The sequence below is a fragment of the Cryptotermes secundus genome, unplaced genomic scaffold (assembly GCF_002891405.2).
Source record: "Cryptotermes secundus unplaced genomic scaffold, Csec_1.0 scaffold529, whole genome shotgun sequence".
Classification (NCBI taxonomy): domain Eukaryota; kingdom Metazoa; phylum Arthropoda; class Insecta; order Blattodea; family Kalotermitidae; genus Cryptotermes; species Cryptotermes secundus.
This window is the reverse complement of record NW_019737988.1, coordinates 11,763-155,941: the sequence shown is the minus strand read 5'-3', so window position 1 is coordinate 155,941 and position 144,179 is coordinate 11,763. Positions and strand designations below refer to the sequence as shown.

General features: G+C 38.8%; 4 protein-coding genes across 8 annotated transcripts in view; 2 read left to right on the top strand and 2 right to left on the bottom strand.

The window, feature by feature from the left end:
• The window catches only part of LOC111870636 (collagen alpha-1(XI) chain), an 88,675-nt gene extending 47,262 nt beyond the window's left edge, over positions 1-41,413 (top strand). The window contains exons 10-29 of the mRNA XM_023863092.2: positions 2,123-2,247; positions 4,378-4,575; positions 5,459-5,764; positions 6,250-6,411; positions 8,249-8,293; positions 12,898-12,951; positions 13,059-13,211; positions 15,351-15,602; positions 17,359-17,520; positions 18,816-18,977; positions 19,545-19,761; positions 21,532-21,692; positions 22,167-22,436; positions 23,030-23,191; positions 24,020-24,235; positions 28,679-28,911; positions 30,447-30,667; positions 34,665-34,849; positions 38,975-39,190; positions 40,089-41,413. Coding sequence (XP_023718860.1) covers positions 2,123-2,247; positions 4,378-4,575; positions 5,459-5,764; positions 6,250-6,411; positions 8,249-8,293; positions 12,898-12,951; positions 13,059-13,211; positions 15,351-15,602; positions 17,359-17,520; positions 18,816-18,977; positions 19,545-19,761; positions 21,532-21,692; positions 22,167-22,436; positions 23,030-23,191; positions 24,020-24,235; positions 28,679-28,911; positions 30,447-30,667; positions 34,665-34,849; positions 38,975-39,190; positions 40,089-40,232 — 3,644 coding nt within the window. The 3' untranslated portion in view covers positions 40,233-41,413. The remainder of the gene's footprint in view (positions 1-2,122; positions 2,248-4,377; positions 4,576-5,458; positions 5,765-6,249; positions 6,412-8,248; positions 8,294-12,897; positions 12,952-13,058; positions 13,212-15,350; positions 15,603-17,358; positions 17,521-18,815; positions 18,978-19,544; positions 19,762-21,531; positions 21,693-22,166; positions 22,437-23,029; positions 23,192-24,019; positions 24,236-28,678; positions 28,912-30,446; positions 30,668-34,664; positions 34,850-38,974; positions 39,191-40,088) is intronic.
• A 1,238-nt stretch (positions 41,414-42,651) lies between these two features.
• Positions 42,652-94,671, bottom strand: LOC111870625 (gamma-aminobutyric acid type B receptor subunit 1). Of its 2 annotated transcripts, XM_023863070.2 has the most exons (17): positions 94,589-94,671; positions 94,180-94,323; positions 90,047-90,145; positions 85,897-86,031; positions 84,745-84,915; positions 83,484-83,700; positions 82,390-82,538; positions 80,844-80,976; positions 78,243-78,370; positions 77,162-77,303; positions 76,295-76,445; positions 74,439-74,679; positions 72,500-72,704; positions 71,046-71,302; positions 69,969-70,106; positions 66,192-66,318; positions 42,652-44,657 (listed from the first exon to the last, which is right to left on the bottom strand). In XM_023863070.2, exons 1-17 carry the CDS (start codon positions 94,613-94,615, stop codon positions 44,653-44,655), a joined length of 2,469 nt encoding a protein of 822 aa, XP_023718838.1. In that variant the 5' UTR covers positions 94,616-94,671; the 3' UTR covers positions 42,652-44,652. The 2 variants fall into 2 exon arrangements, with proteins under 2 accessions (XP_023718838.1, XP_033609825.1); XM_033753934.1 differs by lacking the exon at positions 42,652-44,657 and having other exon boundaries at positions 65,875-66,318.
• Positions 54,264-56,448, bottom strand: LOC111870626 (inosine-5'-monophosphate dehydrogenase 1b). The gene has a single exon (XM_023863072.2). The coding sequence runs from the start codon at positions 56,186-56,188 to the stop codon at positions 54,635-54,637; it is 1,554 nt and encodes a 517-aa protein (XP_023718840.1). The 5' UTR covers positions 56,189-56,448; the 3' UTR covers positions 54,264-54,634.
• A 933-nt stretch (positions 94,672-95,604) lies between the features above and the next one.
• LOC111870631 (kynurenine--oxoglutarate transaminase 3) lies at positions 95,605-111,812 on the top strand. 4 transcript variants are annotated; one of them, XM_023863083.2, is made up of 9 exons: positions 95,605-95,771; positions 98,108-98,268; positions 99,950-100,100; positions 101,682-101,918; positions 103,947-104,190; positions 106,932-107,098; positions 109,330-109,516; positions 110,139-110,302; positions 111,500-111,812. In XM_023863083.2, exons 2-9 carry the CDS (start codon positions 98,108-98,110, stop codon positions 111,557-111,559), a joined length of 1,371 nt encoding a protein of 456 aa, XP_023718851.1. In that variant the 5' UTR covers positions 95,605-95,771; the 3' UTR covers positions 111,560-111,812. The 4 variants fall into 4 exon arrangements, with proteins under 4 accessions (XP_023718851.1, XP_023718850.1, XP_023718849.1 ...); XM_023863082.2 differs by having other exon boundaries at positions 95,605-95,818; XM_023863081.2 differs by having other exon boundaries at positions 95,605-95,921.
• The last annotated feature ends 32,367 nt before the right edge of the window (positions 111,813-144,179 follow it).

Genomic DNA, 144,179 nt, shown 5'->3' with positions numbered 1-144,179 from the left:
AACGATAACTAATATTGGAGGTTCAATTCTAAATATCTGTGAAAGTAGAATTAATTTCGATTGTAATGAATGTACCTGGGACAGGATGAGTTTCTTGTTTGTTCTCAGTTTCTCATCCTGTTAAGGTCGGGCCACGTTTTGAGACATTCTGTTATCTCATAAGTCAGAATGTCACAGATGACATAGGCTATCTGAGAGAAACGATACAATGAGTAAGAAGGCGTATGGTACGTAAAGAATATTGGAATAAATCCAGGAATTCCTTCCTTTCTTGTTTTCTTCCTAATTTTATTTCTTCGCTTTCCGTTATTTATTGTATTCTCGCAATTTTCCCTACCATAGTTACGCTCTACGTTATTAGAAAATATTTTTTAGAGTGGATATTGTCGACTAACCTCTCAGTGTAATCTCTCTCAAGTTCTTGTTGTTAACTGAGCTGTTTCAAAACGCTATAGCAACTAATAGAGCTGTGGATCGTGTAATGAAACGCGGTTTTTATACAACATAAAATAACAGTTTATTCATTAATCATGACTACAGAATGACTTGGCAGGAAGAAAAAGCTTCCGTAAAACATGAATGAATTAAGCGGAACGACCAAAAGCATCTATTTGATTCCTGTAGTAATATCAACAAGTCCATGCACAGATTATCCAATTATTCTACTCTCATTTCTGTACAAACTGCTGAAACGGTTTAATCCGCAACAAGGAAATAACAGGAATGAACCGTGGCAAAATGACGTCTCGTGTAGGCTACGTCAGGTTAGCAGGTTGGTTCCCGGCAGATTGCTGAATGTATCTGTGCGTGACCCACATTTAATATTCCCTTATTTGTGACGGTCTGTTATCATATATATGCACATATACGGCAACACGCTCTAATTGTAAACAATTTCATTAATTNAGCCTTAAGCGCCGACTGCCCTTTACCCCGCAGGATGATTCATGGTACTCATTTCTGTTAGAGGCTGAGTCGACCCCATGGTCACAATGTAGCTGGAAGGATTAGGTGAATTGAAAAATCCAATTTTTATCCAGGAGCCTTGTTCTTGTTTCGTAAACATGTTGTTAGGGTGCGTGAACTGGGCTCCTGCACTTCAAGAAGATGCACAATGCCACTCAATGAAACACAACCAGAGCCACTCACTGCATTACTTCAACTGAACTTCTGCTAACAGCTACAGACGGCGCTAGTGTCACCTGACGCACATCTTTCATATTACAGCAGTGTTGCCACTACTTTTTATCCAACAGATAAGAGAACAGTGCTTGAAATTTGTGGAGATTCACATGAAAGTTCTGACATTGCGAAGGGCCGTTTTCCACAAATTTTCTGGTCAACACTTTGAACAAGATCATCACTCATTACAGATGACTGACCACTTCGCTCTTCATCATGAATATTTTTTCGCCCATCTTTGAACATTCTATACCATTGTCTTATAGTTCCTTCACTCGTTATATTTTGGCCGTAAACCGCGCATAATTCACAATGGATTTCCGCAGCACTCTCGTTTTTAGCGTGCGAATTTCGCAGCTGGCGGAATTATCAATCGCAGGACACATCGTAACTCACTCTGTAGAGACAAGAACAAACACTAGATCACTAGTTATGTGATGGTTTATGAGGTAATGAGCCATATGACGCCACCTCGCATGCGCGAGCTCTCCCTTGCTCCTACAATAGTTGCCTAAAATAAACGGACTTTGCTTTCCGAATAATCATCATACAAAACATTGTCTTAAAGAAACTGGCAACATATTTTTCGAGAGCCTGTCACATAAAATTCAGGATCCTGTACTCAGTACAGCTGGTCCCAATCCTACTTCAAAAGTCCGGACAGGCGCTGTAGTGGTATTACTGATTATGGGAAATAAAGGCGAACAAAGGTCTCTAGTTACGTACTCTTAAAGATTGGTAAGAATAATGCGGAAGTTAGAAGTGTAAATTTTAGAAACAAAATCGCCGAGCTTCTTTCGATGGTAGTTCACTGTAACTTAGATCCCGGGAGAGAAAACTATTTCATTTCTCTAGCTGACTATGAACATCATCCAGTAATATTAATTGACTGTAAAGCTCTGAAATGAAATAAAAATATATTTCCACCTGTGCATAAAAGGTCTGCCAGGAGAAAAGGGAGACAGAGGTCTGACAGGAAGTTCAGGTGAACAAGGACTTCCAGGTCACGATGGAATGCAGGGCGAAGAAGGTCCACCGGGTTTACCAGGCTTACCGGGGGAACTGGTAAGTAACCATGCAACAAAAATTGGTAATCCGATCACAGATAAGCGTATCTGAAGTACAGTGTACTTCAGAATTGCACAGAATATATACATATGGAAAAATGCATTTAGAAATCACAAAAACCAAGCAAGTTGGGTCACAAGCTTCTCACTTGAATTCGGGATACGCCATTTGAATCTCGGGTAGGATATTTCTTTTCTGGCTTAGGTTTTTATTGTTTTCCTCAGCCCCTTTAGAAGAACGACCGGGATAATAATTTGAAATGGGTCATAATTACTTTCTTCATATTTCTTTCAAGTTCACCCAAAGTGAACACCCTACCATATAATTCGTCACTAAATAGCATTTGTAGTTGATATAGTGTTTCTGGATAACGTACTCGTAGATTCATTCACCCATCAAACATCACAAATAACACACAATATTTGGAAGATGCACGTACTTCGAAGTGACAAAACCGTACATAGGAAGATAGGTGCCTTTCGTAACTGCAAAGAAGATACTTGGACAATACAGTATTCAAATCGGGAGGCATTTCGTTTGTTGTCGTTAAAATTAGTTCCTGAAACTTGTTTAATCTGCACTTAATGGAACAAATGATAATTAATGGAAATATCTTCCAAGCTTGTGCAGGTACTACATTTTATATTCCAAGTATAACGGTCGTTGTAAGCAGTCATGTTGTACGAATATTATGTCGGGCACTGTCCACTGTCTGCGAAAAGTATTGCTGTAAGAAAAATGTGACCGCCTATGTGGTCTATGTTCAGAGTTCTGGCTACAGAGCCAGAGGCCCCGGGTTCGATTACCGGCGATTACCAGATTTTCTGAGAAGTAGTGGGTCTGGAACGGGGTTCACTCAACTTCGTGACGATAATTGAGGAGCTGCTTGAATGGAAAAGAAGCGGCTCCGGTCTAAAAAACCGAAATTAACGGCCGTGGGGATTCGTTGCGCTGACCACGCGACACCCTCTATCCGCTAAAGTTGGCACTAACTTCGCCGACAAGCGGCGATCGCTCGGTCGGTATAGTTAGTTTGCGGACTAAAGTCACGGATTTTTTTAAGAAAAATGTGATATAATAGATTGTAAATTGAATAGATCAATGAACTTACAAACTACGAGCATAGAGAAGCAAGAGGAATGGGGAAAATGGTATCATACGGGGAGATGTTTCTCATAAACTTTCATATTTCTATTTTTTTCGAAAAGTTCTGCTAAAATAAAATAATATTCCTTTTAATAAGTCGCTGGTTCAGACTAGCCAACGTTTCTCCACGATATGTAACACACAAGCTAAAAGCAAGTAGCAGAACCTGAAGGTTTAACACTGCTAATGCCAAAGCTCTGCACTGGACATGAACCCGAGATAGCTGCATCCCTTGCCAACCAACACCGTAACCTACCATCCTACTACTCATCCCATGCCCAATCTCGGTCATCGGAAATGATGCTTCCCAAAACATTTTGCAATCAACATTCAGTACATATTACTTTAGCCACGTTGAAATAAAGTTTAAAGCTTAAAAATAAATTGTCTGAAGTGTGAAATAGCTGATCGAAATATTCCGCGCAATGATAATAATTATATTTTACAAGTTTCCTATACAGTTCTCACCTACAATTCACTTTATGGATTACATATGGCCTACATCTGCGTTTATCCCTTCTATTAACACCTGTTTACAAATACGTGTGTATTAACTTGGGCTGAGTAATGTTTACTTTTTAAATAGAATTACTTCCATCTGGCCGATTGGATATACGAGGCAAAGAGTTCTTACGAAGATTAGAGATGCGGAAACTTGCTGAGAGCAGAGGAGCAAGTCTACGTGTTAGCGGCCATAAAGTTCACTGCTCACGCAAAAGGTAGAGACCATATGAATGTAAATTTGCTCTTCAACTAAGTAGACGGAGAAGCGGATGCCCGTTCTGTTAGCCAAGCACTTCCCTGTTCCCTATGAAAATAAAAAATGTATCATTATGTTCACAGGAAGCCGCAAATAGACTCTATCCTACACCAATTTAATCCAGTCCACACTCTCTTACCCTCTTACTTTCGAGAACCATCTTAATGTTATCCTCCCGTCTGGCCTAGGTATTGTTGAGAATCTGACGACTGATGTTACAGGGTCCGCGTGGTTTTCCCGGACCAAGGGGATTTCCAGGCTTGCCTGGTCCACCAGGAATTCCAGGCAGTGAGGGTCCTGTGGGAGCAAAGGGGAATAATGGACCGCCAGGACAACCTGGACAACCTGGTCAGGCTGGTCCTGTAGGTCCTGTAGGTCCCCCTGGACCTCAAGGTCAACTAGGTCCTCCTGGATTAGCGGTAATATATTATAGGGCATGAATATTACCAATAATAATTTCCGAACTCTGGCATGGTTTAACATTTACAGCATATAGTAAAGTCTGCGGATTGTAAGGCAACTGCTACCGTTGCAGCTATTCGAATGAAGGAATTTATGTGCACCGTACGAGTAGTATGATTACCAACTGCTAAATTTACTAAAAAGTGACTTAAATAGCCATTATTTTTTCAGTCATCTGATGATGAAGATCAACTGCTGCTGTAAACACAATATTGTCATTAAAGAGATTACTGAAACTACATACGTTACATAATATGTAGGAACTATGCTACCGTCAACACAACAAATATTTAAGTTATTACAGTAATAAAGATATAGTTCCTATATTGTCTGTGACACACAACAGGATGCAACCTATGAAAAAAAAAATTGAAACTACATTATTTAAATTTTGAATTTCAATTAATATTAGTATGAGCCTGGATAGCGTAGTCGGTACAGCGACTGGCTACGGGCTAGACGACCGAGGGGTTAGAGTTCGAGTCCCGGTAGGGTCAAGAATTTTCTTTCTCCACTTCGCCCATACAGGCTCTGGGGTCTGTCGAACCTCCTATCCAATGGGCACTGGGGGCTCTTTCACCGGGGGTAAAGCGGCCGGGGCATGAAGCTAACCACTCACCTCCACCTAGTGCAGAGGTCAAGAAAATGTTGATCTATACATCCACGCCCCCATACGCCTTCATGGCCCAGTGTTAATTAGTTAAGCACAGGAACGCCTTTACCTTTACCTTTAGCTTAGTATGACTTCGTATTGAAATTCCAACTTAGCGAGAGTCCATGTTAGGATATGCTTTGTTCTTTAGTACAATACGAGTATATAAATTATAATTTTGTATCTAGGGTCCACAAGGGAAACCTGGAATACCTGGACTTCCAGGAGCTGATGGAGCGCCGGGACACCCTGGAAACTCTGGAATGCCTGGTGCTAAAGGAGATATCGGATCTCCTGGACCTCAAGGACCTGTAGGGTTCCCAGGATCTCGAGGGGTCAAAGGAGACGAAGGGAAGAGAGGAAATACAGGAGACAAAGGGGATAAAGGTGACAGAGGTGCCGATGGTGAGAAAGGGGACATCGGAATGAAAGGGGAGCGTGGACCTGGTGGACCCTTAGGCATACCAGGTCTGGAAGGTCCAGAAGGGCCTAAGGTATGTGTCAAACTGTATAATTGTGCCAAAAATTTGAGCCTTTGAATTACATTTTCAGTGCCTTTTTACAATTATCAGCAAAGGAGTAATCATAGAACACATACATTTTATCAATGAATAAATGTATTGTATTTTCATAGTTTTTAAATAAAGGCTCTACAGTGATATTTTTTTTTCATCAACACTACCTATATCATTAAATTGTACATTTATTTGTGCTCTAATTTTTTTTTGTCTCCTAGTGCTACCTTTTGCTTAACTAATCCAGATTATGGCTTAATCCAGTCGATCTCCCCCCCCACCCATTACTCCAGATTAGCGAGAGTTTATTATATTAAGTAAGGATTTTATGACTTGTAATTTATTACATTAGATTTCTGTAAGTTTCTATATCAACAGTACGTTATTTTACCACTGATGTCATTGCAGAGCTCCAATGGACGCATTTATGCCTGTGTCCTGAATTGTTCTGTTGGTTATCATAGGGATTTGAGGGACCACGAGGAGAGACTGGACCATCAGGACAACCAGGTGAAAAGGGAAAGATGGGCATTCCGGGATTTGCCGGCTATCCGGGACCACCGGGAGAGAAAGGAGACAAGGGATCGGAGGGTAAGAGCGGTCACCCCGGAGAAAAGGGAGACCGGGTGAGTATGTTGCAGCACTGTTGCGTAGTCGGTCTGCTGTTTGTGATTCCACGTTACCCGACGGATTTTTCCCTCATGGACCATTATATCTAAGTGAGTAAAGTGATTGGCTACTGGCTGTTTCTCCACGAGGGAAACGATTGTTCTCTTGCCTTTCACTTCCTAACCGCCTCCACTGTTCTCCCAACCCCGTATTCAGTGAGGGAGCATAAAGCGGGCCACTCACTTCTGCGTGCTGCCAGTGTCGGCTTTAGTCTTTACTGCGTCCACTTGATAAGTCGGCCACTGACTGGCCTACTGTACCAGCACCGGACGACAGATGAATAGTGTGGAGCAGTCAGTGGAATGAGAATTGGTAAGGAAAACCGAAGTACTCGGAGAAATCCTGCCCTGGTGCCACTTTGTCCACAACAAATCCCACATGACCCGAGCTAGGCTCGAAGCCGGGCCGCCACGTTGGGAATCTGGTGTCTAACAGCCTGAACGATGGCATGGTCTTACTGCCCCTTACTTCACGGAACAGTATGTTAGCATGTTGAAAACCTTTCCTTTACACTGTACAAAAGTGTGTCCAATATGCTGACATTAATTTTAGTTGGAAATCCAAATTTTTCTTATAATATTTTCCATAATAGTCAACATAGGTGCAACTTTTCTGCACACACATGAAAGAACTTGAAGTATAGAATTAGTTGTCGTTATGATAGCAAGATAATTCAGATCAATAATAATTTGTAACTGATGAACACTGCTTCCCCACATAAACACGTGCAGCAGCTTTCCTTCAACTTCACGATCTGGTAAAAAGGTAAAAGGTAAAGCTGTCCCTGTGCTTAACTAGTTAAACACAAAGCCATGAAGGCGTATTGGGGAGCGGATGTATATACCCACGTTTTCTTGACCTCGGCACTAATTAGAGGTGAATGGTCGCCTTCAAGCCCCGGCCGCTTTGCTCCCGGGGAAAGAGTCCCCGGTACCATTGCATACGAGGCTGCGTGGGCTCCAGAGCCGGTCTGGATGACATGAAGAAATGAAAATTCTTGCCCCCACCAGGACTCAAATTTCCGACCCTTCGATCGTCCAGCCCGTAGCCAGTCGCTACACCGACTGCGCTATCCCGGTTGTTACTTTACGGCCTGGTTGGGTGCCATGTAACGGTGATTATGATTTTGATACTGGTATACTTCAGCTACTACGGGAAGGAGGGCGAATCATCGTCAGTTAGTGGCCTACATCATTACATCATTAACTGAAAGTTACTAGCTCCTGTCGTCAATAATTTAGAATCACCGTGTACTTCCAGTATTTGTACGTAGGCGCTTTGTGCTGTACGGTTGCCTCTGAGAAGTATGACGTACCCTGGTTCGTAGATTGGAGGAACTATAACTCTCTAAACAACATTTTAACATACATTAATCCGCACGTTAAAGATGTAAATTAACTTCAAATAAAACTAACAAGAACTTGTAGAGGGCCCAAAATATGGCATGGCTCTTATTTTGATATGCAGTAATAACCAAAAGTTTCCTTTCATGAGTTAAATAAACAGCTTTTATTAAAATAAATATTGAATTTTGGAGAAACAGGCCTATATTTTGCAGGATATTTTATAGGATAACTGAAGAAATTGCTCCATAGCGAAATGGTTAGTTATGAAATTATTAATTCATGAACGTGTTGACACCTCAGGAAATATACATGAAAGTTACATAACTCAACTTATAAATTCGCCAGCAAAAATATAAATTTACTTGCCCCACGGAAGACAAGAATCTTATTCTCTCACAAAACCACATCGATTAGACCTAATTGTGTCTAATGTTTCTTACTCTTGCAGGGGAATCCAGGACTTCCAGGCGAACGAGGAGAGACAGGTCCTAGGGTAAGTAAGTTTGTTGAAGTAATGAACTCCGAAACAAAAGAAAAGTACAAGAGCAACATTTTGATGTATGTGTTACTAACGACAGTGCCATTATTCAGCCAGGCTTCTCGTGAAATAAACTGCCTAAAAAAAAACAGAATTACTTACTCACGTTCATACGGATATAGTTTCATTTAAATTATTCTACCATCACTTGGGTATGTTCACTTTATATCAGAATTATATAGAAACAATAATAATACAATAATAAACAATATATATTTCCTATGAAAAAGAAAACATTAAAGAAAGTGTGGGAGAATGTACTGAAATAATGAAATTCCTTGTTTATTATGACAGTCTCATGACCATAAAAAATATAATTGAAATTTGCGAACAAACTTTGGGCACGAGTTTCACATACTAAAACAAGAAAATATGTCCATATCAACATGTGTCTGGAAACATTTAATTTGTGAGTTATGGCTGAAAGAGTATATTTATAAAAGAAACTCCGGGGTTTTAGTCCGCAAGCGAAGTATACCGACCGAGCGACAGCCGCTTGTCGGCGAAGTTAGTGCCAACTTTAAAGGATAGAGGGTGTCGCGTGATCAGCGCAACGAATCCCCACGGCCGTTAACTTTGGTTTTCTAGGCCGGAGCCGCTATTTCCTTGAAATAGCTCTACAATTATCGTACTTTTGTAATAAGAGCTCAAAATGAAATTCAATGCACGCCTCGACACGTCTCATCATGGGCCGCCAAATCCGTTCAAGAAGCTGGGCAGTTGCGGGTAGTCTGACAGGCATCAACAATGCGATGATGAAGCCTCTCTTCATTGTCAGCAGGAGCTGCAAACACAAGGGTTCTTAGTTGTTCCCGGAGCTGCTTACACAAGGGGTTCTTAAGTGTTTCGGCAGGTAAAAATCCAGGGGCTTCAAATCTGGCGAGCGTGAAAGCCAAGCAGTTAGTCTACCTCAGCCTATCCATCAGTCATGATAGCTGTTACTGAAAACATCTCGCATAGCACGCCAAGAATGTGTCGGAGCATCATTTTGCATGTACCATATTCGTGTTCTGACTGCCAATGGTAAATATTCTAGTACTTTTCGCAGATCAAGTGAGAAGTTGCCTGTAAGCTGATGTGGCAAATCATGACGGGCCTTCCAAATAATCAGTAAAATTCCCTGCCCACACAATGCTAATAACCCTAACAATTTTAAAATTTTAAAATTTGGACAAGAATTTAAAGGTTTAAAATTAGAACTAAAGATTTTATTATGGTGCTATTACAATAAACTCAAAATTAACGTGTGTGAAGTAATCTACGGGTGGACAGCTATCAACGAAGTAGAAGTTGATAATGACAGGGAGAGTGTTTTAGATGTTAAATTTTGAATTGGGTGCAGTGTGACAGCGACGTGAGTGTTATACACCTGGCCGTCTGAGGCCAAAACATGTAGTGTAGGGAGCAAGATCAAAGACACAAATATATTGTTTGCACTTGAGACGGAGTTTATATCATTTATCGTATGGAGTGCAACAGGATGCTTAAATATAATATTGTTTCATTTTTTTGTTTTGATATGTGGAATTCGTGCCCAAAATTTGTCCGCGCCTTTCAGTTACACCCTGTATATATTCCTGCTGATAAAAAGGATACCCCACGTTCTTAATTAATACGACAGTATTATTTATATATATATCAACCAAATGTCTGTCTGTCGTTATGCCCATCCCACTGTATATATCTCCAAAATGGCCCGTCATGGATGAAAGTGGTAAACACAAAACTCTTCCCCTTAGAGAAACAGCCATGGGAAAATTGTTAGTTTCATTCCTGTGTGCATAAGCTGAGTCAAAAGCCATTCTTTTCCACGCTGTTTCCTTCATAAGAGAAGCGGTGGAAACGTGACGTCAATGAGTAAGAATGACTTTAATACATGTCAGCGTAATCCAACAGCAATACCGTAAATTTTAACGTAACATACTTCCATTTTTGCTTATTTTTAGACTACTTAGTTGTGTGTTAAAGTAATTAGAAATCGTGTACTATAATTTTATGAGTCTGTGCGAAATTTAAAAAACAGGCTGTTTTATTGCGGGAATATATTTTTCTAGGGGCACGCGGCAGCGTAGTTGGTAGCCGGAAGGTCGTCGTGGGTTCAAGTCACGATGAGGTCATTGGATTTTTTTCAATTGATCTAACCCTTCCAGCCGCACTATGGGGTTGACTCAGCCTTTAACAGAAATGAGTACCAGGAATTAATTAAATAATTTTCCTGGGGAGTAAAAACGCGGCCGGAGCGTAAGGCTAACAACCTTATCGCCATCTTTGAGCCGATTGTCTAGAATCTAGATAATGTGGGACCCTCAACGTCTCAAAACCCTATGGGCCTTCACGCCCTGTTACAGGGATAGCTTTACTTTTTTATATATTTTTCTTCATAGGACCTACCCAACAAGAATCGTATTCTCAAGGTAAACACGAACAGTAAACAGACGCGAAATCCCAGAGCAGGTTTCTCTGCATGGGCGTGCTACTTATTCCGGCTCAGGAATGTTCTACTATGATGAATGATTACTAAGCAAGGGCATCAAATTGACATTTATTATTTGTGCACAATAAAACCAATTACATTCGCCTAGCAACCAGACGGATGGAAATGGAGATAACTGAAAGGTCGGCTTTCATACAAGCTCCTAAGATACAGGAGCTGCAGTCAGGTTTCCGATATGAAAGAAACATATTTAACGAAATATTATGAATACATTTCCGTAAATTAAAATAAACTTCTCTATATGTAATATAAGCCGGTCACGGTAACGGAGCGGTCTAAGGCATGTACTGTCTTCCCTCGCTCGGAAGCCGGGATCGTGGGTTCGAATCCCACTCAGTGCATGGATGTTTGTGTGCCACTTTCTGTTTGTGTACAGGTAGAGTCCTTGCGACGAACTGATCACCCGCCCAAGGAGTCCTACCGTATGTCCAAGATCTAGTAAAACCGAAGTGAAACGGCGAGTTTCATGGAGGTAGGCCTAGGCCCACTGGGGCTGTAGTGCCAAGGGGGAAAAAAAGTAAAATAAATTTAATGATACTTCTGTATATAATTTTTAAGGCTAATTTCTAGGCAAGCATTCATTACTTGTTTAAATCCAAGCCAATTATCAAGGCAATTGAGTAAATGAGTGAAACTATGCTAAATTCATAATTGTATCTATCATTATTATTATTTATTTATTTTTTTGGCGCTACATCCCCAATTTGGGCCTTGTCTTACATTCATGAAACTCTCCGTTTCACTTTGGTTTACTGTATTTTAGACATTCGGTAGGACTCCTTTGACGGGTGATTAGCTCGTCGCAAGGCCTCCACCTGTACACAAACACTGAAAAACGCACATACACACTCACACACAAACACAAACACTAAAAATCCATGCCCTGAGTGGGATTCGAACCCACGATTCCGGCTTCCGAGTGAGGGAAGACAGTATATGCCTTACATTACCCGGCTACCGTGACCGGTCTGTATCTATTATATAAGATAATAATACACATTTCCCCTTGCTCCTAACATAGACATGTAAAATATCGTACGGGGTACTGTCTCAGGCATTTAGTAAAACTTGTAACGAATTTAACAAGAAGAACACTTTTTAGTCACCGTCCATATTTATCGTAATACCAATAGCTGATAGGCCTATAGCGACATCTAGTAGCCTACGATGTGATCTTACCGACAGAAGTATAGAGATCAGTTATAATCTTAATTCTGTCCGAATGACGGTAATTTAGTATGTATACATACTGCATTTCCCACAAAATGAAATTAAGACGCACTTGTAATATTCCGAATCTTATTTTAATTGCGTTTTGCTCAATACATTTTGTCGTCTGACTAAGTCCACTTGGTGCTGCGGCCACTACTGGCCTATTGTACCAGCCCCGGATGATAGATGATGGTGATTGTGGAGCGACTGATGGAATAAAGATTGGCAGGGGAAACCGAAGTACTCGGAGAAAACCCGCCCAAGTGCCACTTTGTCCACCAAAAATCCCACATGACCTGACCCGGGCTCGAACCTGGGTCGCCGGGGTGGGAAGCCAGCGACTAACCACCTGAACTAAGGCCGCGCCATAGCTTATGCGGATAGTCGCTGACTTCCCACAGCGGCGGCCCGGGTTCGATCCCGGGTCTGGTCAAGTGGGATTTGTGGTGGACAGAGTGGCGCTGGGGCTGGTTTTCTCCGAGTACTTAGGTTTCCCCTGCCAAGCTTCATTCCACCAAATTCTCCATCATCATAATCACCCGGGGCAGGCTACAATAGGCCAATCAGTGGCCGCCGTGCCGAGTGGACCCAGTAGGACTCCACCCCCCACTAAGCGAATTAAAAAAAAACCTGAGCTTTGCCACGGCCTCTAAGTCTTACCTTGTGATCTTTTATAACCTAATGTTATCGATTGTTTAAAGCGTCTCGTGAAGTAAAAAGCACGTAAAATACGGTTTCAACACAATATGGGCATATAAATCTGTACGTGATGGCAGTGTTGAAGAACCAGTATTTTGCTTTATTATCTCAATATGAACAGTCCCTGGATTGATTCAAATGTGGTCTTTTGCAGGGGTTTCGCGGTTCCAGAGGCAGAAGAGGACTCGAGGGAATCCCAGGACCTAAAGTAATGCACGTTCTTACTTTTTAGATAAATTAACTATTAAAACTGCATTCAATAAAATTGCTATTTTAAAACATGTATTAGAATAGAGAAGATTTTTTGTCATACAGGGTGATACTGGACAACCAGGACCACCAGGACCGCAAGGTGAGACAGGACCTCAAGGTCCTGAGGGACCCCGAGGATTTTCTGGACCACAAGGACCTCCAGGGACCAACGGAAAGGATGGAGTACAAGGGCCGCCTGGAGAAAGAGGACCTCCGGTAATGACATGATATCCAAAAGAAGATAAGGCGCCTACAGTTTCGTGAAGTATTTACAAGACTAACTGTATAAGCAGAGCAAATTCAACGAAATATAAGTAAATAATATGTATTTTGGCATTAGAACACCTGGATTGGTGAACTAACAGTCTTCCGTATGTTACTGCTTCATTAATAGTGTATACGTGTGTTAGTGTTAGAGTTGTTAGATTCTAAAGGATTGTGACTGGGTTCTTGGACTTGCTACATCGTCTGATATTCTAGAAACTGGAGAACATGACATTTAGAAAACTGGATCTGTTTCCATCCTCACCTGAGGATAGAAACTGATCCAGTTTCCGAAACGTTGTGTCCTCTAGTTTCTACAACACCGGATGACGGACAAAGACCAAAAATCCAGTAATTCTGAGTTAGGTTTATTGTTTCCAAATTAATCACGATTAATAGCCGTACTGAGCGAAAACTTCCGTTTCCTTTTCGAAAAGCCATTGGATTAAACAAATAATGCCACAGATATAGAATTCTCTACGCAGTTGATATTCTGAATTCCTTGTTCACCAAAGAAAGTATCAACATTTATAATAAATTTTAATTTAAAATTTCACGTTTGCAAAATGTCTAGATGATCCAACAGTGTAAAAATTAGTCACCACAACCAAAATTTTCTCTTCAGAAAAAACGTCATACGAGAAAATAAAGTCTATTATCGTAGGTAGTTTGAAAATATTCAGTGTTGCTACAGACAAAGCTTCAGATATAAGTTTAACCTCCAAAACCACCGATGGAAAACCAGTTTCTGCTTGCAGTCGGAATCATCTACTTCTAAGTGACCATGGAGCAGACAGATTCGCAATAAACATTATGTAGTATAAATCTGTTAAAACTGTAGACAATATTTTGCATTATTAAACATACTTAATAGACATATCAAAATGCTTTAAAATAGTATTATCAATTATTAATTCGGACAAGGCATTCAAAGCTGTAATTGGTGCTGTGAAGGTAGGTCTGTTTTATATTTTTAGTTTACTTAATGAAGCTGTGATTATTTCTTATCTAAAACAAGTAAGAAAAGTTACAGCTTGAGCCAAATTACTCGCTAGGTCTACTGGGACAACAGAATTCAGAGTGGATACCACTCAGATTTCTGACATTCAGTTGTGGATACAGTAATTTAGAAAAATTGGTATGTGCTCTCAATTTTATGGTAAAATCCATATTTATATCTATCTTATATTCTGCTGATATCTGCATTTTCATACTTCCTCCGCAGGATAAAATATGAGAAATAATAATAACTTAATTTCGGCACGAGTCGGAGTGATTATATCACGGACACAATTTTGTATTAAACGCTAAAGGAATTTCGTATCTCACTTTTAGCCTGTCTTAGTTATTTAACAGTAAAAATAACGTCTCCTGTCTTCTCTCGAAATTTTGAAATGGAATATTTGCTTTTCAGCAGTGGAAATCGCGAGTTACTCTGGGGATAGGATACTGTGTTAAATGCGGTCACAGCGATGACAAATGTATCGCCGTGTAGTCAGGTAGAAGTTCATCGAAATTTTGGAGGTACATATTGCCTTCATCGTCAGAGTCGAAGTGTAAGCTAAGAAAGTAGCCAGTTATAAGTACGAGGCAAGCAAAGCTATCTACAAGGCCTTACATTCATGAAGACGATGCTCTTCAGAATTCTACTGACTGCTTGCATTCGCCTTAAAACGAGTAAATTCTACAGATTTTTGACAATGGTGTATGACACTCTGGATTACTGGATTTTTTTTACTTTGTTACTACTTTACTTCCTGTCTTCTAAAGAACATAACTTTTCGGAAACTGGTTCTGCTTCCGTCCTCAGGTGAGGTGGTAGACATATACTCTGTTGGGTCCGTTAGAAAGAGCTAACCCCAACCACAATCATCCAGTTATTGGGGTTAGCTCTTTCTAACTGACCAACCAGAGTAGTTGTTTGCCACCTCATCTGAGGACGGAAACAGATCCAGTTTCCAAAACGCCGTGTTCTTTAGTGTTCCTTAGAATACAGGACGAGGGACAAAGTAAAAAAAAAGCCAGCAGTCTCTAGATTCACCTGAATGTAGTAAAATAAGAATAACTTTGATAAAAACATTCTTATTGCAGGGAGAACCAGGTCCAATTGGGCCTGCAGGGGCGCCGGGGGTTGTTGGACCACCAGGCCCCACTGGTGAGCCTGGTCCTGTAGGTGAACCTGGAACTCCAGGTCAACCTGGTCATCCAGGAGAGCCTGGACACCCAGGAGAGGCAGGTAAAGAGGGGCAGACGGGACCAGCAGGTCCACAAGGCAAACCAGGACCTCCTGGTGGACCGGGATTACCAGGATTTCCAGGAGAGAGAGGCCTGTCAGGACTTCCGGTAAGGATATTAAACTCACGACCTCTAGGTACAGATCAGCATCCTCGTTTTACTCTCAAACCCGTCAGAACACGTCATAAAACCTGCGTCAGCTGAGAGGGAAGAGTGGGTCTGAGTCCCATACAGCAATTATGCCTGCGTGTCCATATTTTGGGCACCGACTTCTCACTGAATGTTTAAGCCGAAAAAGTCTGTGGAATGGCAGTTGTGTCTATTCAGCATAACTGGCCCAATTACATCTTGCCTCATCTATACCCTGCAGATGATGTAGGCTATTGAAATAAAGTTGTCCCTGTGCTTTATTAGATATGCACGATGCCATGAAGACATATGGAGGCGCAGAGATAGATATCCACCATTCTTGACATGGGCACTAGATGGAGGTGACTTGTCAGCGTCACGCCCTGGCCGCTTTACCCCCTGGGAAAGAGCTGCCGGTACCCATTGAATAGGAGACTGGGTGAGCCCTAGAAACGACCTGAAATCTGTGGAGAAGAGAAAAATCTTGCACTGCCTGCAATCGAACCAGTGCCGTCCAGCCCGTAGCCCGTTGCATATAGTGCTCTTAAAGAGCAAAACATGAAACACATAATTAAGCACCTTCAAATCGTAAATCACTATGAAATGTTATTCGTCCTATGCAGCAGTGATCGAAACACAAATAATTCTGCTAATTTCCGTTTCACTTTTCAGAGCAGTAATTTTCAAACCGAGCGCCATATATTCAGTTTAGAAAATTCCCATTGAATACTCACGTTTGTAAGCGTTAAATTTTTAAAGTAGTACACTTCATAATAAACTAATTCAAACCACAAAAAATTATCAGTCACATACGGCAGTTCACTTAATTCAGAATGACGGATAGGGTTAAATTCCTAGGCGTGACAGGAATTTTTCTCTTCGCCACTATGTCCACATGGTCTCCGATGACTATCCAGTCACCTAACAGATACTCATCAGGGTCTCCTTCCTTGCGGGCAAAGTGGCCGGAGCCTAAACCTGATTACCCATTTATATCTAGTGCCTATATTAAGAATACGCAGAGTTTCACTACCTCACAAGTCTTTAACATTTTGAAACATGAAGTTGACCTATGAAACATAAAAAATATTATTCCTGCCTCATAGAAAACACAATTAGACTCTATTACTAGTTATACGTACAATTCATGGAAATAAGCGCTGATTATTCTGTAAATCACATGAACACATAAACACATTCTGTGACAGACACAGAATTGTTTAATGTTATAACATGTAATACGTATAATATAGTAATTTCTGTGATATATACCAAAATATGTGCTGATACGCCGGCGTATGTGGGGGAGGGGGGCAGTAGGCCATTTGACACAGGTCCCTAGCCTAGGGGGCTCAAATTATATTCTTATTAATTTTAAGGATTATAATAAGAATCGGGGCAGTAGAGATTCCGTTTCAACCAAATTCTGACTTATTATTCTTGATTTTAGTCGGTATGCAACTATATTATTCAGATAATTTCAAGGTTATTTCAATAAATAATATAAAATCTGATTTTTTAAAATATTTGTTAAATGTATTTCTATATTTATATTGTTTTAGGAGTGGAGTTGGGCCCCACATTTTTCAACTGGCACGGGCTCCATCTCACCTCTTTCAGACCTTGCTGATACTTAGCATTGCATTAATAATTTATGTTTCTAAACTATTCTAATACTAATAACTTTGCAAAGGACCAAGCACATTTTTGTTCCTTCCAAAACATTTTTTTCCAGGGCATGCCAGGTCTGAAGGGCGACATGGGTCCTATTGGTCCTCTTGGGCCGCATGGAGATAAAGGACAACAGGGAGAACCCGGTAAAGAAGGACCTCCAGGGCCCGAGGGTAGGAAAGGTCCCCAAGGGCCACCAGGACCTGTTGGAGCTAAAGGAGAGAGGGTAAATACGGCGTTACAGTCTTTTACAGATTTACATAACAGGCTGAGATAATATAGCTATTTTATGTATATAGGATCTATCCTTCTAATTAATGCTTCATGAATGCTCCTGCCATTTGGCTTCAGATGGAGATTAAAATGTATACAAAATAAGTGAATTTGAATATTAAGAGAATTTGGGACAATTACAACGGTGATAGTTTTGTAAAGTAAAATATATACACTGAATAATTTACAAATAGACCGACCTGTACCTAGGTAAAATTATGCCCAAGAACACATAGGTCTATTTGAATTCACATAAAATTTTACACCAATGGTAAAATACGGTGGTCAGACATGGAGATGGAATGGCAGAGAATAAGAACAGGTGCAACAATCGTGAAACTATTAAGGCCATTGTCTGTATATGCACAGGCAACGATAAAAACTGCTGGTATACGGAAAAATCCCATGGGACATGAAGGGCCGTGTAAGTATAACAGCAGAAGGCATGTGACAAAAGTGGAACAGAATTTCAGACCTACAGAGCGCAATTAGAGAAAGACAAAGAAGACGCTGGAACGATGTTCTTTACTACCACGTGGTTAATACATAGAAAGAATATTAAAATGTCTAAAGGAAATGAAGTATTATCAGAAACATTAAATTATAATTTTTAATAAAGGGCAGGAACTGCGGAAGGTTTGAAACTAAAGAGTTCCTTGTTTATGGTAGTAAAGAAGTCTGTTGTAACCTTGGATAATAAATCTTAATAAGTTCAGTTAAGAGTCAATGCTTCGATTATTTACCTACATAAATAACCAATGTGCTGGTAAGTTTATCATATGTAAAGCAGGGGTTGGCAGCCTTCTTACTGGGGAAGCCATGATAGGTCTATTTCGGTGTAACTATAGGACAGAGAACGTGGAGAGAAAAAAATCTGTAGTTCAAAACTATTAAATAGTAGTAAGTTATTCACGTTGATTGAATATACTTAATTGGTAACAAAATACATATTAATTCCATTATAAATAATTAATTCGGACAGGATTCATACCATCAGACTAATGTTCCCGGGATGTTAAGACAGGCACTAAATCGAATCTGGTATACGTCACATATGACTAGCTGTAGGTATAAAAGACACAGAATAAGGGCCACAAAACTTAAATTTGAGTCAAGATCTAGATATGTATTTTGTCTTTTTTTTTTTTGCGATCACAGTAGTTTCTCCAGCACTGATGTAAGGCAGAATTCCAGTGCACCATTAACCAAAACTTAGTTGTATCGTGTTCACAAATTGTTCGTGTGCAGGGTGAGACTGGACTCCCGGGAGGGACGGGGCGTGACGGACTGCCTGGACAGCGAGGACTCCCAGGACCGCCAGGTCCAATGGGATCTCCAGGAGAGGATGGAGACAAAGGCGACCCTGGACCTCCGGGAGAGAAAGGCTTCAAAGGTTCAAGAGGAGAAACGGTAAGAGAACTCACGGACAATCTTACAGAATCTTTACATAATTCAAATTTAGTAGGTCACAAGCTCTCAGTCTATTACGTGCCTGGCTATGGGCTGGACGACCGGGGTTCTGTTCCCAAGAGTAAGAATATTTCTTGCAGCCACCACATACAAATCGCTCCTGAAGCCATCCAGTCTATTATCAAGCGTATACCGAGGGATCATCCCCCAGGCGGTAAAAGAGGACGGAGAGTGAATTATTTTCTTCTCCACAAGATTCACTCCGGCCATGAGGCCCACATAACCCGTACAGGAACAGCGTTACTTTTACAAATTTGTAAATGGTAAGTATAACTTGATGCGAAGTTTAATGCACCCGTCTTCATCTTTTTTAGTGCTTCGAGAATCTGTTGATTTCGTGGGGATATAAAAGAACCCCATATGACATTAGTACACCCGGCACAATCCCCCTTTCCTCGTCGTTGTGCAGGCTGTCACTGTTGCTTTCCCTTCGCCTAAGCCGAAGATTTATGGCTAAAGACTTTCGCAGTTATAACTGACTAAACATAAAGGATATCTCCATTGTAGGGACCTCCCGGCCCTCCAGGACCTCAAGGTCCTAGAGGAGAGCCTGGTGCTCTTGGACCTCCCGGAGAAAAGGGTCCTCCTGGAGAGATTGGGCGACAAGGAACGAAAGGAGAGGATGGCCCTGCTGGAGTGGCGGGCCCTGCGGGACCAGCTGGCCCGCAGGGTATACCAGGACCTCCTGGAATGAAGGGCGAGATGGGTGATGTTGGAGCAAGGGGTAAGTAAGATCTATAGTATGATTATAAAAAGGCACAATAGATCGCTGTGGTTGCAGTGCAAAGGCCAAGAAGGCCCAACCCTTATACAATCATTCATACATTCATTCATGGTTAAAAAATGTAACACCAATTATCGTGGACTAAAATGATGACGTTACTTGTTGTCACGTACACGATGTCAAGCTTAGTAACTAGTACTCATCGCCAATTATTATACATTTGTACTATTACTACCGCTACTACTACTACTACTACTACTACTACTACTACTGCTGCTGCTGCTACTACTACTGCTAATGTTAATCATAATAATTAATATAATTAGAGTGATGAAATCAAGGAGAATGAGATGGATGGATGGAATATGTGACATGTATAAGGGAGATGGAAAATGCTTGCAGCACTTTGGTCAGAAAACCTGAAAAGAAGAGACAACTTGGAAGACCTAGGCGGCAAGGATGGTGTTAAAATGGATCTGGTTGAAAGAGGACGAATTAATGTGGATTGGATTCAACTTGGCTCAGAACAGGGTCCAATTGCGAATTCCTCGGACGATAATAATAAACTTCCATAAGAAAAGCGGAGAAATTACCAGCAACTTGTGACGGACTCTGCTTGATTGATTTAATTATGTATTTTATTTTCTATTGCAGAACTCATTTCCGAATCCGGAAATTCATTTGGAAGGTGTTGAAAATTTAAAGACCATGATAAATATATAATTTTAGTTTCATGATGTCACTTGTATGTAATCATGTACAATCTATGTTTATACATAATCAATTACAATATACAGCAGAAAATAAAATAAGGAAAATAATCCAATAACTTATTACTACAGCCCAAATAACATCTATCTCTTTGAATTCTTGTAAGCAACACTGTGATTTAATACGAGGAAATATATTGCTTTCATTATGACCATGAATTTTAAAGGTAAAGATTGATTATTTATATCGTCTACACTCTGTTGGTTTTAGGATCAGTCAGTTGTTTTCTTTTTCCTAAGGCTGTTCACATGTAGCCTGCGAAGAGTCGTAGATCATGATAATATGCCTCTCAAGAGGTAATATGACATTAATAAAGATGAAACAGAGAACAATACATGAGCAATTAGTGAAGTAGGAATTAAACTGTGCAGTCTGTCGGACGACGTTGACCGGAGAAGACGAATACCAACTAGCAGGGATTGTTACTGGAAATTCCATTTCGGCTGGGTCACTTCAAAATTTGGTTTGGTATCTGGCTTGCTGGTAAAGTAAGGCTGCTCGCATCACAAGCCGTTGGGTAGGATGGTTGCGATGCGTGTTATCATTTTGTATTTACCTGCATTTGTATTATTTGTGTTTGTTAGGGGGTAACCCATTCGAACATACAAACTAACCGAGTAAGCACCCCTCACCTGCGGATAGAAGCAGATCCAGGTTCCGAAACACTGTGTTCTATGTATTATATCAGACGATGGATAAATCTAGGCAATTATCAATACTAAAGGTAAACGGTGGCCATCAGATTACTGTGCAGTTGACTGTTCATAAAATTCATTAAATACGATGGCATAAAATTAATCTCTTGTATATATATTTACATGCATAAAATAGTTGTTTATTAAAGACCAGCAATTTCACTATTTCCACACAGTTTATTTTAAGACCCCCCCCCCCAAAGAAAAGAACGTCATCTAGTAACGGATAAGTCTCTTATAGTTTGCGTGCTTTATTGGAACTACTTCTGAATACTTGACTTGAAATGCATGGGTATCCAAATAGGTCCTGAAGGTCCTGCTGGAGCGCCAGGTGAACCCGGGCCACGTGGAAGTAAGGGTGGAGAGGGAATTCCAGGACCACCTGGTCCGGAAGGTCTACAAGGCCCGAAAGGAGACCCCGGAAATCCTGGGCCACCGGGACCAACCGGCATAGACGGAAAACATGTGAGTGAAACGTCGAAAGTGTTGGGACATTTAAATGATGTATGAGCACTGGCATTGCTCTATATCGCGTTCTTGGCCCTTACTGATATGGTAATGTGGTTCGTTGGTTAGTGTCTAGAGCCACACGCTGATAATGAAGTCATTTGTGCTTTTGGCCTCAACTAGATGGCACATTTGCAACTCGTTCTGTATTCAGACACCGCTTGGGTGAGTTACATTATCCAGTTGTGCAGCGTACATCAGTTGGGTTGAGTGATTATTGGTTATTGTAATATTGAGCTTGGTGCCTCATTCCTAGACATCAACGCTTCTCACTCGGAAGACAGGTATCAATGCTAGGTAAAAAAAAAATGGATCTGAAATACACTAAATAGAATAAGATATGAAGAATTTTAAGACCTGGTAAATATCATGGTTCATCACGATCACTTTCTCTGGCGTCCAGTGTGATATTCATAGAAAATTGTCTTTCAGGGTGAGCGAGGTCCCCCGGGCCCTAAGGGAGAAGAAGGTAAGCCTGGAGTCCAGGGACCTCCAGGTCCAAGAGGTTCCGTGGGTTCTGAAGGACCAAAGGGCAGCCCTGGCCCTCCAGGTTTCCCTGGAGCTGCAGGAGAACCCGGCTTAGTGGGACCCAAGGGAGAGCCTGGAAAAGATGGCGCAGATGGACGGCCAGGAGATGCAGGCCCACCGGGTGAGGCTGGGCCTCCGGGGAAGATGGGACCCGTTGGACCGCCGGGCAAAGTGGTTCGTTCATTGGCATTATCTATTCTGTGGGCTACGATTCAGGCATTGCATATTTTCGTAGCTTTGTAAATAACATATTTTACTTATAATATTAATTTTACAAGTTCAGCCGTCAACGCAATAAATGTTCATCAATTTAAACCAAACTACATGTTTCGGCCCTTAAAGGGTCATCTTCCGGTGCTCTTAGATACAAAATTAATTATTGAATTGTAACGAATGATATTTTCTAAATTAGTTGTATTCTCTCAACAGGATGCAAACAATAAAAATAACAAATTTTAACGATAATTTTAATATGATATTATTTTGTCGAAGAATGACACCACTGTGAAATAATTGCAGTTTATAAATTTATTTGTTTTTTTATAATCAAGTTACCACCATAATATCTTCCAATAATTTTGTCACATTTTCGTGAACAGCGTATCTTTAAATTTAGGAGTCCGTGAGTCTGATTCGCCATAATAATATCTGAACCAACTGATGCAATATCTTGAAACGTGTATCATGCCATAGAAGATTACCACACAGTAGAACACAACCTGCATACATTTCATGTGTTTTATATGCAAAAGAGATATGTTTCTCAGGGTTCGGAAGGTCCAGCAGGACAGCAAGGGAGTACTGGCACTCCTGGAGAAAAAGGGGACAAAGGACCACCAGGACCTCCAGGATTACAAGGACCGTTAGGACCTCAGGGGGTTCCAGGACCCCAGGGGTCACCGGGTCTGAGGGGATCCCCTGGCCCTGCGGTACGTATCATAACGCATTCAGAACTAAATTCTGTGTCATACTGATCAAGAATGTTAGTTACTTTCAGATTCATAACAGAAGAAACTTAGTACGTGATATGTTATAATCGTTCACAACAGAGGAAAAATTATGTCCGCACTAATTATCCACAACAGAAGAATGCTAACACAAGACAGACATTAACCATTCATCACAGAATACACCGAACATAAGATAGACACAAATCTTTCATAAACGAAATTTAATACGTGGCATACACCAATCGTTTATAACAGAACAAATTTAACGCATGGCATACACTAACCGTTCAAAGCGAACGAAACTTATCCCATGATTAACGCTGTTTATGACAGAATACGTATATTACATGACAGATATTGATCGTTCTTATCAAAATAAACATAACACGTGACATATAATAATCGTTTTGATTAGAACTAATAAAATCTAAAGCAAAATATACTAAAGTTGCGACATATTTAGATCTATTCATTGAACTGAAGTATAGACGATTACAAAAAAAAAAAAGCTTAACTACTTTAACTGAATGTAGGCCTAAGCACAATGACATAGGCAACCCCGTAGAACATTTATTTCCTTACAAACCAAAGGGAAACAAAATAAAAGGTATCTACGAACGTGGAACAGGTTTGAGCTTACTGCGTGGAAGTCAGAAGTACACGAAGGAGATTTCACATCAGAGTGCGAACCCAGAACAATAGTAAGGACCACCGAGTGTTACCCCTTATTTAAATCTCAGCTCTGTAAAAATAAGGAACTATATTGTCAACTATAAAATACGTAATAATAAACTTGTTCTTATTTAGGGCGATGTTGGACCACCTGGTAAAGCTGGAAGCGAAGGCCTTCATGGGAAAATGGGAGAGCCAGGACCAAAAGGGCCCAAAGGGGACCGAGGTCGAAGAGGTCCTAAAGGTCACCGGGGAGATATGGGAACACCAGGACACAAGGGAGACACAGGAGAAAAGGGGGAGCGTGGCATGAAGGGTCCCACAGGGCCCGAGGGTCCTAAAGGAGAGCCTGTGAGTAAGATCCTTCAATTCTAAAGTGACATTCATGCATTCATATCTTCCATATTTAATTATAGTTTCCTGACAATTCATCAATTTACCACTGTACATCTGTGTGAAGAGGGGCAGATTGATGCGTACCGTCTACTGGGCTGTAGTTCGGAAATAGCCATATACTCGTACTGTATCTCGGAGGAATGTATCGTCTTGATCTTCAGCATCGAAGAGATACCCAAGGAAGAAACATTCTTCTTCCCTGAAGACCAAGGCGATATGTTTCCCCGAAACGTCAGGCTCTCTCCGAAGAAGACCGTACTCTTCTTACAGTTACCGACGTGAGTACCTCAAATCCAACACGGGATATGCTGGATATACGAACTCTCTCCATTATATAATGGAGAGAGTTCATCTTTCTTGAAAAGCCCAAAGTCTCTCAGCTGGTTAAGAAATTCTCAGTTTTTATGGAACGCAAATGTTCCGTACCGTGTCCATAACAGCCAGTTCAGTCTATACCTGCAAACCATGCATCTTTGCAACAGAATTTGCAATACCAAGAAGTAGGTGGGTGGACAATATTAAAATTGATCTTAGATAGAATGGGATGGGATGGATTGGATTGATCTGGATCTGGATAGGGACCAGTGGAGGGCTCTTGTAAACACGGTAATGAACCTTCGGGTTTCATAAAATGCTGGGAAATTCTTGAGTAGCTGCAGAATTGGCGGCTCCACCAGAAGGACTCAGCTCCATGAGCACGTAAGTAAGCAATATAAATTTAAAAAAGTTATAAGATCTCGTTAACTCAAAATTCACTGAAGTCAATACCGTGTAAGTAGGGGGATAACTGTTCATATAAAACTAAATTATATGAAAATAATTTATGCATACACTTATACTTGCACAGCTACAAAATAATTCATCATTTTGTGTGCTGACGTACTGACCTACGAGTGTACTTACTTACTTACTTATGAAGCTGAGCCCTTCTTTAGAAGTAGCCAAATCTGCATCTACTCAAGAATCTCCAAGCATGTTATGAAACCCGAAGGTTCATTACCGTGTTCACAAGAGCTCTCCACTGGTCCCTATCCTAAGCCAGATCAATCCAATCCATACCATCCCATCCTATCTCTCTAAGATCCATTTTAATATTGTTCACTCACCTACGCCTTGGTCTTCCCAGTGGTTTCTTTCCTTCGGGCTTTCCCACCAATATCCTATATGCATTCATCTTCTCTCCCATTCGCGCTACATACCCTGCCCACCTCATCCTCCTTGACGTGTTCATTCTAACTATACTTGGAGAGTAGTACAAGTTACGAAGCTCCACATTTTGCAGTTTTCTCCAACTTCCTGTCACTTCATCCCTGACCTACGAGTGTACTTATTGTAAAATAAGGACCTACGAGTGTACGCGGGAGAGATCGAGAAACATTGTATACTCGTACAAGGAGATATTCTGGCATGAAAGCGCTAAACATAAATGACAACAAAGCCACTTTTAGGGGGAGTATGATTTCCCTAACTCCATATCTTTGGTCATATATAGACAGTTGGAGATAAAACACGAAACTACGTACAAACTGAATAATTGAAGTCGGATTTTAGGATAACTAACTCCATGGAGCTGAGCCCTTCGTGAGAAGGCACCAATTACGCAGCTACTCAAGATTTTCACAGTATTTTATGGAACCCGAAGGTTCATTACCGTGTTCACACGAGTTCTCCAATGGTCCCTATCCCGAACCAGATCAATCCAATCCATACCATCCCATCTCTCTATGATCCATTTTAATATTGTCCACCCACCTACGTCTTGGTCTTCCCAGTGGTCTCTTTCCTTATGGCTTTCCCACCAATATCCTATATGCATTCCCCTTCGACCCCATTCATGCTACATGCCCTGCCCATCTCATCCTCCTTGACTTGATCATTCTGATTATACTTGGAGAAGAGTACAAGTTATGAATCTCCTCCTTATGCAGTTTTCTTCAAACTAACATCACTTCACCTTTCTTAGGTCCAATCTTCTTTCTCCAAATACAATTAATGGGTTTATGGGTCATATACCGTAATATATGTGTATATTCCGGTACAGTTTATGACTGTGTAGGTCTGTGAGTGGTATCTGTGTGAGCAAGTTATGGAGTTCTCATGCTGTGGTACCCCTTACCTACTTAACACAGGTGGCAACTAGGTACTCTACACGTAAAGTGAGCGACCTGAGGAATTGCTGTTTTACCGGAGGATTGAAGGATCAAGATACAGTAATAAAGTAACAAAAGGTGTAAAAAAAAAAAAAAAGAATGAAGGGGTGAGGGATGAAAATACGAAAGAAATTATTCCCAGCTGAATTTCAAGGAGGTTTTGCACAAGTATACCTTGAATCCCTTATAGGTCCCATTAAAAACTGAAATATAAAATTACGCTTTTATAGCAATACTTTAAGACGTACTTTCGAAATTATAGATCTATTTCACAAAGTCCAGCTGCAGATTGGATAAATTTCCAAATCACATTTGTTTACTGGAATCTTTTGATGATATTCTACAGTACAATGACTTCAGATATTTCTATTAACACCCCCTCTTATAATATTAAATCAAAGAACTTCCACTTTAACATACCTACTTGAAAGACTAATAACCTTTTCTCTGAATGTGTAAAGAATTTTTATTAGAACAACAATTAGACAAAATCCTCAGCTATTAACATATACCCAATAGTCAGCGAATCATCGCCTTCTTTTAATTCCAACTTCTTCTATGCTACGTATTTGTTTACCCATCATTCGACAGCCTCTGTGGTCTATTGGTCAGAGTTCGATTCCCTGCGCTACCAGATTTTTTCGGAGAAGTAGTGGGTCTAAAACTGGTTCCACTCAGCCTCGTAATGATAATTGAGGAGCTATTTCAAGGAAATAACGGCTCTGGTCTAGAAAATCGAAATTAACGGCCGTGGAGATTCGTTGCGCTGACCACGCGACACCCTCTATCCGCAAAAGTCGGCACTGACTTCGCCGACAAGCGGCGGTCGCTCGGTCGGTATAGTTCGTTTGCGGGCTGAAATAAGGGAGTTTGTTTGTTTTTGTTTACCCATTATTCACCAAGTTATGAATAGATAATTCGGAAATATTCAGTTCAAATGTTATCTTCCCGCTTCCTATCTAACACCTAAAAATTAATGGCATTTGTGTGCCTCGTTTTATGTGGGTGTGACATTTGTCCTCTCACCTTAATGGAAGAATATAGATAGACGGTTTTTGAGAACAAAATTCTGAGTAGCATATTTGTACAAAAGAGCCCGAAAGAAAGAGAAGGACGAAGAAAACCACATAAGAATGTTCATAATGTCTGCTATTCACCAGATACTCATTTATCAAGGAGGGTGAGATGAGTCAGACATTGGAATATTGGAAAACTTGAAGGGAAGGGACCACTTGGAAAACCTAAGCATACATGGGAGAAAATATTAAAGTGAATCTTAGAAAACTAATGTGCACCGCGACTAATAGTTTATTGTACGTCCCCCTTTGATATTCTACCAGTCGCCATACCCTGCCGGTACTGGTGCTCGCTATCAGCCCCGTTCAGCCAGCAAAGCTGGCAGTGGTTCCCGATGCTTCCCCATCTACCGAAGGCATTTGAAACTACTTTGGCGGGAAACTTTTTGCCTAATTTTGCTCAGAGGTCTCCTAGAGATATAAGGATCTTTTACGCGCCGTAAATCTACGACACGGGACCCACGGCTTAAAGTCCCTCCCGGAGGACTTGTTCCCTGAATTTTTCCGCCCTTAAAAATTCCACGAACTCCGCCGGGTTTGAAGCCGCGTACCTTGAGTCATGAGGTGAGAGAGAGTGTACAATGGATTCATCTATATCAGAATATTTTCCCGTGGGGGGGGGGGCTCCTGTGAATACCCTTATGAATCTTTTGGTTATATAAAGGCGGAGATTTCCTGAATAAGTGAGTGAAGAACGATTTCTCAAGTGGTGTTCTGCTCCATTGAGTTTTAATTGTTGTTCTTGTTGCTATTTGTATTATTATTATTATATCACAAAATATTACAATTATCTCTTATAATGTGTCATCACAGCTCAGCACCAAAAGAGGAACATGTCAGGTAACTGCATTCTGAGTAGAACATCAACTTTGTACCAAAGTTAGGATTTTCAATGATGTCAAAATAAGGCCTACCAATTAGAATTTGCTAATAAATCAATTAGTTCTAAAGTAAATTAAAAATCGATAATGTATATTTAACATGGCAGTTTTATTAACCATTGTTAGTAAAACTTTAATTATATATATTGTACAAAAAAGAATGCTGATTCTGATGGGATCAGGCTACTTCTTATTACAGTGTCTACTGTAGGAGGCTCTCATGCTGATTCTAACAAAATGTATTCATGTATACGGACTGTAGGGCAAACAATTTTTCTACTATTGTTACAGGGTCCAATAGGACCTCAGGGACAGAAGGGTAGCGATGGTCCACCAGGATTACCCGGCTTGGAAGGACCACCAGGACCGAAAGGTTCTGAGGGTGTGGCAGGGACAAAGGGAGAGCAAGGACCTGCAGGACCACCAGGCCCCCCAGGTCCACCAGGAGAAGCACCAATGCTGCCCCCAGAACTTTTGTTTCAGCGCGATGGGGGACGTAGAAAGCGGGCTCTCAATGTAGAGAAGTGAGTGTATGGAATCATAACAATGTTGAGGCCAGGTGGGTCAACCCTGAGGTGACCGTGGGCCGGACAGCCCCATAAGAAAAATGCTGAATTTGAAAACGGTTGCATAGCACAGTTATTTGCATTTGCTGAATATTCTTTGTTGACTTTCAAAAATACATAGTGATTGCATTATTAATAACTAATTCGGACATAATAACCTAAACCATCATTGGTGTTCCAAGGTGTAAAGATATAGAGTGAGTCCACTCGACATACTGATACTCAGATGCAAGTACATTAAATATAATTAATTAACAAATGTTACTGATATTCCGTCTTACATGCAACACTTTTTAAAATTGTTGTTTATAAGTTATACATATACATAATGCGTCTTTTAAACTAATTTTAAAAACCACATTGTCTTCTCTTGCAAAACCATGAAAAACACGGATACGTGTGGGGGTGACTCACCCTACATTAGAAGGAGAAAACGCCAGCACAGCAGTATCCACAGAACAATTTTGAAGACACCTGATCATGACCAATGATGGTAGAAACATGTACTCGACAATGTGGTTTTTAAAATAAGTTTAAAAGACGCATTATATAGTTAGCTTACTTAATCCGTTCGTCTTATACCCTAGGGTGTCAAGGTTGTCTTTTCCTTTTGATCATTTTACAGATGGTAGGACTCCTTGGATAAGCGATCAGCTTGTTGCAAGGTCTCTACCTAAACACATACACACACACCAAACATCCATGCCTTGTGTGGGATACGAACCCACGATCCCTGTCTTAGACGGCTTGGCTTCCTTGACCTGCTATGTAGTTAACTTTTAAATAAAAATTGTTAAAAAGTGTTGCGTGTAAGCCAAAACATCAGAGTAATTTGCTAATTAATTAACAATGTGCAACAGGATGCTACAATACAACATTCAGTATAAGTAATAAATCCATGTACTAAGTATGCCAAACCTGGGTTTTCATCAAAATCTAGATTTTTATGTCTTCTTTGCTTTGTACAATTTGCAGTACCTTCATTCCCTCACACGATTAATCAACAGAAGACTGTAAAGCATACAGTTACACTTAACAATGCATTCAGCAGAAGGAACTACAAATTAAATAGTTAAGGTTATGATGAACTCTTCCTTTATAATAAACAAACGTTAAATTTGCATGTAGCTAATCATTGGTTATCTTAATCAAGTCAAAATTACATAGGCCTAGTGAACAGAAAAACAATAGGCACTAAAAAGAGTACTATCTTCTGGGATCTAACGCCGTATAGTCCTTGAAAGTGGACTGATGTTTCAGAGGAACATACTCGTATTTCCTTCATCTTCAGATTTGAAGAATAAGCCGAGTCAGATATTAGAGGGAAAGCATGGGGGACAGTGGGGAAAACTACAGAAGCGTGTCCCTGTGCCCCATAAACCTTGACATAACCAAATACTAGCAGCCTTCCTGTTGGCAAAGACAGAACTAGTACTGTGTTTCTAATATGAACATGTTTGTACTGCTACCCATTGTGACATTTCATGTTACAGGGAAGAAATAACAGAGAATGTTGCTGAAGATGTGAATAAGAAAAACAAAACTAAAAAAGGAGATCAGAAAGAAGATCTTGGAGGCAAGTTCCTGGATATGTACAGCTCCATCTATACAATGCGGCAGGATCTTGACAGGATAAGGAAACCTGTCGGAACACGAGAACATCCAGTCAGGAGTTGCAAAGACCTCTTCTATGGACATCCTCAATTTAAAGATGGTGAGTAGCCACAATTGCTTAGAATATATGAATCTGGCCAACATTTCAATGCTGGAAAGTCCATTGAGTGATTTTATATCTTTAAGATAAAAAGAATAAGTTTAGAGGGTTGTGTGCTGTTTCTAATGGCTGAAACTGTGTTCTGTTTACGTTATTTATAATATTTATACCACTCGAAGTACAACTATAGAGCCAAATAAAGTTGATATATACAGCTGAAAATTTCAAGATGAGTTAGAAATCGCTTCTAATCATATGACTTGGTGTGATAAAGGTACAGGGACAGAGTCACTGTATCTGAAGTAACTGATAGCATTAATGGGTTGAAAACTTGACTGTTTCCTTCCTTCAGCTGTTAGGAAAATCCTTGAAAAACTGGAAACAGAAGGTGAACTACCTCACAAAGAGGTACAATAGTTTCATGTCACTACCCCATCATTCTGTGAAACTGCTTTGAGTTACTTGAACTGGATTGAGAGAAACTTTCAGGGTCTGGAAACCTATAGCTGGGTAACCTTGAACAGAACAACTTCATGGGCAAACATTAAGAGAATTTCATCTCTTGTGATTAAATTGTACCATCTGTTCAGTTAGCTGAAAATGAAATGTATGATGACTATGTCTGTAACTGGGGAAAAAGTTTCTGAGTAGGCTGCTAACAAAACTTTACCAGCTCAAAGATGGGTTGAAATTGTCTCTCACTTCAACAAAAACTATGTTCCTTTCTCAAATGTGCTTAAGTTAGCAGAGTTCCTTTTCTGTCAGTAAATAGGTCACAAATGGATATAAAACGAAAAACATGTGATATTTGAACCTGGAAAAAACATCTATTTCTCAATATATCCTCCACCAACATTGATACACTTGTCCCATCGCTTTACCAGTGCTTCAAAACCCACAGTGTATAAGTCTTTTGACTCTTGTCTCCACCGTTTTCGTACCTCCATTTCAACTTCATCATCAGCAAAATGTTTGCCACCAAAGTGGTTTTTATTGGACCAAACAAAGATAAGTAACCAAGGGCCAAGTCCAGGTTGTAAGGCAGATGTTCAAGAAGTTTCCACTGTACTCCTTGAATTCTCTCCTGTGTTAATTGGGCTGCATGGGGTCTGGCATTGTCATGCTGAAGCAGTACCCTTCTTGCCAGTTGGCCTGGATATTGTGAACTGCATCCTGAAGCATTATGCTGTATGCTAAACAATGTAGCAGTTGCTACACTGTCTATCATTATTTTCCTGTCAGCTCTGTCAACTCTTCCATGCACTGCACAGTTGCTCCTGTCACAATCTCAACAGGGCGACCTGGTTGGGCATCATTTGCAACTTTTGAATGTCCTTGAGAGAATTTCTTGACCCAGTTGTGAACTACTCTACATGACGAACACTTCACACCATAAAGAGGAAACATTTGTTTATGAATATCCTTTGCATAGAATCTTCTTCCCGCCCCCCCAAAAAAACACATACATAGAACAGAATGCTGCTCTTTGGTAATTCACTCCTCAAACATGGTCACAATTTTGATTACTGAAACCAGCCTTTAAACATGCACATGCATGTCTATCTCAATGGTTTTCTTTTTATTTGGCAGAAAATGATACAAGTGTTGTTAAGCCATAAAGCCCAGCTTGTCAGCAAATACAGTTGTGGAATACTCATTCTTGCATAAAATCAAGGCTTTAACTTTGAATTATCCTTAAAGTAGTTATATTTTATTATTAACACTGTTTATAAATCGCGCTGCTGGGATTCCTGCTTCTGGTACCATATAGTGCACAATGCGTTCGCTAAAATACGGTGGAAATATTTTATGTTACATTAAGTCATCTTATCACATGCACTCTAAATTCCTCAAATAATTTACACTGTCATAAGTTGTGGTTAATAGTTTCTTTGGCTTTGCCACATTCACATATTTCCGTATAAAATAAATCGAATAAGGCACTCTTTTAGACAATAATGGCCACTTCTTAGCCTATTCACTGAGCTGATATAATTTTCTTTGAAACTTGAATCTCTGGAACCAAGGTTTTTTGTTGTGTTTGTAGTATCACTCAAAGACCTTGCTTCCTTTGTTTTCCTGATTCTCTGTAACATTCCTCGGCTGCTACTCTCAGTTTTGCTTAGTTTGGTGTCATGAAGCTGGGCTCTGCTACTACCTAGTGATACACATCATTCACTCACTCATGCAGTTGAGCCCTTCTCGAGAAGCTGCCAATTGTGCAGCTACTCAAGAACTTCCCAGCATTTTATTGAACCCAAAGGTTCATTACTGTGCTCACAAGAGCCTTCCACTGGTCCCTATCCTAAGCCACACTGATCCAGTCCATACCATAACATCCTATCTCTCTAAGATCCATTTTTATATTGTCCATCCATCTACGTCTTGGTCTTCCTGGTGGTCTCTTTCCTCCTGGCTTTCCCACCGATATCCTATATGCATTCCTCTTAGGTCCCCTTTCGTGCTACATGCCCTGCCCATCTAATCCTCCTTGACTTGATCATTCTAATTATACTTGGTGAAAAATGAAAGTTAAGAAGTCCCTCATTATGCTCTCCGAGCTCCAGTTCTTCAGTTCAAATATTCTCCTCAGCACCTTGTTCTCAAACACCCTCAGTCTATGTTCTCCCTTAATGTCAGAGACCAAGTTTCACACCCATACAGAACCACAGGAAAGATTATAGTTTTGTATATTCTAATTTTTGTTTTCAGACATCAGATGAGAAGACAGAAGGTTCTGGACTGAATGGTAGCAAGCAGCATCTCAATTCAATCTCCTCTTAATTTCCTCCTAAATCAGGTTTTGAATTGTTATAGTCATTCCCAAATATCTTCACTGTGCCGCATTTTCAAAACATCTCTTAGCTATCTTTATATAATGATTTTTGCCCTGCATTCTGATGGCAACAGGGCAACATATGCTTAGTTTTCTATGTGTTCACTTTGAGACCAACATCCTTACTAGCGTCAATTAAAATTCATGTGCGTTTCTTTATGGTATTTATATTATAACCCAGTAGATTCACATCACAAGTGTAGACAAGAAGCTGATGTGTCCCATTTAATTTCAGTCCCACCTGGTTTTCCTGGACCTTCCTAATGGCATATTCTAAAGAAAAGTTGAAAAGCAATGACAATAAAGCATCTCCTTGTTTTAGACCAATCTGGATAGGAAAACTATCAGACAAATGTTTACCTATATGGACTTTACTATATGTTTCATTTAAACATATTTTATTCAGCCTAACTAGTTTCATGGGTACCCCAAACTCTGTATGAGAATACTGTACAATGCTTCCCTCCTAACTGAATCATAGGCCATCTCCTCTATCCACAACCTGAGGACATGCCATGCCGTTGTGACAAGTTACCCATATAACATGGAGTGTTACACATAGAAAACCTATTATGTCCATTACAGCTGTTTTATTTCCATTTATGACCTATTTACTGACTGTTCCGCCTTTCTTGTCCTCTCTATTTTAATCATCCTAATAACACTTGGTGCAGAGCATGAATTAAAAAACCCATTATGCAAATTTCCGTTCCAAGTTTAAAACAACAGGTAAAACACTACTTCTGTATATTTTAATGTTTACGTTTTTACACAAATTTCTTCTGTGTCTGTATTGTTCTGAGTAGGTATAAGTTTTGTGATGGGCCAATTCCCACATCTAATGAGATCTACCAAATGCCCAACAGATTCTTACTTTCAGAGATTAATTCCAAAGTGCAACAGGCCTGAAGCCTAGAGGAAATGGAAAGATAAAAGATGTGACGTACAATCTATTTGAACATACAGTGCTGAACTGGGATATTCTCATTAATCTTGATGGCTAACTAGTTTACTATTATGTAATGCAATAATTTTTAGGATATTCTCATTAATCTTGATGGCTAACTAGTTTACTATTATGTAATGCAATAATTTTTATGTACACAGCTGGAATGCATCTTAAGTTAAACATTTACCCAAACCACATGAATTTAATTGCAGGTTGGTACTGGATTGACCCTAACTTGGGAATGTCAGATGATGCTGTGTTTGTTTATTGTAATATCACGGGGAGTGGTGAAACCTGTGTATTCCCTGACATGCACTCCAGTCATATGCCCAACATCCCTTGGAGAAAGGAAGGAGAGAAGAATGACTGGTATTCAAATTTACGAGGAGGGTTTAGGGTAAGTACAAATTTTACAGTAATAACTTGCACATAAGCAATATAACATTGGCCAATGTTTACAGAATGAGTGTATTTATTTTCAGTTTTTATGCTTTATGTAATGCCCTTTTTGTATGAGGTGAATTAAGTATTATTCATTCATATTCATATTTATTTGCATTCATACTGTTACAACTGCAACACTTGAACAAGTCAACTCACTAAATACATCATTGTTGAAAGCTCTATAATCCTAGAATGTATTAGACTAAAAATAAAACTGTACTTGCCTTACAACATCACTAAGAATTTTAAAAATATAACAATAACTACTACAATTCCCTTTTCTTCTCTTTTTTTGTTAATTAAAAAAACATTGCTATGCTTCCTCATGTCCCTGTTGAAGAAACTCATTCAATGTATAGAAAGGACGATCAAATAAAAATAATTTTAATTTATGTTTAAATTCATTACATCCCTTTGACTTTTAACTTCCAAAGGAAGTATATTATATAATTTAATGCCCACATTAATAACACTTTTCTTAAAAACAGATGTGTTACATTGTTGTACATGAAGATCATCTTTCCTCCTAGTATTATACTCATATAAATCAGTAGGCTTGTACTCCGACCACGTTTCTGTATCTCGGTTTGGCAAATTTAGGTGGTGTGCTCTGTGTTTTTCTTTTTGTTTATCTTTTTATAAGCAGTTTGGTGCTTGTATGAGTGATCTCGCAGAAGGGCTGAAATACTTGTCTGTAGTAATTAACAAATTTCACACATAACATGGTACTGAAATATTTCAGCACCATGTTATGTGTGAAATCTGTTACTGTTCCGTGACTACAGTGTTCATATAGTTACATTATACATCATGTATTAATTACTACAGACAAGTATTTCAGCCCATCTGCAAGATCACTCATACAAGCACCAAACTGCTTATAAAAAGATAAACAAAAAGAATAAAAAGAAAGCAGGAAACAAAACATTGCACACCTACAGACCAGCAGAATACATGACTAGAACAACTGCACCAGATTGTACAGGGAACAAATTCCAAAATGTCAACAACACAGAGCACACCACCTAATTTTGCCAAACTGAGACACAGAGACATGTGGTCGGAGTACAAGCCTTCAATAATACTTAATTCACCTCATACAAAAAGGGCATTACATAAAGCATAAAAACTGAAAATAAATACACCCATTCTGTAAACATTGGCCAATGTAGGGAGAACTAGTAGACCAAAGAAAAAGAGAATGTAAGAACCGCTGTATATACCTGATGTCCAAAAAAATTGGGCTGCAAAATATGGCAGTTAATACATGACATATAATGTAACTACACAAACACTGCGGTGATGCACCAATAATAGATAAGCTGTATAAGACTGAACACTCCAAGGGGTCTACTTGAACACTGACAGATTCTTAAAGACTGCATTCAACACGTATATCATGTATGGATTTCACATCACGGATTTTAAGTAGGAAGAAGTAGGTTACATCTAAAACTATTTTGAACTACTCAAAACTGGAAGTAATTTAAACATTCAGATAACTAAAGAAAATTCCAAACAGCAAAGATTATTCTGCAATATGATATGGTTACTGCTGCTCATGAAGCAATGTAATGAGGGCTATAATGTTCAGCTTCTTTGGTAGTTTGTTCCATATTAGAACCTGATATTGTCATTCTGTTACAGATGATGATTTGTATTCTTTTTATGGATTCATGATACTTCATAACCTTCAGAGAGTATGTCCAAGATAAACTGGTTTAATTTTATTGACTTTTTGAATATGTCTTAATAATTTGGGCTAAATAATCTGATTATTACCATTAAATCTATTTTAATTACCAGTTCTTAATTTTCTTCACATTTTTCTCATGGTTCATTAATTCTTGTTTTACTTTGATACCAATATCTCAGAGTATGTATGCTCCATGATATGAAAACTCAGGGAATTAAAAAATGCACAACAAAATTCATGAATATTTTCAGAAACCAGATGTGCTACGGAAAATATACTATGTCTATATACTTCCACCAGAATTACAAGGCTGTCATATTTTGTTACATAAAATATATTGCACCAGTTCTATTGTATGTTTATCTCCTTCTCCCACATTCCTTTCCCATCCTTTTATTTATCTAATTATTCCTCTATCCATAATTCCTCTTCCTTTACCTTAACACAGCTTAGGTTAATTACATGTATTGTTCAAAACATGCTGTTATGGGAAATTAATAAAACAAATATGAGTGATGCTACATACTACGTTATTTTAACATTTTCCTTGAGGTTTGCATCCTCTGTGAGCACAAATAGATGTACATACCTTCTATGATAATTTGTTGAAGTGTGTTATCAAATGATGCTTCAAGGCTGTCTGATGGCTAATGCCATCTGTCAGATAATGAGAGTAACAGTGTCTTCTGTTTGTTTTCATAAGTCTGCATTCTCCATGAGTTCAAACAGACATCAACATGGCTTTTATATAAAAGATTACACTGATAAGTAGAGTAGAGCATTGTATTCTCAAATTATATTGCTAAACACTGAGATATTTTTGTATATATTGTGACTTTATGAGTCAGAAAGACATGACTGTATTCTTAGGGCAAGTTTTCATTATAAATAATGCAAACATTTGCTTTTGAAACAGTATAGTGCAGTGTCTGTTCATTTAAGACAGTGGTAGAAACATGTAAATGATCATGAGCATTGACTGACTGCAAGAAAATTAGTTATTCTCTCACAACTGCACTATACTTGGTCTTAAAGAGAAAACATTCCGCTATAACTTTCCATTCTTTTCAGCTGTGTTAAAAAAGATTACACAGAACCTATTAGTTTCATCATGTCCAACCATCTGTCTACATATGATAGCTCTCACACTAAGCTAGCTCAAGCGGTCAGTCGCTGGCTTCCCACTGCGGCTGCCCGGGTTCGATCCCGGGTCTGGTAAAGAGGGATTTGTGGTGGACAAAGTGGCGCTGGGGCAGGTTTTCTCAGAGTACTTAGGTTTCCACTGCCAATCTTCATTCCACCAATTGTTCCACAATCACCCTCACATATCATCTGGGGCTGTTACAATAGGCCAGAAGTGGCCACAGTACAAGGAACTTTGTCCCACCCCACTGGGGGTGGGGGGGGGAAGAGGCTATAAATTTCTATTAAATTCAGTATGGTAGATTTATACTACTTTTTTTAAGATGTACTGATCTTCCCCTCGTTGGTGTCTCCACCTTATCGTGGTGAGGGTGTTTGAGTATGCCAAGGACCCTGAGAGCTATACCAGCGGTAGCGTAGCTACTGGCAGGGCCTCCCTTGCTGGACAGGTCAAAGGGTAGGCATCAGACGAAGAGAGACACCGAAAACTGATGCCGGAAGCAGCGTCATCAGCGGCGACTTGAAGCACAGAGAAAATGATGCTCGAGATGGTTCAAGTTCGTATAGCAACAGGCGTGACCAGAGTGGTTTGAACGGCTGTTGTACTGCGATGTGGAAAGCAAATGGAAAAACTACCACATTATAACTTTTCCTGGAGAGTCTCTTTCCAAAAACAGAAGATCGCATTAAGTGGAGAAACTGTTTTGGAAGAGGCTGTGGACCTGTCATCTGACAGATTACTGACGAACGAACTGATCTTCATTTAGTTTTGTTCATCGTAAGGACTCATTGCAATTTTTTATATGATACATATTTTGAGTGTTTGATAGATTTTGATGAAACTTTATATACAGCACTTTCATTAATTTAAAGCTCCACTTTACTTAAAGAACTAAATACATATTTGGGTGTACTTCAGTATTCACATCTGAGAAAAATATGAAAAATGAAACTGCTCTTAATGTCAAATAATTGCATATACCTCAACAGCAGAACAGCATATTCTGTAAACAAAATGTACCTTTCTAATTAAACCCCAACAGTTCACTTATTTGTTGCTTTATTACACCACTGTTGTTAGTTCACTAGAACAGTGACTGAGAACAGTTTATGTGAGTGCATGTATGTTAGTACCAACACACAAAACAGTTATCACAATATTATACCACTTACACTTAGGTAACCAGATTTTCTTTGTATACAATGTTATTAGATAAATTTTCAATTAAAATGTTTCAGATAACATATGAAACAATAGGTGTTGTACAGATGACATTCCTAAGGCTGCTGAGTCAAGAGGCATATCAAAATTTCACATATACATGTATCAATTCAGCTGCTTGGTTCAACCTGAAGACCAACAACCATGACATGGCTATAAAGTTGCTGGGTGAGAATGAGACTGAATTCAGTGCAGAAGGAACAAGTCCAAGTGTTTTAGTTGATGGATGTAAGGTGAGTCATTTGGGACAAAAGTGGAAGGGTGTACTCTAAACTGCAATATGCACATTTCCCAAAATTATCATTATTTAATAATTTTACAGTATGGCAAAGATAATTAATGCCATAAATTTGAATTAAAAGAGAAGTATGAGGCGTACATTTGAAAGGTTGTCTGTAACCCTGAATGACTTGAATGTTATATGCAAAAACTTAACATTAACTTACAATTTACAATTGAAGTCATGCATTGATACAGGCTTCATGAGTAATAATATCAGTGAAGATCTGTTATAGTAGGTGTAAAACTAACAACTTCAGTTCTAAGGCTACATGGGGGTAGGGGGCTGTTAAATTGTGGTTTACTGTGTTTAGTTATTTGGTCAAAGCGTAATACCGAATAAAATGCAAACAGACAAAACCTTTTGATTCCTAAGCTCTAAACTTCGCGACTTATTATGCAGGGATGTTTGACTTCATTTTATACATGTCTGAAACACCTATCTATATCAACCAAAATCTAAATTATTCATTTTTTCACTATTACAGTATCAGTACTTTCCTATTCTAAAACAAAAGGGTGGGGAAATGAATGGTTCCAATATATTCTAATATTTTAAAGCTTTAATTTTACTTATAGTTAGAGAACAGAATTAAGACTTTAACTATAGTTACATTTATATAAAATTCACGCATCCATGCACATATACTTGCTTCCCCCATAGCATTAATTTACATCCTTTATGGAACAGTAAAACGAAAATTTTTAAGTATTTAAATGAATTTCAGAAATGCAATTTTCCTTCTGTTCTGGTAATTTCATGCCACTACATATCAAGCTCAAAAATGTATTATGTAATATCATTATATTTTCTACTTGAATATTCACATATATGGGAATTTATTCTTTCAGACACGGAAGAGCAAAAGTGAAACAGTTTTTGAAGTACGAACAAAGATGCTTGGCAATGTACCTATAGTGGATTTCTACCCAGTAGACTATGGATTACCACACCAAGCATTTGGGTTTGAGGTTGGACCAGTGTGTTTCAAATGACTGTCACTATTATATGACCACAAACAGACGTTTGAAGTGACAGACTTGAATGCCCAACCAGTATCAAGATGATAATATGAACTCAGTAAAATGATACAGACTGTGTGGGTAAATGATCTGTTTACAGGCTGGTGTGTGAATTCCAGTATGTCCACCTAAAATAGTCTGTTACTATACAATTCCAGTAATGTGTCCTCATAGTATATGCAGTCTAAATATATTCTCTTTACATCAGCAAGATATTTGGGCCAAAAAAAAACTTATATAGGCTTCATTCATACTGTGTGACAATAAGTATTTACAAACACTATTACATCTTTACCCCTATTACTTAATAGTTAAGCTATTTTAGAAGTGTTAACACACTTATTTATGTGCATTCCTCGGCAGGGAAAAGTGTTCAATTGTTGGCAAAATGTCTAGCTTATATTTTTAAGACTGGGTGGTCTACTTAACTGGAACCAAACTCAGAACTCATTCACTGCCATTTTAGAAACTTATTTCATAAGCAATTTTGTTATCATGTAAGTAATATTAATTTTATTAGCAATATCACTGTCTCCCCTAACTATCTTTATTGTACAAATTTTATAAATAATTCTGTATTAAAATGATTTTAACATTTTTGATAAAAGAAATCACATGTGTATCACTGATACATTGTGTGAGAATTGAGGCTCTCATGGTGATGAATTTAAAGATTACTGTCTTCTGGAAAATATCATCACACACACTGGTGTTACATCCCAGAAGACAGCAATCTTAACCTACATATGGTCCTCCAGTTATGGAATAATTTAGAAACCAGTCATGAAAAGTTCCTTGTGTCCTGAGATTAAGTATTCACACAAATGTAATGCAAATTTAAGTAACAAAATTGGGTAATCATCTGAAGGTGAAATGGCTGAACTGACACACCTCAGCCAAATACATGTAAATGTCTGCTGGCAGAAGCTCATGAGCTGAGGAAATACTTCTGTACTAGAACTCGTAACAGAAACATGGCTGTATTAACAATTCATTTCAGGGTTACACATTGGAAAATATCTTCAATATTATCACTGTCTTTTTAAAACATTGCAGTACTTTTATAAGAAAATGTTTGCAAAAATGTATACTAATATTTGCAAAATAACTTGTAGAACTGCTGTGAAATTTAAATACAATAAGCATTCCACTTCGTTTTGTACATCCTAAAAACTCAAATGTTCTGTGATGAGGATTTTCATGGTGACATGCATCACAGTTTAATATATTTAAATGTGAACACAAGCAGCTAAACTGGAGACTCAGTGGAAAGTTTTTGGTACACAACAGACATCACATAACATAGGAAATGGACCAAGTGATGACTGATGTTTTCTCAGTTGCCTAAGTTATATAGCAACAAAGAGCAAGATGATTATGAATAATAAATTTAGAAGAATGTGAGTGGTTATAGCCTATTTAATGAACTTCCTAGTATATGCCTACAGGGATTGAAAGAAACCGTTAAAGAACTGTAGGAAAGCCAGCTTCCAGGCTGAGAAATGAAGGTTGGTACTTCTTTAATGTGAATGGGAGTGTTGATCATGAGATCTGACTGATGACTATGTCCAAGCACATTTTGCAGATACTTTTGTGATAAATACCGTATTTACGCATGTATAGGCTGCGTGCGTGTAGAGGCCGCAGCACAATTTTCAGACAGAAATTATAGAAAAAATAATTTTCTTGGAATATTATTTCAGGAGTATTACACCCTGTATTACTAATTATGAATATAATTTTTTTAAATGAAGCGTGATTTCGAATATAAGCCGCACCCCAGTTTTCCTCTTGAATTTTTGCCAAAAAATATGCGGCCTACACATGCGTAAATACGGTAATGATCTTAGCTGACAGAAAATGCGGAAGTTCACTGGCAAGGACAGTCCTCACAGATGGTGTTCTTACATGTACAGTTCAGTGCAAAGGGCAACACAAAAACATCAGCTACCAAGTTTGATGATGTGAGAGTTTAATACACTTTTCAAATGAGATCACATGACTTCTTCATGACAGTTCCACTGGCTAAACAGTCAGTAGGTGCTAATGTATCTTATCCTACAATTGTTTTCAATTTTAGAATACTAGTCATGTGGTTAACAATACGGAGGACATGCCATCATCAGAGAGTGATACAGATTGTTTTTCCACCTTCAGAAAGTTATTAGATTCTATTTGAAATGCATAACAGGAACCACATCATACCAGATGTCTCCAAAAGAACACACGGGCCCTTCCACAAGATTGCTTTCTCAAAGTATGACATATCCTCACAGATATTTTAGATTGATATTATTACCTTGCTGCATTTAACATATTAGGACTGTTCATATAGGAACAATGGATTTAAATTGTGTGGCAGAAAATGATACAAGAGGAACAAACAGGGCAGTCAGATTTGTTACTCAATTATTTATTTTTATCCCACTCCTCAAAGCACAACTAAAACATACATCACATAAACACATCACTCCAATTATTACAATCAGCAATTTAAACGACTTCACTGATTCAAAATTAATGGGATTACAAAATAATGCTCTAAACAGATTACATATTACTTTGTTCCATCTCAAAGACTGAACTGAACAGAGAGACAGTTCGTAACTAACACAATGCTTTCAATATTTAACTCATTAAATGACATTCATATTTATACATATATTCAAAACTGGTACATGCTACAGAAAAATGTAAAAAATAGATGTCAACAAAGTTATCCTGGATATCACGCATCTAGAATATAACACACCTGAACAATCACTACACACTCCATAGTAAAGACTGACCTATGCATTTTTAAACAAGCACTTCAAAATAAAATCTAACACTGCTGAACATCTCAGCATCCCTTTCTTGAATACTAGCGAACAGTCATGTTCCACAAACATGCTAAGATGAGTAGTAAGACACATAACAAATGTCAATATGACACTGAAACAAGGTGAATATTTCATACTGAAACACCTACAAAACCCAACATCAATTTTTCAGACTTTCATTTTGATTTAGAATTAGGCCCTGCACACTCCTCCTTTTTCCTTTCCCACTTCACCCTGCATGTGGGTATCTATGAGTGAGAGTTACTTCACAGGCAATAAGCATCACTTCTATGATGTATGAATATGTACAAACGTTTACCATATCCATATCTGTACACAAGTTCCCCCTGTACATAACAAAATAATGGAAAACAATACCAGAACATCCAACTCACATACAGTTATTATTAGCAGCAACATGTCCTATTAACAAACCAAATTCTAAATCACAAAGTCTCATGTACACCATATCATAAACGTTTAGGGAATCAAACAAATAAAACTACCTGCTAATGGATAAAACAAGGGAATATCTTATACTATCTACAACTAATGCCTATAAAACAAGAACACTACTATCTAAATTAGAAAATTACAATGCTACATAAAGCTGAAGAATACAGAAAACAAGTGTCACAATGACTGGCCCTTCCTGTCCTTCAACCTGGACCTCACAAACATAAATATGACAATGAAAAAGAAAATTCATATGAATGTAATAATAACCTTCTCTGCATATAGTTCTTAAGATGCACACATGAATCATAAGAAACAACTGCATAAACACCATTCAGAATTGTAAGTTCCACAATTACATAAATATTACAGCAAAGGTTGAGAGAAACACTTTCAAGACTATATAATTATTATTTACAATATATACAAAACAATAAACTGAACTTGACAGAGCAACTTCTCTCGAAGCGAAATGTACAATCTCAATGGCTCTTCTCAGTCATATTAAAATCAACATATTTAAGTTAACTATTACTTTTCTTTTATGCACAAGACCCGATATATTTTCATGAATAGATTAAATCTGCTGTATACGAAGTATAAAAAAAAATAACTAAAAAGATTACAGTAACAACTTTCAAAAGTTCCTTTGAAGGAGGGGCATGTACAATCTGACTGGCTCACACCCATCATCACCACCATATTTCTGCTGAACAATTTTCTTTTTTCTCAGCAAAGGATAAAATAAACTGAAATAATTGAATTCCAAAACAGTAAAATCTCGTTATAACAATTCCCTTCCTTTTGATTCTGTCAAATGAGAACTATTTACAAGAATCCCAACTCTGGAAAAGTCAAAACCTTTTAGTAAACAATTACTTATTCACTACTGTAATAGTACAACATTAGTGCGTGAATATAACAAAGACCTTTTCATTATCACTGCCCATCTGTACCATTCACACAAGTAGAACTGATATATACTGCACAGCCTAAACAAAGCCAGTTGAAAACTGTTATTATAATTTATCACCGAAGATACTGCTGAAGGACACGCAACTGAAGTTCCACAGCTGATGTCTGTATGCTGACATTACTGCCTCATTCTGCTTGCTTCACTCTGTTCACAAGAGAATCCAGTCCACATTATAAACATAAAACACATATGAACATTTCAGGAGCCATTCATAAACACAAGCCAGTATGTTCTATTTTATTTCGATTTCTGACATCTTAGTGGTTACAAAAACGAAGAACACATTTTCTGGAAAAATATTATGATAACAGTAGCTGATATGAAAATCTGTTAAAATTTCTTCCATAACACATTATGTGAAAGAAATGCACATAAAATTGAAACACCATCATGCCTACTGCAAAGAAACGTTTTTGTTCCCTCCTGTTTAATCAATACCAACTAATGCAATACATTTTTACAGCATTGGTAGTAGGACTCCCAAATTTTTCTTCAGTTTTCAAAGTTTTTCTACAGCACTCGGTATTAATTTGTAATATGAAATGACATAACTAACAGCTTTATGAATGGCCCCAAGCTAAAAATTTTCTAAAAATCTCGTTACAACAAACTATATCCGAGGCTGTTAACATTCACTCAATATAAATTTGGGAGTCTTATGAGACACAAATTTGTTATTGTTTTAAGCATTTGTTATAACGAGATTTTATAGTAGTGCTAACCAAGCAATCAAAACACACACACACAATCACCGCTAATAAGAGAAAATTGACTGATGTGCAAAAATAGAACCAAAATATTGAAGGGTGATGGTATCTGATTGTGCAGGCAATGATAAAATAAAATAGCACAAAGAGACTGCACATGATAATACTATAAAATCACTTTTAACACGTTCCAGTCACTAAAATGATCCTCTAAATATATGTATTCTCAAAGTTTACTTCAACAGATATTTCAATCCACAGATATAAAAACATATAAACTCTTGTTTTTTATTTTTTTTAAATAATGAAAGGTATTTATGAACACACACATAAAAATATGGATGTGTCACTGCTGGATACATTTTTCAGACACTGACAGATTCTACTGTCACTGCAAACGAATTTGGTGAAAATAACTGTTTACACCATGCTACAGTGCATCAAAACATGCAAAAGATATACATATATTTTAACGTGATATCACAGTTAAAGTGGAATCTCACTGCATCATGTTCCAGAAATACTGCAGTAACAAACTAGAATAATTTTTTCATGTTCTGGCTTTCATAGTGACATGATGCTCAATTTCCATTTTGAGTGATGATACCATGTTTTATGTCATTAAAACATATCAGCATAACAAAAAAAATGGAAGCACAGATCTAGTTTCATGCTACTGAGCACTTTTATGTATACCTCAAAAACAGATGTACAAAATTTGAAAACTACAACTCTATTATAGTGTTGATCAGAACTGAATCATACACGCTATTAAAAAAAGATGGGGAACATGACAATAAAAAGCCTTCACCAGTTCCAAGTCAAAGTTATTATATTACACACAGGAAAATTCATCACGGCTAATTACTGAATTAAGTACTCTGAAGGGGTTCCCTTCAAGACATGTATTTTTGAACACATGTATCAATGCACATATTCACAGTTTATTTGGTAACATTGTCAATAACTGTGACCACAGTCTCTGGATGGTGGTGAATAATAAATTGCAAATAATGTGGAAGGAATTAGTCATGGCATCATTCAAGGTTCTATCCTGGAGGGACATGGAAGTATCAGTGCTAGTGTCTGGGGTCATTTCAACATGATGCTATGCAATCTTATACCTTCTACATTCTACTGAGTTACAGCACTTTTACACATGATTCTGTAAAAAGTGACAACATTTAGTTCAATCCATTACAGTGAATCACATCCTGCAGTTAGTGACTCAGCATTAGATAATTCATCCCATTTTAAGCTCGACTCATAAAGAAAGAAACCATGGTTGCTCTGCTGTAACAGTGAACACACCCATAATTTCTAGATTATGGAAAGTGCAAAGTTAAATATTATACGAGTATACCCTTTTCTCCATTCAGGACATACTCTGGCTGAATTCTTTATATGTAACCTAACAAAATCTTACTCAATTTTAAGTATTTATACACTTCCAACACACCTCATTCACTTCATATAAAGAATGATATAACTGACTGCCTTTCAGATGATATACGTGGTCTGACAATAAAGTTCATGAACTCACCACTGTGTTCTTGCTGTGGCAGCAGTGGACAGAAAACTCAGTATGGTTTGATGACATTGGCATGTAAGTGTTTCACAGCTGTGTTGTTGTTAATCTATGGCAATCTCTTTCTGAGTGGTGTCTATTATTGTCTGGGTGTGTTTTGGTGTGTTGTCGTGAGAATGTCAGAGTTTCTTGTTAAACTTGGAAAGAATGGAAGCGAAATCAGAGAGATATTAGTGCAAGTTTACGGGGACAATGCTATGAAGAAAATGGCAGTTTGCAAGTGGGTGATACATTTTTCTGAGGGAAGAGAAAGTGTCACTGATGAGGAGAGATCAGGACGGCTAGCAACTAGCAGAACTGAAGAAAACATTGCAAAAATTTGTCAAATTGTGTGTGAAAATTGTTGGCTGTCAGAAGCACAGCAGAGCAAGCAAACATTGACAGAGAAACAGTTAGGAGTGTCTTAACTGAAGATCTTGACATGAGGAAGGTGTGCAAAAATGGTCCCAAAGGACCTGTTCACATGGCACTGTCTGTGAGGGAGTTTTTGGCTAGTAAAGAAATAACTGTGCTGGAACACCCTCCCTGTTCACCGGACCTAGCCCCATTGACTTTTCTTCTGTTCCCAAAGGTAAAGGAAATACTGAAAGGAAAGCATTCTGATGACACTGACGACATCAGGAGTAATATGATGGCAGCTCTGAAGGCCAGTCGACAAAACCAGTTACAAACTGTATTGAAGGGTGGACTAGGCACTGGCATTGGTGCATAGCATCCCAAGGGGAGTACTTTGAAGGCGATCATAGTGACATTCAGCAATGAGGTCTGTAGCACTTTTAACATGATGTGTTTGCAAACTTTACTGTCAGATCACACATGCACTGCACTATACCAGAAGGACCATTATTAGCGCACACATCCCAAAACATGGATTACACTCCGAATACTAAAAACTTTGGTGCAACACAGTAATTTAAGGACTGCCAACTTCTCACATCAATGTTAACAAAATGCCACTCACAGAGGTTTAAAAATGAGATCAAGCTGTCCATGACAAAGGAAACTAGACAGAAATGTAATCTATAATGGGGGAAAAAAAAGGTTCCACATGCATTCTTTGTACCTTGATATTCTGAATATTCCCAGCTGTTCCATTTACTTTATTAAGGAAGTATGCTTCCATGCTGTCAAGCTTTATGAAAACTGAAATGGTCCTACAACTTCTTATAAGGATTGATATTATAAAATTCCATTAAAATATATTCACCAGTTCTAACGTTGAAACACACAGAGCTGGGACATAACCTGCCTTACATTCAGTTTACACACATTGTACAAGGAATGCATAAGAAACAAAAAGTTCTGGGATGAACTAATTGCCTGATTTCCTTTGATAAAATGCAGACTGCACAGAAACTGACACCTCCAACAATTTTTCATTGTCATAGGAATATGTTTACTCAGGCAATGCCTAGCAATGATTAGGGGGATACACAGACAGACAGACTCTTCTTTGATAAGACATGGACCATATGGAAAAAGGCATCTCCAACAATTCTTCTATTGTTGCAGGAACATGTCTACAGAGCTGCAGCCTAGCAAGGACAGGCGGTATACACACACAGACTGATGGGAGGATTTATGATGTACACAGTTGAGACAGGCTCAGTTGCCACAACATACATACCAAGTTTCATAAAGATTAGTTCAAGTTGTCTGGGGGGGGGGGCGAGAGGATGGAGATGGCATAAGCCCAATTTTCATTTTTCAAAATAAGAAAACGAGATTAAAAATGGACATACAGAATAGAGTTTCACTTCAACTCGCATGGTTCCAAAGACAACCTGATACTGCAGCTTTGCAAATAAGGTACTGCACAGTCAATTACTACCCTTCTCATTCTGTGGATTTGTTTCCAAATTCTATAATTCAATGCGTATGAACACATGTTCCTCAAAACAGTACACAATTATCAATGACTATCAATAACTGTTTCTGTTACATCAAAAAACAGAGTTTAACCATCATATTTGTTTTTAAAATTCCATGACAGCTGAGGATACACAGCTTAAAGACACCTTGGATGGTCGATCAGACCATCACAGGACAACAATGCAAGTAAGTGCTTTTTACTTTAAGCTTTCAGAGGACTAATTTCTAAATTCATATTTAAATTTTTCCTGAGGTATAAACCAGACATGTTCACATAAGACCATTGTCCTCTACTAATGGATCCATCATTGAAGTCCAGGAGGATTATTTCTTTTGCAATATGGCAACTCTTTTTTGTTAAATGCTAAAGGAAGGAAGGACTCCACTGTGCTATTCACTTTTCTAGAGTTTCTGTTACTACCACATGCTTTAGACATGTCTCTCATGCATGCATGCACACATACATCCATACCCCCACCCCCCCTTTTGAGCAGCAGCATCAGGCTTTACTGCCATTTGAATATGCATTTTCTTCCAGCATTAAAACAAAGGCAGCTGCTAGCATTTTGCAAAGAACATACTACCGATATGATGAGTCACTCTTTTAACTTCCAATTCTTTATCAGCATTGTCCTAGTAGTACGAGGTTTTCTCAGTTCTTTGATGCTGCCTAAGTGCACAACAGATAATGCAACATGTCCCCACAAGCTTAAAGATGACTTTACATAGTTATTGGGCTAATATATACAGCAACCTATTCTTAAAAAGCTATTTTTATATGTTGTAATTTTTCAGTATTTCCTTCTCTTTTCTTAGATTTTATAACATAATTAAATAACTACAACTTTCCATTAGATATAGATGTTATCCTGGAAAAAGTTTCTCTTTATTATATTTCATTTGTACTTTCTTTAATGATACTGTCAGTAATTTAAGACTATATAGCATCAATTATTGGAGAATGAGGAATTAATTGGAAAGGACATGGAAAGAAGTGGTCGTGGCCTAATTTAAATTACTATCTGCATGGAAGAAATGAAAAAAATTGCAAAAAATTTCATGCAGGAGTTGAGATTTAATCTGGGAAAATCCCTAATAGAAGTCAAAAGCATTACTGCTTGAGCCAACCTGCTGAGTGGAAACCATCTTCCCACAACTGGTTAAATAACAAATGTCATAAAATAGTCACACAGAAATAAAAATGAAATGAAGTTCCACCTCTTCAGCTACCCTGAATTCCTGGAAATATACTGCAATACCAGGGTTTCTTTTTCAGCTGGTATATACTGGCAAAGAACTGTTATCAACGAATTTCTCAACAGTTGCATGCATTAGTGCAATACATGTATGTTTCAATCTTGAGGCTAAAAGGCTGTGTAAAGGGACTTAGTCCCACCCCACTAGCAATAAAAAAATACTACTATATTAAGCACACAAACAGTTAAAACTGTCTGAAGCAGTTGAAGAAATCTGTATGTCCACTTGAGTCATCCTCTATATAAATCAAAGTAATGCCAGCAGTAAGAACCTTTAAAGCAAAATGGAAACTGGACATAAAATTTAACCACTATTAGACGGATTCAAAGAACACTCATGTTTTTTTATTTTTTTTTTTATAATATGGTCATATTTCTCCACTCCAGTATATCTCATCACTAGTCAAAGTACTTTTCTGTTTAATTCATAAACCCATCTACTGAAAACTTCTTAACATTAAGGAGAATTTATACTGGAAATGAATGAATATATGTATTACACATGAATCTTTCTCCCTTCTACTTTCCAAACCCTCATAATTATACAACAAATTTGGTCCCTCTCACTTCTGTTTTTCAAGTCCTCTTAAGTATATGAAAAATTTGGTCCCCAATAACATCACATTGTTCTGATATTTTTTCCACATAAGATACCCAGTCAGGGGAACAACAAATCACTATAAAGTTACAGAAAAATTGAAAACTGAATATACAAAATTACAGACTGTCTTCTCCAGTACATCTTCCTACACATTTGTCTTCAATCTAAACAGCAGCTGCCACACCATTATGCGGCTGTCAAAGTTCTTCAATGAAAGGCCTCTACATAAGCTATCTAACAACACATTAACTTTAGATAGCAAACACTGTAGAGTTTTAACTGGCCACTGTACACTGAGGTGGTACTACATATTTGTGCTCCTCAGAAAGTTATGTGCAGGAAATGTAGGCACATGGAAGAATCCTACCATGTACTTTGTTAACCCTTAGCTTTGGTTAGCAAAGTAGACAAATCTTTGGTTCTTAATGAACAAAGAAAGGGTGGGCCTTGACCAGTCACTAAACTATGGCCATCAGTGATGTACCTTGCCCCTAAATAGTTTGGTCTTACATAGATTATGATCTGTCAGGATGGTTTGGACTCCAGTATCAGTGAGAACTCTCTAACTGGCACTAACAATGGACCTTAGTAGCAACATGTCTGGGAGACTAAAATCATTACCTTCCCCGTCATCAATAACAATACAGATTTTATTACTTCTGTCACTTCCCATCTACTGCCCAGCAAAAGCATACATTTGCCCATTACTATACATTATTCCTAATATGAGACCAGAACTGCTCCACTAGAACAATCAGAGCGACTTACTCTCCACATCCTTTAAACATGCTTAAGCTGAAGGGAAGTACTTTAATTTTTCTTCTAGATCTTTTCCTTAAACTCCACACATATGGGATTTATTTTGTACACTTTATTCTTAAAACTATCACATCTATGAATTACATAAAGTGTCTTGTCCAGAAGTGACCCAGTTGTGTCCTGAGTTTACTATTAAGTTCACACACACCTGTTATGGTTGAAACTGACCCTTATGCTTTTTACCAAAACCACATTTCACACATGATTCATATAAAAGTGCATTTTAAACAGTACAGTGAACCATATTCACTAATGCCTAATAGCCACAACTGAACACTGACACTACTGTACTTCATGTGACCATGAATCATTTCAGTGGCATTTATTACAACACACAGGCTGTCACTGTAAGTCTGCATTTGTACTGGGGTAACTGAAAGTGCTCAACCCACAGCAGGCTGTTCCTGGACATTAGCTGGGAAGTGAAACATGCAGTTAAGTGCATTGGGAGATACACTGTATAAGGGTGCATCATGCATGCAAGCATACACACACAAATCAATACTGAAATTCTTTATTAAATTGCATCAATATCAAAGTATATCAATACTTTATTCCTCCATATTTTCAATTCTTCCCTTGAAACCTCCTGCCATAAGTATATACATAAAATTCATTTATCAGTCACTAAGACATTAATACAAAATTTTAGAGTTTAAAGATCCCATCCCTTGAAGCAAATCACAAAAAATATGTCAAACAAAATAAATTTATTTCTGGTACCAAATGTTCACATTACATAATAAAGATAATAATCACACACACACACAGACATACAAGGGTAAATGAAAGGTGTGGCCAAACTTTGGGCATGAGTTCCACATACTAAAACAAGATTGGTTGAAAAAGTCGTTTACAAAAAGTGCTCAAAATGTCCTCCACAAGAATCAATATATGCCTGACACATATCACCATGGACTGCCACGTAAATTCTCATCAGTATTCACAACTGACAGTGGGTGGCACAGTAGAATCCTCATAGTGTAATCCATTCTAGACACAGGCAGCAGTTCAGCAATAACACGTGGGCAGGGACTGTTGCTTTTGGTAGACCCGCATGTTTTGCCACATCGGTTCAGAGGCAACCACTACTGAGATTTCCTCTTACATGATCTGCCAAAGCTACCAGAAGATGCCCCACCAGCAGTCAGAGCAAGAATGTGGTACATGCAAGATGGTGCTTTGGCACATTCTGGCCATGCTGTGCGAAGTGTTCTCAATTAACACTTATCATAATTGATAAAGGTAGACCATTGCACGGTCTCCACGCATGCCAGACCTGAATCCAATGGGCTGTTACATCTGCAGATCTGGGGATCCTTGACTGGACTCAGGCATGCAAAGGGACTCATACGAGGACCCTCTGCTAAAAGAGCGAAGGAACTGTTGAAGTTAAACAGAAACCAGGTACGATGGGTGGTGGGACTACTTACAGGACACTGTCACCTTAAAGGACGCCTCTTCAAACTGGGACAAAGTGATAGTCCCACTTGTGAGAGGTATCTAGAAGAAGATGAAACAGCCACACATATCCTGTTTGAATGTGAGGCCTAAGCTTATTCAAGATTATGTCACTTGGGTCACTACTTTATGGAACCAAGTGACTATTTCGACGCCCGCACATACAAAATCCTGTGCTTCATTCCAAGCGCAGGATTGCTGAGGGGATAATCAAAAGGGGAAGCACAACAGATCACTGTAGGTCGCGGTGCAAGGACTGAGAAGGCCCACCCCTTATACATACATTCATTCATACCTCTGCATATACCTAAAACTCCTTGTGTATGCAGCTCCTGTTGACAATGAGGAGGCATTTCACCACTGCATTGAGGATACTTGTCTGACCACCTGCGATTACCCTAGCCTCTTTGTGAGGATGTAGTGGCCCATGATGTGTTCAGCTGTTCATGGAATTTCATAAAGGAAATATTGAGCACGTATTACAAATGTACTCTTACAACTATAACTCACAAATTAAATGCTCCCAGACATATACTGATATGTACATTTTGGTATGTGGAACTCATGTTCAAAGTTTGCCCACACCTTTCGGTTACATCCTGCATAAACAACTCTCCTAAGCTATCTCTTGGCATATACATATAATCGTAATAACTTAGAAATGTTCCAGTCACTTCATGTACTTAATGTAGTTACAAGAGATAACTTTTACATATTAATGACATTGTAATAGTGGTTTCCTAAATGTTGATTGTGTCCTTCTGAAAATGGTCAACCCGACCAAAACACATCCAGAAAAATGAAATATTGAAATACAACTTTTATAAATCAATCACATTGGATGGCACCCTTAGTCATTTTATAAAATATGATGGAATATCTTACTTCTTAGGTCATAATGAACATAAAAAAAAATAGATGAATTATCCCAGGCACACATAAAACAGTTTATATGCTATGTATTAAACTTGTGTCAACTTAAGTATAACAGTTGCATTACAAACACTCAAGATCTGTGAACTGTTAGAAGTTTGACTTTCATACTTGTAATGCCTATGACTGAGCATATATTCATATGAACACAAACGCATCACTACATCATACAATTATGCTATTTATGAGGTCATGTAAAAACACTGGCAAACATGCCTGATGACACTTTATGATGCAAATCACAATTCCAAGTGACTTGCGTGGGAAGGATGAAGACACTGCCAATTTGGCACATGTATAAACACAGAATAGAACTGTTACTTCAAGGCTTAAGTAGTTTTTCCACTTACATTTCAATACTCATTTAAAATAATACTTTCAAAATCATAAAATACCTCTAGCTGTATTTTTTTTTGTTTCATTCTGGTCTGTCACACTAACAATTACAAAGACAAAACAACTCCGTCCAGTGTGACTATTGAAGTTTTTACTACTTGAAAACTTAACACCCTTACATATTTCGGTCCCTATAGACCATTATAAGAGGGACATCGATAGTCACACTGGATGTAGTTGTTTTGTCTTTGTACCTCTAGCTGTGTTTGAAATTTATGCTGCCGGGCATGACAAACTCCTCAAATGAATACCCCTTAGTGAAAATACAGTATTGTAAAAATTAAATTGTTTAGAAGATAAGCACCACACTACATCATCACATATGTGTCCCTCATTTAGTTGGTAGCTTGCAGGGTCAACTGAATTACAACTCAAAAACTGAACAACCACAGAACTATTCTGGAGGATGGATTATAGGATTCACAACCTATTCAAGTTTTAAACTGGACCAACTAGTAATTAGGTGGTCCACCACAGACCAGTGAATCTCAAAACAATCGCTTTTCATATGAGAACAGACCATGAACATTTCCTTCAAGCTGTGCAGACTGGGTCCTACGTTCAAATTTCAGCTCTCCTGAATACATCATGGACCGGAGAATGGATAAATTGCGAGCACCTATGTCCTGACATCCATGTCGTAAACCACACTGCAGATATGGCAAGAATCGTAACACTGATCCCTTATCTACAATTGATCCACTTACACCTTGCGCAACCTTCATTTTATCATTTTCGTTATGGAAGTAGCGGTTCATTGCAGATCCTTTAGCATCTTTCCGAGACATTGCTTCTAAACTACCCATACCACGATACTTCTTCACTCGAACACCATCACAAAAGAAATATTCCCCTGGGGCTTCTGAAGTGCCTGCCACTAGGGAACCCATCATTGCTGTAGATGCACCCAATGACAGTGCTTTAAGAACATGACCCACTGACTGAATGCCCCCATCTGCAATCACAGGTACACCAAACCGACGAGCATATTCTGCCACACGGTACACTGCTGTACCCTGAGGACGCCCCACCGCCATAACTTCTTGAGTAATACAAATTGATCCACTTCCCATTCCAACTCGTAGACCATCTACTCCTGCATCAATCAAATTCTTAGCTTGGGCTGCTGTCACAACATTACCACCAATCACTTGCAATTCTGGGTAAGTCAGTTTGATGTAACGAATCATATTAATCTGATAAACTGAGTTACCTTGTGATGAATCTAGGAGCACTACATCCACACCTGCCTGTGACAGGAGTTGAAGTCTTCGTTTGTCTTCTTCACGAGTACCTATTGCTGCACCTACAAGAAGTTGTTTATTCTCATCTTTCGAAGCATTGGGATAACTGCGTGACTTCTGGAGATCCGTACGGGCAATCAGTGCTACTAATTCATCTCTATCATTGATAATTGGTAATTTTCCTTTCTTTGAATGTTCCAAAATGCTGTTAGCTTCTTGAAGTGTCACATTAGATGATGCTGTTATCAGATCTTCAAACTTTGTCATCACAGTTTCAAGACACCTGTCCATGGCCTCATCCAAAAAGTCTATATCTCGGGATGTAACTATGCCAACCAACTTTCCACCTAATTTCCCATTTTCAGTAACTGGAATTCCACAGAATCCATGCTCTCTCTTTACACGAAACACGTCACTTACAGTATGTTTAGGACTAAGCACAACTGGATCTCGAATGAAGCCCTGCTTATACTTCTTCACTTTATGCACTTCGTTGGCCTGATATTCTGGGGTACAATTGTGGTGTATCATTCCAATACCTCCACACAATGCCATTGCAATAGCCATATCGGATTCAGTAACTGTATCCATAGGAGACGAGACTAGCGGAGCTTTCAGTGTTATTTGCTTTGTAAGAGCTGACGTGAGATCCACTTCTTCTGCAGTAAAATCAATAAATCCTGGTAAAATTATAAAATCGTTATACGTTAATCCATCGCCGTTCCCAAACAACTGGGAACCTGTTAAACCATCTTCGGGAACATAACCCGTACCGCCGCAAATTAAATAGTCAGCCATAATCAATAACACAAATTAATCAAATTTTCTCTTATGACTTCGGGCCCTCCACGTGCGGCTTAGAATACAAACCGCACGCTAACTTACAACCTACTACGAACCAGCCTGGCGCGGAAAGGCCTACAACGCTGCAAAACAGTGACTTTTCACAGGTCGGATTACGCAGACAGATGCCACAAGGTGGGGGGATATTCCGGTTTATTGATCCATGTCGATGATTACGTTTCCAAGACTTTTTACATCGCGTATTACGTCAAGAGAAAATGACACGAGAAGCGTAGGGAATATACCTGGTATTAATTCATGTTCCTAATTTCGTTTCCAAATCATGATTTCACCGCCACCTTGACAAACAAAAACACAACCATTTAAGAAACCATGACATTAAAAATGGCATCATATTTTCTGGTTCCCTGTGAAAGGTGTATTTTTATGTTGTAAGCATAAAAAATACGTTACATGGAGTGTTTTCGAAAGCTTTAATTTTCAGCATCAATCCTGGTATATCAGGACCTACGCGTAGCTACATAATTATAACCAAGGATTACATATTTAGAGATGTTAATCGATATGAAGTTCGGTATAGGCATCTGTGACGTACATAATAATTAATCCCGTTACCAATTTAACGTTTTTGAAATTGCATGCGTAGTTTAACTCTTTCCTTACTACAGACCCGTACGTGTCCTTCGATATATTGGACGATGATAGGGTAACAGATGTAATTTTACATCTATTCTGAATCAGGCATAAATTCTACACGGAAGGGGTTCATTAAATTCAGTCTCTCTTAAAAATTGTCTTATGTAAGCCTGCATTACAATGAAGACATATCCGCATTAAGCCGTCTGTTTTAAAACTACTGTCAAATGAGAGGGGCGAGCGGTCTATGGTAGGCCTTATAAGGTGGTCACCCGAGTCAACGACGTAGGCTAGCATTATCCAAGAGCAAAAATTATGGTGACGCACTTTGGATAGCCTGCCACCGTAACTAGAAGTTACTCGGGGTTAACAGTCTTGACGAGGAGGGTAATGTCATCAGAGCGAAGAGAGCAGGAGCGGGGTGGGGCTCTGCGCTTCTGTGCTGCGGCCCTAGAATACGTTAGGACGTAAAAACTGTACTCCTGGACGTTGGGCCAGGAGGGTTATCTGCTCTATCAGTTTCTTGAAACTAAGGAGTCTGGTAACGGCGGAGTGGTCGGTGCGCAGATGGAATTCTTGACCACAGAAGTATTTGTGGGGGTAATCCAACATCTTCACAACAGCCGGTAGAGCCCGTCGAGTCAAGTAGTAGTTTCTCTCAGCCTTGGCTGGGGTCTTGCTGTAATAAGCTACTATACACCCTGACCTTCCTGAACTTACGGCAGCACGCCTCCAACCCCTTGTCGACGATGAACTTACGACAGCGGTTATGCTTGGACTTCTTCAGAAACTGGATGGCGGCTTCTGATTCTCTGGACTCCTCGAAAGTTCGCTTCTCTTCCGCGACTTCGATCGGCGGCTTTGCGGTGTCCGCGAATCCAGTTATAACCCTCCAGCAATAGTTACACAGACCAAGGAAGCTCTTCGACTTGGAGTCTGTCTTTCGGCGGTGTCCTTTCTCGTACAGCCTCCAGTTTCTTTGGGTTTGCGGTCACTTCCCGGTGATACCGTATGTCCCAGGTACCGCACCTTCTGCTGGAGGGGTCGTCCCTTTGAAGGGGTTCAGTTTGCTATACCCCCCCCCCCCCCCTCCCCAGAATCTCGATCGATGGCCATACCATCCTCACTGGACAGGAAACCTGAGGCGGCAGAACAACGAGATGTCCCCGTAGAAGACGCCGACGTAATGCCGGTCGGAGAACCGAAGAAGAAAAGGCGTAGGGACCGAAATCAGCGAAATATGAAGAATTCGACACGGGAAAATTGTGAACCCCAGAAGAAGTTAGCCATAGCCCGCAGAGGGACGAGCTGCCGTGTGGAAGTGGCACGACAGAAGAAAACCAGCAGGAAGGTGTCCTGCCGTGCAACAGTGGCATGGCGCAAAAGAAACATCTTCAGGAAATCTTGGACCTGAGGAGATTGTGTATCCCGGATGAAGTTGGCTGCCACCTGCAGGGAGGTATCCCATCGCGCAACAGTGGCACGACGTTGGAGAGATGTCTTCAAGAAAGAACAGACCCAAAATCAGGATGGGTGCCAGAAGAAATGTGTCGCCGCTCCCGGCAGGATGACCTGCCATGCAGGAGCGGCATGGCACAAGGGACACATCGTCAGGAACAACCAGACTTGGAACAGCGTTGCAAGAGGAGCCCTCAGCGGGCGGAGACTTAAGGTGGAACCGGAGGGCAGCATTGGAGTGAAGGATGAACACACAAGAGAGCGGCTGCATCCTGGGAACGAGAGAACAGCCAGCTGAACCCTCAGGAAGACCCAAGGACTGGATATCAGGCAACAAGCAGTAGAGATTTCCAACAGATTCTAGAACATCAAAAACTGGACCTTGTGGAGGGATCGACCCCCTTCGAAACGAAAAAGAAGCAGAGCACAGAAGAGGAGCTGGTAAATTAGAAGCACCGGCCTCCCCAGAGAGAGTGAATGTGTGATGGGAGAAAGTGAAGGAGTGAATGTGATACAACTGGATCTTCTGGCAAGTTAAAAGGAAACCGCTCGAGACGAGCTGGTCTTAAGAGGGGAGCGGATGTAATGGACGGAGGATTGTCGCTGCAAGAGGAGTAGCTGGACAAGAAAGAAGACGTTGCAAGAACAGCCTGCAAATAAAAGGAACGGGGATGTGCCATTAGGCTATTCAGCACGAACAGCCTTAAGAAGGGAGCAGTGTGACATATTGCGCTATGGAGGACATCCCCTCCCCTGCCAGTGGTGACATAAGAACATCGAGCGCTGTCGCTGCTACGGTAACAGGCCAGTCAACCCTCCGCCCCTTCCCCTGCGGTGACATGGCAGCGCTTCCCACTGTGATGTAACAGGCGACAACACCTGTAAACACGGTGACTAGGCAAAAGGGAAGTGAGGCGTTTTCCCTTGTCTGGCTGAGGGTTTATAAGAGAACTGCACTGCCTAAGAAGACAGTTAGACAGTAAAATATGGTCGCAAGTCCCTAGAAACACTGCACTGACAAGAGCCAGCAGCATATACCAAAGACAGACCCATCCTCTCACCAGAGAGGGCGCCCCACAGAAACAATACCGTAACTGTCAAGGAGTAATAAACATCTGGTCATGAGCCCTAGGAGGGCTTACTGACTGACTGATCGTCAGTCGCAATATGACTTTGACTAAGAAGACAGTTAAAATGCAGCAGCCGCCGAAGACAGTTGAAATATAGCAGCAGTTGCAGAAAAAAGACCCGAACGCGTGGTTAGAAGATCTTATGTTATAGTGCGCGATAACTGAGAAGTCAGCATGTGATGACTTATTGTGTGACTTCAAGATTATGTGCTGTAGTACAGTTATATTGGGAGTGTGTAATTAAGAGAGACTTGTATAGCTCCCACGTTATAAATACGTGAAGAATACTGAAGAGATTATTGTGTAGGGTTGTAAAGTGTGTAAACCTGTAACAGTGTTATAAATTCATAATGTGTATGTATTAACAGTCTTCAAGTGCATACAGTCCCATTTACCACTTCTACGCTACATATTATGAATATGAATCAGTGCAACAGGACGCTAAAATACAACATAGTGTTACAAGTATTTGTAGTTACGATTTGTAGGTTGTTAAATAAACCAATTAACAATCCGAACGGCGTCAATAGTGGCAAAACACGTTACAATATATAAGATACAAGAATCTGTTAAGGAGCGTTTATGCCAATGGTGTTTCTATAGGCTGTGCTTTTTGTACCTCTCTGTTTTGAACACTGTCATGACACCAGTACATTTCCTGATCTGGCAACTATTTAACTGTCTTGTAAGTCACTACCAACTGCACTTCACTAATTCCTTTGCATCCACTATAAATTTACAATGTACTTATTCATTACAGCTGAGGTGGCTAATATACCATACCATACACATTGGTCAAAGAAATTTGCAGGTTTGACAATAGTTTGATGAGCATTTTTTAAATGCAGTTCCAGTGGCTAAAAGAGCTACAAAATACTTGTGAAATGCACGTGTGTAAAACATACATGATATTTTAAGTTGTATTCTAAGATGTTCACCTTTGTAGCCATAGAATAAATACATTAAAAATTATTACCATTTCAAACAGTTGAACAATTGTGAACATTTGTGATACCTTTCAGGAAATAAGAAAATAAGTGTTTAATTACTATTTCATAATGTAATATTCCATTAACACCCATAAAATTGAGCAGTTTGAAGAATATCAGAATAAAACAAATTTTGGGCTTAAATATAGTTACCAAGTGCTTCAAAATATTTTGTAAAATTTCCTGCAAATTGTTGATCTCATAGAAGAAACATGTATAAATACATGAAATAGTTCTGTACAGCAAATGTAAGACGTCCTGTTTTTCACATAAGATATAAAATATGACTCTCAAAATTCCTATTACATAAATAGGATTATATGTTAAAATTACTCAGCCCTCTCTACAACAATGTAAGAATCATAAAATATTTTATAAGAAACATGTCAGACAGTACTACAGAGGGTCAGCATTATTGGCTGCTGTATTCTTTTGCTACTGCTATACTGCTACTGCTGCTACTACTAGTACTACTACTACTACTACTACTACTAAAGCAACAAGCAGCACATATTCAAAATCAGAAAGAACAATAAGCAGAATTTACTGAAAAATATAACACACACACACACAAATGTGATGCATATTTTATGAAATGCTGTATGATGTCACAGACTGGTAATCTTCACTGGCAATGTACTTCCATATTATCCAACTGAACTTCATTATTTTAGTTCCTAATTAAACCATTCCCATCCTATTTATAACAATAATGCAGGCTAGTATCTGTCCAGCTTTCTCTGAGTATTTAAATTTTAAATGAGATTTTACTATATTTAAAAGAGAACCTTTCAGTTTCACACTGTTCCACTAGAGAAGCAGCAAAGAGTTAACCTTTACAGTACCAGATTTATTTCCTCACTGTAAGAGCTCATGGCCCAAATTAAATGATGGCTTTTAATTAAAACTGTGTCCTCTTTTCTACAAATGTAATTTTTTCCAACATTTTTTATGATAAAAATATAAAATAAGAAGTATCTTAAAGTGATGATGGCACTAAAAAAAATTTCTATAACTTGTATGTGAGAGATTCATACCTGAATCTGCTATAAGATAAAAAATTAAATTTTCTGGTGTGTTTTATTCACCTGTCTGCTAAGTGAATCCTATGGTCATCCCACAACAAGGTACTCTCCTCACAAATTCACTCTAATGTCACAATCCCTAAAGCATGCAATAGTGTACAGGATAGCATCACATCTTTTTACATGGGTAAGGTGTATTATCTCTGTTGTGATTGAACAGAGAATGCTGCAGTTATTTTCCTCTGAATGGCCAATGCTTCCAGGAAGTTTATTTCTATTGTAAGCATCACTGTTTATCAAGTAGATGTTTTTCATTTTGTGGCTTTGTGCTTTGTTACTAACAGCTGCAGGTTTCATAGTGTTTCCATACTCATTATAGAAATTACAGTTTTGTAATGGGTATCAGACCATTTATAGTTATGGTTCATATAGCAACACTATTAGTATCTTAGCATATAAAGTGTTGAATGGCAGGATGATCAGTGAATAATTATTAGAAACGATGTGGAAGGAAGCAGTTGTGTTCTAATTTATGGTAATATCCTCTGGCATTTGCCTGAAGGGACTGAGGATAATTACAAACAACCTCACTTAGGATGGGCAGTGCCCTATCAAGATTTGAACCATATGCATCCTGTATGTTAAAAACATTAGAGCTTGAGCCAACATGCTATGAGGGCATAACATTAACTTCTTGTAGGATATCTGCCCACTTATATAATAGTGATATCAGCAGCTCAGAATGTAAAGTGCTGAATGATGGGATGGTTGGTGAACAATTATTGGAAAGGACGTGAAAAGGAACAGTCATGTTCCGAGCTGAAAAACTATCTTGAAATTCGCCTGAAGGAACTGAGAAAAACTGCAGACAACCTTTCTTAGGATAGTCTGTGTCCTGTTGAGATTTAGACCAAATACTTCTTAAATACAAGTCAGCAATGTTACAACTTGAGACAATTTTCTGTGCAGGATGCATGCTAGTCAGGATGTAAACATCTGTGTTTCCAAACCATGGGTGTCGGGTGACTCATAGTCCAGATGTAAGCCAAGTACTCCTTCCATCCATGACTCATTTCCTTTCCCCCTACTTTTGTATAACCTGCCAGTTTCCTAACTTCACTCACTTCTACCCTAAAGATGGAGGCTGTGTACTCCTCTTCTGAAACATCAGCACCCACCTACAGGAGTGTACAATTTGATTTGTTTCATTCTGGTCCGTCACACTAACAATTACAAAGACAAAAACAACACCGTCCAGTGTGACTATTTAAGTTTTATCACTTGAAAACTCATCACCCTTACATATTTCGATCCCTATGGATCATCCTCAGAGGTCATCAATACTTTTTCCAGAAACTACTATTTTAAAAAACTTTAACAAATTTTAATACCAGGAAGGCTGCTGTGACTGTGAAAAGTTGAACATTGTGCACATTGTGTATTCAGACATTATATGTGTTTGTATATAATTTAATACCTATTGTAATAGTTTTAATGTGCCATCATGGCGAACACTGGGTTTTGGAAACATACTTTTAGAGCACCGACCTAGGGTATTTTACAACGATAAAGGTCAATAATGGAATATCTACAAACACTCATAACAAAATGCAGTGCTTTACCAGGAGACAAAGTGATGTGCTTTCATATAGCATTCACATTTTTATACATCAAAATGTGATGTAATTTTCTTCCTTTAGAATCATTCAAAAAATTTTCCATGCAGTGTAAGTAGAAAACTGTTTGCATCAATTGTTAATTTGGGCTGTGGAAAACAAATTTGTACTTCAGTGAAGAATTCCCATCTGGACAAAATGTCACAAAAAATATTCCACTATATGACATTACTTACCACAGTTCCAGTATTTGGATTTTAGTATAGTCAAAATTTATGACAGCTAATGGTCACAGTATAAACCTAACACATTTAATAGTCCTGAACAAATTTGATCTGATGCATATAAACATAGTGGCATTTTACCGTCTTCTTCTAATCAAGCTTCCCTTATGGTTACATTGCAATTTCATAAAATTCATGACTGGAACTTATGCATTAATGCATATTACAACAGCGAGGTAAAGCCATGCACGCGCGCACACACACATGGGGGGAGACAACTATTAATGGCAAAAATACTGCACATGAAACATTCATATATTGCCTTGTTTCTTCAAAAATAGAGAAACATTTTCTCTATATGGAAAATGTCAACATTTGTATAACATACTATTACTACCACCCAGTGCTACAGCAAAATAACCAGGGAATAAAAGCTCAATTGATATACAGTGAAACAACAATAGAACGAGCATGGTTTATAATGAGAATTTTATTATAGCGACAAAAATCATTGGAACTGCTAATTCTGTAACATCACATACTTGGGAAAACACTGCAATAAAAAGATGGTTTTCTTTATGGTATGTCTGTCATAAGGAGTGACCCCTAAAAATTTTTTAAATTTGCATTGTGGGGGTGAAGTCCAACTGGGTCCACTTAGCACGGCGACCACTGATTGGCCTATTGTACCTGCCCCGGGTGATTATGATAATGGAGAATTTGGTGGAATGAAGATTGGCAGGGGAAACTGAAGTACTTGGAGAAAACCTGCCCCCGGTGCCACTTTGTCCACCACAAATCCCACTTAACCAGATCCGGGATTGAACCCGGGCCGCCGCAGTGGGAAGCCAGCGACTAACTGCTTGAGTTATGGCGCGTCCAGGAGTGACCCCTAACCAGCTGCCATTGCTTCCTTGTAACTTTTTGCATCATGTATAAGTGCAGTTTTATTTCCAAAGTTATTTATGGCTGGCAGTCATCATATGAGTTTCAACATCCCACCTTCTCTGTTCTACCCCTGTCTAGTAGAACGTTAACATTCCAGAATTTGACTATAAACTGCTTATGCATCCGCTCAAAGTTTTAATCACTGAGAAATGCACATCACATAATGTCCTCTGAACTTCCTCTTCAGCATCCTCTCCCCTTGTCACACAGGTTTCCCCTTCTCCTGAGCTTCCACTGACCTAAGTAGGATGATGATGTCACAAAACATTATGCAAGTGCATGTTTACAGTTTTTGTTATATCATACACCCACCTGTGGTTCAGTTGACACCAACTACAAAATTTTGAAAACCCCTAATTATGACAAAGAAATGAAGGAATTTGGACATGAATATGAAGCTTAAAATTACAGGCCTATGTGAAACTGGCAGTCTGTCAAAATACAAAATAGAAGGCAGTATGGATTCACTTTTTCGCATGTTTATGACATTGAAGAAGAGAAAATATGGTATATACTACCATACTGTTCCTCTTTTTTGTGAGCATATATTGGTGAAATTCATTTCAAGATCTTGGCTTGTAACTGTATGACGAACATAATGAAATGAAATCTGTGTTATCTGTATAATGTCACAGGCATGGGATACAGTTGGTAAGGATCGTAGCCATAAAGGCTATTTTCATTACAAGTGTGGTAATGTAATTGTATAATTTTGTTTTGGTTAGAAAATTAAACAGCTATTGAGTTCATGTGTAGTTTACTTGTCACTACTATAACACATGTTTTAAGATAATTAAAATGGCTAATTCACAGTCATCTCTTATACATGTAATGACAAAAAATTGCATGTATTCCTATTGTGACATTTAGGAACCATAATATAACATACCGTACATATGTAAATACTAGCATGATTTAAACTGCTGATACAAGTTAATGCATTTATTCTGACATGTATGCATATGCAATGAATTATGGGAGGAATGTGAGTGTATCTTGTCAGTATGAAGCAAACAGTGAGCAGAATGAGTGGTCTATGATTATGGGTGGGTAGCACTTTTGTCTCATGAAGGACATCTGTTGCTTATGAGCAGAAGATGTTAGGTAAGTTTAAGAAAATCTTGAACTCTTCAGTTCAGATGAGGCTGACAAGAATAAAAATGTTGAATTGTTTGTTATTTTCATATCCCCATGATAATCAGAAATATTTCAGTAATGTTTTATAAATTCTCATAATATTGAGGCTGCACTGTACACTGACAAAGGAAGGTACAGAATGACGGTGAGAATGCACTACTTCAATGAGCCACATTAATTTAAGCATAAATAAGTAATAAAGTCTGGGAGATCTGTTTACCCAATACCAGCTTCCACAATTCTAAATCACAAAACATCCCAACTAACAACTCTTTAGAATAATCCACCTTTCAACATAAGCAGCATTGTAAGTAACGATAATAATTTGCTATTTTCTTTTGCTATTCTATGGCCCAAAGTTTTAACTCATAAAGCAAAACTGTGTTACAAATTGATTCATTATAAGAATTATGAGCTACATTTTCAGTCCCTTGTGAAATACAATAATAGGTTGTCAAAAACTTCATTGTTAAATTCTACTCAAATAACCCAACTGTACCACATTCAACTGAAATGTCCATTTTCAAAATGTCTGCCAAACTGGTACATGCATCCCATCAGTCTTCCTTATCTTCCATCTGTCATATGTCCTATGATGTGAGTTCTTCATGTGTGTAAAAAAAACTGCACTGTCTTCGCTCACATTTAAATTGCTGTTTTCTGTACCCCACAAGCAAGTGACCTATAGGTATGATTCTGAGAATTCAAAGTCAGACTGACTTGCTCTTGAACTACGTGTATGGACTGACACACCACCACAAAAAGCTGAATCTGAAGTGCCTTCTCCAGTAATAAAATCAGCTACAATAAGAGTATCTTTGTTAGTACTCAAACCTGTGTTGGCAGTAGAATCCTGCTGTGGAGTTGTACCAGAAAGGAGGCGCCCATCTGTCACCCCTCCACCACGCAAAGCCTCACGCTCCTGCAGCCGGATTCTGATCAATCGAATTTTCTCCTCTTTCTATAAAAACAAACATAATTCACCAGAGTAAAATTGTAGCTAGCTTTTCTTATGGTTAGTGAAGTTCTGGCAGGTAATGAAAGACATACTAGGTAATCTGAAGGGTGATTTTAATGGAAGAATTTTATTTTAAAGCCAAAAACTTAAAATTGTGTAACTTAAACTAAAAAAAATTGGAGAAATGACAGAAATAATAACAGAAACAAGAATATATCTGAGGTATGGTGTGTAACTTTAGGTGTTTAAATATCTACACTCATACATAGTTACAACTTAATGGCAATGTTGGACTACTTTGATGCCAACGTTTTGGGTTCAATATAAGCCATGTTCAGTGCTGATATTTCTGCATGGTTTTCGCTTCTCTTGCTTCTGACAAAGACAAAACTTCATTTAAGGGAGGAACACCATGCCCTCATCAAGAATCAGGGACAATATTATGCTCCAGATCTCCTCTGCCTGCCATCACCAGCTCCTCCTCACCCTACCATCAGTGGTAGGAGACTTCTCAGAAACTTACCTCTTCACAGATGTTGAGACAGGCCTGGCTAGTACGATTTACAAGACTAATTGAGGGACTTAACTGCAGCTGCATCATTAGCTGCTTTTCATAAACTTAAAAAATAAACAGTAAGATCAAAATTAAAAGATTCTTTTGTACCAATGTTTGGGAAAAAAACAGCATGATTTAAACGAAAACAGATTCTTTTGTAAAAATGTTTGAAAATAAGAGACTCTGTAACCTCCTTATTTGCATCCCATTGCCATCTTTTATTACTCTTCAATGAATTGAGTCTTGGTTCATTTAACAGTATCTTTTTCAAATGAATAGACTGTATATAATAAAACAGTAAAGCAATTGTGAGTGATCAATTTGAAAGGATGTGGCAGAAAACAGTCATTACCTAAGGCACTGTGAATATTCTTCTTAAGGTTTCTCTTCTGGTCAACAGATTTGAACTATAAACTGAGGGACACCTCAAATGGACAGAGTTTAACAATGTCCTGTCAGTGGAATCGGAATTTAGGTATTGAAAACGTTAAATATGATAAAATGTTAAATTGAAAAACGTTCAACAGCAATTCTGCTGTGCTAGTGAGGTAACATTACTACTGAGTTCATACATTTATTTTCAATCTACAGTTAATTTTGAGCCAACAGAAAGTATTTACAAATATGATGCACTATATGTGAAATCCATTTAGAAGAAACACAATACACAAACAGTAAGTATCAAAACTCACGCCATAAAGTGTTTAACTCTGACTGCTGAATATTTCCACATTATACTCACCCCTATAATCATAACTTCTTTTCTAAATTAAAAACAATCTAAAAAATTATTGTTAAGCTGATGATTATTAAATTGGATATGAGGTTCTCACAGAAATGGTTATGAAGAGTATGATCTTTTATGTTGTAATGCCATTACTTCATTACTGAAACAATGGTGGACTCCTACCAAACTATATGGTGTTATATATAACATAGATCATACTCTTCAAATGATTATTAGTTCACATCTTATCTTAATCTAACTCTCAGGAAAGTTTGTAATGCAATTTCAGCAAGTCTTGAGAGAGACATTTTTATTATGACACCAAATAATTAAACAATTCCATCAGAACCATCAAGAGCTACTATTAATTGATGGAATAATTATAATCCTTATAATAATTCAATGATGGTGTCAACAAGATGTATGCAAATAATAACAAATATCATATGTTTCACTGGTGAAAAGAAGGGTCACAATTTCATATTGTCACGAGTTGGGTGTATAACGCGACAAATAACTTCACGCCTTATTTGATATAGTGAATTTATTGCACATTCACTCTTACAATCACACAATTTACAGATCCACAATTACTGCTATCTGCAGTATCACAAATACTATGCTGCAAATGCCAGAATACAACTGACTGGTTGCTGGCTAACTCGTTACTCTCCGCTGGCTAAATGGAGAACTGATGATCACACACACACTGACTCANGCTCGGAACTGGCTGTGAATAGCCTTCACTGCTCCTTATGTAGCCTCGTTCCGGACAACTCAGAAAACAGCCACGTAATAGGAACCATTGTTGTGTGGTGCCGTGTTGCTAGCAATGCTGTCCGGAGTTGTTTACTGCTGCCTAGCAACCGCGGTATCCCTTGGTGACGTCACTGCTGTTGACTCGCGTAGCATAGCTACCAGGATGCTGGGACTCGGCTAACTTCAGCTCCGCTCAGCACTTCACGGCTGGGGGGGGGGGGGGGGGGGCATCATATATAGCACAACACGTCACAATATTTTTCACAAAATATGGCACAATATATGGCAGCCTCATGATGTATACAATATGTCATAAAGTTGTCCCTGTGCTTAAACTTTATGCCATGAAGATGTACTGGGGAGTGGTAGTACAGCTCTGTACAATAACCTCACCATTACTGGAGCTGAATAGTTAGTTTCATACTACGACCACTTTAATCCCAGTTAAAAAATAAAAATACTGGTATGCTTTGGATGAGAGGTTGACTGGAACCTGCAGATGGTCTGGACTTCTGGTAAACAAAAAATCTCTGCAAGTACGAGGGTCATACTGAAAGTCATGAGCAACAATTTTTTGTAAAGTAACATGCTTTATTATTGACAAACCAAATACACCACCTCAATAACCGTTGGACCCAATGAGCACAAACTTTCCTATAGGCCAAGCTTTCAATCATCTCCTGTACTGTACTGTGCCCTATTCCAAGTTTCTGGCCTATTGTGTCCACAGTCACACTCCTGACATCTTGAATGATCTCATCCACTCTTTCCTTGTTGCGTTCAGTTAAGGCTGTACGAGGACGACCACTCTGAGGCTCATCTTTGATGCTGGTGTTCCCATCTTTAGAATGTTTCACCCACCTTCGAACACTGCTCGCACACATTTCCATAAGCACGCTGAAGTCTCTGGTGAATTTCTGCAGCACGGATTTCCTCTTTCACAAGAAATTCGATGACAGCACGCTGGTGAAATGACATATCATTGTCGGCCATTTTGTTAGGAGTGATACTGGTCACGTGATGCAAGCTATTGATGTCACAAGACACTCAAGGTTAACACAACAGCTGGTTCCACCTACCACCGTACTCTCTTTCGTCTGCTGTTCCCAGGTTGCATGCAAAAAAAAGTTGCTCATGATTTTCAGTACGACCTATGTATATGTTTTTTGGACATTATCCATCATCCTACTGTCTAAAAACTGTCCTGTTTATTTTTCAAAACACAACGTTTCAGAGACTGGATTCTGTCGCCGTCCTCTCAGGTAAAACATACTCAGTTGGGTCCAATAGATAGAGCTAGTCCCAATCTCCGGACCCCTATCTCTGTCCCTGCTGTGAATCAAACCCTCACTGTTCAACCCATATTGAAGGAGTTAGCTTGGCACACCATATAAGTGTCATAAAAAAAAGTAATGGACTGGGATGTCCCAGACAATTCAACCATGTACAGCCAATACTAATCTAGCCTCAGAAGTCAGTAACCTATATGTATAGATCAAACTTAATACACATTATCACATAGGATTACAATCTATAATTTCCTTAAATAAATTTATGTGGACATTTCAGAACTTTCATTATAAATAGAGAATAAAATGTCAACAATCTTACTGCTGATATGAGTTTCTGGAGTTCCTCATTTTCAGCCACTAGCTTCTGATACCGTTCTTCATCTTCTTTGGTCATTCCTACATCGGGGTTGTACTTCGATTCGATCTTGTCTCGTGGATGGCGTATCACTTCAATCACCTGCATAAATAATATAACCAGTCAGCAAGGGCCACAGATATTATACACCATGCAGCAATATAATGAAGAATCTAATTTATTTACCATGCTTAAGTATGAACAGAAGTGAGGAAAGATGTATACCACAGCACGTTCCAGACATGTTCCTTTCTGGATTAAAGTTCTCACATTGGTGACTAGAGAGAGTAGCGTCAACTGGGGAGTGATGCTAAGTGGGTCAGCAAAAGTTCACCAACATTTCAGAGGAATGTATTGTCTCCATATTCAGGATCAAAGAGGAAGCCAATCAAGCAGCAATTGATCTTTCCATAATTCACATCCATATAAAATACAGGCATGACCATTATTTTACAGAACTTTACCAAGGTTTACTTTTGACATTTCCCTAGCGGAGTGCGTTTTATACTTGCACAGAACTGTTAAAACCTATTAGTTTTATAATAATATCACTGTCTCTCTCAGACCTAAACTACAGTCTAAATAATCAAAATTTCATACATGTTCAAATATTTTATTATTTACAACAATTTTTGCTCTTATAGACTCTTCTCCTCTGAATGCATTTACTTCTGTTTTGTAAGTGGAAGTTACAACATCTGGATAAATTACGAACATAGTACATGATGTAATCTTACAGAATGACTATATTTTATTCTAATAGAATCAGGGTATTTGCAGACTACGGGGCCAAATGCATTACTGAAGAGCAAGGAGGTGTGCAGAATATGATCTGTCCAGCTACTGTGTGATTATTTTGTTAAAACTTAAAAGTTTTTTTTGTGTAATATTTTAGTTGCATTATTGTGTCTTAGATGTACATTTACTCCTTAGATTAGTACAAATTTCCAAACCCAGTACTTAAATTGAGACCCTTCATGTACTTCCTGCAGCTTACACAGTACATGCTTCAACTTAGGCTTTCAATTTATGGTACTATACCTTAGGAACAAAGATGAGTGCCATACTGAGGAAACAGCAGAAAATGACAGCAAGTGCAACAAATGCAAAGCTAGCATCTTGCTGGGAAGCAATAACCATGGTGACTGGTGCTGTAATGAGGCAGAGAACTACCACATTATAGATGGACATTCCCACATAGCGTGAATCATTGATCTGCTTCACTTTGATGCTTCTAGTTTCGTAAGCCAGGAACAAACCGAACACCAACACAAGTCCTTTGTAGCCATACATAACACCTGCAAGGATATATAAAAGTATTATAAAACATGTATTTACATTAAATGTAGTGCATGAAAATTAACCTTTAGTGGACGTACATCCAGTGTGGGACTCTTAAGTACCATTTTGTTAATGATGACAAGCTCTGTTACTGTGAGGCATCATGCAGCTATCGCTGCAATGACATTTTGAGCAGGACACTCTACAAGAAGTAGCTTCATACTGTAAGTATACTGATATACAGTGTGTCCACAAAGTTCTGTCGGGGTTTTGAAAAATTGTGGCGCACAAACAAATTGAACACACTGCTCTTGACATAACCTCACAAGAAAAAATCCATGTTCCTAGACAGGACATTTCCAGGAAGATGGATCGGCAGAGATGGGGTTATGTGGGGTTATGTCAAGAGCAGTGTGTTCTGAACACCAGTTAACAGACTTGATGATCTGTATCAGGAATGCGATCTTGGCTATTGCAGTGGACATGCTCCACAGAACATGCTAAGAGCTCGAATATCGTCTTGGTGTTCTCCGTGCTATCAAGGGAGCCCACATCAAGGTCTACTGAGGTCAGTAAAAAACTTCCATAGTTTCACTATGATCTGCCATAAACCTCATGTGGCTAGATCAATTTGTTTGCGTGCCACAATTTTTCAAAACCCCGACAGGACTTTGGGGACACACTGTATAATAAATATGTATGACCCAGAAGATTTTAAAAAATATTATAAAATGCAGGCTTCATTTAAATATGAATTGCTCAAATTAATCCTTACTGGCCATGCATCAGTGAATGATGATGGAAATTTCCCTCTTATTTTTTAACTGTACTTTATTAGATTTTGCTAATGATGCAAGCTCTGCTCCCTTCACTGCAACATATATGTATGTAAAGTTTCAACTTCTCTTCCATTTCATGTTCCTAGCATGAATTATTACAAAGCAGCAAAGCCTGAAAACTTTATCATCCTACTCATCATCACGTCCCAAGAGACTATAATCTTTAGTCACTGTTGGAAGAACCTCACATACTCACAATTGAAACAATGTAATTAGGAATTGATGAATCCACCTGGGACAGATTCTTCAAACTGACTATGACCACTTCCTTTCCAACTCCTTACAGAATCATTATCTTAATACTTCTACTTCTTGTATCATCAGGGATCTTAATAATGAATGAATACAGGGATGACAATATCATCTCTGTCTTACCTAACCAAACATTGTTATTTTCACTTTCACAGTGTTCAAGTTCAGGCCGAATCTTGATATCATCTTCAGTTGACACTGGATCTTCCAACGGAAACACTTCTATACGGCGCTGCAGTGGATCATACAACTGCCAGGTTAAGAGTATAACAATGTCTACCAGCAGGAAGCCAGTCACCATGAGATACAATTTCCAAGGTTCTACTTTCTGCAGTGACAAATCAAAGAGACAATCAGACACATTCCAGTTTTACTTCTAGCATACTTTCCTCCCTTACGGGAAAGAAGTATGGTTTTCAGATCTCTATGCTGTCTCTGTGTGTGTGTGTGTGTGTGTGTCCCACCAATGTCAAATTCGAACCAGGCCATCAATTTTCATGAAACTTGGTATGGACATTACACCATTAGAGATCATAACAACATCATACTTTTTAATTTCGTACAACCAATAATTGCAATATAACAGATGCACAAACTATTGAATTAGAACAACACTAACACCACTTACTGCAGGGTCCTGAAATTGTGTATGGCAATAAGCTGTCCAGAGATATGCACCATTCATTAATGAAATTTCTCTGTAGAATGTAAAATAACAAATGGAGGTTGCATGATACTGCATTTGGCTTTAGGTTTGATGGCTATAACTAATAATCAACTGGACATGTGAAATTTAATATGAAGAGACATATAATAAACATATTTATATACTATGTATCAAATACTCTTTGTAAGCTAACACCTATAAACATGATGACAGTGTGACGCTTTACATTGTTTGATAAATTTTAAGTAAACAAAATCTGTTTTATGGCCTAAGTAATAACTTCTTCCAAAATAACAACGAAGACAACAATCACTTATAAGCGAAAGCAATAATAATTTGACTTGGCCAAAATCTGATCTGAAAATCTATGGACAAGTCCAACATGTTAGCCCATATGCTAAACTGAATTTCATTCTTGGATCATAAATTTACATTACCTAATCATGACATTAACAGCATAAGATTTGTAGGATGCATTTCCTAACATCTCTCTTACTTCACTACCAACCTCAGTTTCAAATGATTTATCCTTTTATCACACACAGCTCTGGTAACCTAGTCATGGCAGTATAACCTTTACACCACCAAAAATGTTTTTGAAGTTAGTTTAAGATAATTCTTAAGTGCTGGTGTCATTTATTTGGTGATTGAAGCTATGAACAAGTACACCCAATACTCAAGCAAGCATATTAAATTCACATATTCAGATGCCTACCAAAGTGAATTAAAATTTAAAAAAACAAAATTCCATTGATGTACTCCAGAAATACATTAAGAAAATAGTAACAATGTTAAATTCACATATCTGGGCATTTAACAAACAAAGAATTACAGCTATAATAAACATGAACTCTGCTGATGCTAGGATGACATACAGGAACATGGGATGGTAAAAATGTATTATGACAGTGAAAAGAAATAGAGAATCTTACTTAATCCAATCAAAATTTTAAAGGAGATAAGGATGCTTTCATTTTGGTTTATAGGTTCTGTCCCTTAATAGATTCTATAATTTATATCATGTATCAGTTTCATATATGATGAGCTATTTTCAAGAAAAATTACAGGGAAATTTTCAATCTGAGTTTAGTGTAACATGCAGATTATTTTCAACTGATATAAAACAGGCTAAATTTGCCTGATAACTTTTTATGTAGGCTGCCCAATATTAAATTTCACCGAAAACTGTTCAAATAAAACATGCAGACAGACATAAGACTCCCGTTATGCATTCATTGTATTCACTTTATGCAAATACTGCATAAGAAACACCACAGAACAAAATTAAACACAATCTCATTTAGTGTGGGTACCTACCAGTTATTTTAGCAAAAGTTTCTTATGTGAAGCAATCCTGCAAGCCTCTTACAATAAGTTTGGTACAAGGATACAAACCTTGACTTCTGACTTGGCCTTGGTAGTAAGGCGATGAACACGCCACACTTTGCTGAACATGGCCCCATATGCCAAAGTGAAGCCAATACAGAGAAGCCACGCACGTGCCTGGCATACCACAGGATACACATGGGGACTCACAAATTGGCCATCTAATCCTAGCAGGAATACTGACCACAAACAAGTGCAAACACCCAGTAACATGATGGTGTTGCACACGGGATGAGATGACTGTATCACCCTGAAATTAAGCAGTTCCAAATTAAAAGACAATGCTAACCCCCCTCCCAAATATTAAATTTTAGTGTTCTGGTATAAAATATAGCCATAACAATATATTAATTATAGTAATATCAATTAAACCTTGTGGATTAGCAGAATAGCATACAGTTATTATTTGCAGTGCATTTCAGATATGTAAGGTCTGTATGTGTAAACATGTAAAATATTCCACTGCCTAAACCAATTTGTGGTTCAGATGCCACAGTGGTGCAATGACCAAGGAGTACAGTGAGACCTCAGACCTGCCTTCACAGCACTCCCTTCTCTTATGCATTCAGCCAAAATAAGCAGCAGAACTGTACATAATTTTTATGTTGGAAAACAAGAGTACCATCAGTTGGTCAGTTCTCAGTAACATGCTACCCCAATATGACCAGGAGAGCAGTCCAGCCTATGGAACTAATGGTCCTAAAGTTCTGATCACTCTCATGATTCTTGTCAAGTACTGACACCACATCATGAACAGCGAAATGGAGTGCTGATGCAGACAAATTGGTACAGATTACAGAACACACGCTAAACATTCAGGAAGGGCCGTGCCATAGCTGAAGCGGTTAGTCGCTGGCTTTCCACTGTGGCAGCCCGGGTTCGAGCCCGGGTCTGGTCAAGTGGGATTTGTGGTGGACAAAGTGGTGCTGGGGCACGTTTTCTCCAAGTAGTTCGGTTTCCCCTGTCAATCTTCATTCCACCAATTGCTCCACAATCACACTCACCTATCATCTGGGGCTGGTACAATAGGCCAGGAGTGGCCGCAGTACAAGGGACTTAGTCCCACCCCACTAGCAATAAAAAAAATCCAGGAACAGAACTGGGTAACTCGATTCTTGGCTCAGGAATGATGATAAAAGCAATTACGTAATATTCTGTTACAAGAACGTTAACTTTTTTTTTTACTTTCAAGACAACAACATTAAGAGTTACTATACACGAAACCTAGGCATCCTAATTCAAGTATGGAGGACAGTTTGGGGTAAAATGACAGCCACAGAGTCTTCCATGAATGGCACTGAACCCATAACCATTACACATTGACTCCAAATCTACACAGAAGTAATTAAGAACCTGCAGTGGGCTTCAGTCCTACTTACAATATAAGCAGAATATGCCTCAGAACACAAGCCTACAATCTAGTAGGTATAATGTATGTTGAAAAGTACAAATTACATCTATCTGAATGCTGAACGAACTATCATTTCGTTTTCTTTTCATCATATGTAATATTTTCAACCTGAACAAATGTAGGGGATTTTGATTCGTTACTGTTATTCTTAACAGACAAATCCAAAAAATAAGAGAAACAAGACAACAAACAAATTCTTGTGGTAGATGTGAACACCAAATCATCATGGAATTCTTTGAAACTGAAAAATCTTAAAACTGTACTAATCAAGTTGTATAAGACTAAAAGAGAGACATCATATACAGGAAAATTAAGCTGTTTTGTGCTGAGCACTACCAGAATGACAATGCAGTGCTACACCGAGTTCGTAAACACAGCAAACAACATGAAATCTGCATGCTGTACAAGCAATCAAATTATTTTATATGAAAATACAGTCTTCAGAAAAACAAACCTTCTATGGCGGTACCATATGTTGAACACAATGAGTGCAATGGCAGCCATAATACCTATGCATGAAATGGTCCACATACAGATGAAGAGGGGCAGAGAGACTGTGCGCAAAACTTGACGCACAATGGTTCGATCCTGTGGCACTTTTCCTCCTATAAGAAAACAGTTCAACCAACTATTTAAAACCAATATGATGGATAATGTCCAAAAAGTTAGTAACTGTATTGATATACCAAAACTACAAGCATTCAGCTCTTATTTACAACATGATGGTTCTAACTTACTGCCACAGTTGTGAAAGTAACAACAAATATTCTAGCAGGTTGGTGCAGCAGTAATACTCTGCACTTGTATCTGGAGGTAGTTGGTTTGAATCTCAGCCAGGACACCATCTAACCTGACTGAGATCTTTTATGGCCTTCCTCAGTCCCTTCAGGAAAATCCCAGGACAGTACCTCAATTAGGCCACAACCACTTCCTTCCAAACCTTTCCAGTGCATTAATCACAGTCACCACCTTACCATTTGATGTTACGCAATCTGAGATACTGACAAATCATAAAATAAACCACATACACACACAAAAAAGAAAAAAGATTCACAAGATTACATTCTACCTTCATTTAGAAGAAAAACTCTGTACTTCCTACGATAATATTACATTGGAGCTAATTTGAAATTTTTTAATCACACCTCATATTGTGAAATAATGTGAAGTAAAATGTATATATATGGTAGTTCACTACACAGCTGCAATAGAAGTTACTTGTTAATATCACTTCCTTTAAATAAAGTTTGAGGAGTACAAGCCAGTGTCTTGCCTTCTGAGAAATACTTCTACTGAAAATATTAATGTAGCTAAAACTCACCACTCCACTTCTCCTTGCCCAGCCACGTTAGGTTATCACTCTGTGTATCATAATAACCAAGCTTCACATATGTTCCATTAATAATCTGTTCAATTTGTGTCAGCGCTATACGATCCCCTTGTGAACTGAATGCTACATACCCCTGAAACAGACACAGAGGAATTCACATTTAATATTCCATCATTCAAAGTTTTTCCTCATTACTATTCAGTTTCAACAATCCATACTCAATACTTTTTGTGTTAAAATTTCCTCCATTTAAGATTTCCCTCAGTTAAAATCCAATGATCCCCAAAGAAATCTTAAATGGGGGATTTTACTGCATCATCACATGAAACACAAAAACGTGTATAAACTATAGTACAAAGTGCAAATAAACGCACTAATTTACATTAGACTATTTTTCGCTTAGTGGGGGGTGGAGTCCAACTGGATCCGCTTGGCACGGCGGCCACTGATTGGCCTACTGTACCTGCCCTGGGTGATTATGATGATGGAGAATTTGGTGGAATGAAGATTGGCAGAGGAAACCGAAGTACTCGGAGAAAACCCGCCCCAGCGCCATTCTGTCCACCACAAATCCCACTTGACCAGACTCAGGATTGAACCTTGGCTGTCGCGGTGGGAAGCCAGTGACTAACTGCTTGAGCTATGGCATGGCCTTACATTAGACTATGCTCTGATACACATATAAACACAAACTTATCATGGCAGAGCACAGAAGTGATCACTCACCTTCACCTAGCATTGCAGTTAAAAATGTATGAAATTCTACCTTCAATCCTACATATGTCTTCATTAAATGGTCTTCAGGCACAAATGCAATTTTACCTTTAATGTTATGTCCGACCAACCAATCTCTCGTAAAATAACCGATAAGATCTAATCTCAATGAGCTCTACAGATTTCATATGTAACATTTTTTTAAGCCAATGAATGTTAAACAGTATAAACAAAATGTACTCCTGTATGTCCTCCACATTAAAATTAATTTTTATACCATAAACACTTAGCTAAGTAGTTTTTCTATTGCAATCAAGGTGACATAAAAAATTTTTGCACCAAATATCATTACACTTACAGAGACACCAAGGAATTGTGTGCTGTTAATGGCTGAGTAAATGCCATCTGCTGTCTCTTTATCTGTGTAAGTAAAATTTTTCAGACTTTTTCCATGTTTATGTAACCGTTCCATGGTTTTGTTGAATGCTGGAAACAAAGTGTATCACAATAAAATGAATCAGAGCAACTGTTTGAAATTATTCTCTGTGACAAGACATAAATTTAATGGAATTACAATCATATAATACAACAAAACTATCCAACTTCATTTCATCAAAGAGCATGGTTCACTGTAGGCATGGGCTACAATCTATGTGTAGCAGAGATGGGGCCATATTTAATAAGATTGGATAATAACAGATGTTTTTAAACTAAAGAAAATTGATGGAACTAGACTAAAAATTCTGATAGTAATGTTTTAGTTGCTGTAATGTTAGTATTTTCAATACATAAACAGCTGTTCCAAAAACTTAATTCTTCTTATGCTAACATTCATGTTTCTAGCTGAAATACTTTGATACCTACCATCACAAAACTTGTACAGGCAGTGTGAAACAAGTTTGGAATTTTCAGGTATAAAAAAGATCTCAAATAACAATCATCTATTTTTATATATACTAGGTCCAGTATTGACTGAAGGTGAGAATTTAAACCAAATTATGTAGTATCAACATTGGAAAGTGCATGAAATACGAATAACTGAAGAACACAGATTTCATCACAACCTATTCGCAGTAGTATATGGATTAGTTTTAGTAATTACAAATGCAACAGGAGAAAACTGTAGTGATATAGGTAACTTGGCAGATTCTGATCTATTCCTCCTGCAACTCACTGAATTTCCCAACAAGCTGGAAGATGTGATAAAACACACTGGTATATACATAGCAAGAAGGGTTCAAAGCTTGGTTCACAAGTTCATGTGCAAACAACAATGCACAGTTTTATAAACTTTGTATAAAATCAAAAACAATGTACAAGGATAGACTGCAAACTAAATAAAATATGCATGGAAAACCACAAACTGAAAAAGGCATGCACAGATAATTAACCATATACACCTAATCAGAGGAATACTGTGCCCGATTGTGAAATATATATATATATACTGTGATGTAGTTGCACTATGCAGGATGCCCCCTCCCCTGCCAGCGGTGGCAGTGGCGTAACAGAGCTGCCGCTGCTACGGTGACGGGCCAGCCAGCACTCTGCCCCCTCCCACGTGGTGCTGTGGTAGCACTTCTCAGTGTGACATGGCAGGTGACAACAGTGATGTAGCGGGGAATGCCATGGTTGCTATGCAGCAATAAACAACTCTCGATGCCGTTCCCAGCAACACCTGTAAACATGGCGACTAGGCAACAGGGAAGTGAGGTGCTTTCCATTGTCTGGCTGAGGGTTTATAAGAGAACTGGACTGCCTAAGAAGACAGTTAAAATGCAGCAGCTGCCGAAGACAGTTAAAATGCTGCTGCAGACAGTTGGATTATGGCAACAGTCGCGGAAAGAAGAACCAGACGCGTGGTTAGAAGATTTGATAGTGTGCGATAACTGAGGAGTCAGCGAGTGAAGACTTATTGTGTGACTTCAAGATTGTGTGCTGTAGTACAGTTATATTGGGAGAGACTTGTATAGCTCCCGAGTTATAAATACGTGAAGACTACTGAAGAGAGTGGCTAGATTATTGTGTAGGGTTTATAAATTGGGTAAACCCGCAGCTGTGTCATAATTAATTGTAGTTACGATTTGTAGGTTGTTAAATAAACCAATTAACAATCTGAACGGCGTCTTCAGTGGCAAAACACGTTACAATATTGTCATGTGTCTTGAGTTCGAATCTTGTTGATCACGTGTGTAAGTCCAATCCCACTTCTGACACAAAATTGTCACGTGTTGGGTGTATAACGCGACAAATAACTTCACGCCATATTGGATATAGAAAATTTTATTTCACACTCGCTCATACAATCACACAGTTTACAATCCCACAGCTACTGCTATCTGCAGTATTACAGATACTAGACTGCATACTCTTCCCTGGCCAACTCGTAACTCGTAACTCTCATAACTCTTGAATAGTCTTCACTGCACCTTATTTAGCCCCGTTACGGACAACACAGAAAACAGTTACGTAATAGGCACCACTGTTGTCTGACGCCGTGTTTGCCAACAGCCTAGCAACGCTGTCGGGAGTTGTTTACGGCTGCATAGCAACTGCGGCATCCCTTGGTCATGTCACCGCTAGCGGGGTAGGGGAAGGAGTGTTGACTTGCCTATTTCCCTAGTAACGACAGTGCTCTGATGGTGTTACGTCACCGCTGGCGGGGGGGGGAGGAGTGTCCTGCATAGCGCAACATGTCACAATATATATATATATATAAAGAGACACACCCTAAGAATATTTTCACATCATTTTAAATTTTATTCGAAATTCAGTTATAAGACCACACTATACATTAATTGTCAATGTGCATAATTTACATCTCATAGGTGGGAAAATAATATCCAGCATGGCAGTTAAAATTTAAATGAAAATTAAAGAACATGGTGCAACAGTAATTAAACATAACAGTATAAAAATGAAACAATAACAATTGTGGGGAGGCATGCACATGCCTCACCCAGGGCAACAGCCCACACAGCATCATATGCCAGCGGAGCCTCTTGGTAACCTTCAGGGTAGCGCATGTTGTCTATGTCATACCCCGCCTGGCGCAGCACCTCATTCAAGCGCAGTCGAAAATCCTCAGATGTCTGCAAGACAATTGCCATGCCTGCTACAACTGTTCTTTATTCCATATTCCCAGATGTGAATATTTAGATCTTGCCAACATACACTGCAATGGCTTTTAAAATGACAGCATAACAGGAGATTAATGGTGGGAGAGGGAGCAAGAGAGAGACAGCATGGGTGTGTGCGTGTGCGTGTATGTGTATATATACACATGCACATACAATGTAATTCCCAAGTGCAAATGTGCATGCCTACAGCCACTGGCAAAAAGATGATTTATGCATTAGCCTTGAGTAATGTATGTACTTGTAACATTCCAAACAATCAACATTAGCAACACCATCTGTTATTGCAGTCTGTATTTGGCACTGGCATTCAAGACCAGCAGGTGGTACACCCTGTAGCTTTACAGCAAAAACCCAGCAAGTGTCACCAACCTGTTCACTCAAGGTTATTTCACTATTTATTGCATTTCAATTTTATATACAGAGAGATATGAGAAGGTTAATTATCATGGCTTAAGAGGAAAATGAAGATACATTATTATATGAAAACATTTTAGATAAGAAATATGTCCTTTCTGTGTTACATTTTAGCATGTTAGGCACAGAATGGCGCCTTTAATTTGACTACACTCTACTACATAAGGCAAGAAACATGATTAAAGCTTTCCAGTCACAGAGTCAATCATAAAACGTTTTCCCTAACTTTATAATAATTTAACTGAAATCATTAAATATATTTGAAGCTATAACAGCTGATAAGTAGAACTATTCTGCTTAACCTGTCATAATATTGTTGACTATAGCCCCATTGCTGGGCACAGACCTTGAAATGGATGAGTACAGCCATTGTTATGCAATAGGTGGCTAAACAAACACATGTTTAAGAAACAGTAAGTAAATACATTCTTGTGGAAACAATATCCAGTCTATTGCTAGGCAACTGCCCATAACAACAATAGAAGGATTGTTGGAGGCTGTTTTTTCTGTGTAGTCCATCCCGAAGATTTATCCGAAGACACCTGGCACTATAGTTCAGTTGTGAGTTGTCAGTTGAAAGTCAGTCTGTAAAGAGAAGACTAGGAGGGTGGTATGAAATGGCCACCAGCCTGGGACCCAGTTAGTTGAGTTATCAGTTGACAAGAGTTCTGCATGGGCAGCTGTGACAAGAGTATCTGAGCGTGGGAAGGTGAAGAATCTTCAGTGTTAAATCTAGGAAACGGCTAGTGGAGACTGTAATAGACTGAGGACACTAGTCTGTGTGTACCAGTGTTCTGCAAAGTGTAGTTCTGAGTGATGTATACAAGTGGTCAATAAATTTAATTCACCAATACATACCCTGTCTATAATTATGCAAACCCCTGAATTCTGACAATATTCTAAAGGAAGTATGATGAACACTGATCAGAACACTATCACACCAGTTATTACCTTGCCAGATATTGTTCGCTGATTGTTTTGGTTCCACATCAGAGCTTCAGTTGTCAAATGACCTTCAGCAGCAATTCTCATTTGATCCTTCGTACAGCCAACTTCCTCTTTTTCTAAATTCACTTCAAACCAATTGTCTTCATACCACCCTGGTATATACAAACACAGCATAAAGACATTACTTACAAACAAAAAGTGCTGAATGAACAAAATTAACATTTGACTTAGAACTGACCTTCAGATACAAGAGATTCTACAATTCTTACAGTTTCAATGCATCAGTAGGTCCAAAAATGTCATAGGATTAACATCTCCACTGAGATTGTCATATTTTGAGAAATTTGTATTTTAACATTGTCATTGTAACTAAAATTTATTCTCTGTAGAGCTGGGTAACTGCAGGCCAATTCCTTATATTACTGGGATTTTCCCCTTTGTCACAGCACCCAGGTGACCTCCATGGCCCATTCAGCCTTCTGGATTCTTTGAGATCCTTCCTTATGTTAAGGTGCTTGGAGCAAGAAACTGACCATTCACCTCCATCTGATGTCAAAATTAAGAAGATACCAAGTTTTACCTGCACCATCACTAAAGTTTGAAACATGTGATACACTGTAAAAGTAAAGTAAAATACAGTGCTGAAAAATCTTTCCTGTGAGAGTTTAAAGAAAAAGCAAGATGTGAAAAACCCAGGAGCTGAAAACCCCTTCAACTTCACAGAGCTAAATATCTATTTCCCATCTTCACTAAAAAAAGAAGCAAAATTAAGTACTGGTCTAAAATGAACCCTGATAGAACTAAAAAATAAAATACAAATAAATAAATAAGAAACCTCTAAACTTATCTAAACAGGGGCTGAACCTACTAAAATTATGTAAAATAAAATGGCCAGGAAAAGAACTATTACAGGTTAATGCTGTATACAGAACTGATGTTTTGCATAACATTGCTGTGAAATATCATTAAGATTACCACACAATTCAAAACTGAAAATGTTAAAAGACTTCATAGACAGGAGTTTGCTTTCTACAGCATGCTTCATATAAATAAAGACAATTACTCATTTCATAACACGTTACAGACAGAATTCTCACCTATAAAGAACCATACATGAGACTTTCCATAGAGATTCTGCTTATACATCTCACACAGCACTCTCCGAGCTGCTACCACATAGAACAAACCAACTATGATCCGGGCATCCTGACGCCGCAGATTGCGTACAGCATCTGTGGGGTCACTCAAGAAGCTCTGTCGTGTCACAATCTCTATTCCAGTCTCTTTACATCGAGCTTCAAGGTCTTCAACTGTCTGTAAGCAAATGCATGTACATGTTTGCAAACTGAGTTTCTGTATACCCAGCACTCACTATGCCTTTCTTAACTGAAGATGTTTCTTACAATTTTTATCATGCTGCAATACTTCTGGTCATGTTATATTAACCAATTCCATGAGGAGCTTACAGATAATCTCAGTTCATCAAGAAATTCTCCACCTTGTATAGAAAGCAGAAGTTGATTACTGTGTATGAAAAATCCTGCAATTTGACTCCATCCTCAGTTGGATGAATCAGTCCTCCTCAGGTGCTATGGATATACATGGTTGTACTTTCATAAGCTAGACTGCAACAGGCAAAGTTAGATTACGTTAGATTAAGTGGGGCTGTTAAATTGGTTCCAGAGATGTATATATGTGCTTCGACAATTCTGTATTCTGAACTAGTCGAATGAAACTCAGCATGGAAATGGTTAATAACCATTTTAATATTACCTATCTATCTATACCTAAGTGTCCCAAAAGGTATCATCCCCTCAATAAAAGTCCAGAACATTACCATTTGACCAGCCTGTTGGATGAGGGTGGAGTTTTGATACTTTAATACTGTGACAATACTTCCACTCCCACTATCTTCATAGCTCCATCCCACCAACATGGACAGAGCAGACTGCCACTCCCTGGACAAATCACAGTAGCATCTCACTTCTAGAATGAACTGAGGAAGGCTACTTCCAAGTGACTTGATTTTTCTAACTTAGTTCTTAGAAGAGCCCTTTAAAACTGTCCTTTTCAGTGCCTCCTCTTCCCCTTTCCCCACCTTCTTCCTTTATGCTCCTACTTTGTTCCCCATTCCATACAATTTGCCTCTAGCAACTGTGTATCTGCTCTCACCCCCAACTTGCTGACTCAGCTCGCTTCCTTCATCCCTGGAGATGAGGGTAGCAGATTCCTCCAGATCATTGGTACTTACCTACCACACTGCAGGATATTATTTTTACAACTAAGTCTGGTATTTCTGTGATTTAACATACTATGACATCATTACATTGCCATTCCAATGCAGCAATTACCACTTACAGATATGAAAACTTCTTCTGCCTGCTGCAAAATAGCAACACGTGACCAACCAAATTTCTCCATCAACTTGATGCGTGTTGGGTTATGCACTGTAGCAGATGGATGTGTTCGAAAGAGAGTTGGGAAACGGTTTCGATCTGACAGGGCTGGAGAGCTTGCACCATAACATAACTGTTTGTAAGATATTCAAACTGGTTAGTTTTTATGTTTAAATGCTTCGGTATCTTGTACAGAGGTAAACACCACAACAATTAACATTAACATTAACATTTAAATAATGTCTTCCCTTTTCAACCTTACAATTAAATTGTAATACTAAAGAACTGAATTAGCACTACAGAGGAAGATTACCGTCTTCTGGTATGTGGCATCATGTAGTCTGGTAGACTTCTACTAACAGAAACCTGCTGTCTGCATCTTCATTTACTTGTGGCAGATAGAGGCAGCAGGTTCCTCTGAAATGTTGGTAACAATCTACCAGACTACATGGCATCACATCTCAGAGAACAGCAGTCTTCACAGTCACAATTATGAGAAACGTAATGCTCACTATTAAGGCTGAATAATTCAAGACGTTTTGTAAGATTTACAATGAAAAAGTACTATATTTACCATCAGAAAAGGCCATAGTAGTTTGACTGCCTATATTTATTCATGTACTGCATAAAAATTAATGAATCTGGCATCACAGAACACATTTCAACTGGGAATCAATTAATTAATAATGATCCTGGTAGAAAATTCTCTGAGCAGCTGTAAACAAGACTCCATATACCACTGAACACCATGTATTTCCTATGGTTTTACAAAACCAGCTGTGTTATTACAGTGCAACATCAGTTTCTAGTGAGATCTAACTGCTTGCTAACTTGTCCAAGAGGAGTACCATCTTCTGACTTATTACTCCATATAATCATGTAGAAGTTCAATTTCTACCAGGCTACATAGTGTCAGATCCAAGGTGATAGTACTCTTCATATTCACCATCTTGAGAACCTTCAATCTCATGCATCTGAGATTCAAAATGAGGGAATTAGTGAAATGGTTTGACTGGCACTGCATCAACAAGTGTGAAAGAAAGGTGCAAATGACATGAAAAGTGAATCACTACCAAAACATATTTTGGGTTAGAAGGTTAATTGCATATCTCACCACAACCAAATTCCACATCTTGGCAGCTTCAGCAACTGTAGTACAGACAGTACTGCAACCCGCCAAAAGCATCAGTTTCTGGGGCTTATTGTACAGCAAGTTGTACATCACAGAAGCTCCAAGCCCAGGCTCACACTACAAAGGGAAAGTTTTTAAAAGTCAAAACTATAAAATAATGAAATTGCTTTAAAGTTCCTTACTTTTTGACCCAATTTCAATGTTCCCAAGTCAGTAACTTCCTCTCTATGTTGGGTATTCCTGCAGAGATCAGTGCTCGGGTTCAATGTAATCCAAATAAACTTTCAAAGCAGTTCACTAAAACAGTGACCTAATTATCCTACTGGCTACCATCTAGATAGTAATATTATATTGTAGCATCTTGCTGCACATCACTTATATGAAATGTTAACTGGTTCCACCGCTTCATGTGCAACATGTCTTTCTATAAAACTTATTAAAGGTTATTCACTCTAGAAGTTTTGCACATCATAGGTATAACTTTTAACTTCTTAAAAGTTTTTCACTACATGTTTCAACCAACATGGTCATCATCAGGTGCTGAAAATTTTATTTAAGGCAACTGCTGTACTTCTGTTATTGTGGCTTTGGCAATTAATTTTTTAAAGTATGGTCCCCTCTATGCCCATGTGTATTCCAAGTGACAGGTTGTTCTTCCTGTTGTGTTGTGCTTTGTGTCTCTTTTACAAATCTAGATATAGTTCATTACCTCATCGTGGAAAATGGTCACTGATGGCACCACAAACTCTCTCTATGTACCCCTTCTACCATCCGCATACATCACAAAGTGAAAGCTATACTACTGCATGATGGGTGCATGTATGCATACATTTTTGTTCAGTGTGCACTTAAAGTGATATAAGAACATTTTCACAGTAATCCTTTAGGGATGCTCAGATATGAGGCTTAATGAATACATTCATCTGTTTGTCTGTTATCAGTGAAATATCATGGTTGGCTACTACAAAATTATTATCCTGGATGTTGCATATAAGTTTCTGTGAAACGTTCATACTCCTCATAAGCACAATTTACAGGACAGACCGGAACTAACTTAACATTTGTTGAGCCCTGTTCATATGTCACACAAACCTTGGGTTCCAGAGAACCACGGGAAAAATTACTCATTTAGTAGTGACATTATAACTAAGGAGTGAGAAGCATGTCATCTTTTAGGAGGAATGGATATTTGTAGATTCCATATGCTTTAAAGTTACTACAGTACACAAGATTATTAGTTAACACATAACGAAATTCTGGGTTCATTAATCCAGCTGCTCTCAATACATACTACATTTGACATTGCAAAAAAACTTCAGCTTGTACATATATTTAGCCTTAAGCACATAACCTATCACTGCCATGTGGAACACAGTTTTCCCATACATCATTTATAAATGCTCACATACCTTGATTTACATAGTAGCTACATTCCTAGAAAAACCACATATGAGGGAGAGAAAGTACAGTAGTGTCTTCTTTGTTTTTTTAAATACAGAATATTGCTGTGTAGATGGCATACCTTATAAAGTTGTAAAGTTGTAAAGCTCTTTTTTAAACATCCTGTACTTTTGTATATCTTATTCAGTAAATAGGTCGCAAATGAAAGTAAAACAGCTGTAATGGACTTAATAGGTTATCTACATGTATCATTAGATAGCAACGAAGTCCAGCTTCATGACAGTCTAGGTAGCAGATGAGCATGCACATGTTCACAGGCTGGTTTCAGTAGTCAAAAGGCGACAACGTGTGAGGAGTATGCTACCGAAGAGCAGTGTTCTGTTGTTCATTTTTTGTGGGCAGGACTCAATGCAGAGGATATTCATAAAGAAACGTTTCCTGTTTATGGTGGGAAGTGTTTGTCATGTAAAGCAGTTCACAGCTGGGTCGAGAATTCTCTTAAGCATGTTCAAAAGTCACAGATGACGCCCAACCAGGTCGCCCTGTTGAGATTGCAACAGAAGCAAAGATTTCTGTTCTGCAGGTTTTGACACACTGGTAAACCATTGGGACAAGTGTATCAATGTTGGTGGAGGATATGTCAAGAAATAAATGTTTTTTTCCAGGTTCGAACATCACATGTTTTATGTTTTATACCCATTTGTGACCTATTTACTGACTCTCCCTTGTAAATCTGAGATATTTTTCCCACAGACAAAATGTTAACAAAAACATGTTCCTTGAAAGCTTGAATCAATACAAAATAAGTAAGATCTATAAGTTATTAATTATGCAATTTAGTAATTCATCTCTGTACATAAGTGCATTACATTATGTTATTTAACTAAGTTATACGTAAAGCTATCACTGTGTACGTAAGTGTATTACATTATGTTATTTAACTAAGTTATAGGTAAAGCTATCACTGCAACAGGCTGTGGAGGCCCATAGGGTTGTGAGACATTGAGGCTCCCACATTTTCTAGAAAATCGGCTCACAGATGGAGGTCAGGTTGTCAGCCTTATGTGCTGGCTGCCCTTTACTCCCCAGGAAGATTCCTGGTATTCATTCTGTTAGAGGTTGAGTCAACCCCAAGGACACAGTGCAGTTGGAAGGATTAGGTGAATTGAAAAAATCCAATGACCTCATCGGTAATTGAACCCACAACCTTCCAGCTTGTAGCATAGTGCCTCAACCAACTATGCTACCACGTGTCCCCTTATGTCAATCATAACATCAAAGTTTTGCACTGACTTCTCTGCAACTATTAATACATTAGAATTTCACAGATTTCATTGTAATGGTTCATCAGCTATGATCATGAAATTAAAAACAAAATCAGACTTTGCATGAAAGACTCATTACCATAAAAAATATTTGAGTTCCTCACAAGAGCACTTCTACAACTCCCATCTCACAAGTTCACACAACTGCCATAAGTGTTCCTGATGATAGGAAATTAAGAAATAAGGTGGAGATGGGTTCTAGTGACATGGTATTCAAACCCAGTTTAATCAAAATCAGTCACTTGGTTCAAACATTATTTAGGAGGAAGCAGCCATGTGGATATTATGCTACCACATAGGTTAGTAAACTTAATAACTGTTATATTTATTGTTATTTTAAATGAAAACAACAAAGCAACAACACATAAAAAGCATTTAAATACATAAAAATTACATTATATAACAGCATTATATTAATCATATTATATATCTTCTATAACATTTGTCCTCATCAAAAATGCTTCTGAACCCTCTTTAACTGATTGGCATTATGGTTAGAGGTTTGTGAATGTTAGCTGGAGAAGTCAAAGGGAATGGGGTCATTAACAGAGGTTTCTTCAGATTCTTGATCAATAACTTCAATTTCTGAGGTTGATTAGGTAGAATGTACAATTTATTAAGTTTAAACTTCGGCAACAAAAGGCCAAAAATATATAAATGGGATGAAGAGACCACTGCTTGTACTTATACTAAGCCCACACTCCAGTACTGGTATGTGTGCGGTCACACACTCTTATGAGACAGCAAATTGTCTGATGCCTGAAATAAATCAGTGTGAACTGAAGGGTGTGAAATATTTCTATGTGAAAATATGGCACACAAACAGGGCCTGTGTTCCTGAATATAAAAATCACACACACACATATATGGAAATCTGCAAAATGGAAACACATACATCTAGTTAAACATGCAATTTAAAATAATACCTAATGAAAGATCAGATCCTTCCATATGTGGATGGTGACTGTAAAGAGGAGAGAAGAATCGGAATACATCATGATGTTTTACTTCTTCATACTGGTCACATTCCTTCCACCACAAATGTTAAACAATTTCCAGAAACATTACTGCCTGCTTACTACTTTAATCTACATATACCAACATTAATTTCAATCTATTACTTAATTTTAATTGGTATGTAAATTTTTACACGTTATTTGACCAATGTAAGACTGCTGTAACGTCAAACTTTTCTTTCAAACTGTTGAAGTTCAAAGGAAAATCATCATGCCACTTTTATTTACAAGTTAAAGCCGATTTTAAACCTCTCCAGCATTCTTATTTTTAATGTTCTTGATTACATTTACCAAGCCTGACGACATTAATACCAAATTTACAGTGTAATTTGTTGGCTGGAAAGTTTGGAGGAAGACACACCACATCAATGGGGTATGCACTATAGTTACCTCACTATCATTCCAATGCAACTTCAGGGTGAAGCCTGTCAGTAAATCAGTCCTGTTATTGACATCTTCTAGGGCTAAAGATGCTGCTGGCTCACATGCCTGTAACAGATTGCACACAACTATTATGTACGTATTTCAGTACCCTGATGAACTGAAATTAACAGACTTCATTGAGGTGAGTCAGTCTTGAGAAGCCAGAGGTCATTCATCAGGTCAGTAAATTCCCAGCTCTTAAAGAATCTGAAGATTTATTACTGTGATCATAACAGAAACCTAGCCTGATACAGATGAATCCAACCCAAGCCCTAACATCTGATTTCTTAAGATCTGTCTTCATATTATCTTCTCATTTTTCTCAAATATTCCCCTCGCTTCAGGTTTACAGACTAGAACTGTGTATGCATTTGTCATTTTCTCCATGCATGCTAAATGTCCTGCCCATCTGATGCTCAGTCTAATCTACCTAATTGGCATCAACACCCAATAACATTTGATGTAGAATATAAATCATGAAGATATTCACTGTGTGACTTTCTCCTGCATTGAAATTATCTTCTCAGCACCCTGTTATAAACATCCTAAATCCATGTTCATCCCTCATGGCATCAAGCTTCACATCCTTGCAAAACAAGTGGTAAAATTATGGGTTTTGCATTCAATGAATTAATGTACTTAAAAAAGAAGTTGCCTCAAATACATGTATACAATAGAATTTTGCAGCTGTACAACATGGGACAGTGGATTTCTTATTATAATCATGCAAGTGTTAATTGCATTTTACAACTGGACAATTCTTACAAGGCAGCACAGAAGGCTGAAAGCAAGGACACTAAATAGAGTCAAATAACAATAACACTACATGTTATTTACTTTGATTTTCTTCAGGAACATACAGTCTTTCAGGTCAGTATGTGCAGTTCCTCACTCTTATGTTCATTGATGATTTGGAAAACCAAACCTTCTATCCAAAAGAGCTTGTGATATTTACAGTCTTAAGTTGGGTTGAAACTATGATCCTGAAAAAAGAGGCAAGGGCTGAGAAGTGAGGGGTAAGTCTTTCTCTACAAGCATTCCTACACTACAAACATGTATATGATTATAACTAAACTGCAACGATATAAAATTGGAAAGTTTAAGGCAATGGTTAGATTTCAAAAGGTATGTGGAATCATACACAGATTAAACACTCTTTAATTTACTGCAGCAATACATTAGATTGCTTTAAAAAAAATATGGTGATTATTGCTGCTTCAAACATATGGAGGCTTTTGAATTAAATCTGTATGAAACATGATCAATCAATCATTCAATCAATCAGTTTATTTGTTCCAAGAATCCATATTTGGAGATACAACCTCTGTTTGACAAATTTTATTATACAAATATGAGCAAATCTTTTTAAGACAAACTGAAACATGATACTGTAAGAGCTGAATTTTGTTTACATACTCAGACTGGTACTGACTATGGGACAACACTAGAACAAAATGACAAAGATGATGAAGAATCTACAAAAATAAAACCAGGAAGGGTCACAGTAATGGGAAGATGGAGTGAACTGAGTAATGACACGTTTCTTCACTTATTATTATTAGGGTAATAAAATTAGAAGGATGAGATAGACGAAATGTAGCAAGTATCAGAAGATGAGAAACCCATTATAAAATTTCAGCCAGAAAACCTGAAGGGAAGATACCACTTGGGAGACACATACATAGATGGAAGGATAATATTAAAATGGACCATAAAAGAAAATCAATAAGGTCTGTATGGATTACCCTGAATCACTACAGATTCCAGTGATGGGTTCTTGTTAACATGCTGCTGAATCTTTGGGGTTTGTAAAGGGCAGGAACATTTCTGACCAGCTGAGTGACCATCACATTTTCTAGGGAACTTTACTGTATGGAATTCTGGTACTACTAGTAGAGAAATTGTTATTTTTTTAAATATTAACTGCCAGGCTGCTCACAATTTGAATACAAAAGCGCCCCTCCCCACTTCTTCCATGCCTAACACAACAGAACACAGTAAATTAAAGTAGCCACTATCACGTCGAATACAATAATTTAAACAATGTTTAAACAAAGTTCTCATAAGTGGAAATAAAATGCAGAGCATGGAAGCCACAAGAATACTTGGAAGATTTATGATTTAAAGACAACGGACACATAAGCAACTGCAGAAAGTTCCACTGTAGGTGCAGTAGACATTAATGCCTAATGCCTAAAACAAAATGAAAAATGACATAAATAGTGTATTCGCATATCATGGTTAAATTTAATCTATCTCCTGCTTCCCCTTACCTATCTCATTTCAGTTAAACACTGATTGCAACAAAGATGTTCTTTTAAATTTCCCTGTTGTGAACACATGCTTCGGAAGATATAAACTCAGGACTACAAAATCAAATGAACAGCTTCAAGCAGTACACAATGAGGTTACAGAATGTCAAGTTTATAACTCAAGTATAGCATATTCTGAAATTACATTTCTCTAGTTATGACTTATGTCAACTTCATCTTAAATGGACATTACAACTGAAAGAGTCAATCTGGTAAGTTCAAACTGTTATGCAACAAAATTTTTTAATAATTAAAAGGTTAACTTATTCTTGGGCTTAATTAGCTAAGCACCATTCCATGAAGACTAAATTGATAATATTGTTGGCCAATGCATATGGAATGACCAGATGTGACAATTGCACTATATTGAATTAATATAGCTGGAAATACGAAAGATTTTATTTAGGGTCGAATGTGACAATAGTGTTTCCACAACTTACGTGTGCTATCTGCATGAGGCCTGATGTATATACTCTATTGGACCTAAGATGTATGATGTATAGTTATAATGAATTTGTAATATGTGACATATTTTATATCAAGGCCAACGTGCAAAGGATTGGATTGATGAAATGAATATGAATGAAAAAGTAAGACATATAGGGGAGTGGAGGTATGGCTCCAACATTCTTTAATTTGGCACTAGGTGGAGGTAAGTGGCCAGTTTCATGCTCCTGCAGCTTTAACACAAAGAAACAGCACCTGGTACCTACTGTACAGGAGGCTAGGTGAGCCCAGAGCCAGTCTTGATGGTATGGAGGACAGAGAAATCTCATGCCCCTACTACTAATTGAACCCTGACTCTGACCGCACCCTCGCCACTATACCGACTGGGCTATCCCAGCTCCCAAACAATATACAAAACTGACCAGGAATAGATACATTTCAGAAATTAACATTACAAAGACATCGTTACATCAACATTTCAATGCATTACTGACTGTATTCAATTTTGGCATTCTGAAGGCCCAGTACCACAAAAATGTTCTTACATATGGCTGCTCTGCACTGAAGGTAATAAAAAAGCATACAGTACAGAATTTAAGTAGTCACACTATATTCCTACAATTTTCTGCAATTTTTTAAGCTGTAGTCTATATTAACCACATTTATCAATATTTCTAAACTTGTCTGCTGACTACCAGACTGCACAGCATTTCATCCCTGAAGATAGTACTTTTCACTTCCCTAGAGCAATTGCATTTTTGTAAATTCAGTTAATGCTTGCTACCATTCAGTTCAAAATCTTTCATCTTTTCATCTGCTGTGTAAAACCTTAGTGTGAAACTTGGTCTCTGACATTAAGAAAGACCATAGACTGAAGATATTTGAGAGCAGGGCACTGAGGAAACTATATGAACTAAATAGGGAAAAATAATAGGAGGTTGAAAAGACTGCATAATGAGGAGTTTCATAACTTGTACTCTGCCAAATATAATTAGAATGGTCAAGGATGATGATGTGGGAAAGGCATATAACACACATAGGTAAGAAGAGGAATGTATATATAGCTTTGGTGGAAAAGCCAGAAGGAAAGAGGCGACTAGGAAGACCTAAATGTAAGTGGATCATATTAAGATGGATCTCTGAGAAATTGGATATGATGGTATGGCCTAGGTTGATCTAGCTCAGGATAGGGTACAGTGCACAGCTCTTGTGAACATGGCAAAGAACCTTCTGGTTCCATAACATGTTTTGGCAGTCCTGAATAGCTGAGCAACTGACAGCTTCTCAAGGACTTTGCTTAATAGAAATACTTAGTAAAATAACGTCAAAACGAAAACTTACCTGTCCACCCTGCCAGCCACCTTTCCCTCCTATAGGAAATATACCTCCTATATGTAAAACATTGTCATCATTACTATCATCCACAACTGCACTGCAACTCTCGAGTATCTGAAGAGTAGTTATCAAAAAGCATACTCCCAATTTCTGAAAACAGAAACCACTCTTTGGTGTTGATCATAACCTAACAGACTTCACTGCTTATGGCTGTGAAATGCGTTGCAAACTGTAGAGCTTTCAAACACTTCTATCAATTAATTTTCCGGCTTCCTATCACATAGACTCACTCAAGATTATATCATACGGTGAACAGACACAATAGCTTTAACACGTTCAAGTTACTTAATCTCAACAATTGATATAAGAATATATACCATTATATATATTATATGGCACAATTATAAGCACATACCCACGTCATGCCCGCCTTCCCAGACATCTAATCAAACCACCTGCATATCGATCGCTTCTGAATTTTGTGCCTATACCATTCAAATATAGCGCCTACTGGTGGTTGCAGAAGTCAACTAACGCTTTACGACCAATATCAAAGCAATTGTTAAACTACTAACAATAATTAAAATTTTAGTCCTCACAGCACTAATAACTGGGAGAGCATCGCGTTTATAAACATTTAAAATATTCGTAATAATTCATAATAACTTTATAACTATGAGTTATTTTGAGTTTATAATTATTGCTTGTCCCTATTTACAGGAACCTCTCATGGGACCGGAAACGTGATCTCTGGTCATAATTCATTCAGCTCCACGCCAAGAAGACGTATGGGGAAGTGGAGGTGTACCTCCACAATTCTTAATCTTGGCATTAGCTGGAGGTGAGCGGTTAGCTTCACGGCCCTACTGCTTGAGCCCCGACGAATCAGCTACCATCATCCACTGCATAACAGCTTAGGTGGGCCCCAGGGCTGATCTGGACCGATCTGGACCATATGGGAAGGGGGGGGGATCTCTTGACCCCCGTGCCAGGTATTGAACTTTGATTCCTCGATTGTGCGGTCCATTAAACCCCTTAACTGCTCGCTATAATGCCTCAATCGGACTTGTGAACATTCTCATGCGTCTGACCCGTTTGACCCATTCCGCGCCCGTGCTATTCGACTCCTTTCGTGAGACACACACAAACCCAAACGAGCTATTGAAATGTAAATTTGGTAATAACAATCAGCTACTGAAAGGGTATTCGATATGAAAAGCTATCGATGTTGCCTGTGATATTGAATGTGAATTCGATTAAACTGTTGCCTTTGATATTTAACGTGAATTTGATGAAACTGTGCATCTCTATGTAACTACGAATATCGATAACATTATTGAATATTTGATATCGATAACACTATTGGAAATTTCGTAGGTTTCATACTTGCAGGGATTACAGAGAGCGACAGAGAGGACAGAGAGTACAGGGATTGGCAGAGAATAGAGCCAACGTAAGCTCTGTAAGGCTGGGTCTGCTATATCGGCTATGTCGGTGTCAGTTCTCAGGCCGTTCCTGTTCTGCTGTTCGCTCCGGTTATTGTAGTTGCATGTAACAGCGTTGAGGAAAGCAGGAAGTAAAAGAATCGTGTGGTCAATGTGCGTACCGGGTTGTACTTTGTAATTGCGGTACTTGCTTAGAGAAGGTACTGAAGGGTTCCGAATGACTGCATGAAAAGTTGAAGTTTAAGAACACTCGAGTCCGAAGATATAACTGCTCAAATACACATTTCAGCGGATTTGCGTTACGTAAGATCTACCATTGTTTTAGTGATAAATGTTTGTCCATCGAAATATGAGAATGTAGTGTTAGTACAATATCCTGGTTTGTTTTCCTAATTCGGTATTGCGGTTCGGAAGGCATGAAAGGCTCTATGGCGTAAATTTAGCCGAAATTAGTGAACTTCTTTCTGAATCTGAGTTTTCAGACGTTTCTGTTGATTCCCAACAGGATTTCTTTCCGCGTTCTTTTAATTGTGTGTAAAATACCAGACTTTATCTGGTGGTTTATCTCCAGAGAGATTCCAAGTTAGATTTATTTCTTGATGGTGTTTAATAGGTTTTCTCAGTCCCTTCAAGATAATGCCATCAAATATGGCATGGCCACTTGCTCTTATATATCTCTCAATAAGTTATTCATAATCGGCCTACCATATTTTATTCAGTATTGCCTAGCTTAAACAAAGTGTATATTATTCGGATCATTGCCCATTTGAACATAAGCATGTCTTGTGGCTAGTTAAATATGATTCCAGCTGCATGTAATGTGCCTCGTAAAGTGTAGTACAAGGGTTAATAGAACATTGCAAAATGACTGACCAACCAATATTCAAAAAGAGTTGTGTGTTGTGGGATATAAAGACATGTATTGAATTGAATTGAATTTATTTACATTCTATAAATCCTAAACAGGTTAGTACCTTTGGATACAGAACAAGTCAAAAGGTTACATACATAAGTACAGGCAATTTTAGCTTAAAAATTAATATAACTTAATTTTACATCATTCTCTATTTACATTGAAGTATTCATCTAAAGAGTAGAAGGAATGAGCATGTAGATAATTCTTTAACTCTGATTTAAACTTTTTAGTATCATTGCCCAAGTTTTTAATACTTTGTGGCAGATTGTTGAACACTTTAATGCCAGTAAAGTAGACTCCTTTTTGATATACTGATAAAGTTGATGAGGGTAGGTGGAACTTATATTTTTGTCTAGTATTCATGTATTCCATTCCTTAATAATTATAAGTTTGCCAAATTATAGGAATGTTTTTCATCCTTAAGTTAGATGTATTGAATAAATTGTTAGTCTGTGCTAAATACTTCTGGTCTCAGACTGGCCCAGTAAATGTTATAATGTGTCAGTTTTTGTTTAGAATCCTCTGAATTGCAGTTGGCTTATGAATAAGTTGCTCATAAATATGAAAGATCAGTTTCTTTAGAACCACTTTTTCTACATTAGATGTGAATCTTTCCAGTGTGCCTCTGGTTTTTGTAACTGGATGTCTTTATGGTTTCATGTGTAGGTCAGTCATAATTTATGCTCAATAATGACTGAGCATTGATTACATTAATGAGATTGAAGCTTCACCTTAAGTTTGGAAGATGATATTTACTCCAGTACAATTATTAAGTTTTGGGGCATTATTCAATCCTGTTTTTTTACGTATAATGTCCTAGTAAGGTAAAGATAAAAGGTACTTCTTTTGGCTTATTTTGGACTTCATCCATTGTCTAGTATGTAAAAGACAAAAGACCACGATGTTTTGGAGACTGGATCTGTCTCCGTCTTCAGGTGGGTAGGGAAGGATAAACCTACTCAGTTGTGCCCGTTAGAAAGAGCTAGTCTCAATCATGGGCCCAACTGAGTAGGTTTATCCTTCCCTACCCACCTGAAGACGGAGACAGATCCAGTCTCCGAAACGTCGTAGTCTTTTGTCTTTTACATGCTGGACAATGAATGAAGTCCAAAATAAACCAAAAGAAGTACAGTATACACCATTGTCAGAATCCATTCAAGTCTATCAAAGATAAAAGGATAATGTTGTCCATGTACGTAATTAATTAAGCACTGTGCCATGAAGACATACGGGGGAGTGAAGGCATATTTCCATCATTCTTAACCTCGGTACTAGATGGAGGTGAGTGTCCAGCTTCACCCTGGCTGCTTTTTTCCCCTGGGGAAAGGGCCTGTAGTACCCATGAGGTAAAATGATGCGTGGGCCTCAGAGCCTGTTTGGACACTGTGGAGAAGAGAAAGATCTTTCCCCTACCAGGAATTGAACCTCAACTATCCAGTCCATGCCCTGTCACTATACTGATTGAGCTATCCCTGCTGTCAGGTAAGGTCCAGAAAGTCAATAATTGTAGTAATATATCAGAGTTGTGAACTTTTGAATTTTATTCTTACGTATATTTATTCGTTTGTTTTAGATGTTAAAATATTTTGGTCCAGTCTGCAGACATTTGTGTAGGCCTAGACCTGCAGTGAATACTTTGCCTGCTCTTCCAGTTTCACATCAAGTCCTGCTTTCAACAATGAGTGATAAATTTGATTTGCCTTCAAGATATCATGGTTCTGAAAAAAGTGTCTGGTATGTAAATCTACTGTCTTCAATTACTCTTTATAATTTCAATCTGAACTAGCACTTTGTTAGCAGAAACCAAAGGTGCAACACCACTAATACTGAAGCCTCCTCCTGTACATAATCCTAAACCAGTTTTGTCTACCTCCAATCCTCAGAACCCATCTCTCTAACATTCATTGTAATATTGCCCTATCAACTTCTTTCTTAGTCTTTCAAGAGGACTCTTGTCATTAAATATGGATTTATGGAAAAAATAAACATATATATATGTATGTGTATGTGTGCATTTGTTATTTCCCCCATTGTAAGTCCAATCCATTGCAGCCTCTGCTAATTCTCTATCCTAATAATATCAAAGTTCTTTGTTATGTATATCCTTGTGATCAGTTTGGGCAATTTATGAAACAACATGCAATGCAATAAGATCATCAACGACTGAAGTAAATATACTGCTCCATAACTTTTGATGTCACTTTAGGTGTATCTGATATCATCTATCATCATGCATCTCATTACATACTGCAGTAAGACCTCTTTATATTGGAATCCCAATTTCAAAAAGTAGTTCACAGTAACCACTCATTTATTTATGACTCAAGTCATGAGACAGAAATTCACCAAACAGATTGGCCTCAGTAGGTGCTCAGTCAGAATGTAGGCCAGGACACCGGCTATCCTGACTTAGGTTTCTTGTGGTTTTCCTCAGCCCCTCCAGGAAAATTGTGGGATAATATCTCAATTGGGTCATAATCATATTCTTTCCATTTAATCAGTTGTCCTATCATCCTATGCTGTAGTCGAACCACTGTATGAACCAGGGTTCATCATACTACGTTGTGTATGCAACACTGGGAAAGAAAAGTCTTATGTAAATATGTCTAAATTTCCCACTGGCATGTTAATACTGCAAGTATGTTGAAAATAGAATCTGGTAGCTGTCTGGTGATGACATAAGGTTCTACGTCATCAATTGAAGATGACGCAACCTTGTTCCCAAAGTTGGTGGGGTATACATATGTATTCTCAATATTGAAAGTGTCATTCAGTAACCTCTGAGACAAACTTGAGCTAAATATTTTCATGACATGGTGATGAGAAGTGGAAGTTTTCTGTTTTCTTTATGTTCCCTCCTCTTGTTTTCATGTGTTTCCATCCTTCCTTTTCTCATGTTTTTTTTTTTTTCATACTTTTGTTGCTTTTGCAGTAGTTTGTTGAATAACTCTGCAAAGATCATCAACACTGTTACATAATATATACATCTTGCAAGAATCTCTTGTGTTAAAATTAAAATCTTGCATAATCTCATACTTCTCTTTACTTACGTACTGCAGTATTCTCTGAAGATTTACAATGTGACAGGTGAATGCAGTGACTATATCTTCTTAAGTATAAGCAAACAGATGTGAATTTTTTTTTTAATAAAATCCAACTCTTGGGCAAGATATCTACATGGTTGCCATGTTATAATACAGTGTATTGATGTAGTGATGCATGATCACAGCTTTAGTTGTATATTTGCAGTTTGTAACTAATTTGTAGAATTATTCACATCTTGTAACAAACTATTAAAAGTCATAATATTGGGGACTTGTTGGTTCATAAGGCCAGGTCTCTTCCATTTAAGTACTTCTTGAATTTTATCAGATAGTGTACAGATATCACCCAATTTCATATACTTGCATTGCAGGGTGGAATATATCCAATTGGCTCTGGACTATAAGCCCCTAAATTTGGGACAAGGTTTCCCAGATTTCGCAGCTCCAGATTATGTTACCAAAGCTTTATCAGAGGTAGCAACGGGTGAAAATGTGCTCCTGAATCAGTATACTCGAGGTTTTGTAAGTCCTGTTTCTACAGATCTTATTCAGTTGAGACTGTTTCAAAACGGTTAATTTGAAATCAAATTTCTGTACCACACACTTTCTACATATTACTGTCATGAAACTGGTGGGATATGGTATCAGAATAGTAATCAATTTGTATACTCATAATAGGCTACACCTGTCTGTCTCACACTGTAACTTATGTCTCCTAAACGTGGTATTGGAAAGAAATTATATATATTACTTAAAATGTTTATGTTATTAAGTGTACTTTGTAGAAGAAACTGAGGTTTAAAAACAATATAAGGTTCCTAAAATTCTTAATCTTAAATTTTGTGTGCCATTTATGTTTTTACAAATGAAATTATGAATATAAATATTTGTATTTTGTGTTGTAAATTGAATATATCTGATGTAACATTCATTTTGTCTGTTGTTTGCACTGAATTATTCTACTTTCATTAAATTTGTATTCTAGACATAAAAGGATGTGACATCACACATCTTTTCTATTTACTGCCATGGCATCATATAGTGATTGCTTTATGCTTGAAATTCTTACCAATTATTGATACAGTGATATACATAGACATTTATGCACTACGGTGAAAGCATGTGTTGCCTACCATTGAGACCAGAGACAGAAGTGAAGGGAAAAACTGGATAGATGAAAGGATTTTGTATTATAGGTAACGTTCACAAACCAGCAAGATGTTTGACAAGAACAGAATATTTTGATATATGTTTGACCCAGTAAAGAAGAAAGATTGCAGCTCTACTTAAAAATATAGTATGCATAAATTTGTTGTAAGAAATTAAAGAATATTCTACATGACTATGCTGCTGGGCATTAATTAAATAACTATGTGAAATATAATTTGGAGTGTAACCGTTCATAAAATATGTAAGTAAATACAATTATACTGTGGCACAAGTGTATGAATATGTTTTGTCAAAGAAGGTTCAGAAGGTGTTATATCACCCAGCCAATGTAAGCAGTGACCGCTCCCCTTGAGCACTATTGTCATTGGCAGATTGTTGTCCACAGTGGCTTCCATTGTTGGCCATTGCCTATTTCATGGTGTTATAATGGATAATTTCAGATATCGACGTTCTGATGTTGACAGTTCCAGGTTATCCTCAGCCATTGTTTTCTTGTCTGTCCTTTTTATATCAAAATTACTATAACTTTGGGTTTTTATTCTGTAAAATTGATTGTGGTTTCCTTATAAGACTGTATTTTTGCCTCTTATCTTTGTTCAGAAATGGTACTGTCACTTAATTCCTTGTGTAAAATAAATTGTGATTGCCTCTGTTAATTTTATTTTAATTTATTTCTCGTGAAAATTACACCTCATCGAATTTTATTTCATGAGTTCATCATTAACCATTTGCTCTTGGGCACTGTTGACAGTGATAGGCCATTGCTGTTAAAGTACTATTTTTGTGGTCATTGGCCAGAGGCATTGGACATTCCTGACAATGACTGCCCCTTCATGATATTATGTAAAGCTTCGGGTTGTTGAAAATAGGCAGTCAGTGTTGGTAACATGTGATTTTAGTCTTTGGCCATAACATGCACTTTTCGTTTTTCAGGGACATCCTCGGCTTGTTAGTGCCCTAAGTAAGCTGTATTCTCAACTTCTTGACCGTAAAATTAGTTCACAGACTGAAATCCTTGTCACAGCAGGAGCTTATGAAGCACTGTTTAGTACAATTTCTGGTCATACTAATCCAGGAGATGAAGTTATAATCATTGAACCTTTTTTTGATTGCTATGACCCTATGGTACGAGCAGCAGGAGGAATTCCTCGCTTTATACCTCTTAGACTGGTAAGTATAGTAATATGCGTTCCGCTACAGAGGAAGAGGGGAAGTATATCAGTTGATCTCTTGATTGATTCATGGTTTGTTTAATGATATTGCATCAGCTCAGGAGGTTACACAGTCTTCATAGTGTGCATCCTGTTGTGTGTCTCAAACATAAACATGTAGCAGGAAATAAATATTCAATTGTAAAATATTGATTCATTATAAATCACTTTGTTGTGGTGATGGCTAACCTAAACATATAGGTTACAAAGTGTCTGATGTCAGATGATATGAGGATTATGGACAATACATTAGGAAGTGGTCATGTGCTGTCCTAATGATCTCCTGAAGGAAAGAGGAAAACCATAACAGACCCTTCATGTTACCTGAATTTGAACTATACATCTCAGAGATATGAAGTAGGGATGCTGACTGCAAAACCACATCTCAGTTTAGGTATCTTAATGAACCAAATTCCATATTAAGCTTCGATGGCCATGTTCTTGGGAACATTTCACTTTTGTATTGTAAAATGTCTGGTCTGCTCCACTGTCATTTATTGAACATTATCATTTCTGAAGGTGTGTAGGAAACATAGTACCATATCCTTAATTTTGCTAACTTTTCTTACAGTGTTTCTGCTTTTCTGCCTAATGTACTGATTGGATTTTATCCCTTCTTGATCTTAAGAGGTGATATAGCTCAGTTGATATAGTAAGTAGGCTATGTATTGGAGAACTAAAAAATTGGGGGTGATTCCTGGCTGGGTTCAGAGAATTTTCTCATATCCACAGCATTCAGAATTGTTCTGGGGTCCACTCACCCTCTGTTCAGATGGATAAAAAAGTATCTCCCTGGGGATAAGGCAGCTGGAACTGGAAGCTGACTAGTCACCACCTCAGTGTGGAAGTTAAGAATTTATGAAGCTATTCGTCTTTTATCTCATGTATAAGCACAGAGATAATTGGTTTTTTGGGGTAGGGTGACATTTAGTCCAATTGGTGCATTAGTCACTATTTGGACTGTTGTACTATGCCCAGTGAGTGTGAAGCAGTCAGTGGAATGAGAATTGGCAGGGTAAACTGAAGTACTTGGAGAAAACCTGCCCCAGTGCCATTTTGTTCACAAATCCCACATGACCTGACGTGGCATCGAACGAGGGTGGCTGCAGTGTGAAGCCTGTGATGAACTGCCTGAGCTATGGCACAGCCACAGAGACAACTATTTTTGCTCTCCATTGTTTATTTTTCTGTACTGAGTAAAACCTCAGCTGTATTGTTTTCACAGTATGCCGCTTACACTTTTGTTTTGTACATTTACTTGTCTTTAAATTAGTGGCCTCCATAGTCTAGGGGTAACGTTCCCACCTCATGGCTCAAGGTACGTGGGTTCAAACTTGGCAGAGGTCGTGGAATTTTTAAAGGCAGAAAAATTCAGGGAACAAGTCCGCCGGGAGGGACTTTAAGCCATGTGTCCCATGTCGTAGATTTACGGCATGGCAGTTTCCTGCCCAAGTAGTTTCCAATTCCTCCGGTAGATGGGGAAGTATCGGGGACCACTACCGGATAGGGCCAACCTCGCTAGCAGAATGGGGCTGATAGCGAGCACCAGTACTGGAAGGGCATGGCGACTAGTTAGAATAATTAAAAAAAGGGGGGACAATAGATCAGTAAATGGTCGCAGTGCATGGGGTAACCCACCCCCTCCAAATAATAATAATAATAATATCTTTAAATTACTGAAATAAAAAGCTCACCTTTTCAAAATGCATGTTTAGGATATCAGGGGCTTTGCTTAGCATACAATCCAGTCATAACATTCAGTACTGAAAAGTATAAAACACAGGTTTGAAGAATCCCTTTTTCATTAAAATGATAACAGCTAATGAAAGAAGGCCTGTTTCTGGCATATTCAGAATTGATATTACTTGCAATTAGTGCATGCTTCACCCTGTCAGTGCACTGTATTACCGTAATGTCATGCAGCACCATGATGATTTTATTTACAGAGAGATATCTTTAACTTGCATACAATTAATTTGTATTACAGAACAAAACTAGTGGGAAAATTATGTCAAGTGACTGGGTACTTGACCCAACAGAGCTGACAAATCTCTTCAATTCCAGAACCAAAGCCATAATTCTCAACACTCCACACAACCCGATTGGAAAAGTGTTCACTCAGAAGGAGCTTGAGCTTATTGCAGATTTGTGCAAAAAGTGGAATGTACTATGTATTTCTGATGAGGTGTATGAGTGGCTAGTGTACAAACCTTGCAAACATATACGCATTGGTAAGTAATCGTTGATACACAACTTCCATACTTTTGTTGGAAAAGTTCTTCCATTTTTCTTTCTGACTTACAGTTTTAGATACAAGTTTTTTTATGACTGTCTTATTCCCAAGTTCAACAAGTTCAAAACAGTTTGAGAGTAATAAATGCTAACAAGATCTAAAAGTTTGTGACGATAGTATATTGCTACAAGTACAGTAGAACTTGCTTATAGCAACATCGGTTTCTGCGACACCTTGTCTATTGCGTCAAATATTCAATGGTACGAACTAATTCCTCATAAAGCAACTGTTTTTATACCTTGCTTAGTACGACATGCACAAATGCATCAACCTCGTATGTAACGTCATTTTCATTCCTGAATTTCTCTGATATGGACATTGAACGTAATTTAGAAAGTGTGTATTGGGCAAGTAACAGGAAACAGATGAAGATAACTGATTACTGTACTCGTATCTAGGTACAGTAAGGCACAACAATTGATGTAATCTACTGTAATTTGGTGAGTAGGCCTACCTTTAATATACAGTATTAGTGCGGTGTGTATTGTCAGTGAAAAGCGCTGTAATATGTCTTTGATATTACACATTTGGGCAATTCCACGTTAATGTTACGTTAGTCTGTACTTAACTACGTATTTCACTAAAAAATGCAACATTTTAACTCAGTTTTTGGTAGATTTTTACGTGACTAACATAAGGCTACTGTGGAAGTGCCCATTTCGGTTACAACGACATTCGTTTATAACGACACTATTTTTAGGTCCCTTTGATGACGTTATAACCAAGTTCTACTGTATTATGTTTTTGGACATTATCCATCATCTTGTCAATTTTTTAAAAAACCGTCCTGTTTCTTTTTTGAAACAGTGTTTTGGAGACTGTATTCTGTCCCCATCCTCAGGTAAAAGCTACTCAGTTTGGTCCAATAGATAGAGTTGGCCCCTGTCTGTCTGGGTCTGGAGATAGGGGCTAGCTCTATCTATTGGATCCAACTGAGTAGGTTTTACCCGAGGATGGAGACAGAATCCAGTCTCTGAAACGTGTTTTAAAAAGAAACATGGCGTTTTTTTTAAATAGACCAGATGATATATATTGTCCAAAAACATAATACTCGTAATAAATGCTAATATTTCACAGATTTGCTGAGTGGCTGCATTGATGTTTTTGTGTTGATGGTAGGGTATATGATTCATTCATTCATTTATTGTATATTCCATAAATCCATATACATAGATATAGAATCAGTCACATAGTTAATATGGTACAATACAATTATAAATATATGTGTACAGCTTATAATCATTATAATAGATAAAAAACATGTGTTAAATTTACAGTCTTACATCACTATACATAAAATTATGCAATATTAAAACTATTTATGCTATTATCCTTATTGCTAGGCAAATTTGTTACTAAAGAATTCATCACATGTATAAAAAGAGTTTTGCAATAAAAATGTTGTCAACTGAATTTTAAAATCCTCTCACAATTTTCAATTGTAATGCTCTTTACAATTGTAGTTTTCTGAATAGTTTGCAAACACTTTTCTACAATCTGTGTGTTACCATGAAATAGGCAACAACTGCTTCCTTTCCAACCCTGATAGTTTGCTGTCAATTTTGATGCAGTAAGACCTTCATAAAGAGTATGCACTTCTGAGGTGTAATTCTGTATAGTTCAGACACAGCCAAGCAGTTTGAAGGGACATACTGCCTCCATCTTCAAGGTCAAAAGTTAACGAAGCAAGAAACCAGCACAAGCAGGCAGTAGCTGAGCTTTCTCCAGATTGCATGGTCTTACAACCCAGAAGACTATATTTTTAATAGTTTCTGCTCTGAGAATCTCATATTCAACAGACCTCCATAGCTAACAGTGGAGGTAATCCTTGCTATCACATTGGTTTACATTCTGTTTCCTTATGTGTAGCAGTGGCTGGTTTGTGTGTTCTCCTGTGTTATGCATTGCAGAGTGTTATTAACCTATATTGACATGTATTGCACTATTGTAACAGTGCATACTCATGGTCTAGGTGGCCCAGCATTGCATTTTTAGTACTGATCCCTGGCACCTTTTTCAGCTCCATTACTTGTGCCAGCAAACAGTTGATGCCTACCAGCAAGCTTGTTGAAAATCAGAAGTTGCAGATCTGCCAGGGTGTAATGTTTTCTGACCTTGAGACCAATACAAGAGATTAAGAGCAATGGCATACATGTTTTTAGAAATTAAGGCACTGCTAATCCTCTTATTCCTGAGTTAACTGCTGGCCTCATACTGATAAGGGTTTTTGAAATTCCCTATTCTCAGATGATAGGTTGATTAACCTGTCAGTTAGTTGCTAGGAGACTGTTTCTGTATGGTAGGATAGCTATATGTTTCTACTGTATGATGATGAATCGCAAATTATGAAGCTCCTCTTTTGACATAATTTCTTGAATATTTGCATTTTGTAATTTTACATAATAAATAAAATGGTATTTATTTATTTATCCATTGTTGTTTTTCAGTACCATCATTGTATAAATATTTGGGGAAAAAAATATGTGAGAGAGAACGCTCTTTTATGCATCTGACTAATTTCAGCATTCTTGTTTATACTTCCAAGGTTTCATGATCCTCTAATGACATGTTGAAAAGATCTCTAATAGGGGGACAAAACATCTGGTCACAGGTGACTGATCATATTATTCAATAAATCATTTAAAAATTATATGTATACAATTTTACATTTTATTACAGCCACTTTGCCTGGTATGTGGGAAAGGACAATTACTATTGGATCTGCAGGAAAAACATTTAGTGTGACAGGGTGGAAAATTGGCTGGGCATATGGCCCTGCTAAACTGATAAAGAACTTACAGACTGTTCATCAGAACTGTGTGTACACTTGCAGCACACCAATTCAGGTATATGCCTTTTGTAGGTTCAGAGCTTTAAAATCTGTGTTCTGTAATATGATTGAGTTTTTGTAAATATATCCTTTTCTGCACTGAATTTTAGGATATCATGACAGTGACTGAGTTTTGCTTGCTGCCTGCTTTTGCTGGTTTTTTGCTTGACTTACATCGTGACCCTCAAGATAAAGGTGATGTGTTCCTCCAAAACATTGGGTCCCCTCCAGATTACATGTCATTACAAGCCAGATTATTGTACTCATTATAACATTTTGGTTAAACAGTTGTATAATTGTCAGAAAATTTCTAAGTAACCATTTTGGCTAGATATGCAGGTTGGTTTTAAACGGACATCAACTATGGTTAGCCACTCAGTGTTGAAGATACTGTCACGTGTCGGGTGTATAACGTGACAAATAACTTCATGCCGTATTGGATATAGCGAATTTGTTCCACATTCGCTCTTACACTGACACAGTTCACAATTATACAATTACTGCCATCAGCAGTATCACAATTACATCCACTGCTCTCGGAGACTGCTAGACTTCTGCTGCACTTGGCGACTTCACGGTCCACACTGTGTCACTCCTGCTCACATACTGCTCAGCCAGCTTTTTATACTGTTCCCTGTTGCCTAGTGTTAACAGTGGTGTCCCCTGTTACATCACCACAGGGGAGGGGGGGGGGGACTAAATGTTGACTGGCCTGTTACTGTAGCAGTTGCTCCGATGCTGATATATCACAATGGAGGGGGGGGTGTGTTTACTGAGCATTGCCCCGTCCGCATCACAATATTGTATGAGATCAGACAAATACCAGGCTGATTCCACAAAGATACATACACACACATATTCAGAGATGTTCACTCCTTTACTTAAACTCTTCTTACTGTCATATCCTAGAGTTCTTAAGTCCTGCTTGTTCATAGAGTGGGATACTGGTTAGTGGGCATCATTTTCCAGTAAGAGTTCAACTTGCTACTGAATGGGTCTAGTTGGAGTGCCATATTCAAAGCTATTTTCAGTAGAGCCACTTTCCTTGCATTATATTATGGTAGCTGCTGAAAATGGTGTCTCCAGCATCCCTGTGTAGGTGTGTGTGTTAATGTGGGTGCATGCACATGTGTGTGTGTGTGTGTGTGTGTGTGTATTATCACTAGCATTTAGTAATTTTTTTTTTTTTTGCCTTTAAATTGTTTGCAGTCTCTGCCTTCCTGCCATCTGTAGAAACATATTCAGAAATAAGTTTCCAAAAATTCTTTTAATACTATAATCACATTAGTGTGACAGTCTTTAAGTGATTTAAAATAAGACCTTTTCAAGGATATTTTTAGTTTTGAAGATACAGAAGTCACACAGGGCCCAATTTGGCAAGTATGTTGGATATTTCAAATTTTGTTGGCTCAAAAACTGGTTTACCAAAAGTGCTGTGTGGGATGGCAGATTGGCATATGCAAAATCCATTTTTGTGATTTAATATATTTTAATGAGTGAATTGCCAATGAGGATTAAATTCATATTGGATAATTCGTTTGGCATTAACAAAGTTGATCCACAAGATTTTGACATTTATTTTCTGTATTTATGCTTTTTATTCTTGTAGGCTTGGCTTTTCCTTTGGCATTCTGTCTTGGGTCATTCAGGAAGACACCAGTTATTTTTTATCCTTTCCCAAGAGGTTACATTATTCGAACAGTTCTGCTGAAAAAAAAACTATTCCCCCCCCACTTTCCCTTTAGATTTTTTATACTTATTTAGCATAGATGACCTTTGTCATCAGGTCTTTTAGCAAATCAGTTTTACAGTTTCTGTGTACTTGTTTATTTCTTTTGCTGTCTTCTAAACAGTCTGCTGATGATCATTTCTCACCATATCAGTCACTTTATACACATTTGGATCAGTTCTTTTGGAATTGTCTTGACAACCAAATCTTTCAATATTTATGCATCTTCCTCTATCTTAAAATTGCTTAACCCATCAAGAAACCTGTATTCTGCACTTGATCTCATAGTCTCAGTGTAACGTTTTATAAATGTCAGTGACATCTTTTTCCAGTTTCACAAAAGTTTCATATTGATTCTGTATTCCAAAAATTTGTCAGGTTTGTTAATGATTATCAGCAGTATTTATTAATTAATGCTTGAATCCTGTGTGACAGTGTTGTTCATGTTTTATAAGAGCCTAGCAAATACACAAGAATGTCCTGGTAAGAAGGAGTAAAAGTCATCCAATATATTGCAGGAGGCAGTAGCTCAAGGATTTGAGTTGGAATTGGGGCGACTAGGACAACCTGAGAGCTATTTCCTGAGTCTTCCAAGGGAACTAGAAGCAAAACGTGATTTCATGGCCAAGTTCCTGTCAGACGTTGGAATGGTTCCTACCATTCCAGAAGGGGGATATTTTATGGTAGCTGACTGGTCGGCACTAGGTTAGTAGTCTAATATAATAATGTTCAGTCATGACAACATGTTACATAATGTGCACCTGATACACTGTTGTTGTACCAAAGTTAAACATCTCAGTTGTGGCAAAATAATCTGACCAAAAAAATATTTGTTCACAGATTGTTGTTTAGTGTGCTGTGTAGATTGAGTGGCCATGTTTGTGTCAAAATATTATTTCCAATCAAAAGACAGTGAAAACTAATTAGGAGCAAATGAGAGAGTATTCATATTTTGTTATTATTGTTTATTATTAATTTTTTGTTTATTTTTATATTCTTTTTATTGTTGCATATTATTAATTTATCTAATTGTTTAATTTAGCATAAATTCTAATTGACATAATTATAATATAAACACACTAAAATAGTTAAAATAGAAAAGGTTTCTTTAAACTGCCACTCATCCTAAAATTCACCCAAGCACCATGATTTTATCAGTCATGATTGGGTACAACATTCACATAATTTCAGATGTATATATATATTTAATCACTGACTTTCAGAAATATACCTACACATATGAATTATGTTTCACCTTGCTTGTTTCACAGGTTTTGGTGCTACATTTCTAGTTTATGTATGATCAGAGACATTATTTGCCTTTCAGGAGACAAGGTTAATCTTGAACAAGAGACAGATGAATTAAAAGATTATCGCTTCACAAAATGGATGTCTAAAAATGTTAAGCTTCAAGGTATCCCCCCTTCAGCATTCTACAGTGAGCCACATAAATCTTTAGTTGAGACCTCTGTGCGCTACTGTTTCATCAAGGTATGGAAGAAGTTTATGTTATATTCATAATCAGTTAGTGTTTATGTTTGAAATGACTGTGGAGTTGGTAAAATGGTTTTATTCCTTGATGATCATAATCCGACTTGTAAGAAATTGTTGTTACAGTACAGACAAGGTAATCTCATAAAGTTTCATAAAATCATAATTTATAGAAATGCTGGTATGAAGAAACTGAAATTGAGGTTGTATGCAAGGAAATTCTCATTTGAGGTTTTGCCAGGGACAACAGATTTTTAACCATAAATTGTAAGAATTGACATTAAGATGCCACAGTAAAGCATTTTATTAGTGTGTGTGGTGTGAGTGTCAAACTTTGTCTTTAACCCTAAGGGATGAACATGGCAGATGGGGGATGAGGGGGGCGAAGCCTTCTTATTAAATTAAGTGTGATTGGAGGCCTTTCTGAACATAATATTTGGACCTAGGTGAGGGAAACAACAGGAAGATGGAGAAAATTTCATGATAAGGGGTGTCCTAATTTGTTCTCCAAATATTGTTGGATGATCAGATCAAGGATGATGAAATGGTCAGGGCATGTAATTGCATGGGACGGATGATAAATGAAGTACACGTTAATTAGAATACCTGAAGAAAAGAGGGCACTTAGGAGATGTAGCTTATATGAGAGAAAAATATTAATACACATCTTTATGAAATTTGATGAGAAGGCATGGATTTGTTTCATCTGGCTCTTATGAACACAGTAATGAACCTTAGGGGTTTGATAAAATAGGAATTTCTTTATTACTTGTATGAGTGTAAAAAAAATAAAGACAAAGCTATCCCTGTAACATGCCGTGAAGGCCCATAGGTTTATGAGATGTCGAGGCTCCCACATTTTCTCTAAACAGTCGGCTCAGAGATGGTGGTAACGTCAGCCTTACGTGCCGGCTGCCCTTTACCCCCAGGAAGATTCGTGGTACCCATTTCTGTTAGAGGCTGAGTCGACCCCCAGGATCATAATGCAGCTGGGAGGATTAGATCGATTGAAAATATCTACCTCATTGAGACTCGAACATGTGACCCTGCAGTTTGTAGCGTAGTGCCTCAACTAACTATGCTACCATGTACCCCCCCTTGAATGACTGTAAGTAAATTAAATAGTTGCTAATAGCACATGAATTAACATTAAATTCACTTTATGTGCTGTATGAAGCATTGAAATAGCATCACGAGACTGATGAGAAGCTCCAGCAAGCTGCTGATATCTTGCAGAAGTGGAAGGCATCTGCTTAGGCACAATGCTTGCATTACAGCATATCACATAAGTGCGAAGAATTTTGTTGAGGATCCAATAGCTTTTGCTTTGTACTGCACTTTTAGTGCAAGGAATGAGAATGTTCTACTATATGAAATGGAAATAGCATGCTTGTAAAATAATATGCAATTATTGGGGCTGATTAGAAGTGAAGACTGTGCAACTAATTAAAAGCTTCTGGTGATCTGGAAATCTCACATTGCATTAATCATAATTTATTCTGCTGCTGAAGGAACTGAGCAACATGTGTCATACAAGGATGCATGTACAGCTTCAGTCTGTAATAACATTGGAGTTTCTGGGGTTTCCTGCTACAATGAAGTAAAGAACATATGTGGATAGTATAGATGCAGGAGTGTCTGGTGTAAGGTGCTGCTGTTGACTTCAGGGAAGGGAAAGCACAAGAAAGTGAAGAAAAAAATTATTTCTTACACACAGATCATTGGGAATAGGAACTGTCCACCCAAGAAAGATTGGTATACTTTTTATGTAATTAAGGATGTTATTTTGTACATAAAATGTTGTATTTTGTATATAAAATCAAAATATAGCAAATATATGACTCTTGTTTTATTAATACTTTTATAAACATCTTAACGTATTTTACATGGGAAAAAATATTTACTGTTGACATCTTCCAAACACATTATAGTGAAACCCCCATTTAAGGTTTAAAATAAGCTGATTGAATTTAAAGTCACTGAACAGAATACTGTTTTGCTCAGAAAATCAGTAAGACTAATGTTAACAGTATATCACATTCAAATTGCATCTTTCTTTAGAATATAATGTTTACTTCAAAGGAAAATGAGTAAATTACTCGATAATTAAAGCACTTTTATGTTTTCATGTGGCATATCAAGTAATTGTTAGTGAAATATGCTTTTATTTTAAGCAGATGCATCATTGTTGTAATTCAGTATACCAGGTCCCAAATGAAACCTAGGAATTTGACCTGTTAATCTTCAAAATATAAAACTCTTCAGGTGATAGTCAACATACGTAACATATTCTGAAATACAGATTTGTAATGCCAGTATGATTTTATAAGCCACAGTAAGATTGCCAAAAGCGGCCTCCGTAGTCTAGGGGTAACATTCCCACCTCATGACTGAAGGTAAGGTTCAAACTCGGTGGAGGTCGTGGAATTTTTAAGGGCGGAAAAATGCAGGGAACAAGTCCTCCAGGAGGGACTTTAAACCGTGGGTCCCGTGTCATAGATTTACGGCACGTAAAAGATCCTCGTGTATAGGAGACCTCTGAGCAAAATTAGGCAGCAATTTCCCTCCCAAGTAGTTTCCAATGCCTCTGGTAGATGGGGGAAATATCAGGTACCAACGGCCGACCTTGTTGGCTGACNCCAGGTCCCAAATGAAACCTAGGAATTTGACCTGTTAATCTTCAAAATTTAAAACTCTTCAAGTGGTAGTCAACATATGTAACATTTTCTGAAATACAGATTCGTAATGCCATTATGATTTTATAAGCCACAGTAAGATTGCCAAAAGTGGCCTCCGTAGTCTAGGGGTAACATTCCCACCTCACGACTCAAGGTACGCGGGTTCACACCCGGTGGAGGTCGTGGAATTTTTAAGGGCGGAAAAATTCAGGGAAGAAGTCCTCCAGGAGGGACTTTAAGCCATGGGTCCCGTGTCGTAGATTTATGGCACATGAAAGACCCTCATGTGTCTAGGAGACCTCTGAGCAAAATTAGGCAACAATATNCAATTTCCCTCCCAAGTAGTTTCCAATGCCTCTGGTAGATGGGGGAAATATCAGGTACCAACGGCCGACCTTGTTGGCTGACCGGGGCTGATAGCATGCACCAGTACTGGTAGGGTATGGCGACAGTAGAAAGAAATTAAAGGGGGATGCACAATGGACCAATAACTGGTCTAAGTGCATGGGGAAACCCACCCCCTCTAATAATAATAATAATAATAAGATTGCCAAAACTCCAGTGTTCACTTAATATCAACAAGAGAACACTGTGACAGTGTACGTTAAATAATTAAATCAAACCGAGTTCCATATGTAATATCAATATATATGCACCGCATATGGCAGGAAATAGATCTGATGCTTCTAATTTTGCAGCAGGTGGAGGAAGACTGAGGTATATTTTGCTTCTAAGGCAGTACAAACGGTACTTCTGGTTTTCAAGACTTTTTCTGTGGGGTGTCTGTTGCAAGTTAAAAATTACTATTGCACAGACTCCATTCGTCAGGATACTTAGACGCCAAGAGTCATTCAGCTGGTCAGGAAATTCTCCAACATTTGTGGAATCTGAAGGTTCACAAGAGCTTGGTGCTGTACTCTATCCTTAGCCACTTTAGTCCAGTCCACACCTACAAATACTTTAAGATCATTTTAAAACTATCCTATCTGCCTACTTTTTCCAAGTGGTACTGTATGTTCAGATATTTGAACTGAAATGCCTGATGTATTTCTCATCTCTCCTGTGGTTACTACATGTCCCACCCAACTCAGCATTCTTCATGGATTCAAATGAGTAATGCTAGATGAAGAGTATAAATTATATAAAGCTTACTTGCTGTTAACTTAAAGTGATATCACACAAAGGGCGAATAAAAAGTCTTAAGCAACAAATGCTGAATCTGACCTTGTTTGATGTGTTTTTCTGGGTTAATGTTCTGTATGAAGAAAGGCGAGATACTTGTGTGCATTGGAAGCTCAGAAACGGGTATTATTTTAATACACCAAAAGTTCATACTGATCCAACTCATGTAAGTCACAGAACTTGCAAGCTTCAGGGGTGTATAGCGTCAGTCTTGTTATGTAGCTGAGACGAGAATTGATGTCATTCATTTCCGAATGCCGGTTTACTACCTTCCAATGGGCCATAAATGCATTATCCCAAGTTTTTCAAGACTCTCAATATTATTTCAACGCTACATATCGTCTATAGATGATATTAACTCTGTGATAACAGAACCCAAAGTTTCAATGTTTCTAAGCTTGTGTTCTTAAGATCCACCTTAATGTCATTTTCCCATCTCTTTTTTTTTTAGTGTTCAAGTGGACGTTTTACAGTAAGTTTCCCCAACAGTTTGGGCCGCTAGTAGAACAATCTGTCTTTGGTATAAGCCCTGAATATCACAAAATTTCCAGCGTTTATGAACGTTGAAGGTTAATCCCCGTCTTCACAAGAACCCACTACTGGAATCGGTTCTGGGCGAGAGGGAAGTAATCCACACCCTCATATACTATCGGTATGCCTTCAAAAATTATTTTTAATATCATGCCAACATAAACGTATGTCTCCCAAATGGCCTCTTGATTTCTACCAACCAAAATATTGTACACATTTTTCGTCTTTCCATTGCGTTCTACGTGCGCTGATCGTTACCCTCTCTGTTTGATTTGTTAGCCCTAATAATAATTGGTGAAGGTTACGTATTATAAATCTCTTCATTATCTGGTTCTAAACGCATATAAAGTAAAATGTAAAATTCTGGTTTTGAGTATTTTGCCTTTGTATCTGTAGATAGGCAATTGAAAAACAAAATATTCTGAACTAAAATATAACTCGCATTTACAGAATTCCGATCTTAACTTCTTGAATGTACTCTTAATTGTGATTTGTTACTCTTATTTCCAATTACAAATGTGTTTAATAATGTTGTTGTTAATTATAGTTCTTGCTAGCCTTGTCATACAAACGTCGGATTGTGAGAGAAAGGAGGCGCTGTAAGTTCTTCTCAAAATATATTCCAGTTCTATTTCTTCATTCCTGCCGTCGAAGGCCTAGAATGTTAGATTCGCCGTACTCTTTAGACTACTTCTCTGCCATTTGCACCAAGCGGGCAGTCTACGTTATTAGATATAGGCGCTGCTCGTTTGCCAGTATCGAATAATGATTGTGAGGATATAAAATAATCGTCCCTGTGCTTTATTAAAAATATAAATCCGATTCACATCCTTCGCGCCTCTTCCGAACTTATACATACAATTCGCTAAACAAGGCTCCTGGGAAACGAGAGAAGCTAGAATAACGGGAAATTTTCCTCCATGCAATGGCATCAGGGAGAAGGTATTTCCTCGCCCTTTATTGAACCATAAAATTTGTGTAGTGTCCACAAGATCCCCTGCGAGACCCTATCCTCAGCTAGATATATCCAGTACACAACATCGCACCGTATTTCTTTAAGATTTTTTAAATATTATCCTAAGTGGACGTTCTTAAAATTTTGTATACATATCATTTTCCTATACGTGCTACATGCCCCGTAATCTCATCTTCTTCCCACTATAGAATGTATATGACATCGAATCTTATGAGAAGATACTCATGAATGATTAGTAGGTAATAATTTGGGAAGAAGACGGCCGTAGCATTTTAATGCACTATTCCAGCATTTATCTTAAGAGCTGAGAGAAACCATGGAAAGCCCCAGTCAGCAGATCCAGTAATCCGACGGAGATTCGAACCGATGCCCTCTCCGAAATACAAATCTGTTGCGTTATCGATATATCAAGACTGCTCGGTGGAGGATTGATTTGGGCTGAAAATGTACATCGACACTTCGGTTCGATATTCAACGTCGTAGTGGTGATGTGATCACTTGAGAACATGAATTTCCAGGTTGATGAGTTGGTGTTGGGAATTCTTTCTTTCTAAGTTTATTGCTATTTACTTACACCAACTTTTACTGAGCCACTACCGTCTTTAATAGGATATTATTATAATAATATAAACAATTTAGATTACATTTTCTCACTAGCTTATCATTGTGATATCTAGGCGGCTGGGGGCTTGGAGGTAAAAATCCACCGTTTCACATTCACATTCGTCTAGAACATGGTACCCCGTATCTTGAGCACATCCTAGAATAAAACGTCCTCATTTGTGGTAAGATCTAAAATTAGTTGTTTTGGTTACCCGCTCAGAAACTTACTAACCAAAAACTGGATTTGGGAATAGAATTATTAGTAATTTACGTGTATTATTATATACAGTAACATACAATTTATGTCCTTGAAAATGCACGAATAGTTTAAACTAACGACACAAAGGTAGCCGTTATTTCCACTGGTTTTTTGGTAGACCAGTGATACTCCAGTGTACGAGAATAGTGCAACATGAAGGGTTAAGTGTGACGTTGTTAGGTTGTTTTCGGAGGGAAATGAGAATTGTGATTACATCCAACGGTTCTTATATTATGCAACGACTTTTGACACATGGAGCTGAGTTTGCAATTAAGAATCCATTAGTATGCACCCTGTTACAGTGGGAAGTCGATGTTACCCTTCACCCGCATTGTTATTACCCTCATATCCTGCAACGAGTGGATGCTGGTGAACAGTGTCTGCAAACCGGAAACGAGCCATAATGTCGATATATCGTTGCGGAGGTCGATGTAACTATTCCAGAACACAAAAGAAAGGTCCTGAATTACTAAATACGTAAGACAAGGAATTTATGGTTATATTCATTCATTTATTCATTAATATTCCTGTTGCTCCCTGTGGAGCATAGGGCAACCGTGAAACGCTTCGTTTCACTTCAGTTTCTTAATTTTTAGACAGTCGGTAGGACTGAGCCATAACATGGCTCAACTTGGACAAGTAATCAGCCCGTCGCAAGGCCGCTACCTGCACAGGACAACAAAAGCAGAATAAGTCTAGACAAACATCCGTTCCTCGAGTAGGATTCGAACCCACAACCCCAGTGTTCGATCAGGCGAAGACAGTTCATACGTTAGACAGCGCGGCCACTGTGATCGGCTTTATGGCTAGAGAAAGAAATAAAACAGAAGTATGTTGTTGGGTTTGAGGTTCTCTCACCGGTGAATATGGAAAGCACTACCTTCTGAGATGTGACGCCATGTAGTTCGGTGGAAGTTCACCAACGTTTCGCATAACGTACTATCTCTATCTTCAGGTTCGAAGAGTAAATCAAGCAAAAGGCAAGAAGCACAGAGTTATGAGCCCTGCAGGACTCGGACATGAGAATGATGCGCTGGCTAGGACCAGCAGCAATTGTAAACGACAGATCCATCCTCTCCTCAGAGAGGATATTATATAACCGCAAATGTTCAGTTGGAAAATAAAAATTCTGGTCATGGGTCTCAAGAGGTTTATCGCCTAGACGAACTGATTGGCGGTAAACCCCCAGTCGTAAACTAATTCTGATTCTCACGCTGTCTACAGTTCATTTGTCAGCAGTTTAGTTGAGTGAAATGAAAGGAAGTAGCTGGTTGATGAGTGAGAGTTCAGTTGTCACCTGTCAGTTGAAAGTCGACCGGTGAAGAGAAGACTAGGAGATTCGTTTGAAATTGCCGCCAGCCTGGGACCCAGTTAGTTGAGTTGTCAGCTGACAAGAATTCTGCACGGGCGGCTGTGACGAGGACGTGAGCGCGGGAAGGTGAAGAATCTCCCTCGGTAGAAGCCGTTGCCAGGAAACAGTTAGTGGAGACCGTAGCAGACTGAGGACACAACTATACATCGTATGTGTCAGTGATCTGTAAAGCGTAGCTCCGAGTGGTGTATACAGTTTGTCCAATCAATGCCCGTCTATAGTCTCACCCCGAAATCGTGACAGTATAGATAAGGATAAGATGAGACCTGTAACACAGTGAACTGTTATTCTTTTACGTACCGAATAGTCCCCATAAAATAGCGAGGAATCGATTAATCCCGGTCAACGGTCGAGAAGAAGAGCATGCGTTATGAATGGCGTGCTCGAACGCTGAAGCGGTAGTGCAGATTGAATTAGTGAATTTCGAAGCCGACTTTAAAAACATGAAGCTCATGGAAGTGGAATATGGAGTCAGCAAGATCTTTCGAAACTTCGGTCACCACCTTCGTGATTATGCAGAGTCGAAACCTAGAAGCTCGCAACATGGTATCAGTTATGGTTGAGTTTTGACGGACTGTTTCGTTGCAGCAGACAAATTCTATCATCTCTTAACTTCGTGACTCTTGGCAGACCGGTCGCCTTGTTTGCCCAGCGGGTCGCACTGGCTGTATCGACTGTGACAACCCACGCGGACTATTGTCACGTGATTAATTGCCCAGGGTCAAGCAGAAGCAAGAACATCCCAGCGGTGCAGCTGGTTCTGGCCACAGTCAACTGATGAAGTTGTATCCTACGCGTATAGTGTCATCGTCACTGCTTTCTGTGTTGGCGCCTTCATGGCTGACCGATAGGAGCAAGCTTGCCGGGATTTGAACCGAGAAATATAGATATAAAGGCGAGCGGTACACAACAGCGATAAACTCTTTTATGGGGGGGGGACTCTCAGATAAAGTGACATTCCCTCTTCCAGATATAGGCGATAGTACTGATACTTGAACAAGCTTTCGAAGTGAGCCCAGTCATATTGAAATATATTTGTGAATATCTGAATGAACTGATTATATTCAGGCTGTGATTTTCTGTGTTATGACACCGTACTGTGTAGAGTTTTAGAAAAAAAAAAATACGAAAGTTTTATAGTGCATGCTCCTCCCTCTTCAGGATAGAACCAAATGTAACGGAAGTGCCAAGTTGTAACTAAAGTTTACAACCATATAAAGACTTTCAGAATTAAATTATTTTATTGCATTCTTTGTTAAATGACAAAAGCAGCCGAGTTCCAAAGTGCTAGAAAATATTTAATCAATACGAAATTTAGTAATCGCGTGTCAGTGACACTAAACAAATCCAGCAGCCAGTACAGAGCAGTGTTCAGAACATTTGCTAAGCGATTTGAAGCATCATATGGAGACCATTAGTCTAATGTACAACTCAAACTTGCTGACTTTGGTACAGCGAACTGCGTCAAAATTCAAAGGCTCTGTCGGTCGGTTAAACTGCTGCTGGGCCTCGTCAACACAGTAATTCTTATTCTGTCCTAGACATATTTTTTTCCCCCTTGGCACTACAGCCCCAGTGGGCCTAGGCCTATCTCCATGAACTTCTCCGTTCACTTCGGTTTTTCTAGATCTTGCACATTCGGTAGGACTCCTTGGGCGGGTGATCAGCTCGTCGCAAGGCCTCTACCTATACATAAACAGAAAAACGCGCACACACAAACTAAACATCCATGCGCTGAGTAGGATTCGAACCCACGATCCCGGTTTCCAAGCGAGCGAAGACAGTACATGCCTTAGACCGCTCGGCTACCGTGATCGGCGTCCTAGACATATACCTGTTTAGAATTGGGGCCTCTTCTTCAGTATGAGGCAGGGTCTGAATACTACCGGTCACTCCCCCTCTGCTGGGGGAGGGGCTGAATCAAGTAGTCACTCACTGTTTACCTATACGGACTTTACTATAAGTTTCGATTAAACACATTTTGATCAGCTTAACTAGTTCCATGGGTATCCCAAACTCTATCAGAATATTGTACAATACTTCCCTCCTAACTGAATCATAGGCTTTCTTAAAATCTATAAATAGCTGATATACTGCCTCATTTTACTCCCATTTTCTCTCCAATATCTGACGAATGCAAAAGATTTGATCTGTAGTTGATCTGTTACGTCGAAACCCACACTTATGATCCCCAATAATTTCATCTATATATGGACTTAACCTTGAGAGAATAATATTGGATAAAACTTTGTATGAAGTTGATAGCAGTGATATTCCCCGATAATTACTACAGTCAGTTTTATCATCCTTCTTGTGAACTGGTGCAATAATAGATTCCTTCCACTGACCAGGCAATTTTTTCATATACCAAATATAAGTGATTAGCTTATGGATCTTAGAACGTAATATTCCGCCTCCTGCTTGAACAAGTTCTGCCGGAATTTGATCACTACCTGGCGATTTATACCTTTTCAATTTTGCAATAGAAATTTAAACCGCAAAAGGGCTGGGATCAGGTATTAACGGCTCAGCTGTACGTACTTCTATCTGCCTAACATCACTAACCCTATTTACATTCAATAACTGAGAGAAGAAGTTTTTCCACCTATTCAAAATGTTGTGGGAATCTGCGAGCAGATCACCATTCTCATCCTTCACTAAGTTACTTCTAGGTTGGTAACCCCTCTTAAAGTCATATATTCCTCTGTGCAGGTCTCTAATGTTCTTGTTCTTACTGTTCATTGCAAGTTCATCAATTTTGTCTTTCAGATATTCCCTCTTTTTCTTCCTGAAATGCCTGCTGGTTTCGCGTCTTATATTGTTCAATTTATCCCTATTTATTTCACTTGGATCCTGTAACCATTACAATTTGGCTTGTTTTTTGTGGTCAAGTAACTTTGAGCATCCTTTATCGAACCATGGCTTATGCTTCTTCAGTTCATAATAACCTACACTCTCTTTGGCAGAACTGTTGAATTAAAAATTTTATATATACAATATTATCACTTGTATGGGGGGTACGCGTGACGAAAATAACGGGTTCTAGTTCGGATGATTGGATTTATTAACACGTCGGTTACACACGCTCTCTCTCTCTCTTAATTACAATGAATTCAGCGCTATCTCTGAATTACACAATTTACAGTTCACCGTTGCACACGCACTAGGATTCTCCGTCTTCACTAGTCGTCTCCTGGCAACGGATCTCAACACAGGAACTACAACAGTCTCATTGAATTACACACATCAGATCTTCTCTTCACAGCCGATCCCTTGCTGCTAACTCTTAATTACATTGCACTGCACTCTAATACAATCAAAGTCAGAGTCAGTCGGTTAGTAAGTCTTGGTGTCGAGCCTCATCTGGGGCTCATGACCAAATATTTATTACGGTTTGACAGTTACGGTCTTGCTTTTGTGGGGCGCCCTCTCTGACGAGAGGACGTGTCTGTCTTTTGTATGTGCTGCTGTCCCATGCCAGTGCAGTCTTTCTCGGGTCCTAGTTCCTTGGGACTCGCTACCATATTTTACTGCCTCAGATTTGGGACTTCCCTTTTCGTCTCCTCCTACGACTCGCTGGTTCACGGTGGAGGTATTCGACCCCGCCTCCACACGGGGTGGGTATCTAACTACAACAGTTCTTTGTTTTATAGGCTCTGCACGGACCTACACAACAAGTCACATGATTCCTAGTCAGCGACTTAATTGGTGCGCTGACCGTTGCCTAGCAACGAGCAATAACATTCGTTCATTGACACACATCTTCCATTGTTGCACGTTGACCCGGTTTACCGAGCCGTTGCCTTGAAACGCTTTGAGCAAATCCGTTACAATAAATATATGTATGGCAAGACCTATACAACCAGAGCAAAAAGGTGTTTTCTCTAACATAACGCACACGTATTATACCAGAAGGAAAAGATACAGAGTAAGACGTAGAAGTAGATGTAAAGACCAGTTTAAGGTCTAAGGCTCGAAAATGTTTGTTCTAAGCGTTCATTTGTTGTGGATGAAGGGTAATACAGTCTGTGCAGGTTCCTAACCGAAATTTCTCCGGGGCTATGTACTCGTATTTATAAGAAATGAACACGGCTTTAGATGGAGACACTACATCATACATAAACAGGAATGAAACTGAGGAAACAAGTTTTTAACTCGTACATTATTACATTCTTAGAAAATATTGTCAGGATACGGTAGGCCTGTATGTACTGAATGAACTCTCTTCATATAGCTCTCACGAGGGGATTACATTTTGTTCATCCAAGTTTTTTTTGTGGAAGAAAGTTAAGGTACAAACGTTTGAAGCTATGGATAACGAGTGGGAAGCTGCTTTTATGATCTTCAAACACCGACGTTGATGGTAGGCGAGATAAAGGGAAGTAGATTTGTTGAACCTCGTCTGACAAAAGAATCCCAGTCCATGATTCCGTATTTACTATCCACCTGTTTCATCGCCCCAATGAACTTGTATACTTCAGACAATCGTGCATAACATAACAATTGGACTGTAGAATTCGTACCTTTCAGAAGTAGAAAATACATTGTAACCTTGGAACCGGCGTTTACATTCAAAGAAAATGCAAATTTAGGAGGTCCATGGATCATGTTCATACAATACTTGACATTGGCTTGAATTTTGAGACAAGTAGCCGAGATTTGCAGTGATAACTTGTTCGTCTTCGAAACACTTCCACTTCATATTAATTCCAACATTTCGCTGGAATGCTGAATGCGACAGTTCGCGGCTAAAGGATCTTACGAGTACTGTATCATTTTTATAAAAAATGGAAGAAACAAAGATACATGGGTGGAAGAATGGATGGGTGGGTGGATGGATGGATGGGTGGGTGGATGGATGGGTGGATGGGCGGGTGGATGGATGGATGGATGGATGGGTGGGTGGATGGATGGATGGGTGGGTGGAAGAATGGATGGGTGGAAGAATGGATGGGTGGGTGGATGGATGGATGGGTGGATGGGCGGGTGGATGGATGGGTGGAAGAATGGATGGAGGAGTGGATGGGTGGAAGAATGGATGGGTGGGTGGATGGATGGAAGAATGGATGGAGGAGTGGATGGGTGGGTGGATGTATGGGTGGAAGAATGGATGGGTGGGTGGGTGGATGGATGGATGGATGGGTGGAAGAATGGATGGAGGAGTGGATGGATGGATGGGCAGAAGAAAGGCAGGAAATGAATAAAACTAAAAACAGAAAGAATGACGGGAAAATAAATGGAGAAAGGAAGTGCAAAACACGGGGGAGAAATAGACAAAAAATGCAGGAAGGGGTAAAGGAAGAACGGAAGAAAGAACAAAGGAAAAGAGGGCGACTGAGTCAAGAAATGGAAGATGGAAGAGACATGTAGTAAATACATGGGAATTCAGAAACGCTTACGGGATAGTGGTCGAAAACATGAAGGGAAAAGTCTTTGAGAGACAGAGTATGAAGGTGCGAACTGGCTTTAACTGGCTTATGACACATTCAAATACCGGGTGTCTGTTAACACGGTTACGAATCTTCAGATTCTACAAAAATCAGAGAAAAATCGGAAACTAGAGAAGTATCAATTTTTCACGCCAGAGCCTGCACTATGGCCCCCTGCGTCGAGTTGAACTTGCAGGTACTGCTCCTCACGGATGTATATCTACGGGGTCCCGTGAAGAGAAGAAAGTACCGGGTTCAGGTCTGGTGAACGTGGCCCGAAGGATAATTGTCTCGAATCATCTGGCGTAAAGTTTTCTCCGCCGTATGTACGGAACAGGCCGTTTTGCTCGCCAGGTTCAGTGGACGATTCTACTGCGGATTTGCATGAATTTACTCAGGCAGGAATTATTTGTCCCTGGCAGGACTCCGCTTAGCATCCTCACTAAAATATTTCACGTAGAAGAAAAAGTAAAGCTTTTCCTGTTCTATTAAGCGTCACGCTTTGAAGATTTTTTGAGTGGAAATAAAGCAACCTGTAGTCTTCAACTTGACACTAGATGGAAGGTGATCACTTCTCTCTCCGGCAGCTTTATCACCTGGTGAAGAGACCTCAATGCTCGTGTTGACGACACTCACCTAAGGACCAAAACAGATCCATTTTCCGAAACGTTGTGTTTTTAGTTTTCTTTTCCGGACGATGGACAAAGCCCAGAAACCCAATAATTCGGAATATTTCCCCCCGTTCATTTTAAATGCGAATGTTCGAAATGGTTTTAATTTTTCTAATTCGCTTAGTGGGGGGTGGAGTCAAACTGGGTCCACTCGGCACGGCGGCCACTGATTGGCCTATTGTAGCCTGCCCCGGGTGATTATGATGATGGAGAATTTGGTGGAATGAAGATTGGCAGGGAAAACCGAAGTACTCGGAGAAAACTCGCCCCAGCGCCACTTTGTCCACCACAAATCCCACTTGACCAGACCCTGGATCGAACCCGGCCGCCGCGGTGGGAAGCCAGCGACTAACCGCTTTAGCTATGGCGCGGTCTTCGAAGTGGTTAATTATAGTGTTTCTTGTACAGTGTGTTCATATCACTTCATGTTGCAAATAAATATGATCAGACGTGACTTTAATAATTTTATTTGCAGACTCAGTAAAATAACATAGAAGGAAGATAAATTAAAATCACTAACCAGTGAAACAAAATAATAGGAAGTCGTATTATTTGCATTGTACAATGTGCTATAAACAGGTACCGGTCCTCACAATGTACCGGACCGTAGATTAGAGTAGCTTCAGATAGGTAATTAGGCTGTCACGTGACGCATGTGCAAGCAATACGAGAAGCTATCCAGGTGTGTAGCAGTGACAGCATAACGGTGTGCTGTCTGGCACGGGTCCACATTGTTACTGTTCAATAGACACCAGACCCCTCGCAATAATATCACGCACCCATGCAGCTGGTCAAGAAGTTTTTCCTTTTGTGAAGTGCAAGGATTTTTTTAGACCTTTCGTGGTCACAAAGAGTCCGCCACGTCAGTCGGTTGAATCCAGCCTCATCCTAAAACACTACTTCTTTAAGACACTTTCCTTTCATCTTTGACTATCTCTCACATGTTATCTCTTCCCTTACAGTTTTCTAACTAAGATGTACTCGTATGCGTGTCTCATATCCTCCATTACGTAATTTTCTTCGTCTTTTATTATTTCCTCTCCCTTAAGTACGCATATTTTTCTCAAACTCTCCCAATCTATATACTTATGTTGAGAGATAAGACTATAAACAAAAGTAAAGCTATCCCTGTAACATACCATGGAGGCCATTAGAGTTGTGAGACGTCGAGGCTCCCACATTTTCTAGACAATCGGCTCACAGATGACGGTGAGGTTGTCAGCCCTACGCGCGCCGGCAGCCCTTTACCTCCAGGAATATTCCTGGTACTCATTTCTGTTAGAGGTTGAGTCGATCCCAGGGTCATAGTGAGACTGGAAGGATTAGGTCTATTGAAAATATCCACCGGCGTGTACTGTCTTCGATCGCTTGGAAACCGGGATCGTGGGTTCGAATCCCACTTAGGGCATGGATGTTTAGTTTATGTGTGTGCGTTTTTCTGTGTTTGTGTACAGGTAGAGGCCTTGCGACGAGCTGATCACCCGCCCAAGGAGTCCTACCGAATGTGTAAGATCTAGAAAAAACCGAAGTGAACGGAGAAGTTCATGGAGGTAGGCCTAGGCCCACTGGGGCTGTAGTGCCAAGAAAAAAAAATATCCACTTCATCGGGATTCGATCCAGCGACCTTCCGGCTTGTAGAATAGCGCCTCAGTCAACTACGCTACCGCTGCCCAGATCAGACTGTCGGTAAATGAATAATGAGAGAGAGTAATTAGTATGAGCTCTTCGTAGGTAAGGCAGTTCGTGGGCGGGAATGAGGCTGACAGTTGATGCAGAAACAAGACGTATGTCAGATATAGTGAAGTCAAATGAGAAAATTAAAATATCACGAATAGATGATGTAACATTTATCATGGTTTCGGACAGTAGCAAAGGATTAACCCAGACACGGACAAGATTAGCAATCACATATTCATGCAGGTTAAAACCGCCTGATAGAGTTTCCGTTTGCTGAAGCGTGATTGTAAGTAATTGATTCCTAATTCTCCTGTTTTACCAGGTAATTTACTGTATACTTTAGTTAGATCCTCGTCCTTACATCCATCAGTTTGTCCTGACCTCCTGCATGTTTATCGCCTCTACCCTCTCAGCTGCTCAAATACTATTGAATCAATGTACAGATTTTCACAAAACTTGGTATGGACAATATGTTATTCGAGGCCACTCGGCTTTCGTATTTTAATTCCTTGTCGTTGATAATGAAAATTAACTTTCATGTATTTATAAGATTGGAACGGCAGTGGTGCCATTTTATGTTGTGTGATAATAGATTATCTAAGGACGTGCAAGTGTTTTCCCGTAATTTCCGTAGAATGTAAAATAACACAACAAAAACTTTTAACTTTCCGTTTAATAATGGTAAAAAAATTCAGTGTGATGAGGTATGTGGAATGCATGCAGTTTTAGATATTAAACATATACCAATTATGTCTGAAACACGTGCATACATACAGTATAATTACAATTACAGTTATGGTGACAATGCGAACCTACGATTTTATATCTCGTAACGTTAGTTTGGATCTGTATTGGTATAAATACAATATAAGATATTCACATTTTATCAGAATCTTTGAAGTAATGCAAGAGTATAAAGGACAGTAGACGCAATAAGGTCTTCTCAGAAGTTTCTGCATATAGCGCAACATCTGAACTGCAAGCGATATAGGCCTATGCTGTACATAAAAAGCAACATAAATTCCAAAGGGCTTCTTTCAGTCAGTAACTCCATGAGTCCACGTCATGGTCTGTGGTTGCTAACGTGTTTTCAATTCAATTGTTCTGATCGCCAATTGTTATCACCCTTCTATTTTTAACATGCTTTATAGAAAGAAATTTTCATGGGAGTTCATTGAAGGAATGGACTACTATTACAATAACCAAGGAAGGATTCTTCAGAAAAGCTTTCATAACATTACCTTGTTACAAAATTACATTTTGAATGCTTTCTAGTAACAGTGATGTTTGGTACTTTCAATTGCGGCCGAGTCATAGCTCAAGCTGTTAGTCGCTGGCTTCCCACCACGGCGGCCTGGGTTCGATCCCGGGTCTGATCAAGTGGGATTTGTGGTGGACAAAATGGCGCTGGGGCAGGTTTTCTCCGAGTACTTTGGTTTCCCCTGCCAATCTTCATTCCACCAATTGCTCCACAATCAGCCTCACCTATCATCTGGGGTTTGTACAATAGGTCAGAAGTGGCAGCAGTACAAGGGAGTTAGTCCCACCCAACTAGCAATAAAAAAAAACTACTAACCAAGCGACTAACTGCTTAATTCTACACCCAAAGTTTTTCTTTCACAAGACGGTATCTGATTCGCGGTTTCAGAGATTCCCTTTCTAGAATCGAAATTTTTATCATAATGTTCATAATGTTCTTGCACTCTGTTTTGAACCACCTCAGTCTAGATTAAGAAATTCTATGATCTGATGCCGTGTAGATAGGTAGGTATCCCAGATGTGACTCCATGTAGTTTGGTAGATAGTTACCTATCTATCACACTACACGACATCACATACCAGAAGTCCATAGTCCTAACGCAGTGGACCTGCTCCCTTACGATATTGTTGAACGTGAGGTTCTCACAGCATAATATGAGCTGTAACGCCTTGTATTTCGGAAATATATCGCTTTCATCTTTAGGCTCAAACAGTAAGCCAGACAAGAAACCAGTAGCTCAGCTTGCCGCCTGATTATGCTGATTTCTTGCTTGGCTTATTCCCCGACCCTGAAGATGGCAACGATATGTTTTTCTGAAAATTCTGGCCAACTACACGAGGTTACAACCCAGAAGATCCTACTCTTCACTTTAATATTATTTTCCCATTTACGCTAGGTTTTCCAAAATTATCTCTTCCATTTCTAGCTAGTATTCTGCGTCAATTTTGCTTTCCTCATTGTGAATAGATCTATATTAATTCTGTTCCTAAACCTTCTTGCTTTACTCTCTTGTACAACAGTTATGAAATTACAAACTACATGGAGCGGAGATCTTCTTGAGATACTGATAGTCGCTCAGTCAGTGAAGGCAATCCTCGCCTTTTTATAGAACGCGCTATTTCATTGCAGTTCTCACAGAAACTCTTTCATCTTCCCAGTATATATCTAAAAAGCCAAAGAATATTAATGTACGCATTCCTTCGCACCAAGAGACCATCACGAAACAACCATCACTAGTCTTCAGTGCCTCTGATTCTACCCTTCAAGATCTGCAGGCAGGCACGTAACAGAACGTGTTTCCAGAAGTCCCAGGACCATCGAAACGGGTTTCAGGCGGTCTACAAAAACTTCCAACGGTCTTAGGGGTTGAGAACTGAGCAAGGTTTAGTCTTTCATACACTAAGACTTCAATAAGAATGGAGAGTCAGGAGGAGTGTGAGAAGGTAGTTCGTGTGCTGGCATATGTAGTATCTTCACATAAAGAAGATGCAAACGGGCAGGACCAACCACGCCCAGTCCTTTTCTAAACGCGTTGACGCCAGAAGTACTGCGGCATAGTTTGTATTTATTTTTCTGAGCCAATGCCATACCGACTTTTGACAGCTGTATTAAACATGAAATAAATCTAAATATATTCCTGGGCCTAAACACTACCCAACGGTGAAATATAAGAGTAGTGAAGACTCTGCGTAACCTTCAGTGGTTAGATATAGGCTCCGGCAGGTTTAGTCCCAACATGAGCTTCAGTGTTCTGCTCCTCACTTCAATTGAAATTCGCAATTTGTTGCATCCTGTTGTCTGAATCAGTATAGATAATAAGTATTTCCAGCAGGCGGAGTTAGAGCCTAGGGCTACGTGTTTCGACACGTGTGTGCCATCTTTATGTCTGAATTTTAGTTACAATTATTCTCTCATGTAAAAGGTAAAGATAAATTTGTCCCTCTGCTTAACTAATTAAGAACTATGCCATGAAGACGTACATGGGAATGGATGTGTAGACCTGCGTTTTCTTGACCTCGGCACTAGTTGGAGGTGAGTGGCCAGCTTCATGCCTCGGCCGCTTTACCCCCTGGGGAAAGAGCCCCCGGTATCCACTGGAGAGGAGGCTGGGCGGTTCCCAGAGCCGCTCAAGACGACATGGAGAAGTGAAAATTTCTGCTCCCACCGGGATCTGTTATATACTTAGCGTAAATATTCCATGTAAATCAAGTGGGTCCACTGATGTGTTATATGCTGAATATGCTGCGTGCTGTACGAACTCTCACTTCATATACTAAGCTGCCGGCCTGCACTAGTTCTCGAATATCCAAGCGTAGATGGGAATATCCGAGCGTAGATGGGAATATAATATTGTGATGATCTCAAATAAATGGGGTGTAACTGTGTGAATTGGATTCATTTGGTTCAGAATAGGTTCCAATAACGCAAATTTATGAACATGAGGAATTTTTATGGCTATCTCAGAAACTATGGCATCTGAAGAAGTGCTGAGCTCCATAGAGTTCTTTTGTTTCCCGGTTATTTATTAGTTAGTTAATGAGGATGTAGAAGTTACTTTGTTTCTGTGCCACTAACTTCTTCTGCTATGCTTTCGAGTTTTCTGTGGCATTATCTTGTTATACGACGGGGACATAGAAGGGTCCTGTTCTAGTTCCGCGCTGTTGAATGAAGTAATACATTCACCGAGCCAATGTTTCTCTTTCCGGTGGAAGCGGCAGGCAGCCGCTTTCCCACATTGTTCTGCAAATAATTAGGGAGATGCTGAGTTTCACTGAAACCTCTTCATTTCACTTTCGTTGTAATGAAATTTTAATTACCACGCCATATTATGTTTCTCTTTCGAAGTAGAGTGAGAGTAGCCTTTATGAAATTGTGCTAATTAAACTAATTGCGCGGAGGACAGTGCATCATAAGATTTTGATAGTCGTTCGGCTGATCAAGGGGTTCTCCACCTGTTATGGAAGCCGAATGTGTTCGCAAGACCTCGCCACTAGACCTTGTCCCTGTTCAACCCATTTCATAAAATCAGATCAAGCTTCTTAAATGTCCTTACAGGGTGCTTAGGAGAATATTTGGACCCAAGAGAGATGAAGTGACGGGAGATCGGAAAAAACTGCTTAATAAGGAGGTTCATAACCTATACTCTTCGCCGAATATAATTAGAATGATCAAGTCAAAGAGGATGGGATGATCAGGGCTTGTAGCACGTATGGGGGAAGAGGAATGCATATAGGACATTGGTGCGAAAGTGAGAAGGAAAAAACCACAAGGAAAACTAAGACGTAGGTGGGTGGACAATATTAAAGTGGATTTTGGAGAGATAGGATGGGGTGGTATGGACTGGATCGATCTGGTTCAGGATAGGGACCAGTGGAGGGCTCTTGTGAACACGGCAATGAACCTTCTTGTTGCTGGGAAGTCCTTAAGTGGTTGCACAATTGTCGGCTTCTCAAGAAGAGCTCAGCTCCATGAAGTTAGTTAGTCAGTCACATTAACGCCTGGCTGTCCCAAATGATTTCATGAATTCAGGTTTACTTGACAAAAGGTTTGGATGCATTTCTACTGTCCACTATGCGTGTCATTTTCATCTTATTCTCGTTGATTTCATGAAATTAAAATTAAATTTTTGAAACTTCGCATCATCCCGTTGCCTCCGTCCTCATTGTTCCCTCTCTCACTTAGATTCACATCCTCGGTGGCCCGGATTCGATTCCGGGTCTGGTCAAGTGGGATTTGTGGAGGACAAAGTGGAGCTGGGGCGGGTTTTCTCCGAGTACTTCGGGTTCCCCTGCCAATCTTCATTCCACCAATTGCTCCACAATCACCCTCACCTATCATCTGGGGCTGGTACAATAGGCCAGAAGTGGCCGCAGTACAAGGGACTTACTCCCACCCCACTAGCAATAAAAAAGTATGAGGAATTCAGTGCCGGAATCTTCAAATCTGAAGTAATACATTTGCAGATGAACTTTTCCAGATTTTCAGAAATTTACGTCAGTCTTTCTAATCTTCTTTTTGCTATTCATTATCCGGAAGTAATGCTCACTATGAATCATTCGGTAAGGGATTCAAATACCAACGGAAATACATCCGTGCTCGTTTTCCGGAACAGTGCTGCTACAGTAGGCGAGTGGTTCAGACAAACTTTCCAGCACAGCACAAACATTACGTCAGTGTCAATGTCTGGCGACTGTGACTATCCGTTTCTCAGAATATAACAATACGGTGGTTTACTTAACTTGCAGAACATCACAATTTTGCTTATGGGTCCGGGTCTCCTAGTTACTGTACCAGGTTCAATTTGAAACAAGACAATTTTTATTCTGAAATGATAAAGAAGTGTCTGTATATGCATTGTTTAATTGTCGATTCTTCTATATAAAAATGATATTTTATGCTATTTCTTTACGCTTCTAACAACAACCTGACAGCCTGCGTAACTAAGCGATTAGTTGACTAGGTAAGATATACTTACAGATTAACTAGGTAGCCGAACACTTATTTTATTGACTAGCTGATTCAGTAACTCGTTCAAAATTAGCTTAATTAAGCAACTCACTAGTTTAGTATCCATCCATCCATCCATCCATCCATCCATCCATCCATCCATCCGTCCGTCCGTCCGTCGGTCCGTCCGTCCGTCCATCCGTCCGTCCGTCCGTCCATCTATGGCTCTACAGCCCTTTAGGCCTTCGCCGCTTTTTTAATTTCTTAATCTATAAACAGTCGATGAGCTCCTTGAACGGGGGATCAGCCAGTCGCAAGGTCGTCACCTATACACAGAACAACACAGACATAGAATAAACACATACAGACATCCATGCCTCGAGTGGGATTCGAATCCACGATCCCAGTGTTTGAGCTGGCGAAGCCGGTTTCATGCCTTAGACCGCGCGGCCACTGTGACCGGCTCCAAATAATTCCTATGTATTACAAATGAGCTCTAAATAATTCATACGTATTGCAAATATCTGATTAAATAAACAAGAATTTAATTGACTTCCAAAGTAATTTAGCATCTAGCTAATTTACTGACTGACTAAGCATATGAGTGCCGATCACGGTAACAGAGCGGTTTAAAGCATGTACTGTCTTCGCTCGCTCGGACGCAAGGATCGTGGGTTCTAATCCCACTCAGGTTTTGTATGTTTGGTGTATGTATGCGATTATTCTGTGTTTGTGTTGTTCTGTGTTTAGGTAGCGGCATTGTTACGGGCTGATCACTCGTCCAAGGAGTCCTACCGTCTGTGAAAAATGATTACGGAACTGAATAAGAGGCCTGGACCCTGAATGGGCTGGAAGGCCCATTGAAAAAGAAAGCTCTATTCCTCTCCAAAATTTTGAATGCTTTCCATGTTTTCCGAATCAAGTCTATATGCTCTGCTCTTCGGAACTTTCAAGATTTCACCACTAACAATATATGGAGACCTATACATTCAGCAACTTTTATTGTGAAGCCTGCTTCATCCTTATTAGGTCTGAATATTTTCCGGAGCATACTCTTGCAGTTTACGCTCTTACGTCACACTTAGACTTGCAAATATTCAAGAGTTCTAAATATGGGAGATGACAATTTCTCGGTATCATCACGTAGTTTCCGCGATATTTTAAATAGGCCACTACCGATACCTTATACATCCTTTACAATTCACCACTCATGTAGTCTTTCTATTGTTTCACATAGCATAAGATGTTCATTTGATTAAGCGTCATTAGATAACCAAGACTCAATTATTCCACCGTTCTCGTGGACACAGGATGAATTCGCCATTTTCAATCCAAAATTGCAGAGCAAGAAAGAAGGGCGATAGGATGAGTCTGCTGCCACGCAGTTCGTGATTTCCATATTTCTAAGAAATGAGCCGTGCAAAACCTGATTTGAAACCCACTACGGGCGGCAGCTTGAATATAACCTGTTGTGGCTGGTTTTGGCCGCGTAATGACTGAGTCGGAAAGCTGTCAAAATCTCTTTCAGAAGAAAAACCTTTTGATATGTTGCAGCTAGTGAAGAGCAGATGGTTCTTTAGCAAGGCTAAAGGCTTTCTAAGGTATTGGAAACCGACTACAAGAAGGAGTTTTCGGGATTTCTTGTAACTCCGTGTGGCTACTTTTGGCAAAGGGGACCCTTCATGGTGACACCTTGTCATCGTTCTTGTCATCAATTAAAAGTCCACTGAATAAATAAGTAGCATGACTGAGCAGTCCTTCTTGAGAAGCTGACAGTCAAGAATTTTCCCACCTGCTACGGGAGCCCGAAGGATCATTGCCATGTCTACAAGAGCCGCTCCTAAACTCTGTCCTGAGCCAGATGAATCTAGTTAACATCGTTATTATTATTATTATTATTATTATTATTTTGTTTGTTTACTTGTCTACATTAATGTGTTTATCCTCCAGTGCTTGTCTGTAATTTGTCTTTGACTTTATGTTGTGATTGTCCATAATGTAATTACTTATATTTACACTGTGCTCTGTCTGTAATTGGCCTTGCGGCTGTTGACTCGGTACATAAATAATAGAGAATTGAATTATAACCATCACCACCACCACCACCACCACCACTATCATCATCATCATCATCATCATCCTATTTATGGCCAGATCTTCCAAGTGGCCCCTTATCTTCGTGTTGTTTGACTGTAATATTTTATTAATTTCTTACGTCTACCATGCACGCTACACGACTCTCCACCTCACCCTCATTTATTTTGTCGTTATAATAATGTATAGTAAGATAAAAATGTAAAGTTGTCCCTGTGCTTAAGTAATTAAACATTTCGCCATTAAGGCATATGGAGGAATGGATGTGTAGATCCAAATTTTCTTGACCTCGGCACTCGTTGGAGGTGAATGGTTAGATTCACGCTCCGGCCGTTTTATCTCCGAGGAAATAGCTTATTGGATAGGAGGCTGGATGGGCCTCCAAAACCGGTCTTGACGTGGAATAGAGGAAATTCTTCACCCTACCAGGACTCGAACTCCGACTCCTCGGTCGTCGAGCCCGTAGCCAGTCCCTATACCGACTGAGCTATCCCGGCTGCATAATAATACAAGGTGAAAATTACAAATGATTAAGTCTCTTATGCGGCTTTTCCAGCCTCCAGATATTTCCTGTGTCTTGCATCTGATTATTTTCCTCAGCACACAAGTGTGTGTTTGAAATTCACTGTTGAAACACAGTTACGTGCATAGAACAATTTTGCTTCGACACATTGCCTAGAATTGGAACTGCGGCATATCTTATCTCTCAGAAAGCGAACTTCAGTAAGTGCATGCAGGAAATATTAACAGGCAATAAAAATATTTCCTCCTCTATATACAGTCCGGTCATACTTCATGCGAGGGATGAGTTCCTGAAGACTTCGCATAATTCAAGACAAGATTCTCATAGGAATAAGTGTAAAGTAAGAGGGATGCCAAGGCCGCGCTATAGCTCAAGCCGTTAGTAGCTGCTTTCCCATCGCGGCGGCCCGGGTTCGATCCCGGGTCTGGTCAAGTGGGATTTGTTGTGGACCAAGTGGCTCTGGGGCAGGTTTTCTCCGAGTATACTTCGGTTTCCCCTGCCAATCTTCATTCCACCAATTGCTCCACAATCACCCTCACTTATCATCTGGGGCTGGTACAATAGGCCAGAAGTGGCCGCAGTACAAAGGACTTAGTCCCACCCCACTAGTAATAAGAAAAAATGGGGGATGCCAAATGTTTTTGGATTCGTATTATTTCAAACTTTGTCCATCAAGTGAGACTTTATTAGTATTTCTTATATTGCAATATTTCGAATTGGCATAAATTGCTACTGCGCTTTACAGGGCTATCATGCGAAGTCGAAAGGAAGCCTTGCTTACGTTAGGCCCTATATTATAAGTGTTCTGATGAAACGCTTTGTAGCATGTCGTTTTTGAGCTGTTTCAATTTTCTCATAAAGAACAACTGTGTAGGAAGTTCCGATGTGAAATTGCGTGACTGCTTTTTGTATCTCCCCCTGTTGAAGGTCAGCAAGCAGGTGATATGGGTAGCAGGATAACGACTGTCTCTGACCAGTGTTGACCAAACCCACAACCATACGCCATGCTTCACAGAACCAGGTGGTCTCTTGTCATTTTGCGACACACGCAGCATGCTTAAAAATATAGAGCAAACGACGAATGGGAAAATCAGTTACATCCTCTAACACACATTTAAAAACATTCTTTTCTGATATTTGACATTTTAAGCTAATTCCCTGAAGATTATTTCAGTATTTAGTTTATTATATTCTAATTTGGATGTTATAGGCTTTGTCACAAATATGTTCTCTTAAAATTGTATCAAAAGATGTACTTTTACACGTTCATAACAATTTTCTGTTCGCTATTTCTTAAAATGCTTTCGGAAAACAGCAGGGCTTATTGGGAACTAGACACGTACGCCTTCAAAATTATTTAAGTTTAGCCGTAAAAGAAAAAAAAAAGTAAAGCTATCCATGTAACAGGCCGTGAAGGCCCATAGGGTTGTGAGATGTTGAGGTTCCCACATTATCTAGACAATCGGCTCAAAGATGGAGGTAAAGTTGTCAGTTTTACGCGCCGGCCGCCCTTTATCCCCAACAATATTCGTGGTATTCATTTCTGTTAGAGGCTGAGTCGACCCCAGGGCCATAGTGTGGCTGGAAGGAGTAGGTAAATTGAAAGAATCCAATGACCTCGTCGGGACTTGAACACGCGACCTTCCGGCTTGTAGCATAGCCCCTCAACCAACTACACTATTACTGCAGGAAATATTCTTCTTTTCAAAATCACTTTCTCTAATATCAGATTACTCTGAAATGGGAACATTTGCATGACTGGTGGGTAGGCAACTGCTTGGAAAAAGACGGCCTTAGCTTATTTGATGCCAGTATCCCAACATTTGTCTGCAGTGGCTGAAAAGACACAGAGAATTTATTTAGTACATAACCAGTGAGCCAGCTGAAATTTGAACCAAGTACCTCTCGAATACAAACTTAGAGCTTTGCCTTTGCACCAGCCTACTCAGCCGGCACAGTACATATGAATGGTGGCCATCCCTAGCTGTACCTACCGGCTCAGGGCTTGAAATTCGAATGACAGATAAGGCTATGCTGTTTTGTTGGTTTAAGCAACAGTGTAAGCGAACATGTGACGCGGTCCGGTCCCCGCAAAGTCCTGGTTCTCTTTCTGCTCTGGGGTTAATGCCGTATCCGACACGTCGATAACAGTGACTGGAGGGTCTGCGGGACTGCAAGCAACCCTTGACGATGGATCTGCCATGGATGCATAGTAAATTATCGGAGTATGTCAGAGGTCTCTCGAAAAGACAGCGTGTTAGTCTGTCTACAGTTTGTTCCAAGTACCTGCATTCTATTCGTTCGTCTCCAGTAAGTACAATACCATACAGAGGCCCCGTTTTCCAACAAACCGCAATGNGCTGTACCTACCGGCTCAGGGCTTGAAATTCGAATGACAGATAAGGCTATGCTGTTTTGTTGGTTTAAGCAACAGTGTAAGCGAACATGTGACGCGGTCCGGTCCCCGCAAAGTCCTGGTTCTCTTTCTGCTCTGGGGTTAATGCCGTATCCGACACGTCGATAACAGTGACTGGAGGGTCTGCGGGACTGCAAGCAACCCTTGACGATGGATCTGCCATGGATGCATAGTAAATTAGCGGAGTATGTCAGAGCTCTCTCGAAAAGACAGCGTGTTAGTTTGTCTACAGTTTGTTCCAAGTACCTACATTCTATTCGTTCGTCTCCAGTAAGTACAATACCATACAGAGCCCCGTTTTCCAACAAACCGCAATCATTCATAAATCGAAGACTGTTGTTATCATAGACATAGTGGACATAGCAGGTGCCTGAGCGGATATTTTTAAGTGGTAAATATTCATCGTATTTGGCTGGGTCTTGTGAACGGAAATCAACTTTCAAGTTCCGTAAACGAAACTCCTGAAGGACGCTTCTTCCAAAGCAATTGTCTACGAGGAAGAAAAAATTATGAAAGATGAGTTGGGTAGGGAATGTGATGCTCACAAGGGACATGAGAAACGTATACAGAATTTCTGTGGGATGACCTGAAGGGAAACTATCCAATGAAGAACATAATTAACGCTGATCCCAAGGTTATGACAGTGTGAACTGCTTTATTGGACACGGTAGGGTCCAATGGTGGACGCTTTTGCAGACGATAGAGCCCATGAATCTGCGGATTTCATGGAAGGTGGAGAATTTCTTAACTTTGTTTAGAGAATATCAGCTTCTCAAGGATCCGGGTTAGCTCAATCGGTATAACGACTGACTGCGGGCTGGACGACCGAAGGGTCGGAGTTCGAGTCCCGGTAAGGCCAAGAATTTTCTCCACGTGGTCCAGACCGGCTCTGGGGCCCACCCAATTTCCTATCCAATGAGTATCGGGGGCTCTTTCCCCGGGGATGAAACGGCAGGAGCGTGAAGCTGACCACTCACCTCCAGCTAGTGCTGAGGTCAAGAAATGTGGATCTATACATCCAGCAGTGCTTAATTAATTAGGCAGAGGGACAACTTTACCTCATGAGCCAAAATTAAATTCAACCGAGAAATTTTAGTATATACCACAATACCACATTTTATCGGAATTTGTTGTGTGTTGTACGTAATATATTCACGAACTGATATATAATATTCCATTATGCGTTCATTTTACATAATTCTTTGTTCTCGGTAACGCATAGCAATATGAAGCCATTAATCCGTTGTTCCTCACAACGTTCAAGCCCTCTGTGTTCAGATCGAAATGTGGAACAATGCTTTAACTGTTTACTAAATGTGTGACCCCAAGATATCGACAATGTCTAGTGTACCACCTAATAGTCGCATTGATATCGAGTGTCGGAATAACATCTTTATAAGATCGGTGATACTGTCATACGCCTCGATATTATCGCTGCAAGAGTTGGTATCGATATCCGATGCGCTTAAAAATATATATGTTGTGAATAATTTATTTTCAGGCTCCTTTCCGATGAAAATCTTTCCGACACACGGATAAGAGGGCGGTTGTCGGATGGGTTCGCTAATACCCGGCCGATTTTGAATCATCATCATCATCATCATCAGTAATCTGTCAGACGACAGGTCCACAGTCTCTTCCAAAACAATTCCTCCACTTAATGCGATCTAGAGCTTTCTCCTTCAAATGACAGTATCCTCTTCTGTCCCCAAGGTCATCCAGCATCTTCTTACGTCTTCTTCCTCGTCTTCTTGTCACTTCTATCCGCCCATCTATCTTTCCTTCGATAGCTTCTTTTAGAAGGCAGTTTCTGCGTAAAACATGACCAATCCAATTAGCCTTCCGTTTTCTTATTTCATGTAGGATATTCCTCTGCTCACTGACTCTAATTAACACTTCTTCATTTCTCACATAATCGGTCCAACTGATCTTCTCCATTCTTCTCCAACACCACATTTCGAAACTTTCCAGATGTTTCTGATCTACTGCCCTAAGTGTCCATGTTTCAGCCCCATACAGAGCTATGCTCCAAATGTAGCATTTCACTAGTTTCTTCCTCAAATTTAAGTCCAATTTGCTGGTAAAAAGATTCTTCTTCTTGCTAAATGCAGCTTTTGCCATGGCAATCCTGGATTTAATTTCACTAGTACACCTTCCTTCATCTGTTAACAAGCTACCCAAATATTTAAAGCATTTCACATTCTCCAGTTGTTTTTGGTCTATCTTTATTGTGACTGGGGTTGGTTGTCTCGAAATAAAAATATGAAGAGTTCTGTCTTCTGGGATATAACACCATGTAATCCGTTAAAAGTCAACCTACGTTTCGGAGGAATATGTCTCCTCCATCTTCAGGCTCGAAGAAAAAGCCTAGCAAGAACCAATGTGAAAGCACGTGGCAAACCTACGTTCTTTCAGGCGGTTACTGAAGCTATTAGACAAATTTTCTTCATGTCCTTTAATTAAAAATATATCCAAAAACCGTTACCAATGGCTACAAGTAGACTTACACAATAGATGCTGCGAATGTGTTTTCCTTTGTTTAGCCTCAAGACCGGATTTGTGGCTGAGAAAAAGAGTAAATCGGAATATATGTATCGGTCTTTGAACACCAGAAGAAATGCTGGAGGTAAATTCCTACTCGCCTGACGGTGCTCCAGTGCTACCTGAAGCCTTTCTCTCTCAGCATAATAATATGCTCCTATAATACGCTTGAGGATGGGTGTATGGTTCAGCAGTTCGGCCACCAGTTGGCGCTGCCCGCAAGCGAATCGGAGAAAGAAGAGAGGAGGGGTGAAAGAAAGAGACCCGGCTTGGCTTTTGAACGTTTGGATCGACATTCCACTTTTCGTTCTCGCGTTGGCATGGGGTACGCGATAGATCGAACGAGATTAGAGTTCTATTATCGTGACAGAGAACAGTTCTGAGTGTTATTGTATGAAATGTGAAAATAACACAGTGATAAGTGTGTACAAAAGAGAATAATTCAAATTAAGGTGAAATGAAGTTTTCAACAGAGAAGAAAACAACGCTTTGTATTTACACCGAAGCGGATTACGGTACAGAAAAGGTAACAACCTTACGTATTAATTGTGTTGTGCTACAATGTTGATCGCAATTATTATGTCGGTACTAGAGACAGCCTCGTTAAATAAACCATAAGTAAATAAATAAATATTAAATGTTATGTACGCTTTTATTGCATTTGTAATGGCGTGTTTATATTTTACAGTATCGGAGAACAGGGAAATGTGTTTGTAATTTAAACTTGATCCAAATTTAGACAGACTATATATAATTCAATTTATGAATTATAATATGTTAATTATAGGAACATAATAAAAATTCAACATATTTAGTGTGCTGCTTGAAGATATGTAGATATGTAGGGCGAAAGGAATTTCTCATACAGAAGGAATATTTTGCAAAGGGTGATGCAACAGTGTAACTCTTGTGGTTTACATTGGGAAGTTTTAAGAAAGTCATCATTCCAGTGTGTTCGGACTATAATTTCCATTACATTACACAGTAAAAAAGAACGCATTCTTAGATTCACAAGTATCGAACATTACCGGTAGTGTTATTGTTCATCACAGTGCAAGCCATCGCACGTTAAGTCTGCATCTACATATTCGTTCATTTAGATCAATAATTTCAAGATCCAGTGTCTACTGAAAAATCGTTAACCCATATGAAGTTAAGCCGCTATAAGAAGGCCCACTGCAGAATGTTTAGGTTGGGCTTTCTACTGCAGACACTTTCTGTCGCAGACTTACAAAGAAATGGAAATATTACTATTATCTCGTTTTATTAAAGTTACAGTTTTGTTAATAATACTGTTCTGCAATGGGATGTGAAAGGATAAAACAGACGTTACGAGGACTTAATTTGGACATGATCCTGAGCCACTTGAATTCATTCCACACCATCACACACACAATGCCGGAATTACACTTTCAGGAATATTAAACAGACATATGTATTTTGGTGTATAAAATTACGGAATATTGCTATTATGATTGATGAATAAAAGTGCCTTAAATAACTGGTTTACTGGTAATTCTTGTTTAATGTAATGTTAGGGTTCTTTCCATTCGTAACGAACCTGGATTTGTAAGGCACAAACCGCTTTTATTTCATATAGCTCAATCGTTATTTCTTTGTTCCTTCCTGGCTGTCTAATTCTCTTTCTCGCTTAGTACCGTTCTCCTTTCTTTTCTTTGTGTCCTCCTTGAGTCGCATTTCTTTCTTTCTCTCTCTCTCTCTCTCTCGTTTACTTCCTCTCCCGTCCACTGTTTATTTATTTCTTTGTCTTCTCCATCCTTTTTCTTATTTGTCTGTTTTTCTTTTCATCTTAAATTCTGCTGTAATAGTTAGTATTTACGGAAAACACGATATGAAGATAATTAAAAGTGCATAAAATGTTCACATAAATAACTTTCATTCTTGGAATTTTTGTGGTAATCTGCTTTACGCATTCATAAGGGCGAGTCAGCATTCCATTGAGGAGCGAAGGTCGCTTTGTGCATTTCAAGATAATTGGCTTGGAGCATGCTGAGTATGTAACGTACCTAACATATTCTTTGCCGAAAACAATACATATTCATGGCAAGGGACGGCATGTGCATATCACAGTGTTGATTTACGTAGCTAAACAGCTTTCACTCGCTAATTAAAATTATGTTTGTCACCATTTTGTTAAATATTTTAAAAAATCATGGAATATTTTGAAGAATTTTAAGTTAAATCATTAATTCTGTTGATTGTATGCATTCGCAGTAAGCAGTCTTCAATCGACTCTAGTCTATCTGCGCTAGACATTAATATATTATAAATATTCGAATACTTAAATCAAAGCTTTGCAAACTGGAAGTAGCATATGTCAAGGAGACAGTAAACCCAAAAGAAGAGGTAATTTTTTAGATGTAGACGTCGATGGATGACGTTAAAACATATATTTAAAAAATAAAGTGTGAGAGTGTGGAATGGATTCATCTGGCTCAGCACAGGATATAGTTCAATGACAGACTCTTCTGAATATAGTAATGGAACTTCGAATTCAGTATAAGACTGGGAATTTCTTGACATACTGGGCCACCGTTAACTTCTCAAGAAGAATTTTGCTTCTTTCAGTTCCTTATAAATTGCAGTAGCTTCTGTAGTTAGATTTTATTCCTTAGCCTCAGCAATTCAAAATAGTCAATAGCTGATTCGAACAATATGTGGATATTTGTTTTGTTGACGACGTGTCTACAAAACAAGAGAAAATACGGATGCGTAAAATCGGTTTAAAGCAATGTCAGCATAGTCAGAAATGATCTTACTTGAAGATGAAATATATTCATTTTCAAACAGAACACTTCGTATTACAAACAAACCATTGAAAATAGAATAAATACGGATTCTATTTTGTTGTTCCAACATGCTGACAGTAAAATGCCAATGCAGTTCAAATACTCGTATGTTGTTTCAAGCACATTAGAGGATACAAGTCTTAAGTGACTAATATCCAAACCTTTTTTTTTACGCTTTTCGCTTATGTGACTTTTGTTTAACCTGCTCTCCACAGTCTTCGTAATAATACAGAATCATCTAAACGTGATTCATTTGTTCAATTGTATATACAGATGATTGAAGCTGCACTTCAGTTACACACCTGCCTCCCGTTAATGACCTTAGCTGAATTACCCGCTTGCTTATTATGAATAGGCAGATGAAATATGAATTGACAGGACTGAGCTGAAAAGCTAGCTGAATTTGTAGCACACTCAACTGAAATAGTTATTCGTGACTTCCCATAAAGAATATCCAATTGAAATTGAATTTGAAATGTGAACTTATTCCTATAAATTAATGTGATTGCGGTAATGGCATTTAATCCTTTGCAGATATATGAGGGAAAGATAAAAAGTAAAGGGAATTTCAGCTTACCTCAAATGATGTGTGGCACCACTGGAAACATAGCTGCCGCAAACAATAATATTAATATTCCCTCATTTGTACATAGTTATTTCTCGTTGTATTTTAAGTTAATGATAATGTCAGGATGCGTTTAAAAGGCTAATTTTTGAAAGAATATATAAAAAACAAAACAGCAATCTGTGCTTTGAAATTTGTTGTCGGAGGGCGTAGGAACTGCGAAATTTACGGAAGAAAAACCTTTCAGTAACGAACAGTGACTGCATGAGTCACATTAAAGTCTACGATAAAACTGAAAAATTCAAAAGAATGCGGATTGAATCTTGTTGATCATGTGAGTTACGGGCGACTATCGATTGTTACGTGTGTCGAGGTTACGCATCAGATCGATCGGCGTATCCGGGACAACCAAGGAACCAAACATTACTTCTGAAACAACATCGTTGGTACGAAGAAGCTATGCAAGTATGGCTTAAGGCTCAACCGAAAATATTCTATTCCGATTAAATCAGGGAACTTTCGGTCGCGCCATGACTCAAGCGGGAAGTCGCTGGCTTCCCACCGCGGAGGCCCGGGTTCGGTCAAGTGGGATTTGTGGTGGACAAAGTGGCGCTGGGGCAGGTTTCCTCTGAGTACTTCGGTTTCCCCTGCCACTCTTCATTCTACCAGTTGCTTCACAATCACCCTCACGTATCATCTGGGGCTGCTACAATAGGCCAGAACTGGCCGCAATACAAGGAACTTAGTCCCACCTCACTAGCAATAAAAAAAAAACAGGGAACTTGAAGTGTACTGGACTAAATGTATTGAAAATCAGGAACATTACATAGATAAGTAAGATTTGTCCGACTGTTGTGTGGTTTTCTTAATTTATATTAAACTGGCTTTTAATGCAGACTGCTATATATTTGGGTATCAAATAGTCAAATAGTCCTCTCGTCAGAGACGGCGTCCCAAAAAATCAAGACCGTAAATGCCAAACAGTAATAAATATCTGGGGCTCGACACTAAGACTTACTGACTGACTGACCGTCAGTCGCAATGTGACTTGGACTACTTAGTAAAGATCATATATACCGTGTGAAGCTGACTTTGGCGTGGGGTTGCACATCCTCTCAATGACTTCTCGAAGATGTACGTACAAGTATGTCATAACTCCCATATCTTGAGGTATTACCCTGAGATCCACTTATACGTGTATAAGGCAAGTTCTTCTCGAGATGCGGGCAGAAATGCATATAGGTCTTCCTGTCGAGTGTGTATTATTCGATTTTAACCAAACTGGAATAACTATGGTAACAATTATAGCAAAATTTCCTAAAATCAAATGTTACGAAAATTCTTTCAGCTCTTCTCGAATTGTTACAAGTGGACAGAGAGACAGACAGGCATTGCGAAGTGAAGAGGTGCATATTTTCGTGCGACCGCGCTAAGAACGCTCTTTTGTCATAGGGACACAGACAGTGCTAACGTAACACAATGGACATAGCTGAAGATTGCCTTCGGGGGCATGTTACCTTGGTGATTTGATATGAAAGAAACGCTATCTGGTTGGTGTCATCAGAAGCAGCTGTAAGGAACTGAACCTGGTGGTGGTTGGTTTTGAAATAAAGGTCGTTATTCACGTATTTCATTGAAGTGAATGTTCAAGGACAAGTTGAGGAGATAACACTGGAAATTTGGCACCCGCGCTGTAGAGAAACAGGTTTTGAAAATGCCTTGATCTTGAAAAAACTCCGTGACCCACCTTTCCCAAAAGGAAACAACTCCTAGTTTGTACACACTTGGCTCTCTCGTTTTAATGCTGTTTTATTGCCGAATACAAATATGCTATAATTTTATC

Excerpts from the sequence above, each read along its gene's own strand:
- LOC111870631 (XM_023863083.2), top strand. The coding sequence starts at position 98,108 with ATGTTAAAATATTTTGGTCCAGTCTGCAGACATTTGTGTAGGCCTAGA. Across the intron at positions 100,101-101,681 it reads ATCAGTATACTCGAGGTTTT|GGACATCCTCGGCTTGTTAG; the intron begins GTAAGTCCTGTT and ends TTCGTTTTTCAG. Across the intron at positions 101,919-103,946 it reads GCTTTATACCTCTTAGACTG|AACAAAACTAGTGGGAAAAT; the intron begins GTAAGTATAGTA and ends TTTGTATTACAG.
- LOC111870625 (XM_033753934.1), bottom strand. The coding sequence starts at position 94,615 with ATGTCTGGGAAGGCGGGCATGACGTGG. Across the intron at positions 82,539-83,483 it reads TCATGTATGGTTCTTTATAG|GGTGGTATGAAGACAATTGG; the intron begins GTGAGAATTCTG and ends TGTATATACCAG. Across the intron at positions 74,680-76,294 it reads ATATGGTACCGCCATAGAAG|GGTGATACAGTCATCTCATC; the intron begins GTTTGTTTTTCT and ends GCTTAATTTCAG.
- LOC111870626 (XM_023863072.2), bottom strand. The coding sequence starts at position 56,188 with ATGGCTGACTATTTAATTTGCGGCGGTACGGGTTATGTTCCCGAAGAT.